General features: G+C 44.8%; 2 protein-coding genes across 2 annotated transcripts in view; one reads left to right on the forward strand and one right to left on the reverse strand.

Annotated features, from left to right (window-relative positions):
• Positions 1–8606: 8606 nt before the first annotated feature.
• Positions 8607–71822, forward strand: LOC140203580 (uncharacterized). Its single transcript, XM_072269625.1, has 16 exons — positions 8607–8778; positions 9194–9303; positions 10282–10372; positions 10464–10564; positions 13959–14191; positions 15959–16106; positions 18932–19087; positions 22293–22407; positions 24764–24834; positions 25744–25878; positions 30966–31139; positions 38433–38493; positions 40278–40432; positions 54563–54705; positions 57791–57882; positions 71764–71822. Exons 1-16 carry the CDS (start codon positions 8607–8609, stop codon positions 71820–71822), a joined length of 2016 nt encoding a protein of 671 aa, XP_072125726.1.
• A 16491-nt stretch (positions 71823–88313) lies between these two features.
• The window catches only part of LOC140203581 (serine/threonine-protein phosphatase 2A 65 kDa regulatory subunit A beta isoform-like), a 71455-nt gene continuing 15589 nt past the window's right edge, over positions 88314–144179 (reverse strand). The window contains 14 exon segments of the mRNA XM_072269626.1: positions 88314–88510; positions 98577–98668; positions 101563–101705; positions 113198–113352; positions 115127–115187; positions 121718–121891; positions 126966–127100; positions 128063–128133; positions 130515–130629; positions 133766–133921; positions 136730–136877; positions 138645–138877; positions 142270–142370; positions 142444–142534. Of these exon segments, the coding sequence (XP_072125727.1) occupies positions 88314–88510; positions 98577–98668; positions 101563–101705; positions 113198–113352; positions 115127–115187; positions 121718–121891; positions 126966–127100; positions 128063–128133; positions 130515–130629; positions 133766–133921; positions 136730–136877; positions 138645–138877; positions 142270–142370; positions 142444–142534 (1872 nt within the window).

The raw sequence follows: 144179 nt of genomic DNA on the forward strand, positions 1-144179 counted from the left end.
GAGCTGGCGGAAGTTACGGAGAATTATTTGTTGGACCTGGAGGCTGGTGGGGTGGTAGGTGAAGACAAGGGGAACCCTATCCCGAGTGGGGTGGTGGGAGGACGGGGTGAGAGCAGATGTGCGTGAAATGGCAGAGATGCGTTTGAGAGCAGAGTTGATGGTGGAGGAAGGGAAGCTCCTTTCTTTAAAAAAGGAGGACATCTCCTTCGTCCTGGAATGAAAAACCTCATCCTGAGAGCAGATGCGGCGGAGACGGAGGATTTGCGAGAAGGGGATGGTATTTTTTCAAGAGACAGGGTGAGAAGAGGAATAGACCAGATAGCTGTGAGAGTCTGTAGGCTTATAGTAGGCATCAGTAGATAAGCTGTCTCCAGAGATAGAGACAGAAAGATCTAGAAAGGGGAGGGAGGTGTCGGAAATGGACCAGGTATTCAAGGACTCGGCAGCTAACCTCAATGAGTATGCCTCAGCTGTCACAGACTTCTTTGGAAATGCACGGAGAACTGTGTGTCTCACAAGACGATCCGGGTATTCCCTAACCGGAAACCTTGGATGAATTATGAGGTCAAATCCCTTTCAAAGGCTAGAGCTGCGGCTTTTAGGTCTGGGGATACCAGTGGCTACACAGAATCCAGGCGTGAGCTCCGGAAAGCCATTAGGGGCGCCAAGAGGCAATATCGAGCCGAGTTGGAAGCCCAGCTTAACCAAAGGGATGCCAGTAGACTATGGCAGGGTCTAAATGAGATCACTGGGCACAAAGAAAAGGCTGGGAATTTCTTGTGTGATTCTTTCAAGGGTAACATGTTTGAGATGAACATTAAACTTTGAGGGTTTGGGCTAATAGGTTGCAGCAGGTTAGTGAAATATATGGAAGGATATAATGGGATGCATTGAAAGGGCAGGGAGGGGGCAATCCAGTGGACGGATGTACAGAATTTAAGTTGCTGGATGTTAAATGTTTGCAAGCTTCCTGCCCATCTAATCTTTATTTTATCAAATCAGAAAATACTAACAGCTCGGGAACTAATCTATTTCCATTCTCTTGCCCTTGTGCAGTCTGCTTCCTCAGAAGACAGTGTCCCTTCATCAAACGAAGCTGATAGAAAGACTAACACCAGCCCTAGTTTACAGTCATGCCAAGGATCCTGCAGCTCGTCTGACGAATCTGTATCCATGACACAATCAGGTATGAAGTTTCTGACAGCTATGTGTGAGCTTTTCAGTATTTATACTTGGTAGGTACTCACAGAATTCCATGTAAGCACAGCTAACATTACAGCTCAGTACTGATGGGATCGTCTCAGTAAATCTAGCTGCTCATGAAGGGTTGCAATTGTCCATATCAGCAGAATTGTATTCAGCTGCAAACTGTAATCTCGAGGCCTGGTCTATCACTCCTTTTCACCATTACTATCAAGCTAGGGACCAATGCCAGTTCAGTGGCGAGTATAGAAAGAAGTTTTACAAGTTGCATTGGGTGGATCTGAACTGAATAGAGCTGCTACACAGAACCATCAGCTTGTTAAATGGCAAAAGCAGCATGCAGTAAACAGATGCATCACACACAATGCTGGAGGAACTCAGCAGGCCAGACAGCATTAAAGGAAAAGAGTAAACAATCGATGTTTCAGGCCGAAAACCTTCACGACTGGAACGGAAGGAAGAAGGAGTCAGAAAAAGAAGGTGGGGGAAAGGAAGGAAGAGATACAAGTTGGCAGGTGATAGGTGATACTGGGAGAGGTGGAGCGGTTAAAGTAAAGAGCTGGGAAGTTGATTGGTGAAAGGGGTAAAGGGTTAGAGTAGGGGGTATTTAATAGGAGAGGACAGAGGACCATTGAAGAAGGGAAGGAGGAGGAGCCCCAGTGGGAGGTGATGGACAGGTAAGGAGATGAGGTGAGAGAGGGAAACGAATGGAGAGGAGGAGGAGGCAGTTACTGGAAGTTTGAGAAATTGACGTTTGTGCCATCAGGTTGGAGATCACCCAAACAAAAAATAAGCTCTTGCCGCTCCAACCTGAGGGTGGCCTCACAGTGACAGGAGACCATGGACTGACATAATGGAATGGAAAGTTGAGTTGGAATGGCTGGCTACCGGAAAATCCCGCTTTTTGTGGCAGATGGAGCGAAGCTGCTTGACAAATGTCTCCCAGTCTGGTCTGATCAATATATAGGAGGCAACACCAGATACTATAGGTGATCCCAACAGACTCACGGGTGAAGTGTCGCCTGGCGTGGAAGGGCTGTTTGAGGCCCTGAATGGTAGTGAGGAAGGAGGTGTAGGGGCAGGTGTGGCCCTTGTTCTGCTTGCAAGGATAAGTGCCAGGAGGGAAATCAGTGGGGAGGGATGAGTGGACAAGGGAGTCGTGTAAAGAGTGATTCCTACGGAAAGATGTGCTTGGTGGTGGGCTCCCTTTGGAGATAGCAGAAGTTGCAGAGAGTTACGTGCGGGATGCAGAGGCTTGTGTGGTGATAGGTGAGGACAAGAGGAACCCTATCCTTCGTGTGGCGGCAGGTGGAAGGGTTCAGGGTGATTTGTGCAATGTGGTTGAGGGCTACGTTGATCGTGGAGGAAAGGAAGCCCTTTTCTTTGAAGAAGGAGGGTATCTCAGTTGTTCTGGAATGAAAAGCTTCATTCTGGGAGCAGATGCAGTGGAGCTGGAGGAACTGAGGCCAGGGAATGGCATTTTTGCAAGTGATAGGGTGGGAAGACGTCTTGTCCAGAGAGCTGTGAGAGTCAGTGGGTTTGTAAAGAGTATCAGCAGATAAACTGTCTCCAAAGATGGAGACGGGGATCGAGAAAGGGGTGAGAGGTGTCAGAAGTGGGCCAGTTGAGGGCAGTGTGGAAATTGGAGAAAGTTGAGGAAATTGATGAGCTCAGCATGGGTGCTGGAAGCAGGACCAATGCAGTTATCTTTGTAGCGTAGGAAGAGTTGTGGAGTGATGCCCGTTTAGGTTCGAAACATGGACTGTTCCACAACTGTTAACTCTTTTCCGTAGCTGTTGCCTAGCCTGCTGAGTTCCTTCAGCATTTTCTGGGTATTACTTTGGACTTCCTACATCTGCAGATTTTCTTATCTTCAATGAAGAGTTTAGCAGTTCCCCAACCAATGGATCTGATCAAAGTTCTGCCACCCTGGATCACACAGTCGTGATGGTGATAGGTTAGCTAACATGAGGACACTTCTCCAGTGAAGATCCCCACCTTCAATTAAACCAGAGCCTGGAATGAACTTTGTGAAACCATATTCAACTCGAAGAACTGAGTGAATGATGCATCTGTGCTTCCTCCCAAAGTCCTCACTGTTATAATGGTAGTTTTCAGCCAAATCAAAGAATGAGCGAGTAGAAGGAACAGCAATAATAATGAAAATGGACAACCTCCGATGTGTCGTGCTTAAAGTTGCACTTCAGAACTAAATGCCTAGCAAGCCAAGCATATCCAGTACAGGTCTGTCAGTGGCAACTACATGTCCCTAGTTACGTTCTATCCACCAAAAACAGAGTATATCCGATCTGGCTAATTACTGTCCTATCATAAAAGTAATGGGAGGTGTCACCAACTGTGCTCTTAAGGGACATTTGCTCTTCAGTAATCTGTTCCCCCATGCCCATTTTGACTTTCCAGGGTCAGAGTTAGTGCAGTATTTACAGGTGATTTGAGTGACTGCCTTTAATGAGGCTGTATTTGACAGAGTGTGGGATTAAATAGCCCGAATCAAATTGAACTCTGGAAATCAACGTGAAAACTACACTGGCAAGATTTGTACCACACAAAGGAAAAGGTTTAAAAGCAGTGGTCAGTGAGTTCTAACTTTGGTTAGTGAAATGTTGCATGTACTCTATTTTGCAGCAAGTGTTTCTCTGCATTGATGCAATGCTCACCATTAGCTTCCATTTTTTTAAAATCCGATTTTATATTTAAATTGTTTCCTGATGTTTCCCTGCTTATGATCACAATGAGTCCACAACTGTATTTGCTGTTGAGAGTGTGAGCCGCGTCTCCAACGAGGCCGTGACTCTGGCCGGTCGGTGTCCGACGAGGTTGGGGCTTTATGTGCGTAATTGGTATTGTGGGGGATATCAGTATTTCTTTCCTTCCCTGTTTGCCCTTCATCTATTGGCTTACTGGGCCAATTAAGAAGACATTTAAGAGTCTATTGCCTTGCTCAGCTGTGTGTTAGTAGTATTCTGAGCTTTAAGAGTGCATTTAGTGAGTTATGGATCTGATTGCACTGTACAGTGACAGCTTTTGATTATATTTACGGGAGAATGGTACCAGGAGGACAGTGTCAAAATCAAAATGCATTTCCTGCCACTGGGGATCTCAGGACATGTGTGATAATCAAAACAAAATCGTATGTGAGAGTTTCCATTTAATTCTGGCAGCTATTAATGCATTGAATCAGGTGGATTTTAATTCGAAATTTAAGCTTCAAGTAGCAATAAATGAATAGAAACTGAGTAAAATTGTTAGTTGATTTCACCCTGCTGAGGTATGTATTTTGAATGATAAATAATTGGTTGAATTGGAAGCTACTACCTATTATAACTTTGATTTGATTGCATCCTGAACAGAGAAAGCATCTGAGCAGAGTGATATCGAGGGCAGGATTCATGCACTTAAAGATGATCTGAGGAAACATAAACCTATTGTAAACAAATTGAAGAAAGGGCAGAAGCTTCGGAAGGAGAGATTGAAGGCACAGGAGGCCAGTCTGATTAACGAACTAAGGGTAAGATTATCGTCGTACCTTCTCACCTTGACTGCCCTGCCAGTCTTTGATTAGGGCAATAAGAAAGTTGTATGTATATACTACCCCAAAATCAATTTGCTATCCACAATATTCATTGTTTAATTTGGAAAATTATTGAGGAAATTCAGTAACACACATCAAAGTTGCTGGTGAATGTTTATGTGTGTTGCTTGAAATCCTAGCATCTGCAGATTTCCTGGTGTTTGAGGAAATTAAGTATCTGATTATTCAAAGGACTTGATCGACCTTTATTCTTTTTGTTTCTGTTCCATTGCTGGAAAATCCTTTATATCACCCTCAACTCATTCTTAAGGCCCTTTGCATTGCTATATTGCTTCTGACTTTCAAAAGTCTTTGAAAAGTATGCAGCATTCAATAGTGCGTTCGGTTGTCTTTCCCCAGTTGCTGCTATTCTCCTGCTTTGTATCTGCTATGTTAAAGCAGCAGGAGGCAATGCTTTCTGAAAGTTTGGAGAAATCTGGATTGTTGCAGTCTTTACAATTTATTTTTTACAGCATTTAGCCAAATTGATTTGCCATCCTCTGAATATTTTCAGTTGTCAGCCTTGATTAATTTACCAACTAAAATTGGATTGATTAAGTTGAAAATGCTTTTGCTGATTTGTTGAGTTTGCAGCCACTGTCTTCGTATGCCGATGGAAAGCTGTTTCCAATATCCTAAGACATATGTGAATTTTGGACTGTACTTCATATTGGTTTCCTTCAGGTTTTTGGTGTTTTGTTAATTGTGGCTGGTTGGTGGGTGGGTGAGCTGTAAATATTTTGTGTGTAAGGTGGGGTTGGGGGTTTTGATGTTACTGTCACTGGTCTGTTTTGCAGGCGAGGGGGTCGGGGATTGTTATTGTCATTTTTTTTCCTGTGGGGGAGCAGTGTGGATTTAATGCTATTGTCTGTGATTTTTCTGCAAGTGAGCAGGTCGGGGATTGTTATTGTCGCTGTGTTTCTCTGTGAGTCAGGGGATTGCAGATTGTTATTGTTGCTGTTTGTTTTCTGCGAGTCAGGGGGTCGGGGATTGTTATTGTTTCTTTTCTTTGTCGTACTGATGGTGGGGAGAGTTGGTGTCTTTTCTTTCATCAACTCTCATGGTCTTTCTGTATTTCAGGGCTATCTGGAGAAGACAAGTATCAGAGTTGTACATGCATACTTTGACAATAAAATGAAGCTTTCAACATTTCACCGTTTTCTTTCTCTTCTATTACCAGTCCTGTGATGAATCGATTAAAAGGACTCCAGCAAAACTAAGCAAAGTGTCCAGTTCCACCAAACCACAAATCAAAACCCCTTCCTCCATTGCTGCTGAGAAGCCCAAGGCTGAACCACTTTCTCTACAAAGGTAATGTCACTGGGCAATACAGCCTTAGTTGGAAAAGGACTTCTCAGAATACTGGTAGTGTCACTGTTTTATAAGTTAAACATAATGGGATGGCCTCTCCCCTATTGAAAGTACTTATTTTTAAATTAGGTTGCACGTGACTGTTGTTCATTTATTTAGCAGACTTCTTTAAAGAGTAGTACAGTACTTTCTACTGAGGAGGTGGAGCATGAAACAATGACAGTGACTTTTGAAATATTATTTCAGTAATTTTGTTTCTCTCTTTTTAGACACTGCTTCACCTGCTGAATATTTTGTCATTCTCTTTACATTTCCAGCACCTGTGATATTTTGATTTCTGTTTTCAAAAAGTTTACCTAAATTTCTAGCAGGTTTTCTTTCAATAGCTGATTGTTCCATCCAGTGACATAATTCATTCTATTCTGCAGTTTAATGATAATCTGTGAAATTTGCTGTGCTCCTGAGTCTGTGGGATTTGGCTCAGAAATGTTGTGAGTAGCTTGCTGTAACGTGCACAGAATCAGGCAGAATTTGTGAAAAGAAAAGCAGTCTACAATGTCGATCTGCGATCCTTCGTCACTGCAAAATTCCAAAGACAATATGATATTTATCTGCCAAGCTCTTAAGCTCAAAATTAGTTTTCTGCTTTTTGTTTTCAGGACTGAATCTGAAAAGAGCTGGAAATCGCTTCCTGAGGGTGAAGGATCTAATGTGTCATTGAGTTGCTTTGTTAAAAAGGGTACGTCTGCATCTCAAAATGTTCTCTCTGTAAACACCTGAGATGACACATTCCAAAAACACTTGATAAAAGAAAGTTTTTTAAGTTGAAAGTTTACAAGTATAAACACTTTTAAAAATTAGTTGAACAACTAAATTGTGTTTCTAAAAATAAAACCTACCTGCCTATTTCCAATGGTAACCGGAAACCTGTCTGGTTTTATCAATGTAACAGATAATGTAGTCCTAATTTTAAAAAGAAGTAGGAAGTGTTCTTCCTCCAGTTCTTGCCAATGTTTTTCTGGCAACTGACACTTAGAACATTATCTGGTCTGCAATCTCTCCATCACTTCAATCACTTTCAGTTGCTTGGCCCAGATCACTTTATTTTCACTATGGGTTTAGTGTTTATACATTTTCATCCCCTTCCAGGAAGTCCTTAAGTTCTGCTTCTTTCTAGACAACAGACCTCATCAGTTCCCCTTCATCACCATCTTTCCTCACCTGGTAGAACTAGTTCTTACTCTCAAGTTTGACTTAGGTTTCTCCCACTTTCTCCAAACTAAAGGTGAAGCCTCGGACAGTTGCATGGGCCCCAATTAAACATGCCTTTTCAGCAGTTATATGGGACAATCCATGTTTCAAGCCTTCACTAGTAACGCCTTGGCTTCCTGCATATGGCGTGCACGCAGTAGCTTCATTTCGGGTACAGTGAACCAGATGCCCGATATGTTAACTCCACCTGCTCTCCTTGCTGATCTCCAGGGTCCCAAGCTTAAACCTCTCAGGCTGGGGATTGCCCTGCAGGTGATAGGGCATGGTCCTCAATTTCTCAACTCCCAGCATGCCCAGTAACTCATAGATGAGTCTACTCTCGAAGTCCCATCCCTGGTCGCTATGTATCCGCCTGGGGAAGGCCATAATGCATGAAATACTTCTCCCATAACACTTTTGCCACCGTAGTCGCCTTCTGGTCCTTGATAGGAAAAGCCTGAGCATATCCAGTGTAGTGGTCCGTGATGACTAAGACATTGGCCGTGTTGCTGGCATCGGGTTGTATAGACAGGAAATCCATACACACCAGGTCCAGGAGCCCTGCACTCTGCAGGTATGACAGAGGAGCTGCCTGCACAGGCAGTGTCTTCCAGCGTATGCAGCGAATGCACGACTTGCAGTCCTCTTCAACCTCCAACTTCATTCAGGGCCGGAAAAACCATAGGTCTTTTCCACCCCCAAATGTCCAGAATCATCATGAAGTGAACTCAACGCAATGCTCCGATACTTCTCAGGCAGAACCAGCTGGCAACGCCGAGGTCGGTCCGGGGCTGACATGGCCGGTATAAAATTTGGTTCTTTAACTTCAAACGAGGCTATTCTCTCAGTAATGGAGGTACTGAAGCTGGTTTTGTCTTCTCCGCCTGCGCCATATCCCCCTTTCCAAATACATACCAGATAGTGCCAGTGCCCGGATCACCTCACTGAGCAGCTGCCACTCCTCCAGAACTCAATTCCGGCAGCTGCTTGCTCTTCAGAGCAGTCAGGTTACAGTAAACTGGAGGTAGGGCATCATCAGAAGCCCCCAAATGATCCACTGCTCGATCCGCCCTTTCCTTTTCGTCGGCCTTCACGGTGATGGCAAACTGACACATGGCCTTTATAACCCTTATTTTGTTGTGTGGTTAGTAGAGAAACCAAATATAAAAGACAAAGATGCCACTCTTGTTAAAGTTAACAGTTTGTGCACAAAAATCTTTGGAGCTCACGCCTCCGGTGTTCCTCCTCAATGACCTCCGCCGAAACGTTGCCAACCGCTGGACCCTCGAATTCCCGTAGACTCCGTCCGGTGATCACCGAGCACTCCCCGCACTCGTTCTACCTCCTCACTCGCCTCGACCGAAAAACCACAAAAGCTCGGTTCCCAGACAAACAAGATAGAATAATGTGTCTCTCGTTTGGTTAGTTCCCTGTTATCTGTAGTTAAAACCCAAATATCGCAGCTACAGAGAAACTATTACATCAGCAGTTAGCATTACAGAGACGCCATTTCATTAGCCTTAGCAGTTAACATTACCAAGAACCCTACATGTGTTAGTCGGTATGTGTTCTAAGACTGGGGCTCTCAGTACATGTGTGATAAACAAAACAAAATGGTATGTGAGAGTTTCCAATTAATTCTGGCAGCTATTACTGCGTTGAATCAGATAGATTTTAATTGGAAGCTTAAGCTTCAGGTAGCGATAAATGAATAGAAACTAAGTAAAATTGTTACTTGATTTCTCCCTGCTGAGGTGTATATTTTGAATGATAAAGAATTGGTTGAATTGGAAGCTACTACATATTATAACTTGGATTTGATTGCATCCCTAACAGGGACAGCATCTGCCAAGAGATCTAGTGTAGACAAATTGAAGGAAGTGCATGAAAAGTATCAGGAGGAGAGATTGAAGGCACAGGAGGCCAGACTCAGTAAAAAACTAAAGGTAAGATTATTGTTATACCTTCTTACCTTGACTGTCCTGCCAGTCTTTGATTAGGGCAATAAGAAAGTTGTCTGTATATACTACTCCAAAATCAATTTGCTATCCACAATATTCATTGTTTAATTTGGAAAACTGTTGAGGAAATTAAGTATATGGTTATTCAAAGGGCTTGATCTAGCTTTATTCTTTTTGTTTCTGTTCCATTGCTGGAAGATCCTTCATATCACCGTCAACTTATTCTTAAGGCCCTTTGCATTGCTATATTGCTTCTGACGTTCACAAGTTTTTGAAAAGTATGTAGCTCATTCCACACTCTCACCACCTTCTGAGTGAAGAAATTCCCTCCTCATGTTCCCCTTAAACCTCTCACCTTTCACTCTTAAACCATGGCCTCTGGTTGTAGTCCCACCCAACCTCAGTGGCAAAAATCTGCTTGCATTTACCCTAGATCCCTCATACCTCTGTCAAATCTCCTCTCAATCTTCTATGTTCCAAGCAATAAGGGCCTAACCTATTCAATCTTCCCTCATAACTCAGGTCCTCCAGTCCTGGCACCATCCTTATAAACCTTCTCTGTACTCTTTCAACTTTACTGACATCTTTCCTGTGGGTAGGCAGCTGAAACTGCACACGACACTCCAAATTAGGTCTTACTACTGTCTTATAGAATTTCAACATAACGTCCAAACTTACCTTGATTTATGAAGCCCAAGGTGCCAGAAGCTTTCTTCATGACCATATCTACCCATGGCACCACTTTCAGTGAATTATGGTCCTGTATTCATGGAAATGGATGACCAAAGCAGAGGCTCGGCATCTGTAGAAAGAGAAACCATTTAATGACTGGGCTCGGGACTTGTGCTGACGAGAATAATGTTGTGCGGTGCCCAGTGGAGTGGCCAGTAATATCTTTTTTTTTCCAGAATTCTGTTCAGGGTTGGATGGCATTGATCAATTTCATTTCTTTCCTTTCCCCAGTTACGGTTGAACAACATAAAGCAACTGTCCACAATTGCCTTGGCCTTGGGGGAAGAGCATACCCGGAGTGAGCTGCTCCCACTTCTGACTGGTAGGTACAAAGCTGCGTGTGGTTGGGCTGCCTCGGTTTGAACAATCGCCTCTCAGAATCGCCTTGCCACTGATTTCTCGTCTCGATGCAGACACCATTTTCGATGAAGACGAGGCACTGCTGGCATTAGCGGAGCAACTAGGGAGCTTCACGGTGCTCGTTGGCGGACCGGAGTATGTTCACTGTTTGCTGGTAAGAGCGGACGTACATTTACAAAGCACTGCACAAGACGGACACGCGGTTAATGCCATTGAAGTGGTATTACTGTCTTAATAAAGGTTAATTTCCAGAAGATGATTCTCAAAGCAGCAGGGTTCCACAGGCAATGATAAAGTAAGTGACTTAATAATGAGTCATAGAAAAGTTCAGCACATGTTCCCCTTAAACATTTCACCTTTCACCCTTAACCCATGACCTCTAGCTGCAGTCTCATCCAACCTCAGTGGACAATGACTGCTTGCATTTACCCGATCTAAACCCCTCATAATCCTGTCTCCTTCTGTCATATCTCTTTGCAATCTTCTATGTTCCAAGTTAAAAAAAAGTCCTAACAAAATCAATCTTTCCATATAACTCAGGTCCTCCAGACCCAGCAATGTCCCTGTAATCTTTCTTTGTTATGATGGGTTGCTTGAATGAGGGGTAAATGGACACATACAGAACCCTCTCTGCTTTTATTGTTTGCAATAAAATCTTTGAGGCAGATGAGGCTTTGTGCCACCCCAACATATTTGTAGGCACGAGAAAGTTTGCAGATGCTGGAAATCCAAAGCAACTCTCACAAAACGCTGGAGAAACTCAGCAGCTCAGGCAGCGTCTGTGGAAAAGAGTAAGCGGTCAATGTTTCTGGCCGAGACCCTTCTTCAGGACCTGGTTGAAATATTGGAGGGGTGTATCATTGAGAATTGCTACAGTGAAGTGTAGTTACTCTATCCCTGATCCAGGTTCACCCGCGCAGCCTGTTGGAAAACTTACACGGACTGATACCGTCCCCCGAACACTGAAACCTCTGCTCTGTATTGACCAAATATCCGTTCAACATGAGCCCAACCGGGGGAAACAAAACACAGATTTTAATGCCCAGATGCAATGGTCCTATGCATTAAATATTTATTTAAAATAACATACTTGCATTGTTTTTAAATACCCATAATGGGGAACAAGATTCTGAAATTAAATAACGAGGGCCTCAGGGTATTACAGGGCATAGATCAAATTGAAATGATTTTCAGTGATCAGTTCATCATAGGACAATTCAGAATTAAAACAATGAAATCAATTTATGAAACCACCAAAGTAGCTCGATCAATGAGGTTTAACCAGGATGCTGCCTGCTTTAGAGGAAGTGCTACAACTTTATCAGACTCTGGGTGGGCCACGTCTGGAGTACTGCATGCAGTTCTGATTGTCCCACTATAGGAAAGATGTTGGGGCTTTGGAGTCGATGCGGAAGAGGTTCGCCAGAATGTTGCCTGGTTTAGAGGACTTGCGATCATGAGAGCTGGATAAACTTATGTTGTTTTCTCTGAAGCGCTGGAGGCCGAGGGGAGATCTGCTAGAGGTTTGTAAGATTATGAGGAGCATGTGCATAGATAAAGTAGAGAGGAGTATCTGTTTCCCAGGATTTAAATGTCTAATACCAGAGGTATGCATTAAAGGTGAGAGTGGGTAGGTAGGTTCAAGGGGGATGTGAGGGGTAAGTTTTTTTACCATCAGACTGGTGGATGCCTGGAATACATTGACTGATATGATGGTAGAGGCTTTTCAGAGATTTTTGGATAGGCACATGGGTATGAGAAAGATGGATGGAGATGGACATTGTGTAGGTAGGAGGGATTAGTTCTTGGTGGTTTTTGATTTTCTTTTTAGCTGGTTCAGCACAACATTGTGGGCCGAATGGCCTGTTTCTGTACTTTACTGTTCCATGTTTTACTTTATTGTTTGCAGTGGTTCCAAATTAGACATTCCAGCATTCAGTATGTTGAGTGTAGAGTGTGTACATTCTTTTTGTATTGATACTCCTTTCAAAAATGTTTTCTTTTTGTGTAAAATTACCTGCGAGTACAGGCAGAGAATTCTTAAAGCATTTACGTCAGGAATCCAATTTGCTCATGTGTGGGTAGGGGCTGTATATAAAATATCACAAACTGTTAGCAGTGTTTCTTGAAGAACGCTGAGATGGCGTGGCTTTGTATTATAGAAAATAGCAATTCAGAAGCGTTTTCTCGGAGCCCCTGTGATGGCTGCAATTCTAAACTGAAACGTGGGCGCAGTTGTTGTTTGAATAGTTCCATAAGATAAAGGTGCAGAGTTAGGCTATTTGGCCCATCGATCCATTTTCCCCTCTCAGCCCCAATCTCCTGCCTTCTCCCTGTATCCTTCCATGCTACGATTAATCAAGAGTCTTACAAATTGTCTTTCAATCATGGCTGATCCTTCTTTCCCCTCCTCTGCCCCACTCCCCAGTCTTCTCCCAGTAACCTTTGATGCCATGAACCTATCAAGAACCTATCAATCTCTGCCTTAAATATACCCAATGACTTGACCTCCACAGCCACCTGTGGCACAGAATTCCACATATTCACCACCCTCTGGCTAAAGAAATTCCTCATCATTTTCATTCTAAAAGGATATCCCTCTATTCTGGGGCTGTGTCCTCTAGCCTTAGACTCCCCTGCCATAGGAAACATCCTGTCCACATCCACTCTGTTCAGACCTTCCAACATTTGATAGGTTTCAATGAGGTCTCTTCTCATTCTTCTGAACTCCAGCGAGTACAGGCCCAGAGCCATCTAACACTCCTCACGTGACAAGCCTTTCATTCCCAGTATTATTTTCGTGAATCTCCTTTAAACTCTACACAATGTCAGCACCTCCTTTCATAGATGAGGGGCCCAAATCTCCTCATAATACTCTAAATGATGCCTCACCAATACATTATAAAACCTTAACATTACATCCCTGCTTTTATATTCTAGTGCTCTCGAAATGACTGCTAACATTGCATTTGCCTTCCTCAGCCTGCAAGTTAACCTTTAGTGAATGCTGCACGAGGACTCCCAAGTCCCTTTGCACCTCGGATTCTTGAATTTTCTCCCAATTTAGAATGTAGTTTACACTTTTATTTCTTCTAACAAAGTGGATGACCATGGACTTCCCTCAAACTTTGGCAAAATTATTATGACAGGCAGCTTCATGTTTATTTGCATATTAAAACCTCATAGGATGAACAATTATTGGTACTTAATTTGAAGATGAAATAGTAGTTACTGATAATTAGGAACATGACAGTGTAATTTCCATTTAATATTAGTACAGTGTTTTCTGGTTAGGAACCTTGAGAATTTCTGTGATTGAGAAAATATGTCCTTTGATTTATACAGTTTTTGGTAGTTTGTGTTTTATCCTTCAGCACGGCTCTATATTGTTCTACCTTTAAATGTTTCTCTGTCTCATGTTCTTTATGAGAATTCCTAATTCTCAGCAATGTAAGAATTTATCTTAAAGATTGTTTCTAAATATTGTGTTTCTTAGAAGTAGAGTAAAAAGAAGATGTGTTTCAGTTTAATTCTTTCCCACTAATCAGCCTCCCTTGGAGAACCTGGCAACGGTGGAAAAATCGGTAGTACGAGATAAAGCCATCGATTCACTGCGAGCCATCTCCCACGAGCACTCTCCTGCAGACCTAGAAGTCCACTTTGTGCCACTGGTCAAGCGCCTGACTTGTGGTGACTGGTTCACGTCCAGGACTTCGGCATGCAGCCTTTTCAGTGTCTGCTACCCTCGGGTATCCAGCTCTGTAAAGGCCGAGCTGCGTCAGTAAGTACTTTCCTCCCTTGGAATGCTGCAGATGAACATGATAGAAGTTAGCTAGGAATATTACAGTATTATTGTAGAAAATCTACATCCTGTAGTATCGCTCATTATGTACCGTGTCGTATGGTGTGGACGATCGTGGGTCTTTCCGTGGACACAATTGTTCTTGGCGAAGTTTTCTACGGAAGTGGTTTGCCATCTCCTTCTTTCTGGGCAGCGTGTGTCTTTACAAGACGGGTGACCCCCAGCCCATTATCAATACGCTTCCGAGACTGTCTGCCTGGTGTCAGTGTCAGGAGTTGAGATCTGCACCTGCTGCTCATACAACCGTCCACCACCTGCTCCCACGGCTTCACGTAGTCCCGATCGGGGAGGCTAAGCGGGTGCTACACCTTGCCCTAGGGTGACCTGCAGGCTAGTGGAGGGAAGGAGTGCCTTACACCTCCTTTGGCAGGGACGTATTTCCTTCCTGCCACCCAATTTCGGTATAATTTGGTTTTATTGGCGATAAGATGCTACCACCATGGTGGACAGGACCTTGTTTTAACTGAGTGGGTAGAAGTTTCTAGTTTAGAGAATAATCAGCCCCAAAATAGCACAGAAAGTGTGGCATTTTTGTTTTTAATGACATAAACTGAAGGTTTTTTGTGTGTTTTTAGTGAGGAAGGAGCAAAAGCCGAGGTGCATCATAGTGGAGTGGTGCTCATCGCTTACTCTCGGCTGTGGGGTTGAAGTGGCCTTGTCATTTACAAAGGCGTGCTCTTTTTGAGAGCCGTGTCTTGTCAAGCCTGTTGCTCTGCTTCAGGGCCATTTTGATTAATCTGGCGCGCAGAGGATTTCACCTGTTCGGAGGTGTTTGAGTTTTGTCGGAGGAGAAGGTTGCTTTGGTAACTGTGTGCCCCTGCAGTCCACAACCAATGGCTCTGTTCTGCTCCAAGTGCAGGAGTCCCACATCTGGGGTTCACTTCCAGCCGCTTTACTCCCTGAATTAAAATTTTTTGTGGTGTCATTTGTGTAAACTTTCAGACACAGTCAGTTGTTTCAGAAAAAGACAGGGCTGTATGGTGGGGAAATTCTAGGCAGCTTCTAGAGTAGGTTACGTGGTCAGCACAACATTGTGGGCTGAAGGGCCTGTAATGTGCAGTAAATTTCTATATTCTGTTGCTATCTTGAAGTATTTCTCAGGATAAAATCTGAATACCACAAATATTGGATTTTTGGGTGGTGTGGTGGAGATGCGTCTCTGCCAAAGGAGGTGGAAGGCTTCCTTCTGCTGGTCTGTAGGCCACCCTTGGGCAAGGTGTAGCTCCTGCTTCGATACCACCGACCCCTCCCCACCGCCCCCGCCCCGATCAGGGTCAGGTGAAGCCATGGGATCAGGTGGTGGATAAGCAGCCGGTGCAGATCACAAGTCCTGGTTATGCGACCCCTGACGCCAGGTAGACAGTTTCTGAAGTGTATTGATAATGGGCTGGGGGTCACCCACCGTGTAAAGACAAACACTGCCCAGAAGGCGGAAATGACAAACCACTTCTGTAGAAAACTTTACAGAGAACAATCAGGGTCATGGAAAGACCGTGACCACCCATAGCATATGACACAGCACAAAATGATGATGGGTTTAGCAAAATAGTTTGGTAGCTTCTGATTTAGAAACATTAATTGCAAAAATGTCAATTTTGAGTGCTTGTATTTCTGCTTGCGAATTGTTAAGTTCTGCATCAATGGGCGACTACTCCTATGTGACCTTTAATTTTATTTTTTCTGCAGACTTTTCCACAGCTTGTGCTCAGATGACACACCAGTGGTCCGCCAGGCAGCAGCATCAAAGTTGGGTGAATTTGCAAAGGTTGTGGAGCTGGAGTTTTTAAAACGTGACATTCTACCCCTCTTCACTTCCCTGGCTTCTGATGAGCAGGTATGTAGTTGTAGAGCAGACACTGGGGTAGCAGCGGGAAGTCAAATTGAAGTGGGTGGCCATTGGGATACCCCGGCTGTCTCAGCGGACCCAGAGAAGGTGCTCGATGAAGAAGCCGCCCCCCTAACCCCATCTGTGTTGGTCCTCCGATGTCGAGGAGGCCACGGCAGGAGCTCCAGATACAGCGAATAGCTCCGAGAGGAAAGCACCGCTTCGCCTGCAAGAACTGTTTGCAGCCCTGAACGGAGGCAAATGGGCGAGTGTAGACCTTGTCTTGCTTTCGGGGAGAGCGGCGAGGATGAATGAGTGGCGTGGAAACCTGAAGGGTGGGGTGGGTGAAGCGGGGTGTGATTAGTGGCAGAGGCCCCTTGCAGATAGCGGAGGATTGAGATTAGTCTAGGAGTCTATTGTGGGTGGTGGGGGCTACAGACACTGATGCGCTGGAAAGGCTTGTGGGGTGGGAATGCAGGTGACGTGGATGAGGGAAGCGTGGATTATAGTGAAGAAAGGTGATCTTATTCCCCATGGCTTGTCATGATTCATCTTGCTGAAGCTGCTGCTGTCACCTTGGCTTTATGTCACATGTGTATCAATTGCTTGTACTGAGGAGCCTCTGTATCCCACACGTCATGGCAGTGTGTGAAATAACGGAGAGCAGTTGGCTCATTCCGGTCACAGGCTGTCTGTCATTCCGCTCACTGGAGCAATTGCATGATTTGACACCTCTCCCCCCCACATTACCGCTTGCATTTTACTGTATGGATCAGCTGGAGGTGGGAAAGATTAGTATGGATGGTGTGTCCGTGGCAAAGAACTGAGTTGCATCCGGTCAATACGTCCATGTACTCAATATGCTACGCCTTGTTAATGCCACTTCCTGCTTGCAAAGTTTCTGTTGTCGTAGTCTGCACCATATGTTCACCTTTGTAACCGGGGTTCACAACCCTCTTTTACGCCATCGACCCCCTACCATCAACCGAGGGGCCCCAGGTTGGGAGCCCCTGCTTTATAAACTTCCTTTGTCCACAGCAGATGGAAGCGGTGCCTGTCAATCTATCGGCATGATTACACCATTCCAGTACTCCAGCTGGAGATGCTCCTCCAAGAAGGTGGTTATCTTGAGGCTTTTGCCTGAAGAGTGAACTGTTTAATCAGTGTGTGTCCTTTCATATTCCTCCAACCTAAAGTATCCCGGGCAAAAGGCTTGACGCAGTCCACAGTATCCTCGTGCACGAAGGAGCCAGAGTTGTACAGAAATAGTACGCTGAAGGGGAGCTGGGATGGACACTTTGGACTCTCACCTAGCTTCTGGTTAACGGTTGGACGTGTGCTCCTTGGTGTTGAGTAAGCTTCTCTTCTGGTTACTGTCCAGTGACTCCTGGAAATAAACCTTCACATCTGTAGCCAAGGAGATGTTCACACTTGCTCCAGGTTCAGACCCCACCAATGATGGCTAGCATATCAAAACAAGGATGTAATGTTCACATTTTATAAGGCTTCACTTGGAATATTGAAGGTAGTTTTGGGCCCCTTATCTTACAAAGGGTTTGCCAAGACAGGAGTGGGTTCAAAGGAGGGTCACGAAAGTGATTGAAAGGTCCAGGATTGAAAGGCTTGTCGTACGAGGAGCATTTGATGGCTCTGTGCCTGTAATCATTTGAATTCAGAAGCATGAGGGGGAGGGATCTCATTGTAACCTGTCAAATACTAAAAGGCCTCTAGAGTGGATATGGGGAGGATGTTTTCTATGGTGGGACAGCCTAAGACCAAAGGAAGCAATCTCAGAGCAGAGGTTTGTCCATTTAGAATGGAGATGAGGAAGGATTTCCTTATCCAGAGAATCTGTGGAATTCATTGTCACAGAGGAGAAGTCATTGGGTATATTCAGGGCAGAGAGGTTGATAGATTCTTGATTAGTCAGGACATGAGAAGTGACCTGGTTGAAGCGTATAAGATGATGAGAGGCATTAATCGTGTGGATAGCCGGAGGCTTTTTCCCAGGGCTGAAATGGCTAACATGAGGGGGCATAGTTTTAAGGTGCTTGAAAGTAGGTATAAGGGGGACGTCAGAGGTAAGTTTCTCACCTAGAGAGTGGTGGGTGTGTGGAATGCACTGACAACAAAGGTGGTAGAGATGGATACAGTAGGGTTTTTTAAGAGACTCTTAGATAGGTACATGGAGCTTAGGAAAATAGAAGGCTATGCGGTAGGGAAATTCTAGGCAGTTTCTCGAGTAGGTTACATGGTCGGCACAACTTTGGGGCCGGATGGCCTGTAAAGAGCTGTAGATTTCCATGTTTCGATGAAGGGATATGGGGAGAAGGCAGGAGATTGGGCTGAAGGTGAAATGGATCAACCATGATGAAATGGCAAAGCAGACTCGATGGGCCAAATGGCCTAATTCAGCTCCTACATCCTACGGTGAAAAGTGACCACTTGGGTGATTAGCTTGGAGATTCACTCAGCAGAGAGTGGTGCTTCAAGAGCAGGAGAAAGAAAATTGATTTATCAATAAATTTTTGCACTGTCATGACATTTGCTAATATACTAATCCAAGGAATGCTTCCATCAAAGGTTGCATGTTGATACACTCCAGTACTTGTATCCTGGGAAGATTCCAGCACACATTGCAAAGTAATGAAACCTGTTGCTACTTTCTAGGTGATCTGAACAGATATCATCTGGGAAACAATTGTTATATTGTCAGTATTTATTTTTATGAATTTCTTGATGAGATTAGTTCTTCCTAATGTTAACTTCAGTAAATTAATTTTGTTTTTTAATGAAGAACCAGCTCGATCCCGGTTTGAACATCTTTTTCACAGGATTTGGTGAGGCTGTTGGCAGTTGAGGCTTGTGTGAGCATAGCCCAGCTGCTGCCCCAGGAAGACCTGGAAGCGTTGGTGATGCCGACCCTCCGGCAGGCAGTGGACGATGAATCCTGGCGTGTTCGCTATGTGGTGGCAGACAAATTTTCTGAGGTACGTGTTATTGCTACAGCACAAAGTGCATCTCTTTGGTATGATGATATGGTGCATTTATGTTTTAAAACTAGTCTTTAAGTTTTCTGTTCCAGCTGGAATCCCTTCTGATTCTGTCAAAAGTCATGAAAACACGATTAGTTCCTCTAATATAGTTTTAAAAAACCATTAAATCAAGCACCTGCGTACTTTTAATAGAATTGACTGACATGCCAAAAGGTGCTGAGATTTCTTTCCAGATTCATTTAATTAGCCTGTTTTTAAACATGGATCTGAAATAGAACAAAGTTGGTCTGAATTGAGCTCAGATCTTTTTCAGTGTATCTGAAGGATAATCCTGTGACAGGGGTTTAGAACAAACTTGTTGGCATAGTGCCAGGGATCTGGGGATTCAGCACGTGCACAGGTTGATGACACTGATATTTTTCACTTTTGACTGGAGGAAGTTAAGGGGAACTTCAGTTCTGTTTAAAAATGAGCCGAAAGATCGAAAAGCCAGGACGATCCTCAGAGACTTTGACACTCAGGAACTTGAAATTACTCACCGTTTCCACAGTCCCCTTGATTAGGACTGATGTGTGTTCCCTTGACTTCCCCTTCCTGACGTCGACAATCAGTTCCTTGGTTTTACTGTCATTGTGGTAAATTTTGTGATGTAGTGCATTAATTAATTAATTTAATTAAAATTTTGATGGACTGGACTTTGCTGGTTCCTTCCCACTGCTGACTTCACACAAACCAGGTATGGTGTAGGGAGGTGGTGATTTAACTTCACCCTCCTGTGGTCCACAATCAGTTCCTTGGTCTGACTGACAAAGTGCCAGATTGTTGCCACACCACTCAACCAGCTGATCTATCTCACTCCTCTTCGGCTCCTTGTCACCATCTGAAATTCTGCCAACAATAGTTGTGTCATCGGCAGATTTATAGCCCTGAAGAGCAGTCTCGGCCCGAAAGATCGACTGTTTATTTCATTTCCATAGATGCTGCCTGGCCTGCTGAGTTCCTCCAGTATTTTGTGCTGGGTTTCCAGCATCTGCAGAATCTCCTGTGTGTTTATAGTTTTTGAACCAGATGGTCTTTGTTCTGAGTACAAAACTTGTTGCCTCAGGCTTCCTCCTGGTGCTCCGGTTTCCTCGCACAGTCCAAAAGCATTCCGGTTAGTATGTTAAAGGGTCATTGTAGATTGTTGCACGAAGTGGCTTACTGGCGGTGCAGTTTGAAGAGCCGGAACAGCTTGTTGTGTTCTGTGTCTCCAATTAAATCTATGCCCTTTAGTCTTAGGCTTTCCTAGCCTGGGAAAACACTCGGATCAACTGAAATCTCCGTGCTTTTCTCACCACAATGTGATCCAAATCCTCAAAATAAAGGCACATTGCCTACACAGGTTAATTGCAAACATTAACGATCAGGTTAACATTATTTAACAATTAAGAAACATTATTTAATCATTAAATAACATTATTTAGTTGTTTTTTTTGACCTGAGAAATTAGCTGATTAGAATTGCTCACGTTGTTGTCTGTGTACCATACTTTCGGATTCAGAGCCATCAACGACAATATTTTCTCAACTTTGCCTTTCTTTAAAAATTTAAAATTCCGTCTCTTTAGGCCAGGAAAATCTGGTCCCACCCAAAGAATTGAGATTAAATCTTTCTGTTCTGTATGAGTGTAAAATCTGTACTGAAGCAGCTGGTTTATCTGTGGATATTTTATCAAGGATAGATCATTACAGCTGTTTTACCTGGGTAACACTAAAGAATGCTGCTTCTAAATGGACACCATTTATCTGACCATTCCCTTTTTCTCCCCACTCATTTATTTCTTTACCAGAGCATCGGGTATCCACTCATTGATAAACATCTGAACACAATGGCAACATTTCTCTGGGTTTCTTTCCTCTTACCCCATAGCTTCACGTGACCCTGATTGGGGGGTGGGGTTGGCTAAGCAGGTGCTACACCTTGCCCAAGGGTGACCTGCAGGCTAGCGGAGGGAAGGAACGCCTTACACCTCTCTTGGTAGAGATGTATTTCCACCCCGCCACCCATGATAAAATTACATAATTCAAAACTGTAAACCTGATCGAAAATTAAAGCAAATTACAGATGGACCAGTGTTCAAAAGCACACAGAAAACACAGCCATTTTGTCAGTTTAGGATTATTACCCCTGGAACAGGCAAAGACTTTATATTGTCTGTCTTTATAAGATAACTAACCTGTGTTCAAAAATAAGCTCCATATAAGGTAACACACACAAAAATGCTGGAAGAACTCAGCAGGTCAGGCTGCATCTATGAAAGTGAATAAACAGTCGGTGTTTTGGGCCAAGACCTTTCATCAGGACTGGAAAGGAAGGGGAAATATGCCAGAACAAGATAAAGGTTGCCAGAGCACTTGTGAAATTGGCACCAACCCATTATTGGAAAACAATTGCATTAGAACGGTACGGAGTTTATTGTATTTATAATGTTCTGCTATCATTACTAATGACAGACCATCACAAAAGGCACTTTCTATGCTCAAGATCACGTATAAACTAATCTTGCAGTGAAGTCTGTAGCTAAGGTATAGTTCAGATTTTTAATTTTGAAGTTCATATTTTCAGAGTACATACATGTCACCACATACAACCCTGAGATTCATTTTCCTGTGGGCATACTCAGCAATTTCTATAGAATAGTAACTGTAAACAGGATCAATAAAAGATAAAGTACAAATGCAAATATAAATAAATAGCAATAAATAACAAGAGTATGAAATAACAAGGTAAAGAGTAATTAAAGTAAGATCATTGCTTGTGGGAACATCTCAATCGATTAAGTGTACTGATCCCCTGTAGTTCAAGATCCTGATGGTTGAGGGGTAATAACTGTTCTTGAACCTGGTGGTGTGGGTCCTGAGGCTTCTGTACCTTCTACCTGATAGTTGAGGGGTAGTAACTGTTATTGAACCTGGTGGTGAGAGTCCTGAGGCTTCTGTACCTTCTACCTGATGGTTGAGGGGTAGTAACTGTTATTGAACCTGGTGGTGTGGGTCCTGAGGCTCCTGCACCTTCTACCTGATGGCAGCAGCGAGACGAGCGTGGAAAAGAAAGATGGTGTTGTCTTTGTGATTCCTCTGTTCACGTGTTAATGCACAGATTGCTGCTATTGAAACCCGCTCTATCTTTGTTACTCATTTGGTTTCTCTTGCCTTTAAAGCTTCAGAAAACCGTGGGTCCTGAAATTGCGGAAAATGATCTGGTTCCTGCTTTCCAAAACCTGTTGAAAGATTGTGAGGCTGAAGTGCGAGCAGCTGGGGCCAACAAAGTTAAAGGTTGGTTGGGAATTCTCATTCTTGTCTTTTCCATCCGGTTAAGATGTTGTTGGTGAAGCACAGTGACAACTTTCTGGCAGCAGAAACAACTATCAATTACTTTAGTAATAGACTCTTGTTCTGGGCAATGACACTGCAATCTGTGCCTGTAACTTTCCTAGTGGAGATGAGCCTTTGATCCAGCTGTACAACCTGGCATTTTGCAGTGCAGTCCTGAACATTATTTGCTTCCGTTTCTTGTCTGCACAATTTGTCTTTTTTTCCTGCGCATTGTGTGATTGACGGTTTTCTGGTTTTTAATAGGTTCTGTTGGGTTCCTTTGCTTTGTGGCTGCCTGTAAGGTTGTGTATAGTACACATGGTGGTTGCACATTTTGTCCGACGATGACAGGAAACCTGTGCGGGAGAGTTTTTAAAATGGAAAACCCTTTGCACTGTGGCAGTTCCACTCTCTTGGCCTCAGAAGTCCGGGTCCAGTGGTATGAACAAGCGCCAGAAGAAACTGGGGTCTTCTTGTTTGCAGTGGATGACCAGGACGCTTTCTGTGTCTTTTCATGCCCCTCGTTCTCCACAGAGCGATGCAGAGCCACCTTCCTGGCCATTGGGCTTTACTGTAGATCGCACCCGCCCAGTCCGCTGAGGCTGACTTTGCGTGCTAGGACTGGCTTGTCCGAATCTCACCGGAGTATGAGACTGCTGTCACGTGCAAATGGCTGCTTGCAGCCACAGGGGAGAGATGAGTGTCCGGTGGGGAGCACAGGTGAGTGAGCTGCCCCGGAATGGACACGACAAGCCCCTTCACCAGAGGTGCGACCCCTTCCCTGGACACCCCTGAACTTTGAACTCCTGTGAAAGATGTAAACAAGGTTGAAAGAATGCAGAGAAAATTTACAAGGATGTTTCCTGGTCTGGAGGACCTGACTTAGAAGGAAAGATTGAATAGGTTAGGACTGTATTCTTCAGAATGCAGAAGATTGAGAGCAGATTTGATGGAGGTACAATATTATGGGGGGGTATGGATGGGATAAATGCAAGCAAGTTTTTTCCACTGAGGTTGGGTTGGACTACAACCAGAAGTCATGGGTTAAGAGTGAAAGGTGACAGCTTAAGGGGAACATGAGGGGAAACTTCTTCACACAGAGGGTCATGAGAGTGGAACGAGCTGCCAGCACAAGTGGTCCATGCAGTTTTGATTTCAATATTTAAGAGAAGTTTGGATAGGTACATGGATAGTACGGATATGGGGCGGGGGGGGGTGTTATGGTCCTGCTGCAGGCAGATGGGAGTAGACAGTTTGAATTGTTCAGAATGGACGAGAGGGGCCAAAGGGCCTTTTCTGCGCTGTGCTTTTCTATGACTCTATTTAATGTGGTACCACATATCCAGGTGACACTTCTCCAAGTGAGAACAGCATGCCAGCATGCCTCCCCTTTGGCATCCTGATCTGATCCCAGAACTGGATGACAGCAAATGGAAAGGAATTGTGTGCCACTTGACTTCATGTTCCGATGGTGGCTGCTCCTTACAAAGTGCACTTCATTGCTTGTGCAGAGTCTTGAAAGGTTGTGAGATTGTGAAAAAGAGTGAATGCTGTTCTTTACGTTTGTACCACTGACTGCCTAACCCGAGGCCCTCCGTTGGTCAGGGTCCACCATGGATGTTACGTGCAGCTGTCTACGTGATACGTAAGCCAGGGCAGTATGATATGGAGAGTAAGCTGTTGCCCATGTAGCAGGCTCCCCCTCTCCACGCATCTGATGAATCCAAAGGATCGGCAGAGACCGATACAGTTTGGTACCAGTGGCATCGCAGGAGTTGCCAGTCAGCGTTGAACTCAACGTCGGACTGCCTCGGAGAATCCGGCTCCGGATTTTTCCCTCGGGGTTTACTCCAGGGAGAATGTACAGATGTGCCAGAATTGAACCTGTGCTGTCTGACTCTTGATGTTTACACTGTAGGTGCTGGCCTTGCTTTTCCTTGTGCGACTTAAATTGTGCTTCAGAATGTATGTTTTCTCTTGCCACTATCTTGTGAGAAGATACAAATATTAAGGCAGATGCTTTTCAGCAATTGCTTAATCTGTTAAACTTTATTGATTTATCATTGTGGTGAGAGTGTGGAACGAGTTGCCAGCGCAAGTGGTGCGTGCAAGCTCGATTTCAACATTTCAGAGAAGTTTGGATGGGTACGTAGATGGTAGTGGTATTGAGGGCTATGGTCCAGATGCAGGTTGATGGGAGTAGGCAATTTAAATGGATCGGCACAGAATAGATGGGCTATTTCTGTGCTGTACTTTTCTCTGACTCCATTGTTTTGTTTGAGAATAACTCTCTAACATGCAGTACTCTATCTTGCAGATTTCTGTGAAAACTTGCCAGTAGATTGCAGGGAGACTGTCATAATACGTCACATCTTGCCGTATGTTAAGGTAATATGCCTTCTGAAATTCTTGGCTGGTTATACAGTCTATCTAAAATTAATGTAGCAACCCATCTCATTCACTTCAGGAAAAAGTCCCTCAGTAATTTGGGTGGGCCTGAAACGAGGATTCAGGCACCATTTATCAGTGTGAACTGCTTGTAACTGGAAAAGCTCAGTGTCCAAGCACGAGTCACATCTTGCCCCCTCTCCCGCCCCATGCCCCTCTCCCGTCCCATCCCCCTCTCCTGCTCCCTCCCCATCCCCCTCTCCTGCTCCCTCCCCCTCTCCCAAAGCGCTGAGTTCTGCCAAAGGGTTTTGGACAGAAATGTCGACTGTCCTTTTCTCCATAGGTGCTGCCTGGCCTGCTGAGTTCCTCCAGCATCTTGTGTGTGTTGCTGGTTTTTTAACATGGTGTTGGCTGCCTGGAGTGATGGTGGAGGCAGATATATCGAGGACTTTTAATGACGTTTAGATAAGCACACAAATGTGAGGAAAACGGAAGAATATGGACATCGTGTAGATTAGATTGCCCACTTGATTAGGAATTTAAGTATAACATTGTGGGTTATAGGGCCGGTTCTGTTCCATGATTTATATAAACTAGAATATCAAACTGTAAAAGAAATTATTTAAGAATGATCCATGACTGACCAGGTGGATCATAAGAACGTGGAGGAGGATGGCATCATGACTGAGATATCTAATGACAAACAAGAGAAAATCTGCAGATGCTGGAAATCCGAGCAACACACACAAAATGCTGAAGGGACTCAGCAGGCCAGGCAGCTTCTATGGGGAACAGTACAGTCGACGTTTCTGTAGGTGCTGCCTGGCCTGCTGAGTTCCTCCAGCATTTTGTGCGACTGAGATATCTGTCTGGGTTTTCATTTGATCATTTTATGTGTTTCTTTTCCAGGAACTTGTGTCTGACACCAATCAACACGTGAAGTCAGCTCTGGCCTCTGTTATTATGGGCTTGTCCACCATCCTGGGCAAGGACAGCACTGTTGAGCACCTGCTTCCCCTGGTCTTGGCTCAGCTCAAAGATAAGGTAATTTTATCATGAAGTACAAACTTTAACATACCCCTTGCGTGACTGGTGGCCATCGTGGATAATATTTGATTAGCCTACCGAAATCAGGCAAACACCAATGGAGAGCTTTCTTCTGTGTGCTGTTTGGAAGCTGTTGTCAAGTCCAGAGTGCTGATGAGAGGTCGCTTATTGTTCATTAGGCGATCAAAAAGTTGGTTGTCGTCTCTGGAACTTGTACATCTGCTGAAGGTGACGAGCAGTCCATGCTCCACCACAAGATACAGGTATCTGCATAAGTGTGCCAGAATGGGACATGTTGCAACACAGACTGATGTGTCTCGGGTTTTACTCTCACTGATATCGATTCCTGGAAGGGGACAGCAGTTGGCCCATGTTCATCTGCTTTCTTTCCTGTTGACAAACATTGTAACTGCCGTTTGCTTGAAGCTGTGCGGTGATGTCCAGCATTCTAAAGTGGATAATCACAGATTCTGCAGATGCTGGCAATCCACAGCCACACGCGTGCACACACACATATACACACACACACACACAATGCTGGAGGAACTCAGCAGGTCAGGCAGCATCTATGGAGGGGAATGAACCCTTGGGCTGACACCCTTCGTCAGGACTGGAAAGGAAGGGGGAAGGCGCCAGAATAAGAAGGTTGGGAGGATGGGGGGAGTACAAGCTGGTAGGTGATAGGTAGACCAGGTGATGGGAAAGGTTGGTGTGTAGGGGAGGGGAGTTGAAGGCAGGTGATGGGTGGGAAAGGTGAAGGGCTGGAGAGGATAGATAGTAGGGGAATTAAGGTTTATGGGGAAAAGGCAGGTAGGTGGAGCTTAGTTTATGGACAGATCAGCCATGATCTTACTGAATGGCGGGGCAGGCTTGATGGGCCGGGTGGCCTACTCCTGCTCCTATTTCTTATGTTTTTATGAATCATGAATGGAATAACAACTGTTTCTTCCACCAGAGTCTCTCGAACTGTTCTTTTAGTTTGAGAACTTCAGATAAGAGCAAATGTGCAGTGCGTTCTTTCGAAGCAGTGATGTGAGCTAGTTTGTAATCTTAGTGCATATTGGATTAAAGATGAATCGTTTAATGGTGTGATGGAGCTGTTATTTTTCCATCCATCAAGTTCCTTATTTATTTTGGCATGAACTTAAACAAAACTGTTGCATGTGCAAATTCTGGATTTTTAAATTAATATGGAAATTTGCATTCTTTCATTATTTTTACAGAATTAAGATTATTTTTAAAAATGTAAAAAAAATCTCTCCCCTCTCCTCTCCTTCCTCAATTCCCCACTATGAGCTTTTACTTCTCACCTGTCTATTACTTCTCCCTGGGTCCCCACCTCCTTCCATCTGTCCTGTGGTCCACTCTCTTCTCCTCTCCTCTCTCAGATTCTTTCTTCTCCAGCCATTGACCTTTCCCACCCACCTGTCTTCACCTAACACCTTCCAGCTGGCCTCCTTCCCCTCTCCTCACCTTTATATCCTAGCATCTTCCGCCTCCCTTTACAGTCCCGATAAAAGGCCTCGGCCTGAAACACCGACTGTTTACTCATTCCCATAGATGCTGCCTGAGCTGCTGAGTTCCTCCAGCGTTTTGGGTGAATTGCTCTGGATTTCCAACGTCTGCAGACTTGATTCCCTTCATGTGCTACACCTCAGAAGATTCCCCAAATGTCGGAAATGCCTCGATTTTCCAGGCACAGCTGACAGATTCCAAGTGTACATCTTCAAATTGTCAGCTGTTAATTCAAGCCTTGAATTATTTGTTAGTTTGAAATGAAATCAAGAAAAAAGCCTGCCGAATCATGATTTGAACTGTTGGATAATTTAATAGTAATTAGTATTTTGCATGTATTTATGCCAAAGGTGCAGAAAGATTTCTCAAACGCAGAAATTCAAGTGTTTTTCTTTTGTGAAATGCAGCTTTTCACAAAATGACCGTTGTTTCCTCCCATGGCCCTCCCGAGGAGCTCGCCTGCACTCAGGGAGAGTGAATGGACAATAAAGGACAATTAAGACTCAGGAACAGAATTAGGCCACTCAGCCCATCGTGTCTGCTTAGCCATTCCATCATGGTTGGCTTATTACCCTCTCGGCCCCATTCTCCTGCCTTCTCCCCCGTAACCTTTAACACCCTGACTAATCAAGGACCTGTCAGCCTCCACGTTAAATATACCCAGTGACTTGTCCTCCACAGCCATCAGCGTTGATGGATTCCACAGATCCACCGCCCTTTCACTGAAGAAATATCCTCTCAGCTCTGTTCTAAATGGACGTCCCTGTATTCTGAGGCTGTGCCCTCTGGTCACAGGAAACCTCCTCTCTGTTCTAGGCCTCTTAATATTCCATAAGTTACAATGAGATTCACCCCTCTTCCTTCCCGTCTGAACTCCATCGAGGACAGAGCCGGAGCCGTCAAGCACTCCTCTTGTATGTTTCATTCCCAGGATCATTCTCGTGAACTCTCTCTAATACCAGCACATCTCAGATAAAGGGTCCAAAGCTGCTCACTATACCCGCAACTGCGTTCTGACCAATGCCTTATAAAGCTTCAGCATTACCCTTATATCTTTTCTAGTCCTCTCAAAATGAATGCCAACATTCCATTTTCTTTCCGTACCACCAACTCAGCCTGCAAGATAACGTTTAGGGAACCCTGCATGAGGTCTCCCAATTGCCTTTGCATGTCTGATTTCTGAATTTTCTGCCCATTTGGAAAATAGTACACGTCTTTACTCCTTCTACCAAAGTGCATGGCCATACGTTTCTGGTAGTAGGCACCCTTCGATCCCGGAGATGATGGGTTTGTGCCTCTGGTGGACTGTGTCCTCTCCTGGGCAGGAAGGTTTGAAGGACCGGCTCTTGCCCCTGCAGCAGGCTCCCCCTCTCCACGTCACTCATGTTGTCGAAGGGAAGGGCAAGCGCCAATACAGCTCGGCACCAGTGTCATCGCAGAGGTTGCCGGAGTGAAGCTGTAAACGACATCAAACTGCCTTAGGAGTTTACCCCCAAAGCCTTTCCCATGGGTGGGCATGACTGCAAGGCAGTGGAGGTTTAAAATCAGGGTTTTCCTTCTCCTAAGCGGGCTGCCGCCCAAGGCTGAGGAATCCTACCTACCAGAAACACTTTTGGTCAGTGCAGTATATTCCAACTGCCACTGCCTTGCTATTCTCCCAATCTATCAAGTCCTTCTACAGAATCTCTGCCCCTCCACCTATCTTGGTATCATCCACAAATGTGACCACCAAGCCATCAATTCCGTTGTCCAGATCATTGACATCTGCTTGAAAAGAAACGGTCACAATACCAACCCCTGTGGAACACTAATGGTCACCTGCAGTCAACCAGAAAAGGCCCCTTTCATTTGCAACTCTTTGCTTCCCGTCAGTCAGGCAACCTTCTATCTTTACTAGGACATCTTCTGTAATACCATGGGCTCTTAACTTGTTAAGGCGTCTCATGTGCGGCATCTTGTCAAACTCCAAGTAAACAACATCCACTGACCCTCCTTTGTCTATCCTGCCTGTAATTTCCCCTAAAGGAAACCATGCACTTCCAAGTACTGGAAGCCTCGTATTTATTAATGGATTCCCAACATTTTTCCAACCACTGAAGTCAGGCTGAAGGGCCTATAGTTTCATGTCTTTTGCCTCCCTCCCTTCAGAGTGAAGTGACATTTGGAAATTTCCAGTCCTCTGGAACCATTCCAGATTCTAATGACTCTTGAAAGATTATTACTCATGCCTCCCCAATCTCTACAGCTGCCTCTTTCAGAACCCTGCGGTGTAGCCCATCTAGTCCAGGTGACTTGACTACCTTCAAAACTTTCAGCTTCCCAAGCACCTTCTCCTTAATAAAAGCAACTGCACTCACTTCTGCTAACTGACTCTCGAATTTTTGGCATACTGTGACCATAACTTGGACCATAATGTATAGTACTGTGCAAAAGTCTTAGGCTGGTGTATATAGCTAGGGTGTCTGAGTTTTGCACGGTCCTGTAGTAATTCTTATATACTGCACTGTGCTGCTGCTGCCGCAAAGAAAAATCAAATTTCTTGACATCTGTGAGTGATGATAAACCTCACAGATGTCTGATATGGGTCTCTGATGTGGACTGAGAGTGGGCAGGGGGCAGGGAGAGGGGAGTTGTGTCCCTGTCCCCCTCTTTTGGTGAATGTCGGTGATAGCGCAGGATGATATCGTGGTTCTGCATTTGTGTTTATGGACTGTGGACTTTTTCAGATTTAGGGTTTTTATATTCTGTTTTTTTCATCGCCTTATTCTTTTCGTTTTGTTGTGCGAGGGGAGGGTGTTTGGGGGTAAAATGCTCTGTTCGTTTTTTGTGCGGGGGATGGATTGGGGGGGGTCGATGTTGCTATTCCGTTTTGTGTGTGGAGGGAGGGGTAGTTTTGGGGATCAGATGATCAGGATGCCATTATGTTTTGTACCAGGGCTCGGGAGGTGCAGGTTTCCTGTTTCTCTCTGAATGACTTTCATCTTCTTTCTTTGCTTCGTGGCTATCTGGAGAAGACAAATTTCAGGGTTGTATTTGGATACGTGCTTTGATCATAAACAAACCTTTGACTCTTTGGTTGGGAAAAGGGGGAAGGGAGCGGGAAGCACCAGAGAGACATTCTGTAATGACCAATAGACCAATTGTTTGGAATCAAATGCCCTTGCTAGTGTTCTCAGGGCTGAGTGTGTCTGCACTCGCACCACACCCTCCTGCCCCTGGCAGTCCACCTCAGCCACCTCTCTCACACCCCTCCCGTGGGTGCTCCATTCTCACCATTCCCAACATCCTGTGCTCCCGCCAGATTTACAAACTTGCTCTCCGCTGCACGTTGGCAAGTACAGTTCTGTGCAAAAGTCTTTGGCACCCTGGCTAGATGTGCATGTGCCTAAGTACTGTAAGTGTGAAAGTGGCATTCATATTTCTTTTGTGGGATTAATATTTCATAAATGTCCAAGATGATACTTTGAAAGCAGAGAGTCTGGGGAGCGCCAGTGTGTTTGTCAGACAGCGTTCGCAGTATGAATGTTTTTCACCTTTGCTGTACTCAGAAAATTGCCTTTCCTTCCTAGTGCCCTGAGGTCCGTTTGAACATTATCTCCAATCTGGACTGCGTGAATGAAGTTGTTGGAATTCACCAGTTATCACAGTCTCTCCTGCCAGCCATTGTAGAATTAGCAGAAGATGCCAAATGGAGAGTGCGCCTTGCGATAATCGAGTACATGCCTCTGCTTGCAGGGCTGCTGGTGGGTGGTTTATTCTAAAATGTTTTTATAGTCTATTAGCAATGCTTCCATATGGATGATTTGCAGAATGGAAATGATTGCCCATATCAAATTGATACTTTAGTTTAAAGACGGAAATAACTTTGAACATCTTCTTTCCTTTTGCACCAGAAGCAAATGTGCGATAGTAACAATTATACTTGTAGCCCACTGACATGGGTAGTCTTACTTTAGACTCGGGACTCCCAACCTTTTTTTTAATTGACCATTAACCAAGCAGGGGTGGAAACCCCTGGTCGGGACCATCAGGTTTAGACCCCTGTTTATGGACTGCGGACTTTGTCAGACTTACGGATTTTATATTCTGTTTTTATATTGTCTGTTTCTTTTCATTTTGTTGTGCGAGGGGAGGGTGTTTGGGGGTAAAATGTTCTGTTGGTTTTTGTCTGGGGGGTGGGCTGGGGTTGTTGCTGTTCCATTTCCTGTGTGGAGGGAGGGGTGGTTTTGGGGGGGGCTGATGATCAGGATGCTATTCAATGACTTTCATGTTTTTTCTTTGTTTCATGGCTATCTGGGGAAGACAAATCTCAGAGTTGTACATGATAATAAGTGAGCCTTTGGCCTGCACATCAAACAGATCCAAACAGAAAGGGCAATAAACTCCATACAATCAGATGAGGGGGTGACAACGGTTGTCGCAGAGGAAATAAACAATATCTTTTTGAGATTTTACCAAAATCTGTGCAGCTCAGAATATTCAGATTCAGCTCCACAAATACAAAAGGAATTTCTCGACTTGTTACAATTTATACCCCAAGATGAAACGTCCTTGACCTCACTGGAGTTTAACTTAGAGGCTAAAGAATTATCTGCAGCTATAACTAACATGAAGGGAGGGAAAACTCCTGGGCCCAATGGAGATTCCGACTGAAATATATAAAATCTTTAAGACTAAACTAATACCACCTCTGCTTGATATGTATCAGGAGTCATTTGACACTGGATCCCTTCCCTCCTGTCTTAATATGGCAGCAATCACACTACTATTAAAACCTGGAAAACCACCATCCCTTTGTGGATCTTTTTGGTCAATCTCACATCTGAACAATGATCTCAAAATTCTCTGTAAGGTATTAGTTTGGAGGCTGGAGCCACTGTTGCCAAAAATGGTCCACCCTGACCAAAATGGATTTGTAAGGGAAGGCAGGGTTTCCACAACATTCGAAGAGTGCTTAATATACTTTATGAAAAATCTGGAAGCTCTGATAGTGCTATTCTGTCATTGGATGCCGAGAAAGCCTTCGACAGAGTGGAGTGGAATAGGGGGAAAATTTCTAAGATACAGCTTCTATATTCTAACCCAGAGGCTGAAGTTTTGACTAATGGGCTTTTTTCGGCATCTTTTAAACTCCAACGGGGAACAAGACAGGGCTGTCCCCTATCTCCCCTCCTGTTTATCCTGGCCATTGCGCCACTTGCTATGGCAATTTGAAAACAGGCTAACATAGCAGGAATAACTATAGGAGATGTAGAACATTGCATAGCCCTGTACATGGATGATGTCATTTTGTCAGAACAAGGTTTACCTATTTGGGTGTTAAAATTACTCCTACTATTGATAAAATTATCCCAACTAATTATAACCCTCTCACAGACTCAGTTATTCAACTTACAAACAGATGGACGAAATTGCTCATAAATTTGATTGGACGCATAAACATTCTAAAAATGTCAATTTTACTGAAGTTCCTGTACCTTTTCCAATCTATCTCACTTTCTCCTCCATCATCTTTCTTTTATTTATTTTTTTTTAAATTTTATTTTTATTTGGATAAGGAATTCACAAATATCATGTACTTTTTTCACACATATAACCTTTTCCATTTTTTTATATGTATAAAACTACAATTATTTATACATTCTTAAGTACACATTGAGAAGATATAAAAGGAAAATAAACATTTAAGTAGATAATTATGTACTGTGGTAAATCTAACCAATTAGGCTAAGTAATGGAATTAGTTGTTAAGAAAAATGGTAATAATAGTTTCCATATAACCCTTCTGGACCATTTCCACTGGTCCAAAATGTTGTATATAAGCCTAAGTATCAACCATTGCAGGTGCTTATATCCTAATTTGTTCATGCTTGCTCCTGCCCGCAGACATAATTATCCAATCCCTATGTACTTATTTACTCTTTCTTTTATTTATTAAAGAAATTTTTTCTAATTTCATCTGGAATAATAGATGTCCAAGACTCAGGCTTTCCCTGTTATATCTGCCGTATGATAGAGGTGGCTTACAGCTACCAAATCTTATATGGTATTTCTGGGCGGCCCAAATTAGAGCAGGAATGTTTTATTTTGTTAAGGATCACTCCCCTCCTTGGGTCTCAATGGAATCCCAGTTGATCAATATCCCTCTAGAACTATATATGTATTCAGCAAATAAGAAAAACCTGGTCACACAATCTAAAATCCCTTTCTTAAAATATACAATAATGATTTGGCACGATGCTCTTGCGTAAATGGGTGAGACATCACAGTTATCCCAGTTTACTCCTATCTTTGGTAATGATAGCTCCAGCCCGGCAGAGCGGATCCTAGTTTTAAAACTTGGTCGCCCCGAGGCATAGCTAAGGTGTCTGATCTTTATAATGGTAATTCATTTATGTCTTTTGAAGAACTCAAGGCCACATATAGAATCCAACAGAACACTTTTTTAAATACCTTTAGTTGCAAAGTTTTATTATGTCCAGGCAAAGTTACAGTTTGAAGCTCCCTCCTTTATTTACCCTAGAAGACATCACTCTGAAATTATCTGAAGCTAGGGGACAAGTGTCTGAATTATACATGAAAGGGTTTCTTCTTTTATGTTACTTGCTAAGGCTAATAAAATGGCTTCTCTGTACTGTTAACTGCTGAGACAGTGGTTCTCTATAGCAACTTGTTTGGGTTATAATTACTGATACAGGAATTGTATTCATTTGCTAACCAATTGAGATAGATGGTATTCTTTCTTGTGTGTCTGTAAGCTATTGTTTTTCGTGGGCTTTGGGCAGAAGGCATGATGGGGACAGAGAGAGGAGATGCGAGGAGGGAGATGCTGTAAGCTGGGCAACGGCACGGACCCCGAGCGGGAGTCCGAGGCCCAGGGTCTTCAGCGAGGAGAGGAGACGAGGACAGACTCGTGTGGAGTGTTTAGTCAATCACCGAGGGTGGTCCCATTCGTGGGTCGGTGGAGTTCGGAGGACATGGATTGGAGGAAGGGGGACCCGGTTCTGTAAGAGCTCCAACGAGTGTGCACCGAACTGATAGAGTTACTGACTTGGCACCTTTATTCTATTTGTTTCTACTAACCCATCAGCAAGAAATACTTATAAAGTGTAATCATTTAATCGCATATGGCGTACTGTCTGTTAATTGGTGGTGTGGGGTACATCACACAGCATCCACACAAACTTGATCTCCCCGTTTGGCGGGGCTGAAGGCTGCTCCCCCTAGACGAAAGCGAGCTGAGCGAGTCTGAGGCTTACCAGGGGGCTACATACAAATTGTTTGCAAGTAAATGCAAAGAATCATCAAACAACATGCTACAAGCGTGGAGAACTGATTTGCATGAGAATCTGTCAGAAAAAGAGTGGTCAGAAGCTTGTTCCTTCGTTCAAACCCAGTCAGTGAACACTCTTTCTAAACGGATAACCAGACAGTACATTACTCCAGTCAGGTTTCGTCACTTTAACCCCAACATTCCAGACACATGCTTTAAATGTAATCACTAAAAGGGGTCTCTGTTCCATTGTATGTGCGAGTGCGCCCAGATAATCTGCTTCTGGAAGAAGGTGCTGGATTTGATTAGTCAGATTATTGGAAAAAAGGTGCTCCTTGATCCTAAATTATGTATTCTGAACATTTATCCAAAGGACTTTGTAACCTCCAAAAGTGCAAGGTCTCTGCTTAATATTTGTTTTTTGAAAGCCAGACGTTGCATAGCCTATTCATGGAAGAAACCCACAACCAGTGGACTTTCACAATGGCTGAAAGGAGTGACTTTGTATCTTGCTCTAGAGAAGATCAACTACATCACAGAAAAACAAACTTGGCAAATTTCGGGAAATTTGGGATATTTTCTACAAGTTTCTGGAGAACAATATTTGGGATGATGAAAGTAACAAATTGAATTGACAGGTTGTTTTTAATGGCCGGGTGTTTGCTTTTTTTGTGCGTTGTTTTTCCTTTTATTTCTGATGTATTTTATTTTTCCCTTTTTCTTTAACCTTGTTGCACTTTCAAACCTATGGATGATCGAATGTGTTTACTTTTCATTCTGTGAAAGCAATAAAGAGTTGTTTGAAAACAAATAAGTGAACCTTTGAATCTTTGATTGGGAAAAGGGGAAGGGAGAGGGAAGCACCAGAGAGATATTCTGTAATGATCAATAAACCAATTGTTTGGAAGCAAATGACCTTGAGAGCAGAATTAGTCCATTCAGCCCATTGAGTCTGCTCCAACATTCCACCATGGCTGATTTGTGATCCCTCTGAACCCTATTCTCCTGTCTTCTCCCCGTATCCTTTCACGCCCTGATTAATGAAGAGCCTGTCAGCCTCCATTTTAATTATACCCAATATCGTGGCCTCCACGGTTGTCCATGGAAGTGAATTCCACAGATTCGCCACCCTCTGGCTGAAGAGTCGCTCCTGATCTCTGTTTCTGCCAGGCACTCCGATTTCCTCCTCCATCCCAAAGACGTGCTGGTTGTAAACTGGTTGTTGTAGATTCCTCCTCTGTGTCAGTAACTAGCAGGAGTAGTGAGGTAGTGTTCATGGGTTTGGTGTCCACTCAAAAATCGTATGGCAGAGGGGAGGAAGCTGTTCCTGAATCAGTGAGTGTGTGTCTTCAGACAAATTGTCCCTCCTTTCTGGTAGCAGCAATGAGAAGAGGCTGGTGGGGCCCTTAATGATGGACACTGCCTTTTTGAGGCACCACTCCTTGAAGATGTCCTGGATAATATGGAGGCTGGAGCAGATGATGGAGCTGACTAATTTTATAACTCTCTGTAGCTTACTTAAGCTCTCCTGTATCATACCGATTTAGTTTGTATTTGGTTTTAAGAAGCAAATTGCTCTCAGTTTCGGTGTGCAAACGCAAAGTAGATGTTCTTCAGTAAGGCCTTTGACAAGGTCCCGCATGGGAGGTTAGTTAGGAAAATTCAGTCGCTAGGTATACATGGAGAGTTGGTAAATTGGATTAGACATTGGCTCAATGGAAGAAGCCAAAGAGTGGTAGTAGAGAATAGCTTCTCTGAGTGGAGGCCTGTGACTAGTGGTGTGCCACAGGGATCAGTGCTGGGTCCATTGTTATTTGTCATCTATATCAATGGTCTGGATGATAATGTGGTAAATTGGATCAGCAAATTTGCTGATGACACAAAGATTGGAGGTGTAGTAGACAGTGAGGAAGGTTTCCAGAGCCTGCAGAGGGACTTGGACCAGCTGGAAAAATGGGCTGAAAAATGGCAGATGGAGTTTAATACAGACAAGTGTGAGGTATTGCATGTTGGAAGGACAAACCAAGGTAGAACATACAGGGTTAATGGTAAGGCACTGAGGAGTGCAGTGGAACAGAGGGATCTGGGAATACAGATAGAAAATTCCCTAAAAGTAGCGTCACAGGTAGATAGGGTCGTAAAGAGAGCTTTTGGTACATTGGCCTTTATTAATCAAAGTATTGAGTATAAGAGCTGGAATGTTATGATGAGGTTGTATAAGGCATTGGTGAGGCCGAATCTGGAATATTGTGTTCAGTTTTGGTCACCAAATTACAGGAAGGATATAAATAAGGTTGAAAGAGTGCAGAGAAGGTTGACAAGGATGTTGCTGGGACTTGAGAAACTCAGTTACAGAGAAAGGTTGAATAGGTTAGGACTTTATTCCCTGGAGCGTAGAAGAACGAGGGGAGATTTGATAGAGGTATATAAAATTATGATGGGTATAGATAGAGTGAATGCAAGCAGGCTTTTTCCACTGAGTCAAGGGGAGAAAAAAACCAGAGGACATGGGTTAAAGGTGAGGGGGGGAATTGTTTAAAGGGAACATTGGGGGGGGCTTCTTCACACAGACAGTGGTGAGAGTATGGAATGAGCTGCCAGACGAGGTGGTAAATATGGGTTCTTTTTTAATATTTAAGAATAAATTGGACAGATACATGGATGGGAGGTGTATGGAGGGATATGGTCCTTGTGCAGGTCAGTGGGACTAGGCAGAAAATGGTTCGGCACATCCAAGAAGGGCCAAAGGGCCTGTTTCTGTGCTGTACTTTCTATGGTAAAGAGTTGTCAAGGTCTGAGTCAGAGTCACGGGCAGAGCTTGTGGTTGGACTACTCAGCCACGTGGTTACCCTGGGAATTGTTAGCTGTGCTGGATATGAAGCAAAGTAACCTGAGAATTATGCAAAGGCTAACTTGTTCCCAGTGACTGAATGTAGAAAGTGGAATGTATTAACCACATGGGAGACGTGAATGTAGAATGGTGCACTGTCATGTCGAAGAGAGATACTGTGCGGGTCAGGAGTGTGGGATCTGTAATCTAAATAATCCAGCACATGCATAATTACATTTAAATCGTAAAGTTGAAATAGCACCCTGCTGTGGATGTGGTAGCATAGGATTCACTGGGTTATTTATTTAAAGGTACACGGAGGAATAAGGCCCTTCCTGCCCTTCGAACCGTGCTGCCCAGCAATCTCTGATCCAACCCTAGCCTAAACAGGGACAGGTAACAGTGATGAATTAACCTCCCAACTGGTGCGTCTTTGGATTGTGAGAGGAAACCCGCGCGTTCCGCAGGGAAAATGTACTGGCTCCTTACAGGTGACATCAGAATTCCCAAGCTGTAATAGTGTCACGCCAACTGCTACGCCACCGATAGTGGTTAGTAACGTTCTTACTGTCTGCATTAAACCATCGGACACTTTTAAGATTTTTCCTATTTTTCATGGATCATAGTCCTGGTATTGACAGAAAGAAATTAATTAAGGATAGTCAAAATACTAGATGCAAGTACCTTAGATAGGGTATCTTCTGTGTAGCCTTCTGCCACGGCACAATCTAGTTTTGTGCAGTTTATTAGAGCATGTTGCCAGTCTTTCTTGTGTGACCCCTTCACCATTGGCTCAAAGGAGTTAGCAAACTGTACTGGTAAGTAGCGAAAGGTGAAGACGGCTAGAATGCAAATGTGGCAAGTTGGCATGTTCTACTAGAAATTCGAGGGGTTATTTTATCAACATTCTTTCTTTTGTCAAAACCTGTTTAGGGAGTGGAGTTTTTTGATGAGAAGTTGAACTCCTTGTGCATGACGTGGCTGGTGGATCGCGGTGAGTATCGCCTTGATGAATCGTTACTTCTGTTGAACGAAAGTCCTTCAAAGTTGTCCATGTCATCTTACTGGTGCTTCCATGATGCTGAGTGACCCTACCAGGTGCCTAACCAAAAATCCTTCATCGTGCTTTGTCACATCCTCAAAGGATTGGGTCAGGCTCAAGACACGACATGCCCCTCACAAAGCCATGCTGACTCTCCGGAATCAGACTATGCTTCTTGTAAATCCTGTCTGTAGGAATCTTCTCCTATAATTTGCCCACCGGTGAAGTAAAACTGACTGGTCTATAATTCCCAGGGTCATCCCTACTCTCTTTCCTGAACAAGGAAATAACATTTGCCAACTTCCAATCATCTGGTACTTCCTCCGGTGAGGACTGGCCAGTGAGGATGCCCAGATCGTCACTAAAGGTGCAGCAATCTCTTCCCTTGCTTCCCGTAGTAACCCTGGGGTATATCACATCTGGCCCCGGGGACTTATCTATCCTAGGGCTTTTCAAAATTCCAGAACATCCTCTTTCTCAATGTCAACACGTTGCAGCATATCACTGCCCGCACAAGCATCAAGGTCCCTCTCACTGGTGATTACTAAAGAAAAGTATTCATTGCGGATCTCCCCCAAAGTCCACCGACTCCAAACATTTTGCCTCTTTTAGCTCTGGCCGGCCCAGACTCTCACTCTGGCCATCCTCCTCTTCTTCAAGTTTGTTCTTCTGAATCCAACTCGCCAAGTCCTTCTCGTGGCCCCTCCTAGTTCTCCGAAGTCCATTCTTCACTCCCTTACTGGCCACATTGTAACCCTCTGGAGCCCAGGCTGATCTTTGCATCCTATGCTTCTAGACTAGCTGTTGCGCATCTCTTGTCAAGCATGGCTCCTTCACCCTTCTGTTCTTTCCCTGTCTCAGTGGGACAAAACTCTGCAGAGCTCCATCCAAGTGAAGCCCAAAATGACTTCCACATTTCAATTGTGTGTTTCTGAGTGCATTCATCCCAGTTTGTACTCCCAGGTTCCTGCCCAATGTCTAATACCATCATAGTTCAAACACCGGCGCCCCCCTCCCCCCCAGTTATTACCGCTGCAAGCAATCTTGTCGTACTCTTGTACACATGGCAACAAGAAACAGACTTGACTTTGACCGATACGTTTATTTATTTAATTATTCGAGAATAGCATGGAACAGGCTCAACGAGACGCACTGCCCAGCAACCGGCCGATTTAACCCTCGCCTCATCACAGGACAGTTTACAATGACCAATCAGACTACTAAGTAATAAATAATGGTAATCTATTCGAAGTATTTTTTAAGTATCTAATGGGGCGACACAGTGGCGTCTGGTTAGCGCAACACTTTGCAATTGGGTTCGATTCCCACTGCCACCTGTGAGGAATTTATATGTTCTCAGCCTGACTGCGTGGGTTTCCTCCGGGTGCTCCTGTTTCCTCCCAGAGACCTACTTGTTGGTAGCTTAACTGGACACTGTAAATTGTCCTATAATTAGGCTAGGGTTAATCGGGGCTGGCTCGCAGGGCAAGAAGGGCATGTTCCATGCTTTTTCTCAATAAATAATTAATAATAAATAAGTATATTAAAATGCTACTTTCCAAGTGCATAATTTCCTCCATTGTGTGTAACTTGGTATGGAACAGGTCTACACTTTAAAGAAGGTGGTACGAGCATTTCATTTCGGAACTTTGTATTTTATCAGCAAGGTACATATTTGAAAATCAAGTAGTAACGGCGATCAGATCATTTCTTGACCTGTGAATGCTGTCTTGCAGTGTACGCCATTCGCGAGGCCGCAACCAACAACTTGACCAAGTTGGTGGAGAAGTTTGGCAAAGACTGGGCAGAATCCACTATTGTGCCGAAAGTACTTGCCATGGCCAGTGACCCCAACTACCATCACAGAATGACCACCCTGTTCTGCATTAACGTGAGTATAGCTTTGAAAATGTACTTGCCATGGCCAGTGACCCCAACTACCTTCACAGAATGACCACCCTCTTCTGCATTAACGTGAGTATAGCTTTGACAATGTACTTGCCCATGACCAGTGACCCCAACTACCTTTACAGAATGACCGCCCTGTTCTGCATTAACGTGAGTATAGCTTTGACAATGTACTTGCCATGGCCAGTGACCCCAACTACCTTCACAGAATGACCACACTCTTCTGCATTAACGTGAGTATAGCTTTGACAATGTACTTGCAATGGCCAGTGACCCCAACTACCTTCACAGAATGACCACCCTCTTCTGCATTAACGTGAGTATAGCTTTGACAATGTACTTGCCCATGGCCAGTGACCCCAACTACCTTCACAGAATGACCACCCTCTTCTGCATTAACGTGAGTATAGCTTTGACAATGTACTTGCCCATGGCCAGTGACCCCAACTACCTTCACAGAATGACCACCCTCTTCTGCATTAACGTGAGTATAGCTTTGACAATACTTCCATTACACTTCACAAGCTGCTAAAATATTTCATGAATAAAACGTACAGTTAGAACACACACTAAAGAAAAAAGAATTTAACAAAAATACTATGGATTTGTTTAAAATGTTCTTTTAATATATTCTTTGTGAATGTTTAGATTCTGCAAAAAATCAATTAACACTTTGCCAAAGTTGCTCCTTCCAATATTGACATCTGCTTGATACGAGCTTCTGTGCTTGCGTTATTTGCTGAGGTGTAGTGGTGTTTTGTGTTTAATCTGCAAGGTGTCTGGAGTAAAAATTGAGTTGAGGACGAGACTTTTTATGATTTCGTGGAGCAGAGTTCCTAACCGTCCCTGTGGAAATGGACTGATGGTGTTAGCTGAAGGACAACTGATTTAATGACCTGTTGACCCACCAGATGGCTTACAGCTTTCAAGTTTTATTTCACAAGGGCCTGTTTCTGTGCTGTAGTGGACTATGGCTCTGTCTTTTGCTTAGAGATCTGAGTACCTTGAAATGGACTTTATACATTATCTGGCTGAGGGAATTGTAAGTTTTTTGACGCAACTAGTTTCAATTTACAAGTGTACTTAAAGGCCCCCACAGTCATTCCAGATGCAGAATTAACTTCTTTCCCTGGATTTATTTGATGGGCCTGGGCTTTGCTGGAGTTTGGACAAGGTGAGGGAGAGATTCAGTTGAAATGCCTAGATAAAATGGATGTTTCTAAAAATGGGTGAGTCTAGGACCGGAGGGCACAGCCTTTGGAACAGAGGGATATCCCTTTAGAACGGATATGAAGAATTTCTTTAGCTGGAGCGTGGTGAGTCTAGGGAATTCATCGCCACAGGCGGCGATGGGAGGCCAAGTAATTGGGTGTATTTAAAGTGGAGCTTGATAGGCTCTGGAGGGTGTCGAGAGGTCTGCACGACCTGGCGTTTTTGCGGTATCCTCAAGGATTTGGCAAGCTGGACTCTCAAGAATGCAGGTGCAGCGGCCGCGGCCATTGCTGGGAGTGGACTTAAGGTTGGATGAGAGTGGCCTGAGAGGGGAAAATGAAGTGGTGTTCAGTCGATTTCAGCAACGAGCCAGGCTAAAAAGTTTAAGGAGTCGCAGGGGGAAAGACTAACTTCTCTGTGAGGCTTTACACACCTCAGCAGTGAACCGACTGTCACTGTCAGCACTTGTCTCCGCACTGAATTGACTTGCTGGCTGTGCCCTGCGACCATTGGGACCCTGGCTCAGAATGCTGAACTGGCTCCTTGGCTGTGGACTGCAACCATTGGGCCCCTGGACTGGTTTCACTTCTCTCAGCACAGAACTGACTCCCTTGCTGTGGCCTGCAGCCATCTACTGATCTAAACTGGCTCCCTGCCTGTGGGCCTAATTTCAGTGACCCTGCGGTTCATGTTCTGTGTCTTACTGGTTTACTATTTTTTTATTCTTGTTTGCCCGATTTGTTCTTTTTGGGCACATTGTGTGTCTGACAGTCTTTGCTGTGTAGGATTCTTTCTTTTTCCATGGATTCTCTTGTGTTTCTTTGCTTTATGGCTGCCTGCAAGAAGACGAATCTCCTGCTTGTATATGGAGTTCATACTTTGGTAGCAATGTACTTTGAACTTTAGACCTCTGGATCAGCAGGAACACCTCAGAAAGATATGCCTGCGCGGGCTGGACCAAAACAGGGCTAACAGCCTGCGGGAGTGCTCGCTGGGATTCAAACTCATAGGGATGGGCCACAGGCCACATTTACAGTTGAGGTGGCCGTGCAGTTAAATATCGAAGGGAAACAAAGCAAGCCCCAGTCAGTCTGATAAGAAATGCAAGATTATATTTATTTAGGTGTAAGCAACGTTACTAGTAAAGCAAATGAGCTCACAGGAGGGTGATATTGTTACTGTCATAGAGAGGATTGAATGGCTGAACGATTCACTCAGTGAATGGTGTGGTGGGCGTGGCACCGTAATATTGATTTATTACTGAAATATCGAGGAGGAGGACATTCTGGGACACACCTTACTAATCCACAAGCCTCTACTGGTGAACTTCCAGTAAGATGGCGGTGTGCTGGGGCGCGGCGGGTTCTACGGGGCCAGCCAAACGTGTTACTATCTTTTGTTTATTTCTTTGCGATCTCAAGACCCTGCTGGAAGTTCAGCACTCAGAGAGTGCTGCCGCCTACCCCATCGGCGTAGAAACTGAAGAAGCTGGACTTGGGGCAGATCGTTCTGCTCCCCGCGTCAGAGAGTCAGCAATGTGGTTGGCGTGCAGAATGGCAGCGAGCAATTGTCTTAGTCTCTTTTCTTGTGATTGCAAAACCCTGTTTGGCATTGTTAATGTGTAATGCTGCAAGTCTGGTCTTCTGATTTATTGCGGACTGCAGGGGCTGGCAGCAGGGGTGACTGACACCCCTGCAGGGTGAGCGGATGTGGCCTCAAGCCATGGGGCCGCCTGTTTGCAGCCACCCAGGAGAGAGGCATCAAGAGCTGGCACTGGAGGTGGTGTAGCGCATCGGTTAAGCTAACGTTGGTGCTGTCCCTCTCCCCCAAAGTGTTTGCTTGGCAGAAGGCAGGATGTACGTGTTCAACTACAGACTGCTGCAACATTCATGGACTCAGGGACTTGGACTGTATTTGTTGTGTGACTATATTTTACTGCTATATGTGCCACGTGCTGTGTATGACTGTTGGTACTGTGTTTTGTACCTTGACCCTGAAAGAACACTGTTTCGTTTGGATGTATTCATGGGTATTCATGAATGACAATTAAACTTGAACTTGATGTAAACAGCCAAGAACAGCAAAACATTGGAATATTACCTGCAAGCTGCACACCAACCGGACTTGGAAATATATTGCCATTACTTCTGAAACCCCCTTTTCACTGGGCGTCTCTGGAAATGCAACCTTTTAGCCCCTCGCAAACAGCCACTGGACTCCGCGGGGAGAAACTTCAAGCTTCGTACATCTGAGGTGTATGTGACTTTGGTCCCGCAAAATCCGTGAGGTTGGGATGTCTCACCTACCCAAACCCCGGTTTGTGTGAATGCTGTGTGATTTACTGCCCCTGGCAATCACCTGTGAACAGAAAATAACAAATTGTACACTGCATAGAATTATTCAGGAGTATATTTAAGAATGTTAACTTAAGCAAAGAGTTATTAAAGGAAAGAAAGAGGAAAAAAACAAAAAGGGCCCATTCTACTTAAAAAGTCACGTATACAGTGGAGCTCAAATCTTGAACTTCTCTGTAAATCGCGTGCTGGACCCTTCCTCCATCTGCGTGAAAGCACACAACACCTTCCGAAGGTCACTGGAAATCCATCTTGAACAAAGAGGCTTTCCCACGGGATTATTGGTCCTTCCTCGTCGAAGCCATTCATCTGCACAAAGCACCTTGTATCGTCCACCATCTTCCCTCCTGTCTTCTCCCAGCTCCCGCCAAACAAAGACCTCTCTGCCCAGTAATCTCTAGCACCTTCTCCCAATTCTACCATCCTGATTGGATGACACCTCATTCCTGAGCTCAGACCCAAACAGGCTGAAAGCAGAACAGATTGCTCTTACAGAACTGCTAAAATGAAATGCCTACAGCATAGCAGTAAAAATCTGAACCAGGGCATTGACTCTGACTGGGTGAGAACCCTGGATCACCCACCCTAACTGCATTGTGGGTGCACCCACACCTCAAGGACTGCAGCCCACCACAAAGGAATTAAATACCACTTCAACCTGCGATGCCCACACATTCCTTGGAGGAATATGCAAAAAGAGCTTCAAGTAACAGAGTACAGGTAGTCCCTAGGAGTGGTCACATGTGACAGCTCTCCCAGTATTCAGCATGAGGTACAGGAGCAAGGATATCAGAATCAGGTTTAACGTCACCGGCATAATGTCGTGAAATTTGTTGTCTTTGTGGCATCAGTACAGTGCAACACATGATAACAGAGAAAACTGTGAATTACAGTAAATATATAAAATAATAGTGCGGAAACAGAAATAAAAAGTAGTGAAGTAGAGCATGGGTTCAGTGTCCATTCAGAAATGGCAGAGGGGAAGAGACTGTTCTGGAATCGCTGAGTGTGTGCTTTCAGGCTTCTGTGCCTCCTTCCTGAGGGTAGCAGTGAGAAGAGGGCATGTCCTGGGTGGCGGGGTCCTTCACCATGGATGCCGCCTTTTTGAGGCATCGCTCCTCAAAGATGTCCTGGATACGAAGGAGAAAGGCAAAACACAGTTGTACGAGTTATCAGGTTATAGCAGTACAGAACCTCAACCTCTCTGATATCAGCACGAACGATTTCAAAGGGAATGGCCCAAAGGAGGGGGTATCCAGGAAAACTTCGTGAGAAACAGAGTGAGAGAAGAACAAAGGGTCTCGGCCTGAAACGTTGACTGGCCTGCTGCGTTCACCAGCAACTTCTATGTGTGTTGCTTGAATTTCCAGCATTTGCAGAATTCCTGTTGTTTGAGAGAAGGACATGGTTGGAACACTCAAGCAGGGCAAGAAGCCGATGTATTAGGAGTCTTTAGTGGGGTTGGATATGCAATGTTTCCAAGGCCTGATGAAATGTATCCTTGGCTGTTATGGGAAGGAAGGACTGAGCTCCCAAGGTCTCTTTGAGAGTTCAGTGAAACCCTCTCTCACTGCTCCCCCTCCGTGATCTCTGCTTCCTTTCGACGGGAGTCAGTGAAACCTTCTCTCACTCTGTGATATCTGCTCAGCTCTTTACTTCATCCCTCCCCCCTCCTGGTTTCACCCAGCACCTTGTATTTCTTTCTCCACTCACCTTCCATCCCCCCCCAACTTTTAAATCTACTCATCTTTTTTCTCCACTCCTGCCGAAGGGTCTCGGCTGGAAATGTCGACTGTACTCTTTTCCATCGATGCTGCCTGGCCTGCAGAGTTCCTCCAGCATTTTGTGTGTGTTCCAAGGATCCTGGTAGTTTAAAATCCTAAATTGTCACAGAACAGGTGCCAGGTAACTGGATCCCAGCAGTACGGTGCCTTTCTTCAACGAAGGCAGCAACTGCTAACTACAGAGCTGTGAATCTAACATCAGTGGTAGAAAGGGTGTTGTAAAAAGTCCCGAGGGACGGGATTCAGCTGCACTTGGGCAGAGCTTCATCAGAAATGGTCAGCGTGCAAGTGGTGATTCTGTCGGCCAGTTTGAGTTTCTTGGAGTTACGGGTGTACTCGTGCAGCTGGTGTTGTCTACAGGGACTTCGGTAAATCTTTTGACAAGATCCCCAAACGCGTAAGAGACCGAGGGATCTGACGCAACTTCACAAATTGGGTTCAAAGTTGATATGCTGATCGGCTTTTGTGATTACCCCGTGGTGTACCACAGGAATCTGTGCTGGAACTCTCCTGTAAATGATTTGGATGTGGCTAGAAGTTTAGCAGATGACATAAAAATGTGAGCTTTGTCTTGCGGTGTTAGTGCTAATGATGGTGCATTGGTTAGTTGGCAAACTAAGCAGAGCAATTGTACCTAGGACATAGAACGTTAAAGCACTGTGTTAAAGTGCTGTGCTGATCTTTTAACCTACTCTGAGATCAATCTAACCGTTCCCTCCTACATAGCCCTCCATTTTTCTATCATCTGTGTGCCTATCTAAGAATTTGTCAAATGCCCCCAATGCATCTGCCTCTACCATCACGCCTGGCAGGGCATTCCACACACCCACCCACTCTGTGTGTGTGAAACAAAAATCTTACCTGTGTACCTTCCTCCAATCATCTCAAAATTATGCCTCTGGTATTGGCCATTTCTGCCTTGGGGAAAAGTCTCTGGCTGTCCACTCTATCGACACCTCTCATCCTCCTTCACTCCAAACAGATAAAGCCCCAACTCACTCAACCTTTCCTCATAAGACGCGCTCTCTAATGCAGGCAGCAGCCTGGCAAGTCTCCCCTGTGTCCCCTCTAGATCTTCTCCATGCTTCCTATGACAAGGCTACCAAAGCTGGACGCCAGTGTGGTCTGACCAGAGTTTTATAGAGCTGCAACATTACCTCGCACTCTTGAACTCTATCCCCCAACTTACTCGACCCTCCCCCCGCCCCCGCATCATCGGGGGAGTCTAAAGCCCCGAGGTTAAAAGTGAGAGAGAAAGATGTTAAAAAGGGATGTAAAGAGCAAGATTTTCACGAGTCGGCATGTGAGTGGGGCTGAAAGACAAATCTCCAGAGGTAGGTACAGTTAAGTTGATAGGAAAGGCCGAGGCCCATTCTCCCACCCCTCACCCCATGCGCACTCCCTCGCACACTCTCGCTCTTTCGCCTCACTCACACTCTCTCTCCCCTGTCTAGATTCATCTAGTGTTCACCCCTCTCCCCGAACCTGTTACCACCTCCGTTATTTATCAGAGTCCAACCCTTGTAGCTCTTTGTGTTCCTGCTGTCAGTCCGCACCTTCACACTGTCCCTACCTTGTCCCATCTCCCTCGCGATGTTATTTCCTCGTTCCCCCTGTCGTCCTCTGCCTGTCACTGTCTCTGCTCCTCCTTCGCTCCTCTCCTGCCATCAGTGCACCAGTCACCTCAGACTCCTTTCTCCCCACCATTCCACAGTCCCCCCCCATCCCAGTCCCTGATGCAGGGTTTTGATCCAGTCCACTTTCCTCTCACAGATCTGCATTGAGTTTGTTTGTCGCTCTAGATTCCAGCTTCAGCAGTCACTTGTAATACCCTCTCTGATTAGTGTAACACTCAAACCCTTCCCCCTGTCCCTAGGGCATCTGTAACCCAGGACGTTGTGCTCCCATCCCTCAACCATGTTCCTATACTTACAGGAATAATATAATCCCTGTACTGATCATTGGCCAGCTCACTGGAGTTCTCTGTTAAAACCAGAATATAATATCAATGGTAAGATGCTTGGCATTGTGGAGGATATGAGAGATCTTGGGGTCCGTGTCCATAGGACACTCAAAGCTGTTGCGCAGGTTGACAGTGTTGTTAAGAAGGCGCATGGTGTGTTGGCATTCATCAACCGTGCGAGTGAGTTCAAGAGCTGTGAGGTAATGTGTGGTAAACCATATATATATGTTGTAACTGGGTTACCTGTCTGGACACGTCCCTCTGCTGACTGCTCCTGTGGCTCCTCCCATAGACCCCTAAATAAAGGCGATTGTGTCACTGCTCCTCCTCTCAGTCCAAGAGCAGACACTCAGCATGATGGAGATCACATTTTACTGCTAATAAAAGCCTTTCAATATTTACTCTACTTCCAGTCTTTCGGAGTTATTGATAGTGCATCAAAATGTTACAGCTATATAAGACCTCGGTCAGACCCCACTTGGAGTACTGTGTTCAGTTGTGGTCACCTCACGACAGGCAGGATGTGGATACTATATAGAGAGTGCTGAGGAGAGTTACAAGCATGAAGCCTGGATTGGAGGGCGTGTTTTATGAGAATAGGTTGAGTGAACTTGGCCTTTTCTCCTTGGAGCAACGGAGGATGAGAGGTGACCTGAAAGAGGTGTACAAGATAATGAGAGGCGTTGATCACGTGGATAGTTAGAGGCTTTTTCCCAGGGCTGAAATGGCTAGAACGAGAGGGCGTACTTTTAAGGTGCTTGGAAGTAGGTACAAAGGGATGTCGGGGGTAAGTTTTTCACGCAGAGAGTGGTGGGTGCGTGGAATGCACTGCCAGGGGCAGTGGTGGAAGTGGATACAATAGGGCCTTTTAAGAGCCTCTTGGGTGCATGGAGCTTAGAAAAATAGAGGGCTATGCGCTAGGGCAGGGAGCCCAACATTTTTTGCACTGCGGCCCGGTTTAATATTGACAATATTCTTGCGGACCAGCATTTCTTAAAGGGTTTATCTAACGAATTTAATATTAAACAGACAGCGCATATTTTCCTCGCATGAATATAGTGATAAGTCAATTATCGGGGGAGGACAGGTAAGCTTGAAGTAAGTGTTGAACGAACTTCCAGTAGAAGTGGTAGAGCAGGTTCAATATTATCATTTAAAGAAAAACTGGATAGGTATATGGACAGGAAAGGAATGGATGGTTATGGGCTGAGTGCAGGTCGATGTGACTAGGTGAGAGTAGAGTTCAGCACGGACTAGAAGAGCCGAGATAGCCTGTTTCTGTGCTGTAATTGTTATATGGTTCTGCAAGTCACTTATAAATCAATAGCATCATAACATTTTAAGTAACGTTTGGATGTTAAACACACAGCACGTATTTTCCCCGTATGAACAAATAAAATCATTGCAACACACCAATATCGCTGAATCAGTGGGAGACCTGAGCTTGTTTCCCTGCAACAAGACGGTCCTATCACAGGCTGATGGGAGACAGCGATATTCAAAGGGGGTTCCTTATGTCCAGTCTATTCAGCAATTTTGTTTTTGTTGCATTCATTGCAGAGATATTTTGGAAATGGAGGCACGGATTTCAGTGCTTTCATGGCTATCTCAGGATATTTAGCCTTGACTTTGATCCAGAATGCTGGCAGAGATGTTATGTCAAACATACTTTTCAGCCCGCCGTCATTTGCAAGCTCAAGCTGATCTTCTTCCCGCGCTGACATGGATGACGTGCGGGTAATGACCTCGCGTGTGTTCAAGCTGAACAGGGCGCGGCAGGGAATGAGGAAAGGTGCAGCAACTCCTATCGCCAAAACATGTCGTTTCCTCGCGGCATGGGACCAGTCCGCAGCACGGTGGTTGGGGACTGCTGCGCTAGGGAAATTCTAAGCAGTTTCTAGAGTAGGTTACCTGGTCGGCACAACATTGTGGGCCGAAGGGCTTGTAATGTGCTGTGAATTTCTGTGTTCGGAAACATGTGGTTAAACCTCCCAGCCCTCTCGTGCTTTCCCACTTATTTCTGCCTGCTCTGCTTACCGGACCTGCCTGTTCAGTGAGTTTGACATAGAATTCTGAGTTAACACCTGCTACACTAGTATTCTGTGTCCCAGCCCTGCTGCCTCACCAGCTTAAACCCTCCCAAAGTGCTCGAGCAAAGATATGGATAAAAGGGACGCACAGAGGCGGTTTCCAATAGTGCAAGAGTCTGGGACCAGAGGGCACAGCCTCAGAATAGAAGGACGTCCCTTTACAGCAGAAGTGAGGAGGAATTTCTTTAGCCAGAGGGTACTGAATCGGTGGAATTCATTGTCACAGACGGCTTTGGAGGCCAAGTCATTGAGTATATTTAAAGTGGAGGTTGATAGATTCTTGATTTGTGAAGGGCGTGAAAGGATACGGGAGGAGGCAGAAGAATGGGGTTGAGAGGAAAAATAAATCAGCCATGATGGAATGGCAGAGGAGACTCATAGAAACAAAGAAAACCTACAGCACAATACAGGCCCTTCGGCCCACAAAGCTGTGCCGAGCATGTCCCTACCTTAGAAATTACTCCGCTTACCTATAGCCCTCTATTTTTCTAAGCTCCATGTATCCATTCAGGTGTCTCTTCAAAAACCCGATCGTTTCCGCCTCCACCGCCGCCTCTGGCAGCCCACCCCACACACTCACCACTCTCTGCATAAAATAAACTTGCATTGAAACATAGAAAACCACAGCACAATACAGGCCCTTCAGCCCGCAAGGTTGTGCCGAACATGTCCCTACCTTAGAAATTACTCGGCTTACCTGTAGCCATCTATTTTTCTAAGCTCCATGTACCTATCCAAAAGTCTCTTAAAAGACTCTATCATATCTGGCTCCACCACCGATGCCGGTAGCCCATTTCACACACTCACCACTCTCTGAGTAAAAAACTTACCCCTGACATTTCCTCTGTACCTACTCCCCAGCACCTTAAACCTGTGTCCTCTTGTGGCAACCATTTCAGACCTGGGAAAAAGGCTCTGACTATCCACATGATCAATGCCTCTCATCATCTTACACACCTGTATCAGGTAACCTCTCATCCTCCATCGTTCCAAGGAGAAAAGGCCGAGTTCACTCAACCCATTCTCATAAGTCATGCTCCCCAATCCAGGCAACATCCTTGTAAATCTCCTCTGCACCCTGTCTATGGTTTCCACATTCTTCTTGTAGTGAGGTGACCACAGTACTACAAGTGGGGTCTGACCAGGGTCCTATATAGCTGCAACATTACCTCTCGGCTTCTAAATTCAGTTCCATGATTGATGAAGGCCAATACACCGTATGCCTTCTTAACCACAGAGTCAACCTGCGCAGCAACTTTGAGCGTCCTATGGACTCGGACCCCAAGATCCCTCTGATCCTCCACACTGCCAAGAGTCTTACCATTAATACTATATTCTGCCATCATATTTGACCTACCAAGATGAACCACTTCACACTTATCTGGGTTGAACTCCATCTGCCACTTCTCAGTCCAGTTTTGCATCCTATCAATGTCCCGCTCTAACGTCTGACAGCCCTCTACACTACCCACAACACCTCCAACCTTTGTGTCTCAGCAAACTTACTAAGCCATCCCTCCACTTCCACTTCCTCATCCAGGTCATTTATAAAAATCACGAAGAGTAAGGGTCCCAGAACAGATACCTGAGGCCAACCTCCATGCAGAATATGACCTGCCTACAACCACTCTTTGCCTTCTGTGGGCAAGCCAGTTCTGGATCCACAAAGCAATGTCCCCTTGGATCCCATGCCTCCTTACTTTCTGAATAAGCCTTGCGTGGGGTACCTTATCAAATGCCTTGCTGAAATCCATATACACTACATCTACTGCTCTTCCTTCATCATTGTGTTTAGTCACATCCTCAAAAAATTAAATCAGGCTCGTAAGGCTTGACCTGCCCTTGACAAAGCCATACTGACTATTCCTAATCATGTTATACCTCTGCAAATGTTCATAAATCCTGCCTCTCAGGATCTTCTCCATCAACTTACTGAGGTAGGACTCACTGGTCTATAACTTCCAGGGCTATCTTTACTCCCTTTCTTGAATAAAGGAACAACATCGGCAACCCTCCAATCCTCTAGGACTTCTCCCGTCCCCGTTGATGATGCAAAGATCATCGCCAGAGGCTCAGCAATCTCCCTCGCCTCCCACGGTAGCCTGGGGTACATTTCATCCGGTCCTGGCGACTTATCCAACTTGATGCTTTCCCAAAGCTCCAGCACATCCTCTTTCTTAATATCTACATGTTCAAGCTTGTCAGTCTGCAGCAAGTCATCATGACAATCACTAAGATCCTTTTCCATAGTGAATACGGAAGTAAAATATTCATTTAGTACCTCTGCTATTTCCTCCGGTTCCATACATACTTTCCCACTGTCACACTTGATAGGTCCTGTTCTTTCACATCTTATCCTCTTGCTCTTCACATACTTGTAGAATGCCTTGGGGTTTTCCTTAACCCTGCCTGCCAAGGCCTTCTCATGGCCTCTTCTGGCACTCCTAATTTCCTTCTTAAGCTCCTTCCTATTAGCCTTATAACCTTCTCGATCTTTAACATTGCCTAGCTCTCTGAACCTTTTGTAAGGTTTTCTTTTCTTCTTGACTAGATTTATTACAGCCTTTGTACACCACGGTTCCTGTACCCTACCGTAACGTCCCTGTCTCATCGGAATGTACCCATGCAGAGCTCCACACAAACATCCCCTGAACATTTGCCACATTTCGTCCATACTATTCCCTAAGAGCATCTGTTTCCAGTTTCCTGCCTGATAGCCTCATATTTCCCCTTGCTCCAATTAAACGTTTCCCTAACTTGTCTGCTCCTATCCCTCTCCAATGCTATGGTAAAGGAGATAGAATTATGATCACTATCTCCAAAATGCTCTCCCACTGAGAGACCTGACACCTGACCAGGTTCATTTCCCAACACCAGATCAAGTACAGCCTCTTCTCTTGTAGGCTTATCTACATATTGTGTCAAGAAACCTTCCTGAACACACCTAACAAATTCCACCCCATCTTAAACCCCTTGCTCTTGGGATACGCCAATCGATATTTGGGAAATTAAAGCCTCCCATCATGACAACTCTGTTATTATTACACCTTTCCAGGATCTGTTTCCCTATCTGCTCCTCGCTATCCCTGTTACTATTGGGCGGCCTGTGAAAAACACCCAGTAAAGTAATTGACCCCTTTCTGTTCCTAACCTCCACCCAGAGAGACCCCGTAGACAATCCCTCCATGGCGTCCACCTTTCCTGCAGCTGTGACACTATCTCTGATCAACAGTGCCACGCCCCCAACTCTTTTGCCTCCCTCCCTGTCCTTTTTGAAACTTTTAAAACCCAGCAATTGAAGTAACCATTCCTGTCCCTGAGCCATCCAAGTCTCTAATGGCCACCACATCATATCTCCAAGTACTGATCCACGCTCTAAGCTCATCCGCTTTGTTCACAACACTCCTTGCGTTAAAATAGACGTATCTCAAACATTCGGTCTGGGAGCATCCTTTCTCTATCACCTGCCTATCCTCCCTCTCGCACTGTCTACAAGCTTTCTCTATTTGTGAGCCAACCCCCTCTTCCCTAGTCTCTTCAGTTCGGTTGCCACCCGCCAACCATTCTAGTTTAAACTCTCAGTAGCCTTAGCAAACCTCCTTGCCAGGATATTGGTCCCCCTCAGATTGAAGTGCAACCCGTCCTTTTCGTACAGGGCACACCTGGCCCAAGAGAGGTCCCAATGATCTAGAAATCTGAATCCCTGCCCCCTGCTCCAATCCCTCAGCCACGCATTTATCCTCCACCTCATTTACCACTGACATCTCCTCTGTACCCACTCCCAAGCACCTTAAAACTATGCCCTCTCGTTCTAGCCATTTCAGCCCTGGGAAAAAGCCTCTGACTATCCACACAATCAATGCCTCTCATTATCTTGTTCACCTCTATCAGGTCACCTCTCATCCTCCGTCGCTGCAAAGAGAAAAGGCCGAGTTCACTCAACATATTCTCATAAAGCATGCTCCCCAATCCAGGCAACATCCTTGTAAATCTCCTCTGCACCCTTTCTATGGCTTCCACGTCATTCCTGTAGTGAGGCAACTAGAATTGAGCACAGTACTCCAGGTGGGGTCTGACCAGGGTCCTATATAGCTGTAACATTACCTCTCGGCTCTTAAACTCAATCCCACGATTGATGAAGGCCAATGCACCGTATGCCTCCTTAACCGCAGAGTCAACCTGCGTAGCAGCTTTGAGTGTCCTATGGACTCAGACCCCAAGATTCCTCTGATCCTCCACAGTGCCAAGAGTCTGACCATTAATGCTATATTCTGCCATCATATTTGACTCGATAGCCGAATTCCGCTCTTGCGTCTTATAATCCTGGTTCCCTCTTGGCTCGGGTCACCTTGCCATGGAAGAGATCCCAGTGATGCTGTCTGCTCTGCACCCACACTTTGTACATTTCAGCCGTCCTGCCTTCCTGTTTCTAAACTCGCTCGTACATGGCAGAAGGGGTAGTCCAGCGATTACAATATACTAGCACTTCTTCTTTACAACTTATCTATTGATCTGTAAATCTCTGTTGCAGGACCTCATCTCTCTCCTTGCGGATGATCATTGGTGCCAGTGTGGACTATGCCTTTTTATCATGGGGCAAAATACATTCTGAGCGTCGCACAAATCAGATCGATGATCTTTTCTTCAGTCTTGCTTCGTGAAGTTCGGGGCTGTGAATGAACGTTTGCATTTTCTGCTGGTTTTTTTTAGGTGTTGTCTGAAGCCTGTGGCCAAGAAATCACAGCAAAGCACATGCTGCCGACGGTTCTCCAGATGGCAGGCGATCAGGTGGCAAACATTCGCTTCAACGTGGCTAAATCATTGCAGAAAATAGGACCGGTTTTAGATGCCAGGTAAGTATTTGAGTTGGGGCTTATAACCCGGCCTGTGGAGAATGTTTCACCTCCAGTTTGGAATGGAAATTGAGACGCCACTGTGGTGGCGTTTAGTGATGGAGTCGCACCGTCTTTTGTACCCACAGGTCCAATCCGGGCAAGACCACCGTCTCTGCCGGTCCCATCGTCCCAGGTTCTCAACCTGGGGTTCATGGACCCCTAGCGTAATGATCCATGGCACCAAAATAGTTGTGCACCCTTGCTCTAAACCTTTCCTGCCCGCGTACCTGTCCTTATTGAAGTTGTTAATGTGCCTGCCTCAACCAGTTCCTCTGGCAGCTCATTCCATGTACTGCGTGGGGGAGGGGCATAAACTTAACCCTCAGGCCTCCCCCTCCCCTGTGGTGTTTGCCTCACTTTCCTGCTTGACCTTGATCCTTTGGTACTCTTAAATGATCTTCTTCTCTATCCAGAGGTTAAGGCCATAAGACACAGGAGCAGAAACAGGCCCTTCGGCCCATCGATACTGCACGGCCATTCTATCATGGCTGATTTATTATTCCCCTCAATCCCACTCGCCTGCCTTCTCCCCATTTTTTTTAAAGAAAGGACATCCTCGCCAAGAACATTTAGTGGCCCGTTGCTACCCTCCAAATTACCTGTTTAAGGTCTCTCCACTGCCTTTGTATTCCAAGGACCTCATTTTACTACAGCTTTCCCAAGCAATGCGCAATATTCCTTTTTGTAAGGTTGTAAGACTGACCTTGCACACTTGGTCTCTCATCACCCACGCTACCTGAGGAACTCCAATCAACTGGCCTTTTAAAAGGGTCCCCCGTGTCGGAGGTGTTGTTTGCCCCTCGAGCAGCTGCTTCCCAGTTTACCTTCTCCTATTCCTGCCTAACACCGTTGCAATTAGCCCTTCTGCACCTCAGCACCTTCACCCAAGGATCAGTTTTAATCTGTAACCATCTTAAAACTGAGGGAATTACAATTATGGCTGAAAATTTGATCATCTGCCCGGCTCATTTCCTCGTAAGCTGTGTTACATCGCCATGCCAACTTGGAGTGTCTGCATACTGTCTGGTGTTACCCCACTAGACACAGTTATCAATTTTGACCCATTGAAGCCTCTGGCGCTCAGGAAGTTCCATTCAGTACAGGGGAAGTTGAAATCAGCCACTCAGTGACCCTATTTTTAAGTCTTTCCGTGACTGGGGTTGAGGGGGATAATGAATTGGCTGTGATGGAATAGCAGAGTAGACTCGATGGGCTGAATGGCCTGATTTTGCTCCTGTGTGGCATGGTCGTATCTGCCTGTATATCTGTTCCCCAGCTCCCAGTGGCCTTTTGGGAGCCGAACACAGTAATTAAACCATTTTGTTCGTGTGTCATGCAATATATGTCGTCTGCATGGACTTCTGTGAGACCTTTGACAGCATCCTGCACGGGAGGCTGGTCCTTATTGTTAAAACTTCTGGCAAGCTGGCAACGTGGGTTAAAAGTTGGCTGAGGATGGTGGAGGGTGTTTCAAGCAAAGCTTGGGTTCTGGATATAGTCAGTTGAACTGTATAGAAGCATGCCCTCTTGTCCATTACATCTATACTGACAATCACTCCTTGCTATAGTAAACCCACTCAGCCACACTAACTCCACATCCCTCTGTCTTGCTCACTGAACCTGTAGAACAGGTCCATTGGCCCACAATGTTGTGCCAAACTAATTCTTCCTTTTCAGTCCGGACGAAGGGTCTGGGCCCGAAACGTCACCTGTTTATTCATTTCCATAGGTGCTACCTGACCTGCTGAGGTCCTCCAGCATTTTGCGTGTGTTGCTCTGGGTTTCCAACACCTGCAGACTTTATAAATAAAGCAGCGCCTCATTGAACCGTGTCCTTTTGCCCGCACGTGGCCGATATCCTCCATTCTCCGCACGTTCATTTGCCTGTCTAACAGTGTCTTAGATACTTCAATGCTCACACAAAACGCTGGAGGAACTCAGCAGGTCAGGCAGCGTCCATGGAAATGAATAACCATCGACGTTTCAGACCGTGACCCTTCTGTGGATCATAAACACTTGTTTCATACCTGCATCCAGTTCCACCAGACCTGTCGGTGTGTTCCAGGTACTCAAATCCTCAGCACATCTTTGAGCTGTTCTCTTCTGGCTCTTACATCTCAACTGTGAGCCGTCTGTCTTTGCCTCAGAATTTTGTAAACTTCTATCAGCTCGTCCCTCCCTCAGACTCCATCACCCTGGAGAAAGCAACCTCTCCGGTAACATCTGCAGTACCAGCCAGCATGTCTTCTGTACCTTTTTCAGACCCTTTAAACGGGAGACCAGAGCTGAATTCAGTACTTCAAATGTGACTGAACCAGAGGTTTCTCACAGGCAACGTCCTGTAAACACCTTCTGCACCTTCTCTAAAATCTCCACCCTTCTAAAGGGGAGGCCAGAGCTGAATTCAGTACTCCAAATGTGACGTAAGCAGAGGTTTATCACAGGGAATGTGGTCGCACAACCAGGACTTGTGATCTGCACCGGCTGCACACATGACCGTCCACCATCTGCTCCCACGGCATCGCGTGACCCTGATCAGGTGGGGGGTCTTAAGCAGGTGTTGCACCTTGCCCAAGGGTGACCTGCAGGGCTGCGGAGGGAAGGAGCGCCCTACACCTCCTTTGGTAGCGACGTATCTCCACCCCGCCAACCCGTCCGGTGAACGATTTTTGTGAAATTGTGCATTTGTGATTTGATTGGAATTTGTGTGGAAAGCAATAACAGATGGATTGCATTAAAAGGAAGTTTATGCATTCAGTGCCCCCTGTCTTCAACGGCATAAAAATGCGGCATCCAAATTATTCTCCTTTTGCATCCACTAACCTAAATGAGCTCAGCTGCAGTTTGTGACCGTACTCTGCTAGTTGAGCTCTGACCCGTATCTGGCCAGTGAACGATCAGTTGTGGTAGTGGGAGCCTGCGTGAGAGGCAGAAAGAGGAGATTTTAATCTGGGTAGTATCCAGTACCACTTTGGATTTAAGTGAATGTGCTGCTGTCTTGTTTTGAAGGTCACAGGTACTAAAAATTGCTTTTAAATCACAGCACTTTACAGAACAAGTTCAAACCAATACTGGAGAAATTGGGTCAGGACCAAGATATGGACGTAAAGTACTTTGCGCAGGAAGCCATGACTGGTAAGTTGTGGCTTTGGACCCAGCTCGGTACGAGCATAAGCATTCTCCCTTCAAGCAGTTGTGGCCTGCATTGTCCTAGAGTCTGTCACTGGGACTCTGAAGATGAGCACAAGACAAGATGGGTGTCTGCTGGGTTCCTGCTGTGGGGGCACTGATGGTAGAAAAGGCTCTTTAAGCTAAAGATGTGTGCTTTGTAATCTGCACATGTAACGAGTGAGGGTCGGGGAAAAACATGCAGTCCTCAGCACGTTCATTAAAGGGGATAAAACACAAATTATGGATTCAAAACTCTGAACCAGCAAGAGGGTTATTCGAGGTGCTGGAACGATGCTGTGATATTTGGAACTGTTTCCAGTTAAAGGGATTTACTAATTGTTCAGAATTATAAACCTTGTTATAGAGCCAAGCATGAAGTTCTCAGTTCTGTCTCTTACTTGCCTCCCTGTTTCTGTAAGCTGAATATTTTAAGAACCAATCCAGAGTTTTGAGTACAATCCTCAGTAAAGAGTTCTGTGTTTATATTAGGTGATTCTTAGGGTTTAGGAACGGGTGTTAAAATCTAGTGCCAGACATCCCACCCTACAAAAACTCATTTCAGGGAGGTAGCAGTACGATATGGAGAGCAAGCTGTTGCCCCATGTAGCAAGCTCCCCGTCTGCACGCACCCAAAGGAATGGCAGATTGAGTTTGGTACCAGGAGCACCACAGGAGTTGTCAGTCAGCGTAGGACTGCCTTAGGGACTCCAGCTCCGGGTTTACTCCCGAAGCCTTCCCTGTGAGTGGGTACAGCCGCAAGGCAGCAGAGGTTTGAGATCAGAATTTTCCTTCTCCTCGATGAGCTGACGAGTCCCATCTGCCCGAATAGGTCTTGAAGCAACAGCAATTAAGAGTTGGCAATTGTATGAATTCACTTGCAATATTTTAGAAATGACATACTCCATCGCTGGAATTCCCACAAGTTATCGTCATAGCTTACAGATAGATGCGTGTTCTGATTATCTTCAGCAGCGTTCCCATTTTGTCTCCGTTTAATATCTAATCTGCACATTTTCCTTCTTATCTAGTGCTTGCCTTATCGTAGAAAGGAGTGAAGAAACGGCCCTCCAGACTTGCAACGAGATCTGCCACTGACATCTTTGAAAACCTTCTTCACTCTCTCTTTGTACCGTATAGGAAAAAGGCAAGTTATGTCACATCCGGAGTTTCTCCAGTTGGCGGACGATTTCCCTCCACGCCTCTCTGACGGAGTGGGGAACCGCGTACGAGGCAAGTTACAGCAGTGGTTTGCCATTGCCTTCTGCCGGGTGAGTTTCCAAAGAGATCACCAGCTCGTAACCCAGCATGGATGGAAAGCGTGCAGGGGAGCCGGCTGGATTCAAACTCGGGGTGACGCCACTACAGCATCAGCCGGGTCAGCCTACTGTATGATATGGGGACTACTTTATGTTGTAGTAACACATCGTTGCATGCGCTATTAGGCGCACATTGATACGTATGTGTGTGTTCTGCATCGTTTTCTACTGGTAAAGAACCATGAAACTTCGCTCCTGTCTCCAGCATTTTTATTAATAGCATTGTTGTGTAGCCAGGCCACATACACAACACTCTTTAAAGAATTACCCCTGGAAATGTAAACGTCTCGTACATAGTGTCACTGGATTTTAGCTGCCTTGTAGATTCTAGTTCTGCAGTCTTTCTGCTGTCTCAATTTAGCTTGAGATATCAAGCTGTCTACTCCCCCTAATTATTTTCATTGACTGTAGTGTACCCAGTGGCATTGTGTATCCGATGGGTTTAACTGTTAACAAGGATGTGAGGTTATTAGCTTTGCTGCTCTGTCGACAGTCACTTGTATCCAGTATGCCTCCTCCTCCTTTCCCAAAACACCCTCGCTTGTATTCCCAGCATCCAGTGGCAAATGCTCGAATTAAAACTGAAGATGTTGTCCAATCTGAAACTGTTCTCGGATGGGGTGGCAGAGGAGGGGCCCACGTTGGATGGGCCTTGGCTTGGGGAAGTGGTCCACATTAATGGGTCCTGACCCAGATGTAGGAGAGGATTTCGCATTTGATGGGGCCTGGTGAAGGGGTGGGTTCCACATTGATGGGTCCTAAGGTGGGGCCCACATTTAATGGGGCCTCATGTGTCTGCACTCATTGTCCCCACGTTGCTGAATGATGTGCTATAAGTTTTGACCTACCTCAATTTCCCTTTTAATCTTTTTTAACATTAAAAGAAAGAGTGCCCGTTAGACAGTTATTGAAATAACTTTCAATGCCGACCTCATTATTCCAGTGACTTGAACAGCAGTGCCAGTGGATGCTGTGATTACCTGATGGTTTGGTTAGGCAGCCATTGCTTCTGTACGTACTAGTTAAAGTAGATTTTTCAATAGCTAAGCTTCTCTTCCCGACCAGAATTACACAATATTGTATCATTCCAGTGGTCTAGTCACATTTGGGATGCCATTTCAATATTGCAAATCACGTAATTTAATCTCTGTTAGCTTTTTGAATGATTTTAGAGATTGTGTTAGGCACGTTTAACCTGTTACCAGTGGACGTCTTTCTCCTAATTTGTATATTACATCATTCTTTTGACTGCTTTAATTAATAAAGTGGATTAAGGTAAACGCTGCTTCGTGTTGCACACCAGAGAGGTGCAGGATTTACCGCCTTGCGACTTTTGCGTAGCAGAAACTCGTAAAAAGCATGTCATGTGTTTCGTTTCCTTTTAATTTTTTCCCTCTGTTACATTTCTTTTTGAGGTAGCTTTCTGTGCTGTTCACTGGGTTTAGACCAAAGTCTTGCACACAAATCAGAATTAGTCACTGAAGATTTAGTCAACGTGGAGAGACAAGTACAGCAGGGGAACAGGCCCTTCACCTCTTCTCTCTGGCGTCTTCTCTCTTCATCTCTTCCTAACAAAAGCCCCAAGCCCAACCTTAGTGTCCCTCACCAGAGAAACCTCCCCTTAATCATAAGACCATAAGATGGAGGAGTAGAAGTAGGCCCATCAGCCCATCGAGTCTGCTCTGCCATCCAATTCTTCCAGTCATCCCCATTCCCCTTTCCTCTTCATGATGCCCTGGCTAATCAAGAACCTATCTATCTCTGCCTTAAATACACCCAATGATTTGGCCTCCACAGCCACCTGTGGCAACAAATTCCACAAATTTACCACCATCTGACTAAAGAAATTTCTCCGCATCTCTCTTCTAAATGGATGTCCTTCAATCTTGAAGTCGTGCCCTCTTGTCCTAGACTCCCCGAACATGGGAAATAACTTTATCATATCTCATCTGTTCAGGCCTTTTAACATTTGGAATGTTTCTATGAGATCCCCCTCCCCTCATTCTCCTGAACTGCAGGGAATACAGCCCAAGAGCTGCCAGACGTTCCTCATACGGTAACCCTTTCATTCCTGGAATCATTCTCGTGACTCTTCGCTGAACCCTCTCCAATGTCAGTATATTCTTTCTAAAATAATGAGCCCAAAGCTGCACACAATACTCCAAGTGTGGTCACATGAATGCCTTATAGAGCCCCAACATCACATCCCTGCTCTTTTATTCTATACCTCCAGAAATGAATACCAACATTGCATTCGTCACGTTCACCACCAACTCAACCTGGAGGTTGACCTTTAGGCTATCCTGCACAAGGACCCCCAAGTTCCTTTGCATCTCTGCATTTTGAATTATCTCCCCATCTAAATAATAGTCTGCCTGTTTATTTCTTCCACCCAAGTGCATGGCCATACACTTTCCAACATTGTATTTCACTTGCCACTTCTTTGCCCATTCCCCTGAACTATCTAAGTCTCTCTGCAGGCTCTCTGTTTCCTTCACCTATCTTGGTATTATCGGCAAACTTAGCCACAAATCCATTAATCCCATAGTCCAAATTATTGACGTACATTGTAAAAAGCAGCAGTCCCAACACCGACCCATGGAACTCCACTGGTAAGCGGCAGCCAGAATAGGATCCCTTTATTCCCACTCTGTTTTATGCCGTTCAGCCAATGCTCCACCCATGCTAGTAACGTCCCTGTAATTCCATGGGTGCTTATTTTGCTAAGCAGCCGCTTGTGGGCACTTTGTCAAAGGCCTTTTGAAAATCCAAATACACCATGTCTACTGCATCTCCTTTGTCTACCCTGCTTGCAATCTCCTCAAAAATTTGCAGTAGATTTGTCAGGCAGGATTTTCCTTTCAGGAAGCCATGCTGGCTCTGGCCTATCTTGTCATGTGCCTCCAGGTGCTCTGTAATTTCATCCCTAACAACCGATTCCAACAATTTCCGAACCACTGATGTCAGGCTAGCAGGTCTGTAGCTTCCTTTCTGCTGCTCCGACCCTTCTTAAATAGCAGAGTAACATTTGCAACTTTCCAGTCATCCAGTACAATGCCGGAATCTATCGATTCTTGAAAGATCATTGCTAATACCTCCGCAATCTCTCCAGCTACTTCCTTCAGAACCCAAGGGTGCATTCCATCAGGTCCAGGAGATTTATCCACCCTCAGGCCATTAAGTTTCCTGAACACCTTCTCAGTCGTAATTTTCACTGCACATACTTCACTTCCCTGACACACTTGAGTGTCCGGTATACAGCAGATGTCTTCCACTGGATTCTAATTCTCTAGATGTTCCCACACTCTGAGACTTCCACCTTGCATTGTTATCTCTGCACCTCCTTCCAAAAAATGTCAAACCACCTGCCCAATGTCCTGTTTAGTGAGTAACAATTTTTAATCGCCCAAAACACTGCTGCCTTGTTCTAACATGCACCAAGACCTTTCATCCATCTCCTCTGTCCTCACCAAACAACCCAAACACCTGGTTAAACAACATTTCAATCTTGAGTCTCGTGCTTCCAATCCCGTCTCCTGTTTCTGCATCCTCTCCCACTCCTACAATTCACCCCAGCCCCAGTCTCTGCACCTCCAATTCCAGCATCTTGTTCAACCATGACTTTAAGCACTCTGCTATTGATGACTGTGCCTTTAGCTGTCTGTGTCTCAAGCTCTGGAATCCCTTCCCAAAACCTTTCTGCCTCTCTCCCCACCTCTGTGATACTCCTATGAAACTTCCCATCGACCAAACTCTGGTCACTTGTTCTAAAATCTCCTTTCATGGCCTGGTCTCAAATTGTATTTGATGCTGCTGCTACGAGAGTCTCAGGACCTTTTGCTGTGTAGCTGTCAGTTCCAGTTCCGTCATAATTCACCTTTAGGCTCATAGGCCACTACAGCACAGAATCAGGTCCTTTGTCCTGTCCAGTCCATCCCAAACTATTATTCCACTTAGTCCCAGCTGCCTGCACCTGAACCTTGCCCTCCGTACCCCTCCCATCCATGTACTTATCCAAATTTCTCTCAAACGTTGAAATCAAACCCTTATCCACCACTTCCTTTGGCAGCTGATTCCACATTTGCACCACCCTCTGATTTAAGGTTCACCCTTAAGTATTTCACCTTTAACCTATGACCTCTAGTTCTCGTCTCACCCTGCCAGCATAGGAAAAGCCTGCTTGCATTTATCCTATCTACATCCCTCATAATTTTAGATACCTCTATAAAATCTCCCCTCATTCCCCGACACACCAGGGAATAAAGTCCTAACCTATTCAACCTTTCCCTATAGCTCAGTTCCTCAAGTCCTGGCAACGTCCTTGTAAATTTTCTGTGCGCTCTTTCAATCTTACTGATATCCTTTCTTTCAGTAGGTAAACAGAACTGCACACAATACTCCAAATTTGACCTTACCTTTGTGAAAGATTGTTTCTTTACATTATAAACACCAATTGTGTTTTTATCAAACGTATCTGAAAATGACTTCAGGCATATTACTATCTTTACCTGCTTTTTATTAATTATTTTGGTCAGTTTCCTCTTTTGTGTTCCCAAGTCAGGTGGGTGTCACTTAAATGTTCCTTAGGCCAAATGAAAGGAGTTGAGGGCAATTTATACTTCTGCATTGAATTAATGGCACAGGTACGGCGTAGCCGCGTACCCTACGCTGTAGCCTGACGTACACCTCCCCAATAATGTAACCACGCGTTGCGGTCACGCAGACAGCAACAACTGATTGGTTGGCTTGATAGCATCGCATTTCCTCCTATGCATTTCTGGTTGCTTCTTGTCTCTCAGTGGCCGGACAAGCACAGAAAATTCACCCTCCTTCTGCCTCAATCCATTCAATGCTCGTACACACCATCTCCTCCCACGTCTTCCCTCCTTTCTACCTTGCAGTAACTTCAATAAAAGTAACTCTTGTTCAACATTTATTAGCTCCAACTGCAACATGATGCGCTCAGTTTCAGTCGCCACTGCTTGAAGTACACGAAGAAACTCAACACAGTGGCATAGAAACCCCATCGCCAACTAGCGTTTTGGCGGTGAATTGCAGAGCGACGCGGACACACCAGTGCAGAAGTATAAATGCTCACAAGGGCATAGACCACTTGCGTAGGCTACGGCATCAGCTACAGGTTAGAGCCGACGCAGAAGCATAAATCAGCCTTAACGGTGGGGCGGGTGGAGAAGGGACGAGGGGAGGCCAAGTCAGTCAGATGTGGCAACTATTCACCTGTCTCTCTGCTGAGTGCACAGATTGTTCTTATTAGCACTTGTTGATGTGGAAATGTCTTTGGTACCATAGTATTAAATGGGAGTTGAATTCCAAAACAGTCCAATTGGCTCAACTAATCTGTCTCAATGTTTTGCCCCCCACCCCATATAAGAAAATAGTACTGATCATATTTACCCAATCAGCTGCTATATGACTTTAGACTTGTTTCCATCATGCACCTGTCCAGTCTTTCAGCTGCAACTGTGAACTGTGAAAACAAATTCCATGGCTTCTCCAATATCTCCGGTCTTTTGTTTGAAGTTTCTTGCATTTACTGCTGTATCCATGGGCCTTTGCAGTGGATCTCATGACTACTACTGGTCCATCTTTGCAACATTTGAGAAAACACTGTCATTGCAGCACACTGGGTTCCCTTTGTCCTTACCTACCAGCCCACGAGCCTCTGTATCCAGCACATTACTCTCCAAAACTTCTGCCATCTACAGCAGGATCCTACCACTAAACACATCTTCTCCCTGCCCCCCCCACTCTCGCTTTCTGCTTGTCCACTCATCCCTCCCCACTGATCTCCCTCCTCCACTTATCCCTGTGAACTGCCCCTAGACCACCTCTCTCACCACAATTTAGACCCTTAAACAGTCCTTCCGTGTGAGGCGATAGTTCACCAGCAGGTCTGCCTGGGTCACCTGCTGTAACTTGGTGCAGCCTCCTCTACATTGGTGAGATTCGGCGTAGATTGGGGTATCAAATATTTGAGCACCTTCACTCTATCTGCCACAAAAGGCAGGGTCTCCCAATGGCTATCCATTTCAATTCAACTTCCTATTCCCATTTTGGCAGGTTGGTTGTCTCCTCTACTGCTCTAAGAGGCCACACTCAGATTGGTGGAGCAACATCTCATATTCGATCTGGGTAGCCTCCAGCCTAATGGCACAAACACCGAGTTCTCCAACTTCCAGTAATCTTTCCCCACTCCCTCCTTCTCTCTGTTTCCAGCCCTCATGCTGACTCCTCTCTTACCCTTCTCTTCACTTCCTCTGGTTCCCCCCTCCTCCTTCCCTTTCTTCCATGGTCTCTATCAGATACCCTGTTCTCCGGCCCTTTACTTCTTCCACCTATTACCTCCCAGCCTCTCACACCCCCTTCCCCCTTCCCCCTCACCTGGTCTCGCCTATCACCTTCCAGCTTGTACTCCTTCCTGTCCCCGCACCACTTTATTCCAGCTTCTGTCCCCTTCCTTTCCAGTCTGTCCTGATGAGGGGTCTGTTTATTCCTCTCCAGAGATGGTGCTTGACCTGCCGAGCTCCTGTGTTAGTGTGACCTGTGCTGTTCCAACAAGAAAGATTCCAGTTTCAAGGTCACTCAAGTTAAGAGCAGTGGGGTAATCAGGTTGTTCTCACTGAATCCTGGTCTTCATTGGTGTGTTTTCTTGCGGGGAGTGCTGTTGGAGAGAAGTGGAAACACACTAAATAAGGAGAAGTATGTGACCCAGCATGGAGCAGTGTGCAGGGGAGCCGGCTGGATTCGAACTGGGGACCTTTCGTCCCCAAGTCGGACTCTGATGCCACTACACCACCAGTCGGGTCACTGGACTATAGATGGGGAAATGCAAGCAGACTTTTTCCACTGAGGTTGGGTGGGACTGCAGCTCGAGGTCATGGGTTGAGGGTGAAAGGTGAAAAGCTTAAAGGGGAACATGAAGGGAAACTCAGAGGGTCATGAGAGTGTGGAATGAGCTGCAAATGCAAGTGGTGCACGCAGACATCCCACCCTGCAAAAACTCATTTCAGGGAGGTAGCACCATCAATTTGCGAGAGACTCCTGGAACTTCCGGGAGAGGTGGGATAGCTGCATAGAGTAGCTCCTTAGCAGCTAGCCGGCTAGTTTAAATAACGTTAGTTATGATAATGAATGAATGACACCTGTTAAACTCACCTCAACATGTCTTTTACAGTCTTAACCCACCATGGGCAATAGAAAGGTCACTGTTACAAGCAGTGCAGCGAGCAACACTGTCATTATTTTGACCCCTGTTAGGCAGGGGTACTCTTTAGTGTAGTCTGGGGTGAAGTACGTTTTATATTTTCTTTTTGCTTTTTGTGGAACACTCTGCCATCCATCTATGCTCTCTCCCTGCGCCCCCTCTCCCCTCCCACCTCCTCCCTCCACCCTCTCCCCTCCCCCTCTCTCCCCCCTCCCCCATCTGTGTGTGTGTCTCTCTCTGTGTGTGTCTCTGTGTGTGTGTGTGTGTGTGTGTGTGTGTGTGTGTGTGTGTGTGTGTGAAAAAAATCCATTTCCAGGATATTGTACATAATTTGCAGCCATCAGGGAGCCGCTGTCAATGTGCGGGTGACTCCTGGAACTTCCGGGAGAGGCGGGATGTCTGTGCATGTGAGCTCAATTTCAACATTTAAGAGTAGTTGGGATGGGTACCTGGATGGCAGTGCTGTGGAGGGCTATGAACCCAGTGCAGGTTGATGGGAGTAGGCAGCTTAAATGGCTTTCTATGAAGTAGATCAGCCTGGGGCCTGTTCCTGTGTTGTATGACCTATGGAAGGCTATCTTAAGTATGAAAAAACAGTTCCAAGGGAAGCCAGAGACAGAATCGGATGCACCTTAGCTTTGGCAGAGTTTGCATGCTATTACTTCCTACAAGGTGAAACCTAACATCATAAATGGCTGAATTAAGATGAATGCCTTTTATGTACACTTTGAAAGGCAGAATAAAATTATACATGTGTAATTCCGTGCAGCATCTTATATCTGTCTCAGAGGCCGACATCTGAACAGCTTTCCAGAGGGTGAACGCTGACAAAGCTTCAGGCCCAATGGTGCACCTGGCAAGGCACTGAAAACCTGTGCCACCCAACCAACCGGTTCTATAGGGAATGTATCTCATTGGCACTGAAAACCTGTGCCACCCAACCAACCGGTTCTATAGGGAATGAATCTCATTGGCACTGAAAACCTGTGCCACCCAACCAACCGGTTCTACAGGGAATGAATCTCATTGGCACTGAAAACCTGTGCCACCCAACCAACCGGTTCTACAGGGAATGAATCTCATTGGCACTGAAAACCTGTGCCACCCAACCAACCAGTTCTATAGGGAATGAATCTCATTGGCACAGAAAACCCGTGCCACCCAACCAACCAGTTCTATAGGGAATGAATCTCATTGGCACTGAAAACCTGTGCCACCCAACCAACCAGTTCTATAGGGAATGAATCTCATTGGCACTGAAAACCTGTGCCACCCAACCAACCAGTTCTACAGGGAATGTATCTCATTGGCACTGAAAACCTGTGCCACCCAACCAACCAGTTCTATAGGGAATGAATCTCATTGGCACTGAAAACCTGTGCCACCCAACCAACCAGTTCTACAGGGAATGTATCTCATTGGCACTGCACTCACCCTTGCACCAGCTGGTCAACAACAATGCCTACGTCAGCCTACTGTTTATTGATTATAACTCAGTGGTCAACACCATCATTCCTTCATTACTGATCAACAAGCTTCAAAACCTGAGCTCCTGTACCTCCCTCTGCAACTAGATCATCGACTTCCTGATCGGGAGATCAAAAATAACATCTCCTCCTCCAAGACAATCATCAAAGACTTATTGTAACTTATTTATTTTGTTTTCTGTATTGCAGCCACAAACAACAAATTTTACAACATGTGCCAGTGATAATAAACTTGATTCTGATTTTATAATGAAGGTCCACGAACAATGCATCATTATGCATTTTAAGTACTAGTTATTTTGAAATTTGTAGCAATTTACTGTCTTTGGGCTGTACTTTTTCAACTTTGCACTTTAAAATTGCTGCAAAGCAGCTAATTTCCTGTCATATGAGACAGCATTAATAGACCTGGTTATGGTGTCACTGGAGACTTTGCTCCAGGAGGTCATCATGCCCTTAACAATAAGTACTGTAGAACTGGTGAGTAAGGCGAACAGATTGAAATTACAAATGAAGCTAGTATGTGGATCCAGACAACACCAAGGAAACTCCAGTCCTTGTATCTATTCAAGAGACTGCAGAATGGATGAGCAAAATTACCACAGTACGATGGTAGAAAGAATACATTTTCCAAAATCCCACCTCTTTCTTCTTGAGGTTCCCCTCAACTGGAAGGAAGTAAACATAATCCCACTCTTTAACAAAGTTGGGAGAAGACAATTGCAGAGAAAATACTTAAAGCCTATCATTGAGTGAGTGGGAAGAGCACATTTAAAAAAGTAGGACTGATCAGAATTGGCGTGTAACTTGTTCAAGATTGCTGAGAATTGATGAGGAAGACAGCTATGCTGCTCATTAGACTTTCAGACCTTGAATAAGGTGCCACAGAAGAAATCATAAAGCACATGGGATTGAAGGAAATATTCTTGTGTGCGTTGAGGATCAGTTAATAAACAGAAAATAATGACTAGGAATAAATAGGTCACTTTGAGATTGGGAGGTTGTTGACTAGTGTTGCAGGAGTTGATGTTGAGCTCTAATATTCAGTCAATATCAATGATCTAGCTGAGAGGGTTTACAGTAATATACAGTATCCATGTTTGCTAATGATACCAAGTTGGGGTCTGATGATGCAGAGAAGTTTTAAAGGGATGTACACACAAAATGCTGAAGGGACTCAGCAGATCTATGGGAATAAATAAACAGCCGATGTTTTGGGCCAAGACCCTTTATCAGGGCTGGAGAGGAAGGGAAAGATGCCAGAATATGAAGGGAGGAGTAAGGGAAGGAAGACAAGTTTGAAGGTGATAGGTGTAGACAGGTGGGTGGAGGAGGGGTGAGGGAGAGAGGAAGTAACAAGCTTAGAGATGACAGGTGGAAAAGGTAAAGGACTGGAGAGTGGACCATGGGAGACAGGGAAGGAGGAAGGGCACCAGAGGGAGGTGATAAACAGGGAGGAGAGGTAGTAAGAGGCTAGAGTGGGGAATGGAAGGGGCAAAATTACCGGAAGTAATTCAAGTAAGAGAAATCAATGTTCATGCCATCAGCTTAAAGACTACTTAGTTGGAATACGAGGTGTTGCAGTGTGGGATAAGGGAACAATGAGGGTTGGTGGCAGTGGTTGGGAGATCTCCAGAGTCGGTGAGGTTGCTGGTGGTGTCAGAGACAATATCCTGATGGTCCCAAGTGAGGTCCTTTTCAAGGGGTCAGTAAGAGGAGGTGTCCAGAGAATTAACACTTGGTCCCAAGATTCACAAAGCTGAATGGTTGGGTAGGCCCATTGTTTCTGCCTGCTCTCGCATCCACATACCACAACTCCATTTTATCCCTCTTGTTTCAGTTGCGTCCCACCGACATCTGCAAGTCACCTTCCAGCTTCTCACATCATTCCCCCCTCCCCCATCCACTTGGTTTCACCTATCACCTTCAAGCTCGGTCTCCTTCTCCTCTCCCTACACTTTTATTCTGGCATCTTCCCCCTTCCTTACCAGTCCTGATGGAATGTCCCAGCCTGAAGCATCAACAGTTTATTCATTGTTGTAGCGTGGACGAAATCATCAGAGAGACAGAGTCACTGGTAAGTACAAAGCAGCCTCTTTATTCGACACAAGCTACAGCAGGCATCTTACGGACGGAGACACCTTCCGCAGAAAGGTCTGCTAGCCCAATGCGGGCTCAATATTTATATGCTAAACACAAAGGCAATCGCTACTTAAAAAGTTATAGACAATGCTATCTTTTGAGGCTACATACAAAATATCACACCATCCTTTCCTTCTGACGCCAACATGTCTGGGTTGGTATCGACAGCCTTTAGGAATGTAAATTAAGTCTACGATACATTTATTTGGCATTTCCCATGCTAACATAGAAGACAATTAATATTTATAATGCATGGATAATACTGTCTTCAAAACTACAGCATCAGGTCAAACTACGGCGCCAGAAGCATAGGAAGTGCATTGTCAAGTAGAAGTCTGGTGGCCAAAGTCACTTAAATGTAAACAAATCATTACCCCCAAAAAATTCACTCTAACATTCATTTCCATAGATGATGCCCGACCTGCTGAGTTCCTCCAGCGTTTTGTGTGTGTTGTCCTGGATTTCCAGCATCTGCAGTATCTTTTGGGTTTTAAATGGATTCATGCAGGTTATGTGAATCTGCAAGGTCACAGCTGATAGAGTGTAATGTGGAAAAGTGCAAGAGGAAATTTGGTAGGGAAAATAGAAAAGTAGAGTAGTTAAATGATGAGAGACTGTAAGGAGTTGGTGCTCAGAGTGACCTGGGTACCAGTGTACGTGAATCACTGATGCCAAAATACAGCAAACAATTAGAAAGACAAATGGTTTGCTCGTCTTTATTGAAAGAAGAAGGAGTACAAGAATAATAACATTCAAGTGCATTTATATAAATATCTGGTAAGATTGTGCCTGGAATATTGTAAAGAGATCTGGTCTCTTGAGCTAATAAAGGATATGAAAACAAACGAGACTGTAGATTCTGGGATCTGCCAGCAAAAACAAAACTCTGAAAGAACTTAGCTCATCAATTAGTATCTGCAGAGGAAGAATACAAGTTGATATTCCAGGCTGAGACCTTGCACCAGGAGTGGACTGGGTGTGAATAAATGATATACTGTACAGTGGATTCTGGTTAGTTATTCTATCGGTTAATCCAGACAGCCACTTATTTGGGACAACTCTAAATCAACATAAACTAATCAAAAAAATAGCCAGAATTTCCTCACTTATTTGGGACACTATGTTTCTTAACTGGGACGGGAGAGTATTGCCAAACAGTTTCTAACTAGCGTCAGTTGTGTGCACTTGTGTGCCATTAAATACTCCACCGTGCTTAGAGTGAACAGTTTTTAAATATCATCAGCTTGTGTTCAAAAAAGCAGTGGTTTATGCCAGGGATAGTTAGCGAGAAATAAGCAGTAAGACAATTCAGAACTGTTTTTCTCACTACAGTTTCAAGCAGTCAGGCTTGGAGATGCAAGAAATGGCTGGGAATGAAAATGAAACAATTTCACTGCTTCAACAAATTAGAAACCACGAAGAAAGTTAAGATATTGACAATCATCTCGAATGCTACAATGAAAATGAGGATTTGGAGAATGCAACAGTTTCTAACTAGCATCAGTTGTGTGCATGTGTCTGGCCATGAGACACTACAGCATGCTTAGAGCAAATAGTTTTTAAATAGCATCAATTGCGTATGCTTGTGCTATGGTATTCATTTGAGCCTACTGATGCCAAATGACAAAGCAACAATTTTTGACACTACTTCAACACTGATTTTGTTCATTTACAGTCAATCGAAAAGAACAGAGCAGCATACACTGTATGAACTCTGCTGTCGAGAACTATTAGGTGTTATCATAGTACTACAGTTATATTGGTAATATTCTAATTTGTTCTGTATTTATTTAAATACATAATTTGTTACTCAGTTGAACATAGTTAGCCTTTTTAAAACTATTTTCATGAAACTTTGGCGAATTGTGGCAGCCACTTCATTGGGCCAAAATGTACTGATCCTGATGTGTCCCCATTAACTGGAATCCACCATTCTGATAAATGGATGCAGGGTTAGTAAGGTAGAAGATCAGCCACGATTGCACTGATTGGTAGGACATACATGAATAGGCAAAGTGACCTACTTCTGCTTCGATTTTTTTAATGATCTCAAAAGAACGGTCAAGATCAATGAGCCTACCTTCAAAAGTCATATTCCATTAACTGCACCAACAGCCTAATTGACTATTAAATCACCAGTTTTGCATCAGACTATAAATCAGGCCTCATATGTAACATTAGAGTACATCACCTGTTCTATCCATGCACCAACAATTGACCCCCAAATCCAAATCTCACAGGTTACACAAACTGCTCGTTTCAACCAAGATAACCATGTCAACCAGGTGACACTTACCGACAAATTGTATTGCCCCTTGCAGAACAGGATGGTGCAGGGTCAGAAGCACTGGGTGCTTACTAAATGGGATAGGTGGACCACCACAGAATGAATGTATCATGACTGCATTTAGTATGCTGGGCACTGACCGACATGATTCACTGCCAATGGTCACGTCCACTGGATCTTGAGGAAATGCTATGACCTTCTAAAATATACCAGTGCTGCCTGCAAATTATGTGCATGCAGTAATTGTGCCCTGTACCCTAGTTAAGCTTGCAATTCCGGTGAAATTACTGCACATTCTCAGTAAATTTGAACAGTCTTAATATCTCTTACACAACAGAGGACAACTAACTGTGAGTTATTAAAAACAGCTCCAATCTGAGAGAAGCCAAATGCTAAAGATTTGTCACCACATTAAAAGGCAATGCTGTTCTTTCCCTGTTGTTGTAATTGTAGCTGGTGATTTATTTCAGTGAGGACTTTGTGTAAGGCAACCTGCACCTCAACTAGGTATCTTACTGAAGTTCAGAGAGGAGAATGTTCCATAAAGATTCTGGGCGTAAACAAACTTCTGCAATGAGCCTTTCTCCACTTCCCCTCATGTCAGGATGAGTGGCTGTCCCAGCTCTGCTTGGCCCCTGTTATTAGTCACAGAATTGTACAACATAGGGACCTTGTACATTTGACCCATTGTGTCCGTTCTATCAAAGAGCTCATTTACACTAATCTGATTTCCTGTTATAATAATCAATTAACCTAGTAACTTGCACATCTTTTGAGTGTGCCTCAGTAGCAGCACAGCAAGTTCCTAATGGGAATGGATGCATCTGGTGGGATCTCAGAACGAATGTGTAGACTCCACAGACAACACTAGAGATCAGGAAGGAAGCTAATGTTTGTACCAGACCTCCAAGGTAATCAGTTTCTCTCTCTTTGATCCAATACCATTCCCTACTACCATAACACACATCAAAGTTGCTGGTGAACGCAGCAGGCCAGGCAGCATCTCTAGGAAGAGGTACAGTCGATGTTTCGGGCCGAGACCCTTCGTCAGGGTGAACTGAAAGAAGAGCTAGTAAGAGATTTGAAAGTGGGGAGATCCAGAGTGATCGGAGAAGACAGGAGGGGGAGGGATAGAGCCAAGAGCTGGACAGGTGATTGGCAAAAGGGATATGAGAGGATCAACTGTCCAGCTCTTGGCTCCATCCCTCCCCCTCCTGCCTTCTCCTATCATTTTGGATCTCCCCCTCCCCCTCCCACTTACAAATCTCTTACTAGCTCTTCTATCAGTTCATCCTGACGAAGGGCCTCGGCCCGATATGTCGACTGTACCTTTTCCTAGAGATGCTGCCTAGCCTGCTGCGTTCACCAGCAACTTTGATGTGTGTTGCTTGAATTTCCAGCATCTGCAGAATTCCTCGTGTTTGCTCTACTACCATAATACCATTCTCCTCCCTTCCAACCCACCATTACAGCCTTCGCCACAACTTGTCTACTTTGACTCTCCTTCATTATCTTTAAAATTCTTTAAGACTTTTCTTATCCTTACTATGTAATATTATTGCTATTAAATTGATATATTCGACACGTCTCAATAGCATTTTCGAGATTAATCACGGAACATTAAAGCGTGGACACGAGCGGATTTCCAAATATATTACCAGTGTTTGAGGGTCTTGGATTCGGTTCCCGGCCAATGTAATGACGTCAGATCATCAGAACTCAGGCGTCAGCGCAGCGTTTGGGCGAGTCTGCGAGATGTTAATGTAGTGGACGCAATATGTTAGCGTAAAAATGGGATGCAATGGTGTGGGAAGCGGTGGAGTCCAATGACATAGTAGTGGTTACGAATAGGAAGGATGATAAATTGGGGTGCCGATGGTTAATGACCCTACCAAATTGGGCAGAAATACGAATGCGATGTGAAACAGGGTCAAAGACGCTCGGAGAGGGGAGGTGAGCAGGATGAAAGGATTCCCTTATATTTGCCACATTATCTTTCCTCTAGTTTGTCAGTGACCTCTCTCTGCATTATCTCGTACTGATCGGTAAGCTCTTGGTTCTTCTCCAGCAAGGCTTTGCCGAGCTTAGCCGCCAGGATGAGATCGTTATCCTTTTGCCGAAGCTGAGAGAGCAGGTCCTCGATACCGGGGCTACCGGCTGCAACTTCCTCGCTGTAACTCTCCTGGCGGCTGGGCGCCAGCACAGGGAAGCGTTCGTCGAACAGCAGGTTGGCACTGCCGTCGCCCTCAAGCCCTGGAGGTGTTGGCAGTGGAGAAATGGGCAGCAGTCTCGGCTGATTGCTGGCCTGATGGTGCTTGGCCTCCTCAACGCCAAACGAGTGGTGGGGCTCGTCACCCTGCAGCCATAAAGCCGCCATAGTTCCACCTGCGCTGGGCAGATTATAATGGGCTCCGATCCCGGCTCAGCTCACAGATTGCACCGAATCCCATGGACCTTTCTCCCGTGCCCTGGCCGGGGATCAGGATGGCGTGACCCAGTTCCCCTGCTCGCAGCACTCGGTGTCTCGTGTGGTGATATCACGTGTCAGAACGTGATTGAACAGTGTTCGGAGAAATCATCCAGAAACTTCTATGGCAAACGTGGTTGCAGTTGCTGCTGTAAATAAAAGTTCTAGTTCTATTACACTTAAATGAAAGGGTGGGCTGGGGAGTTGGCAGCTGATACCGGCGAGGAGACCAGGGCGTGGTGGCTGAGGCTGGAACAGGAGATGGCTGGACGGGAAGCTGGCTGTGTTTTGCTTGATGCGTGAATGTGGTTTGGAACCTGTTGAGGGAAAGAGAGTGGGGAAGGAACGGAAATTGTTGGGAGGAGGTCGTGTGGGTCCGGTAATGGCGGACAAGATAAGAGGTGGGGTTGAGGGAAAGAAAGTGGAGAAGGAGAGGGATAGAGACTTGGGATCAGAGGTAGGCAGCTGGGGAGAGGTGGATTATTGTGAAGGGAGAAATAAAGGGAATGAGGAGGTAGTGAGGGGTCGGATGAATAATAACCAAGACAAAGGGAATAGAAGAATAAGAAATGATAGTGGAGAAAGCTCTGAAAGTGAGGAAGATGAACAAGCTCAGAGAGGAGGTGTTGTCATAATTAGGTTTAATGAGAAGGCTCAGGGACATATGAAGAAAATTGACCCATTTGTGCTAACAACAACTTTGGCAAATAAGATAGGGGAAATAGTATTTGCAAAAGTTCTTAATGATGGCAACTTATTGGTAAGATGTGTGAATGAGGAACAACTTGAGAAAGCACTCAAGCTAAAAGAGATAGGAAAATGCAAGGTGGAATACACTGGGAGGGTGGGAGCACAAAATAGTGGTTGTAAAGGTGTGATCATGGAGGTACCAATGAGTATAAATATGGAGGAGATAAAGAGGAATATCAAAGGAGGGAAAGTAATGAATGTTCAAAGACTGAAAACAACAAAGGAGGGAGTGAAAAAGGAAAGTGAAACAGTATTGATTGAATTTGAAGAAGAAAGAGTGCCAAGGAAGGTGTTCCTGGGTTTCATGAGTTACCCAGTAAGGGTGTATGTGCCAAAGCCACTGAGGTGCTATAATTGTCAAAGGTTTGGACACATAGCTAAAAACTGTAAAAGGCAGAGGAGATGTGCTAGATGTGGGGGTGATCATGAATATGGAAAGTACAGAACAGGAGTGCAACCAAAATGCTGCAATTGTGGAGGAGCTCATAATGTTGCATATAGTGGGTGTGAGGTTGTCAGACGGGAGACTAAAATTCAAGAAATAAGAGTGAAAAGAAAGATCACTTATGCAGAAGCTGTAAGAATGTCAGGAGAATAGAATAATGCTCCTAATGAACAGGGAGCAATAGGGATACGAGAGATGCAACAAAGAACAAATGGCAGGATTTATGTAGACAAAAAGGCTCTAGTAACATTCATTGCAGGAGTAGTTAATAGTACGGCTGAGGTAAAGTCAAAAAGTGACAAAATTCAGCTGGTGGTAAAAGCAGCAGTAAACCATTTAGGGTTAGTAGGACTGGCATGGGAGGAAGTGAGGGAGAACCTCACTATTCAGTCAAGCCAGGAAGTGTCATGTGTTGGTTAATACTAATTATGGTGATTCTTTTACAATGGGATGCAAGGAGCTTACTGGCCAATAGCCAGGAATTCAAGCACTTTATTAAAGAAATGGTTGTAAAACCGGATGTAGTGTGTATTCAAGAAACTTGGTTGAAACCAACTTTAGACTTTGTGGTATATGGGTATACAATGATAAGGAAAGATAGAAATCTAGGGGGAGGAGGGGGCTGTGCTATGTTAATCAAGCAAAGTATACCATATAGGGTACTGGAAAAAGGAGATGATCAGGAATACATGGTGGTGGAAGTGTGGGAGAGAGGGGAGGGAGTGGTTATAATTAACTACTACAATCCATGTAAAAGGTTGGATTTGGACAGCCTATTAAAGATACAAGGACAAAACAGACATAAAGTAGTGTGGTGTGCAGATTTCAATGCTCAAAGCACAATATGGGGGGATCAGATTACAGATCCAAATGGAAAGGTAATTGAAGATTTGATGGAAGAAAGGGATTTGGTGTGTATGAATGATGGTAGAGGCACAAGGATAGATATAACAACAGGAACTGAGTCAGTGTTAGATATTACATTAGTGTCTAATACCTTGGCTGGCATTAGTAACTGGGGGGTTTGGACTGCTTCAACAGTAGGCAGTGATCACTACCCAGTTTTATGTTCAGTGGGTGAAAGAGTTGAAGTAAGACCAGGTGGCAGAACCCCAAAGTGGGTGTTTGGAAAAGCAGATTGGGGTAAGTTCCAGAAGTTGAGTGAAGAAGGGTTGACAAAGATTGATATTTCTGGAAATGTAGATGAATTAAACAGTCAGGTGACTTCAGCAATTATCATGGCAGCAGAAGGACCTATTCCCAGGAGTAAAAATAGGATGAATAGGAAACTGGTAGCATGGTGGACAGAGGAATGTTGTCAGGCTGTAAAAAACAGAAATAGAGCATTCAGGCTAGTTAAAAGAACCCATAATATGCAGCATTTGGTTCAATATAAGAAAGCACAGGCAGTGGTGAGAAGAACTATACGTCAAGCTAAAAGGGCAAGTTGGAGGAGTTTTTGCGACAAGGTAGGAAGAACAACACCTGTGGGAGAGATATGGGGGATGATTAAGAGGATGGGAGGAGATAGAAGGGAATGGGAATATCCAGTAATGATATCTGAGGAGGAAACTGCAGTCTCCAGTAGGGATCAGGCTGAGGTCATGGCCAAGTCATTTGTACTGATACACAGTTCAGAAAATTTGTCTTAAGAAGGGAGAAGGAGAAGGGAAAGTATAATGAGTTAACACCCAGGTGCGTTAAACAGGAGGGAAGGGACAGATGATATAATTGATGATCCATTTACATTAGCAGAAATAGTGAGAGCAATAAAGAGATCGGGACCAACCTCCCCAGGGAAAGATCTGATATGCTCTGTGATGCTAAAAAATCTAGGAGAAGGAGCGCTCTTGAAGTTGCTGCATTTTTATAACAGAGTGTGGGAGGAGGGAAGATTACCAAGTGCATGGAAAGAAGCAGTAGTAATTCCAGTAAGGAAGCCTGGCAAGGATCCGTCAAAACCCACAAGCTACAGACCAATTGCATTAACATCAAGTATATGTAAGATAATGGAAAGGATGATAACAGAAAGGTTATCATATGAGCTTGAGAAAAAGGGAATGCTGGCAAGTTATCAGAGTGGTTTTAGAAAGGGAAGGAATTCCATGGACTCAGTGATAATGTTAGAGACTGAAATAAGGAAGGCCCAGGCAAATAGAGAGTCAGTAGTGGCAGTGTTCTTTGACATTGAAAAAGCCTATGATATGATGTGGAAGGAAGGATTATTAATTAAACTGCACAAGATGGGGGTTGGTGGGAGAGTTTTTAATTGGATTAAAGATTTTTTGTTTGGTAGAAAAATTCAAGTTGGGATTGGATCAGAATTATCAAAACAGTACATAGTGGAAAATGGCACACCTCAAGGTAGTGTGATTAGCCCGTTATTTTTCATCATTATATGATCAATGATGTCTTTACAAAGGTACCAGTGGATATAGGTAGGTCACTGTTTGTGGATGATGGGGCCTTGTGGAAAAGAGGCAGGAACATGGACCATATAATCAGGAAACTACAAGAAGCAATTGATGAAGTGGTGGAGTGGGGTTATGATTGGGGATGTAGATTTTCAGTAGATAAAACTCAAACTGTATTTTTTACCAGGAAAAAGGTTGAGGTAGGGAAGAAGTTAAGGATGTATGGGGTTGAATTAGAAAGGGTTGTATCATTTAAATTTCTGGGAGTTATATTTGATTCACGATTAACATGGGCAGACCATATCAGGAAAGTTGAGGAGAAATGTAAAAAAGTAATAAATGTGATGAGATGTTTGACTGGTAGGGAATGGGGAGCAAGTTGTTCAGCGTTGAAGAGAATGTATGTGGTTTTAGTGAGATCTGTATTGGATTATGGAAATATAGTATATGGATCAGCAGCTAGGTCTCTTATAAGGAAACTGGATGTGATTCAGGCTCAGGCCCTGAGAGTGTGCAGTGGGGCTTTTAAAACGTCACCAGTGTCAGCCCTGCAGGTAGAAATGGGAATAATGCCTTTGGAGCTAAGAAGGATGCAACTGATGACAAACTACTGGGCTAACTTGCAGGGGCACACTGATTCTCACCCTGCTAAAGGAGTGCTGGGAAAATGGGAGGTTTCAGAGGGATACCCTTAGTCGGGTAGGGAATGATATCGCGAAAAAATGTGGTGTGTTTGATCTGAGGATAAGTCCTTCAGTAGTTTATCCGGTAGTAGCTCCATGGAAGCTTGTATGGCCTGACATAGACTGGCATTTGTTAGAGGTAAAAAGGAAAGAAAGATATAAAACAGATTTGGTAAATGCATTTAACTGTCATGTGATGGAAAAGTATAGTGATTATACTCACATTTATACGGATGGTGCGAAGGAACCTGAAACAGGAGTGACAGGGTTTGGGGTGGTAATACCAGCAAAAGAAACTGGAATCAGCAGAAGAACATCTAATAAGTTAGGGGTGTTTACAGTGGAGATGCTGGCAGTGTTGGTTGCGTTGCAATGGGTGCAGAAAGCCAGACAAGTCAAAGCATTGATATGTTCAGATTCATCCTCAGTTCTAGCAAGTTTAAGGTCTTTTCACACAAACAGTCGGCAAGATGTACTTTATGAAGTCCTTCAGTTAGTTACAAGAATTGCAAATCAAGGAGGTCAGGTAAAATTTCTATGGGTTCCAGCACATGTAGGGGTGAAGGAGAATGAGAGGGTGGATGAGTTGGCAAAGAGGGCGTTAAAGAAAGAAAATGTGGAAATGCGCATTAGTATCAGTAAAGCAGTGTGTAATCTGGGAAAAAGTCAACCGAATGTGGCAAGAAAGATGGGACAGGGAGGGGAAAGGGAGGCATTTATATCAAATACAAAAGAGTGTTGCAGGTACTAGGGTAGGTAATGGAAACAGAAGAGAGGAAATTGTGTGGACTAGGTTAAAGCTGGGGCATTGTGCATTAAACAAAACATTGAAAATGATAGGGAAACACCAGACAGGATTGTGTGAGGAATGTCAGGAAGAGGAGTCAGTAGAACATGTAGTTTTGTGTTGCAGGAAGTTTGGGAGACAGGGAGAGATGATGAGAATTAAATTAAGGGAGTTGGGGGTGCAGGAATTCACATTAAAAGGGTTGCTGGGCATGGGTGAGAGAGCACAAGTCTGGATATTATTAGCGTTTTTAAGGGGTACAGCGGTGTTTTATAGGGTATGACGGATAAACAGGAATAGGGTACTAGGAAGGTCAAAGATGGCAGGGTACAATGTAGGTTTGTGTGTGTGTGTGTGTCTGTGTGTGCGTTTAGGTGAAGGGATTTAGAATATAGGTCTAGTGCACATTCTGGAGCCGAGGGTGGCGGTAATGCACCATTAAGCTGGACGCCGACCATCCTAAAACAAGACACAGACAGACAGACACTTAAATAACTTTGGCCACCAGACTTCTACTTGACAATGCACTTCCTATGCTTCTGGCGCCGTAGTTTGACCTGATGCTGTAGTTTTGAAGACAGTATTATCTATACATTATAAATATTAATTATCTTCTATCTTAGCATGGGAAATGCCAAATAAATGTATCGTAGACTTAATTTACATTCCTAAAGGCTGTCGATACCAACCCAGACATGTTGGCGTCAGAAGGAAAGGATGGTGTGATATTTTCTATGTAGCCTCAAAAGGAAGCATTGTCTATAACTTTTAAGTAGCGATTACCTTTGTGTTTAGCATATAAATATTGAGCCCGCATTGGGCTAGCAGACCTTTCTGCGGAAGGTGTCTCCGTCCGTAAGATGCCTGCTGTAGCTTGTGTCGAATAAAGAGGCTGCTTTGTACCTACCAGTGACTCTGTCTCTCTGATGATTTCGTCCACGCTACAACAATGAATAAACTGTTGATGCTTCAGGCTGGGACATTCCATCAGGACTGGTAAGGAAGGGGGAAGATGCCAGAATAAAAGTGTAGGGAGAGGAGAAGGAGACCGAGCTTGAAGGTGATAGGTGAAGCCAAGTGGATGGGGGAGGGGGGAATGATGTAAGAAGCTGGAAGGTGACTTGCAGATGTAGGTGGGACGCAACTGAAACAAGAGGGATAAAATGGAGTTGTGGTATGTGGATGCGAGAGCAGGCAGAAACAATGGGCCTACCCAACCATTCAGCTTTGTGTATCTTGGGACCAGGTGTCAATTCTCTGGACACCTCCTCTTACCGACCCCTTGAAAAGGACCACACTTGGGACCATCAGGATATTGTTTCGAACACCACCAGCAACCTCATCGACTCTGGAGATCTCCCATCCACTGCCACCAACCTCATTGTTCCCGTATCCTACACTGCAACATCTCGTATTACAGCTAAGTAGTCTTTAAGCTGATGGCATGAACATTGATTTCTCTTACTTGAATTACTTCTGGTAATTTTGCCCCTTCCATTCCCCACTCTGGCCTCTTATTACCTCTCCTCCCTGTTTATCACCTCCCTCTGGTGCCCTTCCTCCTTCCCTGTCTCCCATGGTCCACTCTCCAGTCCTTTACCTTTTCCACCTGTCGTCTCTAAGCTTGTTACTTCCTCTCTCCCCCACCCACCTGTCTACGCCTATCACCTTCAAACTTGTCTTCCTTCCCTTACCCCTCCCTTCATGTTCTGGCATCTTTCCCTTCCTCTCCAGCTCTGATAAAGGGTCTTGGCCCAAAACATCAGCTGTTTATTTATTCCTATAAATCTGCTGAGTTCCTCCAGCATTTTGTGTGTACATCCCTTTAAAACTTCTCTGCACCATCATTACAAGCCATACAGACCCCAACTTGGTATCATTAGCAAACATGGGTACTGTATATTATTGTAAACCCTCTCAGCTAGATCATTGATATTGACTGAATATTAGAGCTCAACATCAACTCCTGCAACACTAGTCAACAACCTCCCAATCTCAAAGTGACCTATTTATTCCTAGTCATTATTTTCTGTTTATTAACTTATCCTCAACCCACACAAAAATATTTCCTTCAATCCCATGTGCTTTATGATTTCTTCTGTGGCACCTTATTCAAGGTCTGAAAGTCTAATGAGCAGCATATCTGTCTTCCTGATCAATTCTCAGCAAACTTGAACAAGTTACACGCCAATTCTGATCAGTCCTACTTTTTTAAATGTGCTCTTCCCACTCACTCAATGATAGACTTTAAGTATTTTCTCTGCAATTGTCTTCTCCCAACTTTGTTAAAGAGTGGGGTTACGTTTACTTCCTTCCAGTTGAGGGGAACCTCAAGGAGAAAGAGGTGGGATTTTGGAAAATGTATTCTTTATACCACAGTACTATGGTAATTTTGCTCATCCATTCTGCAGTCTCTTGAATAGATACAAGGACTGGAGTTTTCTTGGTGCTGTCTGGATCCACATACTAGCCTCATTTGTAATTTCAATCTGTTCGCCTTACTCACCAGTTCTACAGTACTTATTGTTAAGGGCATGATGACCTCCTGGAGCAAAGTCTCCAGTGACACCATAACCAGGTCAATTAATACTGTCTCATATGACAGGAAATTAGCTGCTTTGCAGCAATTGTAAAGTGCAAAGTTGCAAAAGTACAGCCCAAAGACAGTAAATTGCTACAAGTTTCAAAATAAATAGTATTTAAAATGCATAATGATGAGTTGTTCATGGACCTTCATTATAAAATCAGAATCAAGTTTATTATCACTGGCATATGTTGTGAAATTTGTTGTTTGTGGCTGCAATACAGAAAAGAAAATAACTAAGTTACAATAAGACTTTGATGATTGTCTTGGAGGAGGAGATGTTATTTTTGATCTCCCGATCAGGAAGTCGATGATCTAGTTGCAGAGGGAGGTACAGGAGCTCAGGTTTTGAAGCTTGTTGATCAGTAATGAAGGAATGATGGTGTTGAACACTGAGTTATAATCAATAAACAGTAGGCTGACGTAGGCATTGTTGTTGACCAGCTGGTGCAAGGGTGAGTGCAGTGCCAATGAGATACATTCCCTATAGAACTGGTTGGTTGGGTGGCACAGGTTTTCAGTGCCAATGAGATTCATTCCCTATAGAACTGGTTGGTTGTGTAGCACAGGTTTTCAGTGCCAATGAGATTCATTCCCTCTAGAACTGGTTGGGTGGGTGGCACAGGTTTTCAGTGCCAATGAGATTCATTCCCTGTAGAACTGGTTGGTTGGGTGGCACAGGTTTTCAGTGCCAATGAGATACATTCCCTGTAGAACTGGTTGGTTGGGTGGCACAGGTTTTCAGTGCCAATGAGATACATTCCCTATAGAACTGGTTGGTTGGGTGGCACAGGTTTTCAGTGCCTTGCCAGGTGCACCATTGGGCCTGAAGCTTTGTAAGGGTTCACCCTCTGGAAAGCTGTTCAGATGTCGGCCTCTGAGACAGATATAAGATGCTGCAGGGAATTACACATGTATAATTTTATTCTGCCTTTCAAAGTGTACATAAAAGGCATTCATCTTAATTCAGCCATTTATGATGTTAGGTTTCACCTTGTAAGAAGTAATAGCATGCAAACTCTGCCAAAGCTAAGGTGCATCCAATTCTGTCTCTAGCTTCCCTTGGAACTGTTTTTTTATACTTCAGATAGCCTTCCATAGGTCATACAACACAGGAACAGGCCCCAGGCTGATCTATTTCATAGAAAGCCATTTAAGCTGCCTACTCCCATCAACCTGCACTGGGTCCATAGCCCTCCACACCACTGCCATCCATGTACCCATCCCAACTTCTCTTAAATGTTGAAATTGAGCTCACACGCACAGACATCCCGCCTCTCCCGGAAGTTGCAGGAGTCACCCGCACATTGACAGCGGCTCCCTGATGGCTGCAAATTATGTACAATATCCTGGAAATGGATTTTTTTCACAGAGAGAGAGAGAGAGAGAGAGACAGAGACAGATGGGGGAGGGGGGAGGGGTAGGGAGGGAGGAAGAGAGGGGGAGGGGAGAGTGGGCGCAGGGAGAGAGGATGGATGGATGGCAGAGTGTTCCAAAAAAAGAAAAAAGAAAATATAAAACGTACTTCACCCCAGACTACACTGAAGTGTACCCCTGCCTAACAGGGGTCAAAAATAATGACAGTATTGCTCGCTGCACTGCTTGTAACAGTGACTTTTCGATTGCCCATGGTGGGTTAAGACTGTAAAAGACATTTTGAGGTGAGTTTAACAGGTGTCATTCATTCATTATCATAACTAACGTTATTTAAACTAGCCGGCTAGCTGCTAAGGAGCTACTCTTTTGCAGCTATCCCACCTCTCCGGAAAGTTCCAGGAGTCTCTCACAAATTGATGGTGCTACCTCCCTGAAATGAGTTTTTGCAGGGTGGGATGTCTGCATGCACCACTTGCATTTGCAGCTCATTCCACACACTCATGACCCTCTGAGTTTCCCCTCCTGTTCCCCTTTAAGCTTTTCACCTTTCACCCTTAACCCATAACCTCTAGTTGTAGTCCCACCCAACCTCAATGGAAAAAGCCTGCTTGCATTTCCCCATCTATACTCCTTCTGTGACCCGACTGGTGGTGTAGTGGCATCAGAGTCGGACTTGGGGACGAAAGGTCCCCAGTTCGAATCCAGCCAGCTCCCCTGCACACTGCTCCAGGCTGGGTCACATACTTCTCCTTATTCAGTGTGTTTCCACTTCTCTCCAACAGCACTCCCTGCAAGAAAACACACCAATGAAGACCAGGATTCAGTGAGAACAACCTGATTACCCCACTGCTCTTAGCTTGAGTGACCTTGAAACTGGAATCTTTCTTGTTGGAACAGCACAGGTCACACTAACACAGGAACTCGGCAGGTGAAGCACCATCTCTGGAGAGGAATAAACAGACCCCTCATCAGGACAGCCTGGAAAGGAAGGGGACAGAAGCTGGAATAAAGTGGTGCGGGGAGAGGAAGGAGTACAAGCTGGAAGGTGATAGGCGAGAACAGGTGAGGGGGAAGGGGGAGGGGGGGTGTGAGAGGCTGGGAGGTGATAGGTGGAAGAAGTAAAGGGCTGGAGAAGAGGGAATCTGATAGAGACCATGGAAGAAAGGGAAGGAGAGGGGGGAACCAGAGGAAGTGAAGAGAAGGGTAAGAGGGGAGCCCGCATGAGGGCTGGAAACAGATACAAGGAGGGAGTGGGGAAAGATTACTGGAAGTTGGAGAACTCGGTGTTTGTGCCATTAGGCTGGAGGCTACCCAGATCGAATATGAGATGTTGCTCCACCAATCTGAGTGTGGCCTCTTAGAGCAGTAGAGGAGACAACCAACACACCAAAATGGGAATAGGAAGTTGAATTGAAATGGATAGCCACTGGGAGACCCTGCCTTTTGTGGCGGATAGTGTGAAGGTGCTCAAATATTTGATACCCCAATCTACGCCGAATCTCACCAATGTAGAGGAGGCTGCACCAAGTTACAGCAGGTGACCCAGGCAGACCTGCTGGTGAACTATCGCCTCACACGGAAGGACTGTTTAAGTGTCTGAATAGTGGTGAGGGAGGTGGTCTAGGGGCAGTTCACAGGGATAAGTGGAGGAGGGAGATCAGTGGGGAGGGATGAGTCGACAAGCAGAAAGCGAGAGTGGGGGGGGGCAGGGAGAAGATGTGTTTAGTGGTAGGATCCCGTTGCAGATGGCAGAAGTTTTGGAGAGTGAAGTGCTGGATACAGAGGCTCGTGGGCTGGTAGGTAAGGAGAAAGGGAACACAGTGTGCTGCAATGACAGTGTTTTCTCAAATGTTGCAAAGATGGACCAGTAGTAGTCATGAGATCCACTGCAAAGGCCCATGGATACAGCAGTAAATGCAAGAAACTTCAAACAAAAGACCGGAGATATTGGAGAAGCCATGGAATTAATTTTCACAGTTCACAGTTGCAGCAGAAAGACTGGACAGGTGCATGATGGAAACAAGTCTGAAGACAGATAGGAGCTGATTGGGTAAATATGATCTTGTATGGGGTGGGGGGCAAAACACTGAGACAGATTAGTTGAGCCAATTGGACTGTTTTGGAATTCAACTCCCATATAATACTATGGTACCAAAGACATTTCCACATCAACAAGTGCTAATAAGAACAATCTGTGCACTCAGCAGAGAGACAGGTGAATAGTTGCCACAAAGAAACAGCCGATCGAAGCCAGATGCAAGATGTCATCTGACTGACTTGGCCTCCCCTCGTCCCTTCTCCATCCACCCCACCGTTAAGGCTGATTTATGCTTCTGCGTCGGCTCTAACCTGTAGCCGATGCCGTAGCCTACGCAAGTGGTCTATGCCCTTGTGAGCATTTATACTTCTGCACTGGTGTGTCCGTGTCGCTCTGCAATTCACCGCCAAAACGCTAGTTGGCGATGGGGTTTCTATGTCACTGTGTTGAGTTTCTTCGTGTACTTCAAGCAGTGGCGACTGAAACTGAGCGCATCATGTTGCAGTTGGAGCTAATAAATGTTGAACAAGAGTTACTTTTATTGAAGTTACTGCAACGTAGAAAGGAGGGAAGACGTGGGAGGAGATGGTGTGTACGAGCATTGAATGGATTGAGGCAGAAGGAGGGTGAATTTTCTGTGCTTGTCCGGCCACTGAGAGACAAGAAGCAACCAGAAATGCATAGGAGGAAATGCGATGCTATCAAGCCAACCAATCAGTTGTTGCTGTCTGCGTCACCGCAACGCGTGGTTACATTTTTGGGGAGGTGTACGTCAGGCTACAGCGTAGGGTACGCGGCTACGCCGTACCTATGGCATTAATTCAATGCAGAAGTATAAATTGCCCTTAACTCCTTTCCCATGGCCTAGGGAACATTTCAGTGACACCCACCTGACATGGGAACACAAAAGAAGAAACTGACCAAAATAATTAAGAACCAGCAGGTAAAGATAGTAATATGCCTGAAGTCATTTTCAGATACGTTTGATAAAAACAAAACTGGTGTTTATAATGTAAAGAAACAATCTTTCACAAAGGTAGGGTCGAATTTGGAGTATTGTGTGTGGTTCTGTTTACCTACTTAAAGAAAAGATATCAGTAAGATTGAAAGAGCACACAGAAAATTTACAAGGACGTTGCCAAGACTTGGGGAACTGAGCTATAGGGAAAGGTTGAATACGTTAGGACTTTATTCCCTGGTGTGTAGGGGAATGAGGGGAGATTTTATAGAGGTATCCAAGATTATGAGGGATGTAGATAGGATAAATGCAAGCAGGCTTTTCTCATGGTGGAAGGGTGAGACTAGAACTAGAGGTCATAGGTTAAAGGTGAAAGGTGAAATACTTAAGGGTGAACTTTCACTCAGAGGGTGGTGCAAATGTGGAATCAGCTGCCAGAGGAAGTGGTGGATAAGGGTTTGATTTCAACATTTGAGAGAAATTTGGATAAGTACATGGATAGGAGGGGTACGGAGGGCGAGGTTCGGGTGCAGGCAGCTGGGACTAAGTGGAATAATAGTTTGGTACGCACTGGACAGGACAAAGGACCTGATTCTGTGCTGTAGTGGCCGATGAGCCTAAAGGTGAATTATGACGGAACTGGAACTGACAGCTACACAGCAAAAGGTCCTGAGACACTCATAGCAGCAGCATCAAACACAATTTGACACCAGGCCGTGAAAGGAGATTTTCGAGCAGGTGACCAGAGTTTGGTCGATGGGAAGTTTCATAGGAGCATCACAGAGGTGGGGAGAGAGGCAGAAAGGTTTTGGGAAGGGATTCCAGAGCTTGAGACACAGACAGCTGAAGGCACAGTCATGGATAGCAGAGTGCTTAAAATCATGGTTGAACAAGATGCTGGAATTGGAGGTGCAGAGATTGGGGGTGGGGTGATTTGTAGGTGTGGGAGAGGTTGCAGAAACAGACGGGATTGAAAGCAAGAGTCTTAAGATTGAAATGTTGTTTAACCAGGAGTTTAGGTCGTTTGGTGAGGACAGAAGAGATGGATGAAAGGTCTTGGTGCATGTTAGAACAAGGCAGCAGTGTTTTGGACGATTAAAAATTGTTAGTTGTTAAACGGGAGATTGGACAGGTGGTTTGACATTTTTTGGAAGGAGGTGCAGAGATAACAATGCAAGGTGGGAGTCTCAGAGTGTGGGAACATCTCAAGAATTAGAATCCAGAGCTGGAACAGGGGAAGACAAGATTTGGGATACTTGGCCGGGAAAGGCTAAGTGGGCTAGGTGGGATGAAGCCATGGAAGGATTTGTAAATAAGTACATGAATTTTGATATCAATCCCCTGTATTGCCAAGTCAATGGAAGTCAATGGGAGTAACTAAGGAGTATGGCATAGAAGCATTTGCAGCTCCTCAGTATGGCCATTTGCAAGGGTGCTACCGGACCTCTTCCTTAAAGCTGTGGATCAAAGGGCTCCCCTCTACCTTTTGGAAGAGGTAATGTGAGTACATCTCATCCCACTTCATGGAATGGATTCTGAGTCGGAAGATGATCTTGGAGGGTTCTGAGACAAAGACTGAGGCCTGCTGGCTCTCCACTTCTCGGTGTTCCTCCCTAACATCCACACCCTTGACTGCAACAGGATAAGATTCTGCAAGCATGTCAGAAGTTGACGCAAGTCCTGCTGACCCTGTCTTGGTTTCTGAATACCTTTTCATATGAAGGATCTCTTGATGATTTCAATGGATTTGTTCTATTATTCATCCAAATCAAACTGGCTTTATGCCAGGTAGACATATGCAGTTTAATTTGCGACATCCTTTCAATACTTTATACACAAAACATGCAGAAGAGGCTGTAGTCATTTCATTAGATGCGCAACATGCGTTTGACCAAGTGGAATGGCCATATATGATGTTTGCACTTAAGAAATTTGGATTTGGACCATCTTTCATTAAATGGATTGAGATAATTTATTCACACCCATCTGCTATTATCACTAATCAGAATATTTCCTCCCCTTTTGCAATTCATCGTGGGACTCGTCAAGGCTGCCCCTTTCTCCATTTTTGTTTGCAGTTATCATTGAGCCACTGGCTGTTAGCATCCGACAGGACCCTTTGATAGCTCCTATTGATATGCATTGACATAAACATCACCTTTCGTTATACGCTGATGATGTCAAGCCAGCGAGCACTGTGAGGGTCATGGTTTTTGACTTCTCCAGTGCGTTCAACACCATCCGCCCTGCTCTGCTGGGGGAGAAGCTGACAGCGATGCAGGTGGATGTTTCCCTGGTGTCATGGATTCTTGATTACCTGACTGGCAGACCACAGTACGTGTGCTTGCAACACTGTGTGTCCGACAGAGTGATCAGCAGCACTGGGGCTCCACAGGGGACTGTCTTATCTCCCTTTCTCTTCACCATTTACACCTCGGACTTCAACTACTGCACAGAGTCTTGTCATCTTCTGAAGTTTTCTGATGACTCTGCCATAGTTGGATGCATCAGCAAGGGAGATGAGGCTGAGTACAGGGCTATGGTAGGAAACTTTGTCACATGGTGTGAGCAGAATTATCTGCAGCTTAATGTGAAAAGGACTAAGGAGCTGGTGGTAGACCTGAGGAGAGCTAAGGTACTGGTGACCCCTGGATCCATCCAGGGGGTCAATGTGGACATGGTGGAGGATTACAAATACCTGGGGATACGAACTGACAATAAACTGGACTGGTCAAAGAACACTGAAGCTGTCTACAAGAAGGGTCAGAGCCATCTCTATTTCCTGAGGAGACTGAGGTCCTTGAACATCTGCCGGATGATGCTGAGGATGTTCTACGAGTCTGTGGTGGCCAGTGCTATCATATTTGCTGTTGTGTGCTGAGGCAGCAGGCTGAGGGTAGCAGACACCAACAGAATCAACAAATTCATTCATAAGGCCAGTGATGTTGTGGGGACGGAACTGGACTCTCTCACAGTGGTGTCTGAAAGGAGGATGCTGTCTAAGTTGCATGCCATCTTGGACAATGTCTCCCATCCACTACATAATGTACTGGGTTTTCAGAGGAGTACATTCAGCCAGAGACTCATTCCACCGAGATGCAACACAGAGCGTCATAGGAAGTCATTCCTGATGTGGCCATCAAACTTCACAACTCCTCCCTTGGAGGGTCAGACACCCTGAGCCAAAAGGCTGGTCCTGGACTTATTTCATAATTTACTGGCATAATTTACATATTACTATTTAACTATTTATGGTTTTTTTTACTATTTATTATTTATGGTGCAACTGTAACGAAAACCAATTTCCCCCGGGATCAATAAAGTTCGACTATGACTATGACTATATCTCCAGCCCACAAACATCAATACCTGCCCTTCTGACTCTAATTAATAATTTTGGTAGTTTCTCAGGTTTCTCTATTAATTGGGATAAGCGTGAACTAATGCCAGTCACTGCAGTGGTTTAATACAGCATATTTACAGTCCACTCCCTTTAAAATAATTCATGATAATTTTTCCTATCTTGGTGTGACTAATACAAAAAACCCAGATGACCTTTTGCAAGTGAATTGGCGAAACAAAGGTGAGCAGGTTAAATGCAATATTGACTTTTGGAAAACCCTTCCCATTTCTTTGGTGGGGGGGGGTTAATGCAATCAAGGTAATTGTACTGCCACGATTTCTTCATCGTTTCCAGTCAATTCCATGTTTTATTCCTCTGTCATATTTTAAGCAATTGGATTCAATTATTATACCCTTCATTTGGAATTATAAAGCCATTAGAATTACTAAAAAGCACTTGTCAAAGCCTAGGGAAGCAGGTGGTTTTGCCCTACTGGACGTTAAAATGTATTACTGGGCTGCCCACCTATCCATGCTTGCATGGTGGAAAAAAGGCCCACCCTCTACCTCAGACTCGTGCCCAGCATGGTTACTCAGAGAGCGAGTGCTTTGTAAAAAGACTTCCTTACAAGCTCTCCTTATTTGCCCCACTGCTGTTAATAAGTCACATTTTAGTAACAGCTTCGTGGTTGGCAGCACTACAAGAATTTGGAAGCAGATTCAACTCCACGTTAAAGCCGCAAAAATTTATATTAACACTCCGATTTGTGACAATCATTCCTTTTTGCCTGGCCTGAATGATACTGTTTTTTACTACCTGGAAACAGAGAGGCATCTGTAGTGTAGGTGACCTATATAGTAATGGAAGCTTTGCCTCATTTGCACAGTTACAAGCAGTTTATAATATCCCTGCATCTAGTTTTTTTTAGATATTTACAAATTCAGATTATGTTAGGAAATATATACCTAACTTCGAAGTTTTAGACAAACATGAGTCCCTGGAGGCAATAAATAAATTTGATCCTGTTACTCGTAGTGCGGTATCCTATCTTTGTCAGATTCTACATAATGGAGCTCGGGTGAATACTGCAGGTCTTAAACAGGCATGGGTGGATGAACTGGGTATAGAACTGACAGAGGAGGTCTGGGATGAGTGTTTAAAGAGTATACATGATTGTTCGGTCAACGTCAGACACAGACTTATACAGTTTAAAACAATACATAAACTTCATTATTCCAAAGTAAAGTTGCACAGTTTCTACTCTGATGTTTCACCGGCTTGTAATAGATGTAAATCTGTGAGCAGTAACTTGTCACATTCATTCTGGTCATGTTGTAAGCTTTATGCATACTGGAAAAGTATTTTTCACTCTTTCTCTGCGGCTTATGGGAAGCAACGGGATCCAGACCTGCTTATAGCCATCTTTGGAGCAACAAGCTCCCTATCTTCAGCCAATAGGTATGAAAAAAAGGCTGTATTGTTTGACAGGGTGATTGCTAAGAAGTTAATCCTGCAAATGCCGAAAATGGACTCTGTGCCTACGTACGATCTGTGGCTGAGAGAACTGGCAAATACTGTACATTTGGAGAGACTGAGACTATGTAATGAGGACAGAGGGGACATCTTTGAAAGGATATGGGGCCCTGTATTGGACTTTCTCACGGGGTGAGGACTGAGGTTTTTTGGTGCGGTGCACCTCTGCTACGTATGTATACTTTAGCCTTCATATTTTTCTCCCTTTTGCTGCTCGATATTTAATTAGATTTTGTTGAGGTCGTGGTTTCTGTAGATGTGCTGTTTTGTTTTGTTTTTCTTGTTTGTAATAAAAAAATAAAAAGAATATGAAAATAAAAATAATTCAAGAAATATGTTTCAGAACTTAAGGAAAATACTCAGATTTTAGGGTTGAAGCCCAGGGTGCAGAACTGCAACAACAAATAGAAGTACCCGACAAGAACAACTGTGAATTGGAAAGGAGATTGGGAAATGGAGGAAATTATTACAGGGATACAAAAAGAAAAGGAATGTGTTGCAAAGCGAATTATCTACATTTGGATTATAAAATGAAAACATGGAAGCAAATGAAGAAGAACTCTGAGGTCTCAGTAAACAACTGCAGGCTACGATCCAAGAAAAGGAAAACCTGAAAAAGCAGCAGACTTGGAAAAACAGCAATTTTAAAAGTATAACGTGCAATAGTTACTATTCTTTAGCAAGACGATTTTAGTCTTACAAGTGATGCAGATGAAATCAATGTGATTGAGGTAATGCAACTACACGAAAACATCTGACAAAATTATGGAAGAATAGCAGTTTGTGGCATTATCTAATGAGCGCATTAAGCATTCACGAGGGATTGCAACTACAGAGTGATGCTAATGGAGAACTGCAGGCTGAACTAGATTGTCTAAAGTAGAGAACTCCAGCACATATTTGGTTGGAACACCACAAGTCTAGCAGGTGGCCGTAATGCACTGAAAAACTGGTTGCCAACCGCCATAAAACAAAAAAGCAGAAGAAGAAGTAGAGGTCCAACTGCTGGTGAGTCAGGATCCTGGCAAAAACTACACCACGAAGACAAAAGAACACTCCAAGCAACTCCGCGAAAAGGTTATTGAAAAGCACAGGTCAGCAGATGGATACAAGAATATTTCTCAGCAGCAGAATATCCCTTGGAGTACAGTTAAGTCAATCATCAAGAAATGGAAAGGATATGGCGCAGCTATAAATCTGAAGGGAGTAGGCCGTTCTCGAAAACTGAGTGACCGTGCAAGAAGGGGAGTACATGAAGAGACCTGTGACAACCCTGGAGAAGTTACAAGCTTCAGAGGCTGAGACGGGAAAGTCTGTGCGTACAACAACTGTTGCCTGGGTGCTTCAAAGTTGCAGTTTTATGGAAGAAGAAACGATGAATTATGAAAGGAATCTGGTGACTAACATCAAAGAAGACACTAAAAGCATTTTTAAGTATATAAAGGGCAAAAGAGAGTTGAGGGTAGCTATAGGACCAATAGAAAATGATGCTGGAGATATTGTAATGAGAGACGCAGAGATGGCAGAGTATTTTGCATCAAGTGGAGGACATCTGCGGTATACCGGACACTCAAGTGTGTCAGGGAAGTGAAGTATGTGCAGCGAAAATTATGACCGAGAAGGTGTTCAGGAAGCTTAATGGTCTGAGGGTGGATAAATCTTCTGGGCCTGATGGAATGCACCCTTGGGTTCTGAAGGAAGTAGCTGGAGAGATTGCGGAGGTATTAGCAATGATCTTTCAAGAATCGATAGATTCTGGCATTGTACTGGATGACTGGAAAATTGCAAATGTTACTCTGCTATCTAAGAAGGGTCGGAGCAGCAGAAAGGAAGCTACAGACCTGCTAGCCTGACATCAGTAGTTCGGAAGTTGTTGGAATTGATTGTTAGGGATGAAATTATGGAGCACCTGGAGGCACATGACAAGATAGGCCAGAGCAAGCATGGCTTCCTGAAATGATAATCCTGCCTGACAAATCTACTGCAAATTTTTGAGGAGATTGCAAGCAGGGTAGGCAAAGGAGATGCAGTAGACTTGGTGTATTTGGATTTTCAAAAGGCCTTTAACAAAGTGCCCACAAGAGGCTGCTTAGCAAAATAAGCACCCATGGAATTACAGGGACGTTACTAGCATGGGTGGAGCATTGGCTGAACGGCATAAAACAGAGTGGGAATAAAGGGATCCTATGTTGGCTGCCGCTTACCAGTGGAATTCCACGGGTCGGTGTTGGGACTGCTGCTTTTTACAATGTACGTCAATAATTTGGACTATGGGATTAATGGATTTGTGGTTAATTTTGCCGATGATACCAAGATAGGTGAAGGGAATAGAGAGCCTGCAGAGAGACTTGGATAGTTCAGGGGAATGGGCAAGGAAGTGGCAAGTGAAATACAATGTTGGAAAGTGTATGGCCATGCACTTGGGTGGAAGAAATAAACAGGTAGACTATTATTTAGATGGGGAGATAATTCAAAATGCAGAGATGCAAAGGGACTTGGGAGTCCTTGAGCAGGATACCCTAAAGGTTACCCCCCAGGTTGAGTTGGTGGTGAACGCGACGAATGCAATGTTGGTATTCATTTCTGGAGGTATAGAATAAAAGAGCAGGGATGTGATGTTGAGGATCTATAAGGCACTCGTGTGACCACACTTGGAGTATTGTGTGCAGCTTTGGGCTCCTTATTTTAGAAAGAATATACTGACATTGGAGAGGGTTCAGCGAAGATTCACGAGAATGAGTCCAGGAATGAAAGGGTTACCGTATGAGGAACGTCTGGCAGCTCTTGGGCTGTATTCCCTGCAGTTCAGGAGAATGAGGGGAGGAGGATCTCATAGAAACATTCCAAATGTTAAAAGGCCTGAACAGATTAGATATGATAAAGTTATTTCCCATGGTCGGGGAGTCTCGGACAAGAGGGCACGACTTCAAGATTGAAGGACATCCATTTAGAAGAGAGATGCAGAGAAATTTCTTTAGTCAGATGGTGGTAAATTTGTGGAATTTGTTGCCACAAGTGGCTGTGGAGGCCAAATCATTGGGTGTATTTAAGGCAGAGATAGATAGGTCCTTCATTAGCCAGGGCATCATGAGGAGGTAAGGGGAATGGGGATGACTGGAAGAATTGGATGGCAGAGCAGACTCGATGGGCTGATGGGCCTACTTCTGCTCCTCCATCTTCTGGTCTTATGATTAAGGGGAGGTTTCTCTGGTGAGGGACACTAAGGTTGGGCTTGGGGCTTTTGTCAGGAAGAGATGAAGAGAGAAGACGCCAGAGAGAAGAGGTGAAGGGCCTGTTCCCCTGCTGTACTTGTCTCTCCACGTTGACTAAATCGTCAGTGACTAACTCTGATTTGTGTGCAAGACTTTGGTCTAAAACCAGCTGAATAGCACAGAAAGCTACCTCAAAAAGAAATTTAACAGAAGGAAAAAATTACAAGGAAACGAAACACATGACATGCTTTTTACGTGTTTCTGCTCCGCAAAAGTCGCAAGGAGGTAAATCCTGCACCTCTCTGGTGTGCAACACGAAGCAGTGTTTACCTTAATCCACTTTATTAGGGAAAGCAGTCAAAACAACAAATTAGGAGAAAGATGTCCACCGGTAACAGGGTAAATGTGCCTAACACAATCTCTAAAATCATTCAAAAAGCTAACAGACATTAAATTACGTGATTTGCAATATTGAAATGGCATCCCAAATGTGACTAGACCACTGGAATGATACAATATTGTGTAATTCTGGTCGGGAAGAGAAGCTTAGCTATTGAAAAATCTACTTTAACTAATACGTACACAAGCAATGGCTGCCTAACCAAACCATCAGGTAATCACAGCATTCACTGGCACTGCTGTTCAAGTCACTGGAATAATGAGGTCGGCATTGAAAGTCATTTCAATAACTGTCTAACGGGCACTCGTTCTTTTAATGTTAAAAATGATTAAAAGGGAAATTAAGGTAGGTGAAAACTTATAGCATATCATTCAGCAACCTGGGGACAATGCAGTGCAGAAACATGAGGCCCCACCTTCGGACCCATCAATGTGGAACCCACCCCTTCACCAGGCCCCATCAAATGCGAAACCCTCTCCTACATCAGGGTCAGGACCCATTAATGTGGACCACTTCCCCAAGCCAAGGCCCATCCAACGTGGGCCCCTCACTGGGCCCCTCCTCTGCCACCCCATCCGACAACAGTTTCAGATTGGGCAACATCTTCAGTTTTAATTCGAGCATTTGCCACTGGATGCTGGGAATACAAGCGAAGGTGTTTTGGGAAAGGAGGAGGAGGCATGCTGGATACAAGTGACTGTCGACAGAGCAGCAAAGCTAATAACCTCACATCCTTGTTAACAGTTAAACCCATCGGATACACAATGCCACTGGGTACACTACAGTCAATGAAAATAAATAGGGGGAGTAGACAGCTTGATATCTCAAGCTAAATTGAGACAGCAGAAAGACTGCAGAACTAGAATCTACAAGGCAGCTAAAATCCGGTGACAATACGTATGAGACGTTTACATTTCCAGGGGTAATTCTTTAAAGAGTGTTGTGTGTGTGGCCTGGCTACACAACAATGCTATTAATAAAAATGCTGGAGACAGGAGTGAAGTTTCATGGTTCTTTACCAGTAGAAAACGATGCAGAACACACACATACGTATCAATGTGCGCCTAACAGCGCATGCAACGACGTGTTACTACAACATAAAGTAGTCCCCATATCATACAGTAGGCTGACCCGGCTGATGCTGTAGTGGCGTCACCCCGAGTTTGAATCCAGCCAGCTCCCCTGCACGCTTTCCATCCATGCTGGGTTACGAGCTGGTGATCTCTTTGGAAACTCACCCGGCAGAAGGCAATGGCAAACCACTGCTGTAACTTGCCTCGTACGCGGTTCCCCACTACGTCAGAGAGGCGTGGACGGAAATCGTCCGCCAACTGGAAAAACTCCGGATGTGACGTAACTTTCCTTTTTCCTATACGGTACAAAGAGAGAGTGAAGAAGGTTTTCAAAGATGTCAGCGGCAGATCTCGTTGCAAGTCTGGACAGCCGTTTCTTCACTCCTTTCTACGATAAGGCAAGCACTAGATAAGAAGGAAAACATACAGATTAGATATTAAAAGGAGACAAAATGGGAACGTTTCTGAAGATAATCAGAACACGCATCTATCTGTAAGCTATGACAACAACTTGTGGGAATTCTAGCGATGGAGTATGTCATTTCTAAAATATTGCAAGTGAATTCATACAATTGCCAACTCTTAATTCCTGTTGCTTCAAGACCTATTCGGGCAGATGGGACTCGTCAGCTCATCTAGGAGAAGGAAAATTCGGATCTCAAACCTCTGCTGCCTTGCGGCTGTACCCACTCACAGGGAATGCTTCGGGAGTAAACCCGGAGCTGGAGTCCCTAAGGCAGTCCTACGCTGACTGACAACTCCTGTGGTGCTCCTGGTACCAAACTCAATCTGCCACTCCTTTGGGTGCGTGCAGACGGGGAGCTTGCTACATGGGGCAACAGCTTGCTCTCCATATCGTACTGCCCAGTCTTGTGTATCTGGACAGCTAGGACACAACATCCATGGTCGACTCCGACCGACGGAGGCCTCAGTCACTATAAGACCTATTGAATGGTAGCACTACAGACATGCCACCTCTCCCGGAAGTTCCGGGAGGCTCCCGGATATGAATAGCGGCTCCCTGATGCCCGCAAATTATATACAATATCATGGAAATCAATTTTTTTGAGAGTGAGCGAGAGAAAGCAAGAGAGCGTGAGCGCAAGAGAGAGCAAGCGAGAGCACACGAGTGAGAGAGCGAGCGAGAAAGCAAGCGAGAGTGCTTGAGAGCGCGCGAGCGACCATGAGAGAGAGAGAGAGAGAGAGAGAGAGAGAGTGTGAGCGAGAGCCCGCCATGCAGAGTGTTCCAAAAAAAATAGAAAACATACATCACCCCAGACTACACTAAAGTGTACTCCTGCATAACAGGGGTCAAAATAATGACAGTGTTGCTCGCTGCACTGATTGCAACAATGACGTTTCTCTTGCCCATGGTGGGTTAAGACTGTAAAAGACGTGTTGAGGTGAGTTTAACAGGTGTCATTCATTCATTAACATAACTAACATTATTTAAACTAGCTGGCTAGCTGCTAATGGCTACTCTATTGCAGACATCCCACCTCTCCCGAAAGTCTCCTGCAAATTGATGGTGCTACCTCCCTGAAATGAGGTTTTGCAGGGTGGGATGTCTGGCACTAGATTTTAACACCCGTTCCTAAACCCTAAGAATCACCTAATATAAACACAGAACTCTTTACTGAGGATTGTACTCAAAACTCTGGATTGGTTCTTAAAATATTCAGCTTACAGAAACAGGGAGGCAAGTAAGAGACAGAACTGAGAACTTCATGCTTGGCTCTGTAACAAGGTTTATAATTCTGAACAATTAGTAAATCCCTTTAACTGGAAACAGTTCCAAATATCACGGCATTGTTCCAGCAGCTCGAATAACCCTCTTGCTGGTCCAGAGTTTTGAATCCATAATTTGTGTTTTATCCCCTTTAATGAACGTGCTGAGGACTGCATGTTTTTCCCCGACCCTCACTCGTTACACGTGCAGATTACAAAGCACACATCTTTAGCTTAAAGAGCCTTTTCTACCATCAGTGCCCCCACAGCAGGAACCCAGCAGACACCCATCTTGTCTTGTGCTCATCTTCAGAGTCCCAGTGACAGACTCTAGGACAATGCAGGCCACAACTGCTTGAAGGGAGAATGCTTGTGCTCGTACCGAGCTGGGTCCAAAGCCACAACTTACCAGTCATGGCTTCCTGCGCAAAGTACTTTACGTCCATATCTTGGTCCTGACCCAATTTCTCCAGTATTGGTTTGAACTTGTTCTGTAAAGTGCTGTGATTTAAAAGCAATTTTTAGTACCTGTGACCTTCAAAAGAAGACAGCAGCACATTCACTTAAATCTAAAGCGATACTGGATATTACCCAGATTAAAATCTCCTCTTTCTGCCTCTCACGCAGGCTCCCACTACCACAACTGATCGTTTACTGGCCAGATACGGGTCAGAGCTCAACTAGCAGACTACGGTCAGAAACTGCAGCTGAGCTCATTTGGGTTAGTGGATGCAAAAGGAGAATAATTTGGATGCCGCATTTTTATGCCGTTGAAGAGAGGGGGCACTGAATGCATATTCTTCCTTTTAATGCAATCCGTCTGTTATTGCTTTCCACACAAATTCCAATCAAATCACAAACGCACAATTTCACAAAAATCGTTCACCGGACGGGTTGGCGGGGTGGAGATACGTTGCTACCAAAGGAGGTGCAGGGTGCTCCTTCCCTCCGCAGACCTGCAGGTCACCCTTGGGCAAGGTGCAACACCTGCTTAAGACCCCCCACCTGATCAGGGTCACGCGATGCCGTGGGAGCAGATGGTGGACGGTCATGTGTGCAGCCGGTGCAGATCACAACTCCCGGTTGTGCGACCACTGATGCCGGGCAGACAATCTCTGAAGAGCACTGATAATGGCTGGGGGGTGGGGGGGGTCACCTCGTCTTGTAAAAACACACACGGCCCAGAAGGCGTCAATGGCACAAACCAGTTCTGCAGGATAATTTGCCAAGAACAACCGTGGCCATGGAGAGACCACGATCGCCCACGTCACATGCTGATGAAGATGGTGGTGGCGTTAACTGAAATCTCACTGTGCGGTTTTCACTTCTAACCAGGATTTATCCATCAGTGGTTGAAGGAGAGAGGGAAGATGTATTGAAGAAGATTGGAGGAGCAAACTTTTCACGCAGGAGTTGGTAGCTGAGCTGCCAAAGGAGGTGGTGGTGGTGCAGGCCGGAACAAAAACCTGGACAGTCACTTGATAAACCTCTGGTTAGGTCACATTTGGAGTACTGAATTCAGCTCTGGTCTCCCCTTTAAAGGGCGTGGAAACTTTGAAGAAGGTACAGAAGATGTTTGCAGGACGTTGCCTGTGACAAACCGCTGGTTAGGTCACATTTGGAGTACTGAATTCAGCTCTGGTCTCCCCTTTAAAGGGTGTGGAGACTTTGAAGAAGGCACAGAAGATGTTTACAGGACGTTGCCAGTGATAAACCTCTGGTTAGGTCACATTTGGAGTACTGAATTCAGCTCTGGCCAGCTCTTTAAAGGGTGTAGAGACTTTGGAGAAGGTATAGAAGATGTTTACAGGACGTTGCCTGTGATAAATCTCTGGTTAGGTCACATTTGGAGTACTGAATTCAGCTCTGGCCTCCCCTTTAAAGGATCTGAAAAAGGTACAGAAGACATGCTGGCTGGTACTGCAGATGTTACCGGAGAGGTTGCTTTCTCCAGGGTGATGGAGTCTGAGGGAGGGACGAGTTGACAGAAGTTTACAAAATTCTGAGGCAAAGGCAGACGGCTCACAGTTGAGATGTAAGAGCCAGAAGAGAACAGCTCAAAGATGTGCTGAGGATTTGAGTACCTGGAACACACCGACGGGTCTGGTGGAAGTGGATGCAGGTATGAAACAAGAACAAGTGTTTACGATCCAATGAAGGGTCACGGTCTGAAACGTCGATGGTTATTCATTTCCATGGACGCTGCCTGATCTGCTGAGTTCCTCCAGCGTTTTGTGTGAGCGTTGAAGTATTTAAGACACTGTTAGACAGGCAAATGAACGTGCGGAGAATGGAGGATATCGGCCACGTGCGGGCAAAAGGACACGGTTCAATTAGGCGCTGCTTTATTTATAAAGTCTGCAGGAGTTGGAAACCCAGAGCAACACACACAAAATGCTGGAGGACCTCAGCAGGTCAGGTAGCACCTATGGAAATGAATAAACAGGTGACGTTTCGGGCCCAGACCCTTCGTCCGGACTGAAAAGGAAGAATTAGTTTGGCACAACATTGTGGGCCAATGGGCCTGTTCTACAGGTTCAGTGAGCAAGACAGAGGGATGTGGAGTTAGTGTGGCTGAGTGGGTTTACTATAGCAAGGAGTGATTGTCAGTATGGATGTAATGGACAAGAGGGCATGCTTCTATACAGTACAACTGACTATATCCAGAACCCAAAGGAATATTGCGCATTGCTTGGGAAAGCTGTAGTAAAATGAGGCCCTTGGAATACAAAGGCAGTGGAGAGACCTTAAACAGGTAATTTGGAGGGTAGAAACGGGCTACTAAATGTTCTTGGCGAGGATGTCTTTTCTTTAAAACAAAGGGGAGAAGGCAGGCGAGTGGGGTTGAGGGGAATAATAAATCAGCCATGATAGAATGGCCGTGCAATATCGATGGGCCGAACGGCCTGGTTCTGCTCCTGTGTCTTATGGCTTTAACCTCTGGATAGAGAAGAAGATCGTTTAAGGGTACCAAAGGATCAAGGTCAAGCAGGAAAGTGAGGCAAACACCACAGGGGAGGGGGAGGCCTGAGGGTTAAGTTTATGCCCCTCCCCCACGCGGTACATGGAATGAGCTGCCAGAGGAACTGGTTGAGGCAGGCACATTAACAACTTCAATAAGGACAGGGACGCGGGCAGGAAAGGTTTAGAGCAAGGGTGCACAACTATTTTGGTGCCATGGATCATTACGCTAGGGGTCCATGAACCCCAGGTTGAGAACCTGGGACGATGGGACCGGCAGAGACGGTGGTCTTGGCCGGATTGGACCTGTGGGTACAAAAGACGGTGCGACTCCATCACTAAATGCCACCACAGTGGCGTCTCAATTTCCATTCCAAACTGGAGGTGAAACATTCTCCACAGGCCGGGTTATAAGCCCCAACTCAAATACTTACCCGGCATCTAAAACCGGTCCTATTTTCTGCAATGTTTTAGCCACGTTGAAGCGAATGTTTGCCACCTGATCGCCTGCCATCTGGAGAACCGTCGGCAGCATGTGCTTTGCTGTGATTTCTTGGCCACAGGCTTCAGACAACACCTAAAAAAAAACAGCAGAAAATGCAAACGTTCATTCACAGCCCCGACCTTCACGAAGCAAGACTGAAGAAAAGATCATCGATCTGATTTGTGCGACGCTCAGAATGTATTTTGCCCCATGATAAAAAGGCATAGTCCACACTGGCACCAATGATCATCCGCAAGGAGAGAGATGAGGTCCTGCAACAGAGATTTACAGATCAATAGATAAGTTGTAAAGAAGAAGTGCTGGTATATTGTAATCGCTGGACTACCCCTTCTGCCATGTACGAGCGAGTTTAGAAACAGGAAGGCAGGACGGCTGAAATGTACAAAGTGTGGGTGCAGAGCAGACAGCATCACTGGGATCTCTTCCATGGCAAGGTGACCCGAGCCAAGAGGGAACCAGGATTATAAGACGCAAGAGCGGAATTCGGCTATCAAGTCATATATGATGGCAGAATATAGCATTAGTGCTCAGACTCCTGGCACTGTGGAGGATCAGAGGAATCTTCTGGTCAGAGTCCGTAGGACACTCAAAGCTGCTATGCGGTTGACTCTGCGGTTAAGGAGGCATACGGTGCATTGACCTTCATCAATCGTGGGATTGAGTTTAAGAGCCGAGAGATAATGTTACAGCTATATAGGGCCCTGGTCAGACCCCACTTGGAGTACTGTTCTCAATTCTAGTTGCCTCACTACAGGAATGACTTGGAAGCCATAGAAAGGGTGCAGAGGAGATTTACAAGGATGTTGCCTGGATTGTGGAGCATGCTTTATGAGAATAGGTTGAGTGAACTCGGCCTTTTCTCTATGCAGCGAACGAGGATGAGAGGAGACCTGATAGAGGTGAACAAGATAATGAGAGGCATTGATTGTGTGGATAGTCAGAGGCTTTTTCCCAGGGCTGAAATGGCTAGAACGAGAGGGCATAGTTTTAAGGTGCTTGGGAGTGGGTACAGAGGAGATGTCAGGGGTAAATGAGGTGGAGGATAAATGCGTGGCTGAGGGATTGGAGCAGGAGGCAGGGATTCAGATTTCTGGATCATTGGGACCTCTCTTGGGGCAGCTGTGCCCTGTACAAAAAGGACAGGTTGCACTTCAATCTGAGGGGGACCAATATGCTGGCAGGGAGGTTTGCTAAGCCTGCTGGGGAGAGTTTAAACTAGAATGGTTGGCGGGTGGCAACCGAACTGAAGAGACTAGGGAAGAGGGGGTTGGCTCACAAACAGAGAAAGCTTGTAGACAGTGCGAGAGGGAGGATAGGCAGGTGATAGAGAAAGGATGCTCTCAGACCGAATGTTTGAGATACGTCTATTTTAACGCAAGGAGTGTTGTGAACAAAGCGGATGAGCTTTGAGCGTGGATCAGTACTTGGAGATATGATGTGGTGGCCATTAGAGACTAGGATGGCTCAGGGACAGGAATGGTTACTTCAACTGCTGGGTTTTAGATGTTTCAACAAGGACAGGGAGGGAGGCAAAAGAGGTGGGGGCGTGGCACTGTTGATCAGAGATAGTGTCACAGCTGCAGGAAAGGTGGACGCCATGGAGGGATTGTCTACGGGGTCTCTGTGGGTGGAGGTTAGGAACAGAAAGGGGTCAATAACTTTACTGGGTGTTTTTCATAGGCCACCCAATAGTAACAGGGATATCGAGGAGCAGATAGGGAAACAGATCCTGGAAAGGTGTAATAATAACAGAGTTGTCATGATGGGAGGCTTTAATTTCCCAAATATCGATTGGTGGATTCCAAGAGCAAGGGGTTTAAGATGGGGTGGAATTTGTTAGGTGTGTTCAGGAAGGTTTCTTGACACAATATGTAGATAAGCCTATAAGAGAAGACGCTGTACTTGATCTGGTATTCGGAAATGAACCTGGTCAGGTGTCAGGTCTCTCAGTGGGAGAGCATTTTGGAGATAGTGATCATAATTCTATCTCCTTTACCACAGCACAAGGCTAATAGGAAGGAGCTTAAGAAGGAAATTAGGAGAGCCAGAAGAGGCCATGAGAAGGCCTTGGCAGGCAGGGTTAAGGAAAACCCCAAGGCATTCTACAAGTATGTGAAGAGCAAGAGGATAAGACGTGAAAGAATAGGACCTATCAAGTGTGACAGTGGGAAAGTATGTATGAAACCAGAGGAAATAGCAGAGGTACTTAAAGAATACTTCCATATTCACTATAGAAAAGGATCTTAGTGATTGTTGTGATGACTTGCAGCAGATTGAAAAGCTTGTGCATGTAGATATTAAGAAAGAGGATGTGCTGGAGCTTTTGGAAAGCATCAAGTTGGATAAATCGCTAGTACTATATGAGATGTACCCCAGGCTACCGTGGGAGGCGAGGGAGGAGATTGTTGAGCCTCTGGTGATGATCTTTGAATCATCAATGGGGATGGGAGAGGTTCTAGAGGATTGGAGGGTTGCCGATATTGTTCCTTTATTCAAGAAAGGGAGTAGAGATAGCCCTGGAAGTTATAGACCAAAGAGTCCTACCTCAGTAAGTTGATGGAGAAGATCCTGAGAGGCAGGATTTATGAACATTTGGAGAGGTATAACATGATTAGGAATAGTCAGTATGGCTTTGTCAAGGGCAGGTCGTGCTTTACAAGCCTGATTTAATTTTTTGAGGATGTGACTAAACACAATGATGAAGGAAGAGCAGTAGACGTAGTGTATATGGATTTCAGCAAGGCATTTAATAAGGTACCCCATGCAAGGCTTATTCAGAAAGTAAGGAGGCATGGAATCCAAGAGGACATTGTTTTGTGGATCCAGAACTGGCTTGCCCACAGAAGGCAAAGAGTGGTTGTAGGCAGGTCATATTCTGCATGGAGGTCGGCCTCAGTTATCTGTTCTGGGACCCTTACTCTTCGTGATTTTTATAAATGACCTGGATGAGGAAGTGGAAGTGGAGGGATGGCTTAGTAAGTTTGCTGAGACACAAAGGTTGGAGGTGTTGTGGGTAGTGTAGAAGGCTGTCAGAGGTTAGAGCGGGACATTGATAGGATGCAAAACTGGGCTGAGAAGTGGCAGACGGAATTCAACCCAGATAAGTGTGAAGTGGTTCATTTTGGTAGGTCAAATATGATGGCAGAATATAGTATTAATGGTAAAACTCTTGGCAGTGTGGAGGATTAGAGTGATCTTGGGGTCCGAGTCCATAGGACGCTCAAAGCTGCTGCGCAGGTTGACTCTGTGGTTAAGAAGGCATACAGTGTATTGGCCTTCATCAATCATGGAACTGAATTTAGAAGCCGAGAGGTAATGTTGCAGCTATATAGGACCCTGGTCAGACCCCACTTGTAGTACTGTGGTCGCCTCACTACAAGAAGAATGTGGAAGCCATAGACAGGGTGCAGAGGAGATTTACAAGGATGTTGCCTGGATTGGGGAGCATGACTTATGAGAATGGGTTGAGTGAACTCGGCCTTTTCTCCTTGGAACGATGCAGGATGAGAGGTTACCTGATACAGGTGTGTAAGATGATGAGAGGCATTGATCATGTGGATAGTCAGAGCCTTTTTCCCAGGTTTGAAATGGTTGCCACAAGAGGACACAGGTTTAAGGTGCTGGGGAGTAGGTACAGAGGAAATGTCAGGGGTAAGTTTTTTACTCAGAGAGTGGTGAGTGTGTGGAATGGGCTACCGGCATCGGTGGTGGAGCCAGATACGATAGAGTCTTTTAAGAGACTTTTGGATAGGTACATGGAGCTTAGCAAAATAGGTGGCTACAGGTAAGCTGAGTAATTTCTAAGTTAGGGACATGTTTGGCACAACCTTGCGGGCTGAAGGGCCTGTATTGTGCTGTGGTTTTCTATGTTTCAATGCAAGTTTATTTTATGCAGAGAGTGGTGAGTGTACGGGATGGGCTGCCAGAGGCGGCGGTGGAGGCGGAAACGATCTGGTCTTTGAAGAGACACCTGAATGGATACATGGAGCTTAGAAAAATAGAGGGCTATAGGTAAGCGGAGTAATTTCTAAGGTAGGGACATGCTCGGCACAGCTTTGTGGGCCGAAGGGCCTGTATTGTGCTGTAGGTTTTCTTTGTTTCCATGAGTCTCCTCTGCCATTCCATCATGGCTGATTTATTTTTCCTCCCAACCCCATTCTTCTGCCTCCTCCCGTATCCTTTCACGCCCTTAACAAATCAAGAATCTATCAACCTCCACTTTAGATATACTCAATGACTTGGCCTCCAAAGCCGTCTGTGACAATGAATTCCACAGATTCAGTACCCTCTGGCTAAAGAAATTCCTCCTCACTTCTGCTGTAAAGGGATGTCCTTCTATTCTGAGGCTGTGCCCTCTGGCCCCAGACTCTTGCACTATTGGAAACCGCCTCTGTGCGTCCCTTTTATCCATACCTTTGCTCGAGCACTTTGGGAGGGTTTAAGCTGGTGAGGCAGCAGGGCTGGGACACAGGATACTAGTGTAGCAGGTGTTAACTCAGAATTCCATGTCAAACTAACTAAACAGGCAGGTCCGGTAAGCAGAGCAGGCAGAAATAAGTGGGAAAGCACGAGAGGGCTGGGAGGTTTAACCACATGTTTCCGAACACAGAAATTCACAGCACATTACAAGCCCTTCGGCCCACAATGTTGTGCCGACCAGGTAACCTACTCTAGAAACTGCTTAGAATTTCCCTAGCGCAGCAGTCCCCAACCACCGTGCTGCGGACCAGTACCAAGCCACAAAGCATGTGCTACCGGGCCACGAGGAAACGACATGATTCGGCGATAGGAGTCGCTGCACCTTTCCTCATTCCCTCTCACCCACTGTTCAGCTTGAACACACGCGAGGTCATTACTCGCACGTCATCCATGTCAGCACGGGAATAAGATCAGCTCCTCGAGCTTGCAAATGACGGCGGGCTGAACAGTATGTTTGACATAACATCTCTGCCGGCATTCTGGATCAAAGTCAAGGCTAAGTATCCTGAGATAGCCATGAAAGCACTGAAAACGGTGCTTCCATTTCCAACATATCTCTGCAATGAATGCAACGAAAACTAAATTGCGGAAAAGACTGGACATAAGGAACCCCCTTCGAGTATCGCTGACTCCCATCAGCCCGTGATAGGACCATCTTGTTGCAGGGAAACAAGCCCAGGGCTCCCACTGATTCAGCGATATTGGTGTGTTGCAATGATTTTATATGCTCATGCGGGGAAAATGCGTGCTGTGTGTTTAATATCCAAATGTTACTTAAAATGTTATGATGCTATTGATTTATAAGTGACTTGTAGAACCATACAACAATTACAGCACGGAAACAGGCCATCTCGGCCCTTCTAGTCCGTGCCGAACTCCACTCTCACCTAGTCCCACCGACCTGCACTCAGCCCATAACCCTCCATTCCTTTCCTGTCCATATACCTATCCAGTTTTTCTTTAAATTTTTTCTTTTTCTTCCTTCTTGTCATAGGAAGCATGGAGAAGATCCAGAGGGGACACAGGGGAGACTTGCCAGGAGGCTGCCTGCATTAGAGAGCGTGTCTTATGAGGAAAGGTTGAGTGAGTTGGGGCTTTTTCTGTTTGGAGTGCAGGAGGATGAGAGGTGTGGATAGAGTGGACAGCCAGAGACTTTTTCCCAAGGCAGAAATGGCCAATACCAGAGGCATAATTTTGAGATGATTGGAGGAAGGTACAGAGGTAAGATTTTTGTTTCACACACACAGAGTGGGTGGGTGTGTGGAATCCCCGCCAGGCGTGATGGTAGAGGCAGATGCATTGGGGCATTTGACAAATTCTTAGATAGGCACACAGATGACAGAAAAATGGAGGGCTATGTAGGAGGGAACGGTTAGATTGATCTCAGAGTAGGTTAAAAGATCAGCACAGCACTTTAACACAGTGCTTTAACGTTCTATGTTCTAGGTACAATTGCTCTGCCTAGTTTGCCAACTAACCAATTCACCATCATTAGCACTAACGCTGCAAGACAAAGCTCACATTTTTATGTCATCTTCTAAACTTCCAGCCACATCCAAATCATTTACAGGAGAGTTCCAGCACAGATTCCTGTGGTACGCCACGGGGTAATCACAAAAGCTGATCAGCAAATCAACCTTGAACCCAATTTGTGAAGTTACTTCGGATCCCTTGGTCTCTTGCTCATTTGGGGATTTTGTCAAAATATTTACCAAAGTCCCTGTAGACAACACCAACTGCATGAGTACACCCGTAACTCCAAGAAACTCAAACTGGCCGACAGAATCACCACTTGCACGCTGACCATTTCTGATGAAGCTCTGCCCAAGTGCAGCTGAATCCCGTCCCTCGAGACTTTTTACAACACCCTTTCTACCACTGATGTTAGATTCACAGCTCTGTAGTTACCAGTTGCTGCCTTCGTTGAAGAACGGCACCATACTGCTGGGATCCAGTTACCTGCCACCTGTTCTGTGACAATTTAGGATTTTAAACTACCAGGATCCTTGAACACACACAAAATGCTGGAGGAACTCTGCAGGCCAGGCAGCATCGGTGGAAAAGAGTACAGTCGACATTTCCAGCCGAGACCCTTCGGCAGGAGTGGAGAAAAAAGATGAGTAGATTTAAAAGTTGGGGGGGGCGTGGAAGGTGAGTGGAGAAAGAAATACAAGGTGCTGGGTGAAACCAGGAGGGGGGAGGGATGAAGTAAAGAGCTGAGCAGATATCACAGAGTGAGAGAAGGTTTCACTGACTCCCGTCGAAGGGAAGCAGAGATCACGGAGGGGGAGCAATGAGAGAGGGTTTCACTGAACTCTCAAAGAGACCTTGGGAGCTCAGCCCTTCCTTCCCATAACAGCCAAGGATACATTTCATCAGGCCTTGGAAACATATCCATATCCAACCCCACTGAAGACTCCTAATAACTCGGTTTCTTGCACTGCTCGAGTTTTCCAGCCACGTCCTTCTCTCACTCTGTTTCTCACGAAGTTTTCCTGGATCCCCCCTCCTTTGGGCCATTCCCTTTGAAATAGTTCGTGCTGATATCAGAGAAGTTGAGGTTCTGTACTGCTATAACCTGATAAATCGCACAACTGTGTTTTGCCTTTCTGCTTCATATCCAGGACATCTTTGAGGAGCGATGCCTCAAAAAGGCGGCATCCATGGTGAAGGACCCCCGCCACCCAGGACATGCCCTCTTCTCACTGCTACCCTCAGGAAGGAGGCACAGAAGCCTGAAAGCACACACTCAGCGATTCCAGAACAGTCTCTTCCCCTCTGCCATTTCTGAATGGACACTGAACCCATGCTCTACTTCACTACTTTTTATTTCTTTTTCCGCACTATTATTTTATATATTTACTGTAATTCACAGTTTTCTCTATTATTATGTGTTGCACTGTGCTGCTGCCACAAAGACAGCAAATTTCACAATATTATGCCGGTGACGTTAAACCTGATTCTGATATCCTTGCTTCTGTACCTCATGCTGAATACTGGGAGAGCTGTCGTATGTGACCACTCCTAGGGACTACCTGTACTCTGTTACTTGAAGCTCTTTTTGCATATTCCTCCAAGGAATGTGTGGGCATCACAGGTTGAAGTGGTATTTAATTCCTTTGTGGTGGGCTGCAGCCCTTGAGGTGTGGGTGCACCCACAATGCAGTTAGGGTGGGTGATCCAGGGTTCTGACCCAGTCAGAGTCAATGCCCTGGTTCAGATTTTTACTGCTATGCTGTAGGCATTTCATTTTAGCAGTTCTGTAAGAGCAATCTGTTCTGCTTTCAGCCTGTTTGGTTTTGAGCTCAGGAATGAGGTGTCATCCAATCAGGATGGTAGAATTGGGAGAAGGTGCTAGAGATTACTGGGCAGAGAGGTCTTTGTTTGGCCGGAGCTGGGAGAAGACAGGAGAAAAGATAGTGGACGATGAGGGTGCTTTCTGCAGATGAATGGCTTCAAGGAGGAAGGACCAATAATCCCGTGGGAAAGCCTCTTTGTTCAAGATGGATTTCCAGTGCTTTCACGCAGATGGAGGGAGGGTCCAGCACACCATTTACAGACAAGTTCAAGATTTGAGCTCCACTGTATACGTGACTTTTTAAGTAGAATGGGCCCTTTTTGCTTTTTTTCTCTTTCTTTCCTTTAATAACTGTTTGCTGAAGTTAACATTCTTAAATATACTCCTGAATAATTCTATGCAGTGTACAATCTGTTATTTTCTGCTGACAGGCGATTGCCAGGGGCAGTAAATCACACAGCATTCACACAAACCGGGGTTTGGGTAGGTGAGACATCCCAACCTCACGGATTTTGCGGGACCAAAGTCACATACACCTCAGATGTACGAAGCCTGAAGTTTCTCCCCGCGGAGTCCAGTGGCTGTTTGCGAGGGGCTAAAAGGCTGCATTTCCAGAGACGCCCAGTGAAAAGGGGGTTTCAGAAGTAATGGCAATATATTTCCAAGTCCGGTTGGTGTGCAGCTTGCAGGTAATATTCCAATGTTTTGCTGTTCTTGGCTGTTTACATCAAGTTCAAGTTTAATTGTCATTCACGAATACCCATGAATACACCCAAACAAAACAGTGTTCTTTCAGGGTCAAGGTACAAAACACAGTACCAACAGTCATACACAGCACGTGGCACATATAGCAGTAAAATATAGTCACACAACAAATATAGTCCAAGTCCCTGAGTCCATGAATGTTGCAGCAGTCTGTAGTCGAACACATACATCCTGCCTTCTGCCAAGCAAACACTTGGGGGGAGAGGGACAGCACCAACGTTAGCTTAAACGCTGCGCTACACCACCTCCAGTGCCAGCTCTTGATGCCTCTCTCCTGGGTGGCTGCAAACAGGCGGCCCCATGGCTTGAGGCCACATCCGCTCACCCTGCAGGGGTGTCAGTCACCCCTGCTGCCAGCCCCTGTAGTCCGCAATAAATCAGAAGACCAGACTTGCAGCATTACACATTAACAATGCTCAACAGGGTTTTGCAATCACAAGAAAAGAGACTAAGACAATTGCTCGCTGCCAGTCTGCACGCCAACCACATTGCTGACTCTCTGACGCAGGGAGCAGAACGATCTGCCCCAAGTCCAGCTTCTTCAGTTTCTACGCCGATGGGGTAGGTGGGCAGCACTCTTTAAGTGCTTAACTTCCAGCAGGGTCTTGAGATTGTAAAGAAATAAACAAAAGATAGTAACATGTTTGGCTGGCCCCGTAGAACCCGCCGCGCCCCAGCACACCGCCATCTTACTGGAAGTTCACCAGTAGAGGCTTGTGGATTAGTAAGGTGTGTCCCAGAATGTCCTCGTCCTCGATATTTCAGTAATAAATCAATATTATGGTGCCACGCCCACCACACCATTCACTGAGTGAATCGTTCAGCCATTCAACCCTCTCTATGACAGTAACAATATCACCCTCCTGTGAGCTCATTTGCTTAACTAGTAATGTTGCTTACACCAAAATAAATATAATCTTGCATTTCTTATCAGACTGAGGTTTGCTCTCCTTACTGGGCTTGCTTTGTTTCCCTTCGATATTTAACTCCACTGCCACCTCAACTGTAAATGTGGCCTGTGGCCCATCCCTATGAGTTTGAATCCCAGCGAGCACACCCGCAGGCTGTTAGCCCTGTTTTGGTCCAGCCCGTGCAGGCATATCTTTCTGAGGTGTTCCTGCTGATCCAGAGGTCTAAATTTCAAAGTACATTGCTACCAAAGTATGAACTCCATATACAAGCAGGAGATTCGTCTTCTTGCAGGCAGCCATAAAGCAAAGAAACACAAGAGAATCCATGGAAAAAGAAAGAATCCTAAACAGCAAAGACTGTCAGACACGCAATGTGCCCAAAGAGAACAAATCGGGCAAACAAGGATAAAAAAATAGTAAACCAGTAAGAAACAGAACATGAACCGCAGGGTCGCCGAAATTAGGCCCACAGGCAGGGAGCCAGTTCAGATCAGTAGATGGCTGCAGGCCACAGCAAGGGAATCAGTTCTGTGCTGAGAGAAGTGAAACCAGTCCAGGGGCCCAATGGTTGCACTCCACAGCCAAGGAGCCAGTTCAGCACTTTATCTGAGCCAGGGTCCCAATGGTCGCAGGGCACAGCCAGCAAGTCAATTCAGTACGGAGACAAGTGCTGACAGTAACAGTCGGTTCACTGCTGAGGTGTGTAAAGCCTCACAGAGAAGTTAGTCTTTCCCCCTGCGACTCTTTAAACTTTTTAACCTGGCTCGTTGTTGAAATCGACTGAACACCACTTCATTTTCCCCTCTCAGGCCACTCTCATCCAACCTGAAGTCCACTCCCAGCAATGGTCGCGGCCGCTGCACCTGCATTCTTGAGAGTCCAGATTGCCAAATCCTTGAGGATACCGCAAAAACGCCAGGTCGTGCAGACCTCTCGACACCCTCCAGAACCTATCAAGCTCCACTTTAAATACACCCAATTACTTGGCCTCCCATCACCGCCTGTGGCGATGAATTCTGTAGACTCACCACGCTTCGGCTAAAGAAATTCTTCATCTCCATTCTAAAGGGATATCCCTCTGTTCCAAAGGCTGTGCCCTCCAGTCCGAGACTCACCCACTTTTAGAAACATCCATTTTATCTAGGCATTTCAACTGAATCTCTCCTTCACCTTGTCCAAACTCCAGCAAAGCCCAGGCCCATCAAATAAATCCAGGGAAAGAAGTTAATTCCGCAACTGGAATGACTGTGGGGGCCTTTAAGTACACTTGTAAATTGAAACTAGTTGCGTCAAAAAACTTACAATTCCCTCAGCCAGATAATGTATAATGTCCATTTCAAGGTACTCAGATCTCTAAGCAAAAGACAGAGCCATAGTCCACTACAGCACGGAAACAGACCCTTGAGAAATAAAACTTGAAAGCTGTAAGCCATCTGGTGGGTCAACAGGTCATTAAATCAGTTGTCCTTCAGCTAACACCATCAGTCCATTTCCACAGGGACGGTTAGGAACTCTGCCACACGAAATCATAAAAAGTCTCGTCCTCAACTCAATTTTTACTCCAGACACCTTGCAGATTAAACACAAAACACCGCTACACCTCAGCAAATAACGAAAGCACAGAAGCTCGTATGAAGCAGATGTCAATATTGGAAGGAGCAGCTTTGGCAAAGTGTTAATTGATTTTTTGCAGAATCTAAACATTCACAAAGAATATATTAAAAGAACATTTTAAACAAATCCATAGTATTTTTGTTAAATTCTTTATTCTTTAGTGTGTGTTCTTACTGTACGTTTTATTCATGAAATATTTTAGCAGCTTGTGAAGTGTAATGGAAGTATTGTCAAAGTTATACTCACGTTATGCAGAACGGAGTGGTCATTCTGCAATGGTAGTCGGAGTCACTAGCCATGGGCAAGTACATTGTCAAAGCTATACTCACGTTAATGCAGAAGAGGGTGGTCATTCTGTGAAGGTAGTTGGGGTCACTGGCCATGGGCAAGTACATTGTCAAAGCTATACTCACGTTAATGCAGAACAGGGTGGTCATTCTGTGATGGTAGTTGGGGTCACTGGCCATGGGCAAGTACATTGTCAAAGCTATACTCACGTTAATGCAGAAGAGGGTGGTCATTCTGTGATGGTAGTTGGGGTCACTGGCCATGGCAAGTACTTTCGGCACAATGGTGGATTCTGCCCAGTCTTTGCCAAACTTCTCCACCAACTTGGTCAAGTTGTTGGTCGCGGCCTCGCGAATGGCGTACACTGCAAGACAGCGTTCACAGGTCAAGAAATGATCTGATCGCTGTTACTACTTGATTTTCAAATATGTACCTTGCTGATAAAATACAAAGTTCCGAAATGAAATGCTCGTACCACCTTCTTCAAAGTGTCAACCAGTTCCATACCAAGTTACACACAGTGGAGGAAATTATGCACTTGGAAAGTAGCATTTTAATATACTTATTTATTATTGATTATTTATTGAGATACAGCGTGGAACAGGGCCTTCTTGCCCTGCGAGCCACCCCCGATTAACCCTAGCCTAATTATAGGACAATTTACAATGTCCAGTTAACCTACCAACCAGTAGGTCTCTGGGAGGAAACAGGAGCACCCGGAGGAAACCCACGCAGTCAGGCTGAGAATGTATAAACTCCTCACAGGTGGCAGTGGGAATCGAACCCAATTGCAAAGTGTTGCGCTAACCAGACGCCACTGTGTCGCCCCAGTAGATACTTAAAAAATACTTCGAATAGATTACCATTATTTATTACTTAGTAGTCTGATTGGTCATTGTAAACTGTCCTGTGATGAGGCGAGGGTTAAATCGGCCGGTTGCTGGGCAGTGCGTCTCGTTGGGCCTGTTCCATGCTATTCTGGAATAATTAAATAAATAAACGTATTGGTCAAAGTCAAGTCTGTTTCTTGTTGCCATGTGTACAAGAGTACGACAAGATTGCTTGCAGCAGTAATAACTGGGGGGGAGGGGGGCGCCGGTGTTTGAACTATGATGGTATTAGACATTGGGCAGGAATCTGGGAGTACAAACTGGGATGAATGCACTCAGAAACACACAATTGAAATGTGGAAGTCGTGTTGGGCTTCACTTGGATGGAGCTCTGCAGAGTTTTGTCCCACTGAGACAGGGAAAGAACAGAAGGGTGAAGGAGCCATGCTTGACAAGAGATGCGCAACAGCTAGTCTAGAAGCATAGGATGCAAAGATCAGCCTGGGCTCCAGAGGGTTACAATGTGGCCAGTAAGGGAGTGAAGAATGGACTTCGGAGAACTAGGAGGGGCCACGAGAAGGACTTGGCGAGTTGGATTCAGAAGAAGAACAGGAGGATGGCCAGAGTGAGAGTCTGGGCCGGCCAGAGCTAAAAGAGGCAAAATGTTTGGAGTTGGTGGACTTTGGGGGAGATCCGCAATGAATACTTTTCTTTAGTAATCACCAGTGAGAGGGACCTTGATGCTTGCGAGGGCAGTGATATGCTGCAACATGTTGACATTGAGAAAGAGGATGTTCTGGAATTTTGAAAAGCCCTAGGATAGATAAGTCCCTGGGGCCAGATGTGATATACCCCAGGGTTACTACGGGAAGCAAGGGAAGAGATTGCTGCACCTTTAGTGACGATCTGGGCATCCTCACTGGCCAGTCCTCACCGGAGGAAGTACCAGATGATTGGAAGTTGGCAAATGTTATTTTCTTGTTCAGGAAAGAGAGTAGGGATGACCCTGGGAATTATAGACCAGTCAGTTTTACTTCACTGGTGGGCAAATTACAGGAGAAGATTCCTACAGACAGGATTTACAAGAAGCATAGTCTGATTCCGGAGAGTCAGCATGGCTTTGTGAGGGGCATGTCGTGTCTTGAGCCTGACCCAATCCTTTGAGGATGTGACAAAGCACGATGAAGGATTTTTGGTTAGGCACCTGGTAGGGTCACTCAGCATCATGGAAGCACCAGTAAGATGACATGGACAACTTTGAAGGACTTTCGTTCAACAAAAGTAACGATTCATCAAGGCGATACTCACCGCGATCCACCAGCCACGTCATGCACAAGGAGTTCAACTTCTCATCAAAAAACTCCACTCCCTAAACAGGTTTTGACAAAAGAAAGAATGTTGATAAAATAACCCCTCGAATTTCTAGTAGAACATGCCAACTTGCCACATTTGCATTGTAGCCGTCTTCACCTTTCGCTACTTACCAGTACAGTTTGCTAACTCCTTTGAGCCAATGGTGAAGGGGTCACACAAGAAAGACTGGCAACATGCTCTAATAAACTGCACAAAACTAGATTGTGCCGTGGCAGAAGGCTACACAGAAGATACCCTATCTAAGGGACTTGCATCTAGTATTTTGACTATCCTTAATTAATTTCTTTGTGTCAATACCAGGACTGTGATCCATGAAAAATAGGAAAAATCTTAAAAGTGTCCGATGGTTTAATGCAGACAGTAAGAACGTTACTAACCACTATCGGTGGCGTAGCAGTTGGCGTGACACTATTACAGCTTGGGAATTCTGATGTCACCTGTAAGGAGCCAGTACATTTTCCCTGCGGAAAGCGCGGGTTTCCTCTCACAATCCAAAGACGCACCTGTTGGTTTTTTTCTCCACTTGCCTCAGTGGAAAAAGCCTGCTTGCATTCACTCTATCTATACCCATCATAATTTTATATACCTCTATCAAATCTCCCCTCGTTCTTCTACGCTCCAGGGAATAGTCCTAACCTGTTCAACCTTTCTCTGTAACTGAGTTTCTCAAGTCCCAGCAACATCCTTGTAAACCTTCTCTGCACTCTTTCAACCTTATTTATATCCTTCCTGTAATTTGGTGACCAAAACTGAACACAATATTCCAGATTCGGCCTCACCAATGCCTTATACAACCTCATCATAACATTCCAGCTCTTATACTCAATACTTTGATTAATAAAGGCCAATATACCAAAAGCTCTCTTTACGACCCTATCTACCTGTGACACTACTTTTAGGGAATTTCTATCTGTATTCCCAGATCCCTCTGTTCCACTGCACTCCTCAGTGCCTTACCATTAACCCTGTATGTTCTACCTTGGTTTGTCCTTCCAACATGCAATACCTCACACTTGTCTGTATTAAACTCCATCTGCCATTTTTCAGCCCATTTTTCCAGCTGGTCCAAGTCTCTCTGCAGGCTCTGGAAACCTTCCTCACTGTCTACTACACCTCCAATCTTTGTGTCATCAGCAAATTTGCTGATCCAATTTACCACATTATCATCCAGATCATTGATATAGATGACAAATTACAATGGACCCAGCACTGATCCCTGTGGCACACCACTAGTCACAGGCCTCCACTCAGAGAAGCTATTCTCTGATACCACTCTTTGGCTTCTTCCATTGAGCCAATGTCTAATCCAATTTACCACCTCTCCATGTATACCTAGCGATTGAATTTTCCTAACTAACCTCCCATGCGGGACCTTGTCAAAGGCCTTATTGAAGAAAATCTACTTTGTGTTTGCACACCGAAACTGAGAGCGATTTGCTTCCTTAAAACCAAATACATACTAAATCCGGTATGATACAGGAGAGCTTAAGTAAGCTACAGAGAGTTATAAAATTAGTCAGCTCCATCGTGTGCTCCAGCCTCCATATTATCCAGGACATCTTCAAGGAGTGGTGCCTCAAAAAGACACTGTCCATCATTAAGGGCCCACCAGCCTCTTCTCATTGCTACTACCAGAAAGGAGGGACAATTTGTCTGAAGACACACACTCACTGATTCAGGAACAGCTTCCTCCCCTTTGCCATATGATTTTTGAGTGGACACCGTACCCATGAACACTACCTCACTACTCCTGCTAGTTACCGACACAGAGGAGGACTCTACAACAACCAGTTTACAACCAGCACGTCTTTGGGATGCAGGAGGAAATCAGAGTGCCTGGCAGAAACAGAGATGAGGAGCGACTCTTCAGCCAGAGGGTGGCGAATCTGTGGAATTCACTTCCATGGAGAACCGTGGAGGCCAAGATATTGGGTATAATTAAAATGGAGGCTGACAGGCTCTTCATTAATCAGGGCGTGAAAGGATACAGGGAGAAGACAGGAGAATAGGGTTCAGAGGGATCACAAATCAGCCATGGTGGAATGTTGGAGCAGACTCAATGGGCTGAATGGACTAATTCTGCTCTCAAGGTCATTTGCTTCCAAACAATTGGTTTATTGATCATTACAGAATATCTCTCTGGTGCTTCCCTCTCCCCTCCCCTTTTCCCAATCAAAGATTCAAAGGTTACTTATTTGTTTTCAAACAACTCTTTATTGCTTTTACAGAATGAAAAGTAAACACATTCGATCATCCATAGGTTTGAAAGTGCAACAAGGTTAAAGAAAAACGGAAAAATAAAATACATCAGAAATAAAAGGAAAAACAACGCACAAAAAAAGCAAACACCCGGCCATTAAAAACAACCTGTCAATTCAATTTGTTACTTTCATCATCCCAAATATTGTTCTCCAGAAACTTGTAGAAAATATCCCAAATTTCCCGACATTTGCCAAGTTTGTTTTTCTGTGATGTAGTTGATCTTTTCTAGAGCAAGATACGAAGTCACTCCTTTCAGCCATTGTGAAAGTCCACTGGTTGTGGGTTTCTTCCATGAATAGGCTATGCAACGTCTGGCTTCCAAAAAACAAATATTAAGCAGAGACCTTGCACTTTTGGAGGTTACAAAGTCCTTTGGATAAATGTTCAGAATACATAATTTAGGATCAAGGAGCACCTTTTTTCCAATAATCTGACTAATCAAATCCAGCACCTTCTTCCAGAAGCAGATTATCTGGGGGCACTCGCACATACAATGGAACAGAGACCCCTTTTAGTGATTACATTTAAAGCATGTGTCTGGAATGTTGGGGTTAAAGTGACGAAACCTGACTGGAGTAATGTACTGTCTGGTTATCCGTTTAGAAAGAGTGTTCACTGACTGGGTTTGAACGAAGGAACAAGCTTCTGACCACTCTTTTTCTGACAGATTCTCATGCAAATCAGTTCTCCATGCTTGTAGCATGTTGCTTGATGATTCTTTGCATTTACTTGCAAACAATTTGTATGTAGCCCCCCGGTAAGCCTCACACTCGCTCAGCTCGCTTTCGTCTAGGGGGAGCAGCCTTCAGCCCCGCCAAACGGGGAGATCAAGTTTGTGTGGATGCTGTGTGATGTACCCCACACCGCCAATTAACAGACAGTACGCCATATGCGATTAAATGATTACACTTTATAAGTATTTCTTGGTGATGGGTTAGTAGAAACAAATAGAATAAAGGTGCCAAGTCAGTAACTCTTTCAGTTCAGTGCACACTCGTTGGAGCTCTTACAGAACCGGGTCCCCCTTCCTCCAATCGATGTCCTCCGAACTCCACCGACCCACGAATGGGACCACCCTCGGTGATCCACCAAACACTCCACACGAGTCTGTCCTTGTCTCCTCTCCTCGCTGAAGACCCTGGGCCTCGGACTCCCGCTCGGGGTCCGTGCCGTCGCCCAGCTTACAGCATCTCTCTCCTCGCGTCTCCTCTCTCTGTCCCCATCACGCCTTCTGCCCAAAGCCCACGAAAAACAATAGCTTACAGACACACAAGAAAGAATACCATCTATCCCAATTGGTTAGCAAATGAATACAATTCCTGTATCAGTAATTATAACCCAAACAAGCTGCTCTAGAGAACCACTGTCTCAGCAGTTAACAGTACAGATAAGCCATTTTATTAGCCTTGGCAAGTAACATAAAAGAAGAAAGCCTTACATGTCTAATTCAGACACTTGTCCCCTAGCTTCAGATAATTTCAGAGTGATGTCTTCTAGGGTAAATAAAGGAGGGAGCTTCAAACTGTAACTTTGCCTGGACATAATAAAACTTTGCAACTAAAGGCATTTAAAAAAGTGTTTTGTTGGAATTCCATATGTGGCCTTGAGTTCTTCAAAAGACATAAATGAATTGCCATTATAAAGATCAGACACCTTAGCTATGCCTCGGGGCGGCCAAGTTTTAAAACTAGGATCCGCTCTGCCGGGCTGGAGCTATCATTACCAAAGATAGGAGTAAACTGGGATAACTGTGATGTCTCTCCTATTTACGCAAGAGCATCGTGCCAAATCATTGTTGTATTTTTTAAGAAAGGGATTTTAGATTGTGTGACCAGGTTTTTCTTATTTGCTGAATACATATATAGTTCTAGAGGGATATTGGTCAACTGGGATTCCATTGAGACCCAAGGAGGGGAGTGATCCTTAACAAAATAAAACATTCCTGCTCTAATTTGGGCCGCCCAGAAATACCATATAAGATGTGGTAGCTGTAAACCACCTCTATCATACGGCAGATATAACAGGGAAAGCCTGAGTCTTGGACATCTATTGTTCCAGATGAAATTAGAAAAAAATTTCTTTAATAAATAAAAGAAAGAGTAAATAAGTACATAGGGATTGGATAATTATGTCTGCGGGCAGGAGCAAGCATGAACAAATTAGGATATAAACACCTGCAATGGTTGATACTTAGGCTTATATACAACATTTTGGACCAGTGGAAATGGTCCAGAAGGGTTATATGGAAACTATTATTACCATTTTTCTTAACAACTAATTCCATTACTTAGCCTAATTGGTTAGATTTACCACAGTACATAATTATCTTTTTAAATGTTTATTTTCCTTTTATATCATCTCAATGTGTACTTAAGAATGTATAAATAATTGTAGTTTTATACATATAAAAAAATGGAAAAGGTTATATGTGTGAAAAAAGTACATGATATTTGTGAATTCCTTATCCAAATAAAAATAAAATTAAAAAAAAAATAAATAAAAGAAAGATGATGGAGGAGAAAGTGGGGTAGATTGGAAAGGGTACAGGAACTTCAGTAAAATTGACATTTTTAGAATGTTTATGCATCCAATCAAATTTATGAGCAATTTCGTCCATCTGTTTGTAAGTTGAATAACTGAGTCTGTGAGAGGTTTATAATTAGTTGGGATAATTTTATCAATAGTAGGAGTAATTTTAACACCCAAATAGGTAAACCCTGTTCTGACAAAATGACATCATCCATGTACAGGGCTGTGTGATGTTCTACATCTCCTGTAGTTATTCCTGTTATGTTAGCCTGTTTTCAAATTGGCATAGCAAGTGGCGCAATGGCCAGGATAAACAGGAGGGGAGATAGGGGACAGCGCTGTCTTGTTCCCCGTTGGAGTTTAAAAGATGCCGAAAAAAGCTCGTTAGTTGAAACTTCAGCCTGTGGGTTAGAATATAGAAGCTGTATCTTAGAAATTTTCCCCCTATTCCACTCCACTCTGTCGAAGGCTTTCTCGGCATCCAATGACAGAATAGCGCTATCAGAGCTTCCAGATTTTTCATGAAGTATATTAAGCACTCTTCGAATGTTGTGGAAGCCCTGCCTTCCCTTACAAATCCATTTTGGTCAGGGTGGACCATTTTTGGCAACAGTGGCTCCAGCCTCCAAACTAATACCTTACAGAGAATTTTGAGATCATTGTTCAGATGTGAGATTGACCTATAAGATCCACAAAGGGATGGTGGTTTTCCCGGTTTTAACAGTAGTGTGATTGCTGCCATATTAAGAGAGGAGGGAAGGGATCCAGTGTCAAATGACTCCTGATACATAGAGCTGGTATTAGCTTGGTCTTAAAGATTTTGTATATTTCAATTGGAATTTCCATTGGGCCCAGGAGTTTTCCCTCCCTTCATGTTAGTTATAGCTGCAGACAATTCCTTGGCCTCTAAGTTAAACTCCAGTGATGTCAAGGACGTTTCATCTCGGGGTATAAGTTGTAACAAGTCGAGAAATTCCTTTTGTATTTGTGGAGCTGAATCTGAATATTCTGAGCTGTACAGATCTTGGTAAAATCTCAAAAAAATATTGTTTATTTCCTCTGCGACAACAGTTGTCACCCCCTCATCTGATTGTATGGAGTTTATTGCCCTTTCTGTTTGGATCTGTTTGATGTGCAGGCCAAAGGCTCACTTATTATCATGTACAACTCTGAGATTTGTCTTCCCCAGATAGCCATGAAACAAAGAAAAAACATGAAAGTCATTGAATAGCATCATGATCATCAGCCCCCCCAAAACCACCACTCCCTCCACACAGGAAATGGAACAGCAACAACCCCAGCCCACCCCCCGCACAAAAACCAACAGAACATTTTACCCCCACCCTCCCCTCGCACAACAAAATGAAAAGAAACACACAATATAAAAACAGAATATAAAATCCCTAAGTCTGACAAAGTCCGCAGTCCTTAAACAGGGGCCTAAACCTGATGGTCTAAACCAGGGGTTTCCACCCCTGCTTGGTTAATGGTCAATTAAAAAAAAGGTTGGGAGTCCCGAGTCTAAAGTAAGACTACCCATGTCAGTGGGCTACAAGTATAATTGTTACTATCGCACATTTGCTTCTGGTGCAAAAGGAAAGAAGATGTTCAAAGTTATTTCCGTCTTTAAACTAAAGTATCAATTTGATATGGGCAATCATTTCCATTCTGCAAATCATCCATATGGAAGCATTGCTAATAGACTATAAAAACATTTTAGAATAAACCACCCACCAGCAGCCCTGCAAGCAGAGGCATGTACTCGATTATCGCAAGGCGCACTCTCCATTTGGCATCTTCTGCTAATTCTACAATGGCTGGCAGGAGAGACTGTGATAACTGGTGAATTCCAACAACTTCATTCACGCAGTCCAGATTGGAGATAATGTTCAAACGGACCTCAGGGCACTAGGAAGGAAAGGCAATTTTCTGAGTACAGCAAAGGTGAAAAACATTCATACTGCGAACGCTGTCTGACAAACACACTGGCGCTCCCCAGACTCTCTGCTTTCAAAGTATCATCTTGGACATTTATGAAACATTAATCCCACAAAAGAAATATGAATGCTACTTTCACACTTACAGTACTTAGGCACATGCACATCTAGCCAGGGTGCCAAAGACTTTTGCACAGAACTGTACTTGCCAACGTGCAGTGGAGAGCAAGTTTGTAAATCTGGCGGGAGCACAGGATGTTGGGAATGGTGAGAGTGGTGCACCCACGGGAGGGGTGTGGGACAGGTGGCTGAGGACTGCCAGGGGCAGGAGGGGGTGGCGCGAGTGCAGACACACTCAGCCCTGAGAACACTAGCAAGGGCATTTGATTCCAAACAATTGGTCTATTGGTCATTACAGAATGTCTCTCCGGTGCTTCCCGCTCCCTTCCCCCTTTTCCCAACCAAAGAGTCAAAGGTTTGTTTATGATCAAAGCACGTATCCAAATACAACCCTGAAATTTGTCTTCTCCAGATAGCCACGAAGCAAAGAAAGAAGATGAAAGTCATTCAGAGAGAAGCATGAAACCTACACCTCCCCAGCCCTGGTACAAAAAATAATGGCATCCTGATCATCTGATCCCCAAAACTACCCCTCCCTCCACACACAAAACGGAATAGCAACATCGACCCCCCCCAATCCATTCCCCGCACAAAAAACTAACAGAGCATTTTACCCCCAAACACCCTCCCCTCACACAACAAAACGAAAAGAATAAGGCGATGAAGAAAACAGAATATAAAAACCCTAAATCTGAAAAAGTCCACAGTCCATAAACACAAATGCAGAACCAGGATATCATCCTACGCTATCACCGACATTCACCAAAAGAGGGGGACAGGGACACAACTCCCCTCTCCCTGCCCCCTTCCCACTCTCAGTCCACATCAGAGACCCATATCAGACATCTGTGAGGTTTATCATCACTCACAGATGTCAAGAAATTTGATTGTTTTTTGCGGCAGCAGCAGCACAGTGCAGTATAAAAGAATTACTACCGGACCGTGCAAAACTCAGACACCCTAGCTATATACACCAGCCTAAGACTTCTGCACAGTACTATACATTATGGTCCAAGTTATGGTCACACGAGCAGCATGCCAGAAATTCGAGAGTCAGTTCGCAGAAGTGAGTGCAGTTGCTTTTATTAAGGAGAAGGTGCTTGGGAAGCTGAAAGTTTTGAAGGTAGTCAAGTCACCTGGACTAGATGGGCTACACCGCAGGGTTCTGAAAGTGGCAGCTGTAGAGATTGGGGAGGCATTAGTAATAACCTTTCAAGAGTCATTAGAATCTGGAATGGTTCCAGAGGACTGGAAATTTCCAAATGTCACTTCACTCTGAAGGGGGGGAGGCAAAAGACATGAAACTATAGGCCCTTCAACCTGACTTCAGTGGTTGGGAAAATGTTGGGAGTCCATTATTAAAGACAAGGCTTCCAGTACTTGGAGGTGCATGGTTTCCTTAAGGGGAAATTACAGGCAGGATAGACAAAGGAGGGTCAGTGGATGTTGTTTACTTGGAGCTTGACAAGATGCCTTAACAAGTTAAGAGCCCATGGTATTACAGAAGATATCCTAGTAAAGATAGAAGATTGCCTGACTGACGAGAAGCAAAGAGTTGCAAATGAAAGGGGCCTTTTCTGGTTGACTGCAGGTGACCATTAGTGTTCCACAGAGGTTGGTATTGTGACCGTTTCTTTTCAAGCAGATGTCAATGATCTGGACAACGGAATTGATGGCTTGGTGGTCACATTTGTGGATGATACCAAGATAGGTGGAGGGGCAGAGATTCTGTAGAAGGACTTGATAGATTGTGAGAATAGCAAGGCAGTGGCAGTTGGAATATACTGCACTGACCGAAAGTGTTTCTGGTAGGTAGGATTCCTCAGCCTTGGGCGGCAGCCCGCTTAGGAGAGGGAAAACCCTGATTTTAAACCTCCACTGCCTTGCAGTCATGCCCACCCATGGGAAAGGCTTTGGGGGTAAACCCCTAAGGCAGTTTGATGTTGTTTACAGCTTCACTCCGGCAACCCCTGCGATGACACTGGTGCCGAGCTGTATTGGCGCTTGCCCTTCCCTTCAACAACATGAGTGACGTGGAGAGGGGGAGCCTGCTGCAGGGGCAAGAGCCGGTCCTTCAAACCTTCCTGCCCAGGAGAGGACACAGTCCACCAGAGGCACAAACCCATCATCTCCGGGATCGAAGGGTGCCTACTACCAGAAACGTATGGCCATGCACTTTGGTAGAAGGAGTAAAGACGTGTACTATTTTCCAAATGGGCAGAAAATTCAGAAATCAGACATGCAAAGGCAATTGGGAGACCTCGTGCAGGGTTCCCTAAACGTTATCTTGCAGGCTGAGTTGGTGGTACGGAAAGAAAATGGAATGTTGGCATTCATTTTGAGAGGACTAGAAAAGATATAAGGGTAATGCTGAAGCTTTATAAGGCATTGGTCAGAACGCAGTTGTGGGTATAGTGAGCAGCTTTGGGCCCTTTATCTAAGATGTGCTGGTATTAGAGAGGGTTCACGATGATGATCCTGGGAATGAAACATACAAGAGGAGTGCTTGACGGCTCCGGCTCTGTCCTCGATGGAGTTCAGACGGGAAGGAAGAGGGGTGAATCTCATTGAACTTATGGAATATTAAGAGGGCTAGAACAGAGAGGATGTTTCCTGTGACCGGAGGGCACAGCCTCAGAATAGAGGGATGTCCATTTAGAACAGAGCTGAGAGGAAATTTCTTCAGTGAAAGGGCGGTGGATTTGTGGAATCCATCAACGCTGATGGCTGTGGAGGACGAGTCACTGGGTATATTTAACATGGAGGCTGACAGGTTCTTGATTAGTCAGGGTGTTAAAGGTTACGGGGGAGAAGGCAGGAGAATGGGGCCGAGAGGGTAATAAGCCAGCCATGAAGGAATGGCGAAGCAGACACGTTGGGCTGAGTGGCCTAATTCTGTTCCTGAGTCTTAATTGTCCTTTATTGTCCGTTCACTCTCCCGGAGTGCAGGCGAGCTCCTCGGGAGGGCCATGGGAGGAAACAACGGTCATTTTGTGAAAAGCTGCATTTCACAAAAGAAAAACACTTGAATTTCTGCGTTTGAGAAATCTTTCTGCACCTTTGGCATAAATAGATGCAAAATACTAATTACTATTAAATTATCCAACAGTTCAAATCATGATTCGGCAGGCTTTTTTCTTGATTTCATTTCAAACGAACAAATAATTCAAGGCTTGAATTAACAGCTGACAATTTGAAGATGTACACTTGGAATCTGTCAGCTGTGCCTGGAAAATCGAGGCATTTCCGACATTTGGGGAATCTTTTCGGGTGTAGCACATGAAGGGAATCAAGTCTGCAGACATTGGAAATCCAGAGCAATTCACCCAAAACGCTGGAGGAACTCAGCAGCTCAGGCAGCATCTATGGGAATGAGTAAACAGTCGGTGTTTCAGGCCGAGGCCTTTTATCGGGACTGTAAAGGGAGGCGGAAGATGCTAGGATATAAAGGTGAGGAGAGGGGAAGGAGGCCAGCTGGAAGGTGTTAGGTGAGACAGGTGGGTGGGAAAGGTCAATGGCTGGAGAAGAAAGAATCTGAGAGAGGAGAGGAGAAGAGAGTGGACCACAGGAGAGATGGAAGGAGGTGGGGACCCAGGGAGAAGTAATAGACAGGTGAGAAGTAAAAGCTCAGAGCGGGGAATTGAGGAAGGAGAGGAGAGGGGAGAGATTTTTTTTACATTTTTAAAAGTAATCTTAATTCTGTAAAAATAATGAAAGAATGCAAATTTCCATATTAATTTAAAAATCCAGAATTTGCACATGCAACAGTTTTGTTTAAGTTCACGCCAAAATAAACAAGGAACTTGATGGATGGAGAAATAACAGCTCCATCACACCATTAACCGATTCATCTTTAATCCAATATGCACTCAGATTACAAACCAGCTCACATCACTGCTTCTAAAGAACGCACTGCACATTTGCTCTTATCTGAAGCTCTCAAACTAAAAGAACAGTTCGAGAGACTCCGGTGGAAGAAACAGATGTTATTCCATTCATGATTCAGAAAAACATAAGAAATCGGAGCAGGAGTAGGCCATCCGGCCCATCAAGCCTGCCCCGCCATTCAGTAAGATCATGGCTGACCTGTCCATAAACTCAGCTTCATCTACCTGCCTTTTCCCCATAACCCTTAATTCCCCTACTATCTATCCTCTCCAGCCCTTCACCTTTCCCACCCATCACCTGCCTTCAACTCCCCTCCCCTACACACCAACCTTTCCCATCACCTGGTCTACCTATCACCTACCAGCTTGTACACCCCCCATCCTCCCAACCTTCTTATTCTGGCGCCTTCCCCCTTCCTTTCCAGTCCTGACGAAGGGTGTCAGCCCAAGGGTTCATTCCCCTCCATAGATGCTGCCTGACCTGCTGAGTTCCTCCAGCATTGTGTGTGTGTGTGTGTGTATGTGTGTGTGCACGCGTGTGGCTGTGGATTGCCAGCATCTGCAGAATCTGTGATTATCCACTTTAGAATGCTGGACATCACCGCACAGCTTCAAGCAAACGGCAGTTACAATGTTTGTCAACAGGAAAGAAAGCAGATGAACATGGGCCAACTGCTGTCCCCTTCCAGGAATCGATATCAGTGAGAGTAAAAGCCTAGACACATCAGTCTGTGTTGCAACACGTCCCGTTCTGGCACACTTATCCAGATACCTGTATCTCGTGGTGGAGCATGGACTGCTCGTCACCTTCAGCAGATGTACAAGTTCCAGAGACGACAACCAGCTTTTTGATCGCCTAATGAACAATAAGCGACCTTTCCTCAGCACTCTGGACTTGACAACAGCTTCCAAACAGCACACAGAAGAAAGCTCTCCATTGGTGTTTGCCTGATTTCGGTAGGCTAATCAAATATTATCCACGATGGCCACCAGTCACGCAAGGGGTATGTTAAAGTTCGTACTTCATGATAAAATTACCTTATCTTTGAGCTGAGCCAAGACCAGGGGAAGCAGGTGCTCAACAGTGCTGTCCTTGCCCAGGATGGTGGACAAGCCCATAATAACAGAGGCCAGAGCTGACTTCACGTGTTGATTGGTGTCAGACACAAGTTCCTGGAAAAGAAACACAAAAAATGATTAAATGAAAACCTAGACAGATATTTCAGTCAACACGCACAAAATGCTGGAGGAACTCAGCAGGCCAGGCAGCACCTACAGAAACGTCGACTGTACTGTTCCCCATAGAAGCTGCCTGGCCTGCTGAGTCCCTTCAGCATTTTGTGTGTGTTGCTCGGATTTCCAGCATCTGCAGATTTTCTCTTGTTTGTCGTTAGATATCTCAGTCATGATGCCATCCTGCTCTATGTTCTTATGATCCACCTGGTCAGTCATGGATCATTCTTAAATAATTTCTTTTACAGTTTGATATTCTAGTTCATATAAATCATGGAACAGAACCGGCCCTATAACCCACAATGTTATACTTAAATTCCTAATCAAGTGGGCAATCTAATCTACACGATGTCCATATTCTTCCGTTTTCCTCACATTTGTGTGCTTATCTCAACGTCATTAAAAGTCCCCGATATATCTGCCTCCACCATCACTCCAGGCAGCCAACACCATGTTAAAAAACCAGCAACACACACAAGATGCTGGAGGAACTCAGCAGGCCAGGCAGCACCTATGGAGAAAAGGACAGTCGACATTTCTGTCCAAAACCCTTCGGCAGGACTCAGCCCTTTGGGAGAGGGGGAGGGAGCAGGAGAGGGGGATGGGGAGGGAGTGGGAGAGGGGAATGGGACAGGAGAGGGGGATGGGACGGGAGAGGGGGATGGGACGGGAGAGGGGGATGGGACGGGACAGGGGGCAAGATGTGACTTGTGCTTGGACATTGAGCTTTTCCAGTTACAAGCAGTTCAGAGTGATAAAACTTGAATTAAAAGGTGCCCGAGTCCTCGTTTCAGACCCACCCAAAATACTGAGGGACTTTTTCCTGAAGTGAATGAGATGGGTTGCTACATTAATTTTAGATAGACTGTATAACCAGCCAAAAATTTGAGAAGGCATATTACCTTAACATACGGCAAGATGTGACATATTATGACAGTCTCCCTGCAATCTACTGGCAAGTTTTCACAGAAATCTGCAAGATAGAGTACTGCATGTTAGAGAGTTATTCTCAAACAAATCAATGGAGTCAGAGAAAAGTACAGCACAGAAATAGGCCCTTCAGCCCATCTATTCTGTGCCGATCCATTTAAATTGCCTACTCCTATCAACCTGCATCTGGACCATAGCCCTCAATACCACTACCATCTGCGTACCCATCCAAACTTCTCTTAAATTTTGAAATCGAGCTTGCACGCACCACTTGCGCTGGCAACTCGTTCCACACTCTCACCACAATGATAAATCAATAAAGTTTCACAGATTAAGCAATTGCTGAAAAGCATCTGCCTTAATATTTGTATCTTCTCAGAAGATTGTGGCAAGAGAAAACATACATTCTGAAGCACAATTTAAGTCGCACAAGGAAAAGCAAGGCCAGCACCTACAGTGTAAACATCAAGAGTCAGACAGCACAGGTTCAATTCTGGCACATCTGTACGTTCTCCCTGGAGTAAACCCAGAGAGAAAAATCCGGAGCCGGATTCTCCGAGGCAGTCCGACGTTGAGTTCAACGCTGACTGGCAACTCCTGCGAGGCCACTGGTACCAAACTGTATCGGTCTCTGCCGATCCTTTGGATTCATCAGATGCCTGGAGAGGGGGAGCCTGCTACATGGGCAACAGCTTACTCTCCATATCACACTGCCCTGGCTTACGTATCACGTAGACAGCTGCACGTAACATCCATGGTGGACCCTGACCAACGGAGGGCCTCGGGTTAGGCAGTCAGTGGTACAAACGTAAAGAACACCACTCACTCTTTTTCACAATCTCACAACCTTTCAAGGCTCTGCACAAGCAATGAAGTGCACTTTGTAAGGAGCAGCCACCATCGGAACATGAAGTCAAGTGGCACACAATTCCTTTCCATTTGCTGTCATCCAGTTCTGGGATCAGATCAGGATGCCAAAGGGGAGGCATGCTGGCATGCTGTTCTCACTTGGAGAAGTGTCACCTGGATATGTGGTACCACATTAAATAGAGTCATAGCAAAGCACAGCGCAGAAAAGGCCCTTTGGCCCCTCTCGTCCATTCTGAACAATTCAAACTGTCTACTCCCATCTGCCTGCACCAGGACCATAACATCCCCCCCGCCCCATATCCGTACTATCCATGTACCTATTCAAACTTCTCTTAAATATTGAAATCAAAACTGCATGGACCACTTGTGCTGGCAGCTCGTTCCACTCTCATGACCCTCTGTGTGAAGAAGTTTCCCCTCATGTTCCCATTGAACTTGTCACCTTTCACTCTCAACCCATGACCTCTGGTTGTCGTCCAACCCAACCTCAGTGGAAAAAACTTGCTTGCATTTATCCCATCCATACCCCCCCCATAATATTGTACCTCCATCAAATCTCCTCTCAATCTTCTGCATTCTGAAGGATACAGTCCTAACCTATTCAATCTTTCCTTCTAAGTCAGGTCCTCCAGACCAGGAAACATCCTTGTAAATTTTCTCTGCATTCTTTCAACCTTGTTTACATCTTTCACAGGAGTTCAAAGTTCAGGGGTGTCCAGGGAAGGGGTCGCACCTCTGGTGAAGGGGCTTGTCGTGTCCATTCCGGGGCAGCTCACTCACTTTTGCTCCCCACCGGACACTCATCTCTCCCCTGTGGCTGCAAGCAGCCATTTGCACGTGACAGCAGTCTCATACTCCGCTGAGATTCGGACAAGCCAGTCCTAGCACGCAAAGTCAGCCTCAGCGGACTGGGTGGGTGCGATCTATAGTAAAGCCCAACAGCCATGAAGGTGGCTCTGCATCGCGCTGTGGAGAACGAGGGGCATGAAAAGGCACAGAAAGCGTCCTGGTCATCCACTGCAAACAAGAAGACCCCAGTTTCTTCTGGCGCTTGTTCATACCACTGGACCCGGACTTCTGAGGCCAAGAGAGTGGAACTGCCACAGTACAAAGGCTTTTCCATTTTGAAAACTCTCCCGCACAGGTTTCCTGTCATCGTCGGACAAAATGTGCAACCACCATGCGTACTATACACAACCTTGACATTTGTCTCCTTACAGGCAGCCACAAAGCAAAGGAACCCAACAGAACCTATTAAAAACAGAAAACCATCAATCACACAATGCGCAGGAAAAAAAGACAAATTGTGCAGACAAGAAACAGAAGTAAATAATGTTCAGGACTGCACTGCAAAATGCCAGGTTGTACAGCTGGATCAAAGGCCTCGTCTCCACTAGGAAAGTTACAGGCACAGATTGCAGTGTCATTGCCCAGAACGAGAGTCTATTACTAAAGTAATTGATAGTTGTTTCTGCTGCCAGAAAGTTGTCACTGTGCTTCAGCAACAACATCTTAACCGGATGGAAAAGACAAGAATGAGAATTCCCAACCAACCTTTAACATTGTTGGCCCCAGCTGCTCGCACTTCAGCCTCACAATCTTTCAACAGGTTTTGGAAAGCAGGAACCAGATCATTTTCCGCAACTTCAGGACCCACGGTTTTCTGAAGCTTTAAAGGCAAGAGAAACTGAATGAGTAACAAAGATAGAGCGGGTTTCAATAGCAGCAATCTCTGCATTAACACGTGAACAGAGGAATCACAAAGACAACACCATCTTTCTTTTCCACGCTCGTCTCGCTGCTGCCATCAGGTAGAAGGTGCAGGAGCCTCAGGACCCACACCACCAGGTTCAAGAACAGTTACTACCCCTCAACCATCAGGTAGAAGGTACAGAAGCCTCAGGACCCACACCACCAGGTTCAAGAACAGTTATTACCCCTCAACCATCAGGATCTTGAACTACAGGGGATAAGTACACTTAATCGATTGAGATGTTCCCACAAGCAATGAACTTACTTTAATTACTCTTTATCTTGTTATTTCATACTCTTGTTATTTATTGCTATTTATTTATATTTGCATTTGTACTTTATCTTTTATTGATCCTGTTTACAGTTACTATTCTATAGAAATTGCTGAGTATGCCCACAGGAAAATGAATCTCAGGGTTGTATGTGGTGACATGTATGTACTCTGAAAATATGAACTTCAAAATTAAAAATCTGAACTATACTTTAGCTACAGACTTCATTGCAAGATTAGTTTATACGTGATCTTGAGCATAGAAAGTGCCTTTTGTGATGGTCTGTCATTAGCAATGATAGCAGAACTTTATAAATACAATAAACTCCGTACCGTTCTAATGCAATTGTTTTCCAATAATGGGTTGGTGCCAATTTCACAAGTGCTCCGGCAACCTTTATCTTGTTCTGGCATATTTCCCCTTCCTTTCCAGTCCTGATGAAAGGTCTTGGCCCAAAACATCGACTGTTTATTCACTTCCACAGATGCAGCCTGACCTGCTGAGTTCTTCCAGCAATTTTGTGTGTGTTACCTTATATGGAGCTTATTTTTCAACATGGGTTAGTTATCTAATAAAGACAGACAATATAACGTCTTTGCCTGTTCCAGGGGTAATAATCCTAAACTGATCAAATGGCTGTGTTTTCTGTGTGCTTTTGAACACTGGTCCATCTGTAATTTGCTTTAATTTTCGATCAGGTTTACAGTTTTGAATTATGTAATTTTATCATGGGTGGCGGGGTGGAAATACATCTCTACCAAGAGAGGTGTAAGGCATTCCTTCCCTCCGCTAGCCTGCAGGTCACCCTTGGGCAAGGTGTAGCACCTGCTTAGCCAACCCACCCCCCAATCAGGGTCACGTGAAGCTATGGGGTAAGAGGAAAGAAACCCAGAGAAATGTTGCCATTGTGTTCAGATGTTTATCAATGAGTGGATACCTCATGCTCTGGTAAAGAAATAAATGAGTGGGGAGAAAAAGGGAATGGTCAGATAAATGGTGTCCATTTAGAAGCAGCATTCTTTAGTGTTACCCAGGTAAAACAGCTGTAATGATCTATCCTTGATAGTATATCCACAGATAAACCAGCTGCTTCAGTACAGATTTTACACTCGTACAGAACAGAAAGATTTAATCTCAATGCTTTGGGTGGGACCGGATTTTCCTGGCCTAAAGAGACGGAATTTTAAATTTTTAAAGAAAGGCAAAGTTGAGAAAATATTGTCGTTGATGGCTCTGAATCCGAAAGTATGGTACACAGACAATAACGTGAGCAATTGTAATCAGCTAATTTCTCAGGTCAAAAAACACAACTAAATAATGTTATTTAATGATTAAATAATGTTTCTTAGTTGTTAAATAATGTTAAACTGATCGTTAATGTTTGCAATTAACCTGTGTAGGCAATGTGCCTTTATTTTGAGGATTTGGATTACATTGTGGTGAGAAAAGCACAGAGATTTCAGTTGATCCGAGTGTTTTCCCAGACTGGGAAAGCCTAAGACTAAAGGGCATAGATTTAATTGGAGACACAGAACACAACAAGCTGTTCCGGCCCTTCAAACTGCACCGCCAGTAAGCCACCAACTTGTGCAACAATCTACAATGACCCTTTAACCTACTAACCGGAATGCTTTTGGACTGTGCGAGGAAACTGGAGCACCAGGAGGAAGCCTGAGGCAACAAGTTTTGTACTGAGAACAAAGACCATCTGGTTCAAAAACTATAAACACACAGGAGATTCTGCAGATGCTGGAAACCCAGCACAAAATACTGGAGGAACTCAGCAGGCCAGGCAGCATCTATGGAAATGAAATAAACAGTCGCTCTTTCAGGCTGAGACTGCTCTTCAGGGCTATAAATCTGCCGATGACACAACTATTGTTGGCAGAATTTCAGATGGTGACAAGGAGCCGAAGAGGAGTGAGATAGATCAGCTGGTTGAGTGGTGTGGCAACAATCTGGCACTTGTCAGTCAGACCAAGGAACTGATTGTGGACCACAGGAAGGTGAAGTTGAATCACCACCTCCCTACACCATACCCGGTCTGTGTGAAGTCAGCAGTGGGAAGGAACCAGCAAAGTCCAGTCCATCAAAATTTTAATTAAATTAATTAATTCATGCACTACATCACAAAATTTACCACAATGACAGTAAGACCAAGGAACTGATTGTGGACGTCAGGAAGGGGAAGTCAAGGGAACACACATCAGTCCTAATCAAGGGGACTGTGGAAAGGGTGAGTAGTTTCAAGTTCCTGAGTGTCAAAGTCTCTGAGGATCGTCCTGGCTTTTCAACCTTTCGGCTCATTTTTAAACAGAACTGAAGTTCCCCTTAACTTCCTCCAGTCAAAAGTGAAAAATATCAGTGTCATCAACCTGTGCACGTGCTGAATCCCCAGATCCCTGGCACTATGCCAACAAGTTTGTTCTAAACCCCCGTCACAGGATTATCCTTCAGATACACTGAAAAAGATCTGAGCTCAATTCAGACCAACTTTGTTCTATTTCAGATCCATGTTTAAAAACAGGCTAATTAAATGAATCTGGAAAGAAATCTCAGCACCTTTTGGCATGTCAGTCAATTATATTAAAAATACGCAGGTGCTTGATTTAATGATTTTTTAAAACTATATTAGACGAACTGATCGTGTTTTCATGACTTTTGACAGAATCAGAAGGGATTCCAGCTGGAACAGAAAACTTAAGGACTAGTTTTAAAACATAAATGCACCATATCATCATACCAAAGAGATGCATTTTGTGCTTTAGCAATAACACGTACCTCAGAAAATTTGTCTGCCACCACATAGCGAACTCGCCAGGATTCATCGTCCATTGCCTGCCGGAGGGTTGGCATCACCAACGTTTCCAGGTCTTCCTGGGGCAGCAGCTGGGCTATGCTCACACAAGCCTCAACTGCCAACAGCCTCACCGAATCCTGTGAAAAAGATGTTCAAACCGGGTTTGAGCTGGTTCTTCATTAAAAAACAAAATTAATTTACTGAAGTTTACATTAGGAAGAACTAATCTCATCAAAAAAATCATAAAAATAAATACTGACAATTTTACAATTGTTTCCCAGATGCTATCCGTTCAGATCACCTAGAAAGTAGCAACAGGTTTCATTACTTTGCAATGTGTGCTGGAATCTTCCCAGGATACAAGTACTGGAGTGTATCAACATGCAACCTTTGATGGAAGCATTCCTTGGATTAGTATATTAGCAAATGTCATGACAGTGCAAAAATTTATTGATAAATCAATTTTCTTTCTCCTGCTCTTGAAGCACCATTCTCTGCTGAGTGAATCTTCAAGCTAATCACCCAAGTGGTCACTTTTCACCGTAGGATGTAGGAGCTGAATTAGGCCATTTGGCCCATCGAGTCTGCCCTGCCATTTCATCATGGTTGATCCATTTCACCTTTAGCCCAATCTCCTGCCTTCTCCCCATATCCCTTCATCGAAACACGGAAATCTACAGCACTTTACAGGCCATCCGGCCCCAAAGTTGTGCAGACCAGGTAACCTACTCGAGAAACTGCCTAGAATTTCCCTACCGCATAGCCCTCTATTTTTCTAAGCTCCATGTACCTATCTAAGAGTCTCTTAAAAAACCCTACTCTATCCATCTCTACCACCTTTGTTGTCAGTGCATTCCACACACCCACCACTCTCTAGGTGAGAAACTTACCTCTGATGTCTCCCTTATACCTACTTTCAAGCACCTTAAAACTATGCCCCATCATGTTAGCCATTTCAGCCCTGGGAAAAAGCCTCCGGCTATCCACACGATTAATACCTCTCATCATCTTATATGCTTCAACCAGGTCACTTCTCATGCCCTGACTAATCAAGAATCTATCAACCTCTCTGCCCTGAATATACCCAATGACTTTGCCTCTGTGACAATGAATTCCACAGATTCTCTGGATAAGGAAATCCTTCCTCATCTCCATTCTAATTGGATAAACCTCTGCTCTGAGATTGCTTCCTCTGGTCTTAGGCTGTCCCACCATGGAAAACATCCTCCCCATATCCACTCTGCAGGCCTTTCAGTATTTGACAGGTTACAATGAGATCCCTCCCCCTCATTCTTCTGAATTCAAATGAGTACAGGCACAGAGCCATCGAATGCTCCTCGTACGACAAGCCTTTCAATCCTGGACCTTTCAATCACTTTCGTGACCCTCCGTTGAACCCACTCCTGTCTTGGCAAACCCTCTGTTAGATAAGGGGCCCAAAACTACCTTCAATATTCCAAGTGAAGCCTTATAAAATGTGAACATTACATCCTTGTTTTGATACGCTAGCCATCATTGGTGGGGTCTGAACCTGGAGCAAGTGTGAACATCTCCTTGGCTACAGATGTGAAGGTTTATTTCCAGGAGTCACTGGACAGTAACCAGAAGAGAAGCTTACTCAACACCAAGGAGCACACGTCCAACCGTTAACCAGAAGCTAGGTGAGGGTCAAAGTGTCCATCCCAGCTCCCCTTCAGCGTACCATTTCTGTACGACTCTGGCTCCTTAGTACAGGAGAATACTGCGGACTGCGTCAAGCCTTATGCCCGGGATACTTTAGGTTGGAGGAATATGAAAGGACACACACTGATTAAACAGTTCACTCTTCAGGCAAAAGCCTCAAGATAACCACCTTCTTGGAGGAGCATCTCCAGCTGGAGTACTGGAATGGTGTAATCATGCCGATAGATTGACAGGCACCGCTTCCATCTACTGTGGACAAAGGAAGTTTATAAAGCAGGGGCTCCCAACCTGGGGCCCCTCGGTTGATGGTAGGGGGTCGATGGCGTAAAAGAGGGTTGTGAACCCCAGTTACAAAGGTGAACAGATGGTGCAGACTACGACAACAGAAACTTTGCAAGCAGGAACTGGCATTAACAAGGCGTAGCATACTGAGTACATAGCCGTATTAACCGGATGCAACTCAGTTCTTTGCCACGGACACACCATCCATACTAATCTTTCCCACCTCCAGCTCACCCATACAGTAAAATGCAAGTGGTAATGTGGGGTGGGGGGGAATTCCTCCAGTGAGCGGAATGACAGACAGCCTGTTACCGGAATGAGCCAAGTGCTCTCTGTTATTTCACACACTGCCATGACGTGTGGGATACAGAGGCTCCTCAGTACAAGCAATTGATACACATGTGAGTTAAAGCCAAGGTGACAGCAGCAGCTTCAGCAAGATAAATCATGACAAGCCATGGGGAATAAGATCACCTTTCTTCACTATAATCCACGCTTCCCTCATCCACGTCACCTGCATTCCCACCCCACAAGCCTTTCCAGCGCATCAGTGTCTGTAGCCCCCACCACCCACAATAGACTCCTAGACTAATCTCAATCCTCCGCTATCTGCAAGGGGCCTCTGCCACTAATCACACCCCCCTTCCCCCACCCCACCCTTCAGGGTTCCACGCCACTCATTCATCCTCGCCGCTCTCCCCGAAAGCAAGACAAGGTCTACACTCGCCCATTTGCCTCCGTTCAGGGCTGCAAACAGTTCTTGCAGGCGAAGCGGTGCTTTCCTCTCGGGGCTATTCGCTGTATCTGGAGCTCCTGCCGTGGCCTCCTCGACATCGGAGGACCAACACAGATGGGGTTGGGGGCGGTTCTTCATCGAGCACCTTCTCTGGGTCCGCTGCGACAGCCGGGGTATCCCAATGGCCACCCACTTCAATTTGACTTCCCGCTGCCACTCCAGTGTCTGCTCTACAACTACATACCTGCTCATCAGAAGCCAGGGAAGTGAAGAGGGGTATAATGTCACTTTTCAAAAACTCCAGCTCCACAACCTTTGCAAATTCACCTAACTTTGATGCTGCTGCCTGGCGGACCACTGGTGTGTCATCTGAGCACAAGCTGTGAAAAAGTCTGCAGAAAAAATAAAATTAAAGGTGACATAGGAGTAGTCGCCCATTGATGCAGAACTTAACAATTCGCAAGCAGAAATACAAGCATTAAAAATTGACATTTTTGCAATTAATGTTTCTAAATCAGAAGCTAGTAAAATATTTTGCTAAACCCATCATCATTATGTGCTGTGTCATATGCTATGGGTGGTCACGGTCTTTCCATGACCCTGATTGTTCTCTGTAAAGTTTTCTACAGAAGTGGTTTGACATTTCCACCTTCTGGGCAGTGTGTGTCTTTTGAAGGTGGGTGACCCCCAGCCCATTATCAATACACTTCAGAAACTGTCTACCTGGCGTCAGGGGTCGCATAACCAGGACTTGTGATCTGCACCGGCTGCTCATCCACCACCTGATCCCATGGCTTCACCTGACCCTGATCGGGTGGGGGCGGGGGGGGAGGGGTCGGTGGTATCGAAGCAGGAGCTACACCTTGCCCAAGGGTGGCCTGCAGACCAGCAGGAGGAAGCCTTTCACCTCCTTTGGTAGAGACGCATCTCCACCACACCATCCAAAAATCCAATATTTGTGGTATTCAGATTTTATCCTGAGAAATACTTCAAGATCGCAACAGAATATAGAAATTTACAGCACATTACAGGCCCTTCAGCCCACAATGTTGTGCTGACCACGTAACCTACTCTAGAAGCTGCCTAGAATTTCCCCACCATACAGTCCTGTCTTTTTCTGAAACAACTGACTGTGTCTGAAAGTTTACACAAATGACACCACAAAAAATTTTAATTCAGGGAGTAAAGCGGCTGGAAGTGAACCCCAGATCTGGGACTCCTGCACTTGGAGCAGAACAGAGCCATTGGTTGTGGACTGCAGGGGCACACAGTTACCAAAGCAACCTTCTCGTCCGACAAAACTCAAACACCTCCGAACAGGTGAAATCCTCTGCGCGCCAGATTAATCAAAATGGCCCTGAAGCAGAGCAACAGGCTTGACAAGACACGGCTCTCAAAAAGAGCACGCCTTTGTAAATGACAAGGCCACTTCAACCCCACAGCCGAGAGTAAGCGATGAGCACCACTCCACTATGATGCACCTCGGCTTTTGCTCCTTCCTCACTAAAAACACACAAAAAACCTTCAGTTTATGTCATTAAAAACAAAAATGCCACACTTTCTGTGCTATTTTGGGGCTGATTATTCTCTAAACTAGAAACTTCTACCCACTCAGTTAAAACAAGGTCCTGTCCACCATGGTGGTAGCATCTTATCGCCAATAAAACCAAATTATACCGAAATTGGGTGGCAGGAAGGAAATACGTCCCTGCCAAAGGAGGTGTAAGGCACTCCTTCCCTCCACTAGCCTGCAGGTCACCCTAGGGCAAGGTGCAGCACCCGCTTAGCCTCCCCGATCGGGACTACGTGAAGCCGTGGGAGCAGGTGGTGGACGGTTGTATGAGCAGCAGGTGCAGATCTCAACTCCTGACACTGACACCAGGCAGACAGTCTCGGAAGCGTATTGATAATGGGCTGGGGGTCACCCGTCTTGTAAAGACACACGCTGCCCAGAAAGAAGGAGATGGCAAACCACTTCTGCAGAAAACTTCGCCAAGAACAATCGTGTCCACGGAAAGACCCACGATCGTCCACACCATACGACACGGTACATAATGAGCGATACTACAGGATGTAGATTTTCTACAATAATACTGTAATATTCCTAGCTAACTTCTATCATGTTCATCTGCAGCATTCTAAAGGAGGAAAGTACTTACTGACGCAGCTCGGTCTTTACAGAGCTGGATACCCGAGGGTAGCAGACACTGAAAAGGCTGCATGCCGAGGTCCTGGACGTGAACCAGTCACCACAAGTCAGGCGCTTGACCAGTGGCACAAAGTGGACTTCTAGGTCTGCAGGAGAGTGCTCGTGGGAGATGGCTCACAGTGAATCGATGGCTTTATCTCGTACTACCGATTTTTCCACCGTTGCCAGGTTCTCCAAGGGAGGCTGATTAGTGGGAAAGAATTAAACTGAAACACATCTTCTTTTTACTCTACTTCTAAGAAACACAATATTTAGAAACAATCTTTAAGATAAATTCTTAAATTGCTGAGAATTAGGAATTCTCATAAAGAACATGAGACAGAGAAACATTTAAAGGTAGAACAATATAGAGCCGTGCTGGAGGACAAAACACAAACTACCAAAAACTGTATAAATCAAAGGACATATTTTCTCAATCACAGAAATTCCCAAGGTTCCTAACCAGAAAACACTGTACTAATATTAAATGGAAATTACACTGTCATGTTCCTAATTATCAGTAATTACTATTTCATCTTCAAATTAAGTACCAATAATTGCTCATCCTATGAGGTTTTAATATGCAAATAAACATGAAGCTGCCTGTCATAATAATTTTGCCAAAGTTTGAGGGAAGTCCATGGTCATCCACTTTGTTAGAAGAAATAAAAGTGTAAACTACATTCTAAATTGGGAGAAAATTCAAGAATCCGAGGTGCAAAGGGACTTGGGAGTCCTCGTGCAGCATTCACTAAAGGTTAACTTGCAGGCTGAGGAAGGCAAATGCAATGTTAGCAGTCATTTCGAGAGGACTAGAATATAAAAGCAGGGATGTAATGTTAAGGTTTTATAATGTATTGGTGAGTCATCATTTAGAGTATTATGAGGAGATTTGGGCCCCTCATCTAAGAAAGGAGGTGCTGACATTGTGTGGAGTTTCAAGGAGATTCACAAAAATAATACTGGGAATGGAAGGCTTGTCACGTGAGGAATGTTTGATGGCTCTGGGCCTGTACTCGCTGGAGTTCAGAAGAATGAGAAGAGACCTCATTGAAACCTATCAAATGTTGGAAGGTCTGAACAGAGTGGATGTGGACAGGATGTTTCCTATGGCAGGGGAGTCTAAGGCTAGAGGACGCAGCCCCAGAATAGAGGGATATCCTTTTAGAATGAAAATGATGAGGAATTTCTTTAGCCAGAGGGTGGTGAATATGTGGAATTCTGTGCCACAGGTGGCTGTGGAGGACAAGTCATTGGGTATATTTAAGGCAGAGATTGATAGGTTCTTGATAGGTTCATGGCATCAAAGGTTACTGGGAGAAGACTGGGCAGTGGGGCAGAGGAGGGGAAAAAAGGATCAGCCATGATTGAAAGACAAATTGATAAGACTCTTGATTAATCGCAGCATGGAAGGATACAGGGAGAAGGCAGGAGATTGGGGCTGAGAGGGGAAAATGGATCGATGGGCCAAATAGCCTAACTCTGCATCTATATCTTATGGAACTATTCAAACAACTGTGCCCACGTCTCAGTTTAGAATTGCAGGCATCACAGGGGCTCCGAGAAAACGCTTCTGAATTGCTATTTTCTGTAATACAAAGTCACGCCATCTCAGCGTTCTTCACGAAACACTGCTAAAAGTTTGTGATATTTTATATACAGCCCCCACCCACACATGTGCAAATTGGATTCCTTACGTAAATGCTTTAAGAATTCTCTGCCTGTACTCGCAGGTAATTTTACACAAAAAGAAAACATTTTTGAAAGGAGTATCAATACAAAAAGAACGTACACACTCTATACGCAACATACTGACGCTGGAATGTCTAATTTGGAACCACTGCAAACAATAAAGTAAAACATGGAACAGTACAGTACAGAAACAGGCCATTCAGCCCACAATGTTGTGCTGAACCAGCTAAAAAGAAAATCAAAAACCACCAAGAACTAATCCCTCCTACCTGCACAATGTCCATCTCCCTCCATCTTTCTCATACCCATGTCCCCATCCAAAAATCTCTGAAAAGCCTCTACCATCATATCAGTCAATGTATTCCAGGCATCCACCACTCTGATGGTAAAAAAACTTACCCCTCACATCCCCCTTGAACCTACCTACCCACTCTCACCTTCAATGCATACCTCTGGTATTAGACATTTAAATCCTGGGAAACAGATACTCCTCTCTACTTTATCTATGCACATACTCCTCATAATCTTACAAACCTCTAGCAGATCTCCCCTCGGCCTCCAGCGCTTCAGAGAAAACAACATAAGTTTATCCAGCTCTCATGATCGCATGTCCTCTAAACCAGGCAACATTCTAGCGAACCTCTTCCGCATCGACTCCAAAGCCCCAACATCTTTCCTATCGTGGGACAATCAGAACTGCATGCAGTACTCCAGACGTGGCCCACCCAGAGTCTGATAAAGTTGCAGCACTTCCTCTAAAGCAGGCAGCATCCTGGTTAAACCTCATTGATCGAGCTACTTTGGTGGTTTCATAAATTGATTTCATTATTTTAATTCCGAATTGTCCTATGATGAACTGATCACTGAAAATCATTTTAATTTGATCTATGCCCTGTAGTAGACTGAGGCCCTCGTTATTTAATTTCAGAATCTTGTTCCCCATTATGGGTATTTAAAAACAATACAAGTATGTTATTTTAAATAAATATTTAATGCATAGGATCATTGCATCTGGGCATTAAAATCTGTGTTTTGTTTCCCCCGGTTGGGCTCATGTTGAACGGATATTTGGTCAATACAGAGCAGAGGTTTCAGTGTTTGGGGGACGGTATCAGTCCGTGTAGGTTTTCCAACAGGCTGCGCAGGTGAACCTGGATCAGGGGTAGAGTAACTACACTTCACTGTAGCAATTCTCAATGATACACCCCTCCAATATTTCAACCAGGTCCTGAAGAAGGGTCTCGGCCAGAAACATCGACCGCTTACTCTTTTCCACAGGCGCTGCCTGAGCTGCTGAGTTCCTCCAGCATTTTGTGAGAGTTGCTTTGGATTTCCAGCATCTGCAGACTTTCTCGTGCCTACAAATATGTTGGGGTGGCACAAAGCCTCATCTGCCTCAAAGATTTTATTGCAAACAATAAAAGCAGAGAGGGTTCTGTATGTGTCCGTTTTCCCCCTCATACATGCAACCCATCATAACAAAGAAAGATTACAGGGACATTGCCGGGTGTGGAGGACCTGAGTTATATGGAAAGATTGAATATGTCAGGACTTGTTTTTAACTTGGAACATAGAAGATTGCTAAGAGATATGACAGGAGGAGACAAGATTATGAGGGGTTTAGATAGGGTAAATGCAAGCAGTCATTGTCCACTGAGGTTGGATGAGACTGCAGCTAGAGGTCATGGGTTAAGGGTGAAAGGTGAAATGTTTAAGGGGAACATGTGCTGAACTTTTCTATGACTCACTATTAAGTCATTTACTTTATCATTGCCTGTGGAACCCTGCTGCTTTGAGAATCATCTTCTGGAAATTAACCTTTATTAAGACAGTAATACCACTTCAATGGCATTAACCGCGTGACCGTCCTGTGCAGTGCTTTGTAAATGTACGTCCGCTCTTACCAGCAAACAGTGAACATACTCCGGTCCGCCAACGAGCACCGTGAAGCTCCCTAGTTGCTCCGCTAATGCCAGCAGTGCCTCGTCTTCATCGAAAATGGTGTCTGCATCGAGACGAGAAATCAGTGGCAAGGCGACTCTGAGAGGCAGCCCAACCACACGCAGCTTTGTACCTACCAGTCAGAAGTGGGAGCAGCTCATTCCCGGTACGCTCTACCCCCAAGGCCAAGGCAGTTGTGGACAGTTGCTTTATGTTGTTCAACCGTGACTGGGGAAAGGAAAGAAATGAAATTGATCAATGCCATCCAACCCTGAACAGAATTCTGGAAAAAAAAAGATATTTTGCTTAAACTCTGCTACAATCAAAAATACACCACTAAGTGCCCCTTGTAACAATTAAATGCAGGTAATGGCGAACAGAACAGAAACCCATAGCAGAAAGCATTATTTCCAGAGCAGAGTGAGGTTATTGTTGTGACAGAAAGATTGGATCTCATGATTTAGCGATTCAATCCATTTCTTGCTTGGGCATTGTTGTGTATGTGGCCGGGTTACACAATAAAACTATAAATAAAAATGCTAGAGACTGGAGCCAAGTTAACAGGGTTTTTCTCACTGACGGAACCCGAACTGAACACAGATATACAGATCAATACGCGCCTAATAGCGCATGCTCAATAACGCGTTACTACGACATAAAATAGTCCCATGTTATACAGTAGGCTATACGGTACAGGCATAATTCATTAGTACAGTTGATGAGGTTCAGTAATAACACTGGCCACTCCACTGGGCAGCGCACAACATTATTCTCGTCAGCACAAGTCCCGAGCCCAGTCATTAAATGGTTTCTCTTTCTACAGATGCCGAGCCTCTGCTTTGGTCATCCATTTCCATGAATACAGGACCATAATTCACTGAAAGTGGTACCATGGGTAGATATGGTCATGAAGAAAGCTTCTGGCACCTTGGCCTTCATAAATCAAGGTAAGTTTGGATGTTATGTTGAAATTCTATAAGACAGCAGTAAGACCTAATTTGGAGTGTCGTGTGCACTTTCAGCTGCCTACCCACAGGAAAGATGTCAGTAAAGTTGAAAGAGTACAGAGAAGGTTTATAAGGATGGTGCCAGGACTGGAGGACCTGAGTTATGAGGGAAGATTGAATAGGTTAGGCCGTTATTGCTTGGAACATAGAAGATTGAGAGGAGATTTGACAGAGGTATGAGGGATCTAGGGTAAATGCAAGCAGAGTTTTGCCACTTAGGTTGGGTGGGACTACAAGAGTGAAAGGTGAGAGGTTTAAGGGGAACATGAGGGGGAAATTTATTCACTCAGAAGGTGGTGAGAGTGTGGAATGAGCCACATACTTTTCAAAAACTTGTGAACGTCAGAAGCGATATAGCAATGCAAAGGGCCTTAAGCATAAGTTGAGGGTGATATGAAGGATCTTCCAGCAATGGAACAGAAACAAAAAGAATAAAGCTAGATCAAGCCCTTTGAATAACCATATACTTAATTTCCTCAACAATTTTCCAAATTAAACAATGAATATTGTGGATAGCAAATTGATCTTGGAGTAGTATATACATACAACTTTCTTATTGCTCTAATCAAAGACTGGCAGGACAGTCAAGGTAAGAAGGTATAACAATAATCTTACCTCTAGTTTTTTACTGCTCATCCATACATTGATTGAAGCATAGTTTAAGCAAAATATCTTTTCTTTTCCAGAATTCTTGTTCTGACAAACAAGATAGAATAATGTGTCTCTCATTTGGTTAGTTCCCTGTTAAAACCCAAGTATCGCAGCTACAGAGAAACTATTACATCAGCAGTTAGCATTACAGAGACGCCATTTCATTAGCCTTAGCAGTTAACATTACCAAGAACCCTACATGTGTTAGTCGGTAT

The sequence above is a fragment of the Mobula birostris genome, chromosome 10 (assembly GCF_030028105.1).
Source record: "Mobula birostris isolate sMobBir1 chromosome 10, sMobBir1.hap1, whole genome shotgun sequence".
Taxonomy (NCBI): Eukaryota; Metazoa; Chordata; class Chondrichthyes; order Myliobatiformes; family Myliobatidae; genus Mobula; species Mobula birostris.

Excerpts from the sequence above, each read along its gene's own strand:
- LOC140203580 (XM_072269625.1), top strand. The coding sequence starts at position 8,607 with ATGACCTCCGCCGAAACGTTGCCAACCGCTGGACCCTCGAATTCCCGT. Across the intron at positions 38,494-40,277 it reads GACGTGGCTGGTGGATCGCG|TGTACGCCATTCGCGAGGCC; the intron begins GTGAGTATCGCC and ends GCTGTCTTGCAG. Across the intron at positions 54,706-57,790 it reads GGACCGGTTTTAGATGCCAG|CACTTTACAGAACAAGTTCA; the intron begins GTAAGTATTTGA and ends TTTAAATCACAG.